The sequence below is a fragment of the Diceros bicornis genome, chromosome 4, assembly GCF_020826845.1.
Source record: "Diceros bicornis minor isolate mBicDic1 chromosome 4, mDicBic1.mat.cur, whole genome shotgun sequence".
Classification (NCBI taxonomy): domain Eukaryota; kingdom Metazoa; phylum Chordata; class Mammalia; order Perissodactyla; family Rhinocerotidae; genus Diceros; species Diceros bicornis.
In genome coordinates this window covers 44,050,211-44,194,389 of record NC_080743.1, presented here as the reverse complement: position 1 = coordinate 44,194,389, position 144,179 = coordinate 44,050,211, and the positions used below count along the sequence as shown (strand labels likewise).

General features: G+C 39.4%; 4 protein-coding genes across 13 annotated transcripts in view; 2 read left to right on the top strand and 2 right to left on the bottom strand.

The window, feature by feature from the left end:
* CHI3L2 (chitinase 3 like 2) overlaps positions 1-3,421 on the bottom strand; it is a 12,276-nt gene extending 8,855 nt beyond the window's left edge. The window contains exons 1-4 of one of the 2 annotated variants that reach the window (XM_058538770.1): positions 3,382-3,421; positions 1,572-1,601; positions 842-1,043; positions 490-546 (exon numbers count right to left, since the gene is read on the bottom strand). In XM_058538770.1, the coding sequence (XP_058394753.1) occupies positions 490-546; positions 842-1,043; positions 1,572-1,601; positions 3,382-3,421 (329 nt within the window). The remainder of the gene's footprint in view (positions 1-489; positions 547-841; positions 1,044-1,571; positions 1,602-3,381) is intronic. The other variant, XM_058538771.1, reaches the window with a different exon arrangement.
* Positions 3,422-34,389: 30,968 nt separating this feature from the next.
* DENND2D (DENN domain containing 2D) lies at positions 34,390-52,431 on the top strand. Of its 2 annotated transcripts, none has more exons than XM_058538765.1 (12): positions 34,390-34,541; positions 39,344-39,519; positions 40,399-40,511; positions 41,217-41,286; positions 42,019-42,096; positions 43,243-43,383; positions 44,613-44,761; positions 47,151-47,328; positions 50,325-50,366; positions 50,769-50,853; positions 51,196-51,435; positions 51,907-52,431. In XM_058538765.1, the coding sequence occupies exons 1-12, from the start codon at positions 34,484-34,486 to the stop codon at positions 51,981-51,983; spliced, it is 1,407 nt and encodes a 468-aa protein (XP_058394748.1). In that variant the 5' UTR covers positions 34,390-34,483; the 3' UTR covers positions 51,984-52,431. The 2 variants fall into 2 exon arrangements, with proteins under 2 accessions (XP_058394748.1, XP_058394747.1); XM_058538764.1 differs by lacking the exon at positions 34,390-34,541 and adding an exon at positions 36,671-38,725.
* A 2,897-nt stretch (positions 52,432-55,328) lies between these two features.
* On the bottom strand, positions 55,329-89,974 carry CEPT1 (choline/ethanolamine phosphotransferase 1). Of its 3 annotated transcripts, none has more exons than XM_058538768.1 (9): positions 89,875-89,974; positions 82,273-82,682; positions 76,880-77,027; positions 75,309-75,450; positions 62,118-62,202; positions 57,989-58,120; positions 57,349-57,507; positions 56,711-56,836; positions 55,329-56,107 (listed from the first exon to the last, which is right to left on the bottom strand). In XM_058538768.1, the coding sequence occupies exons 2-9, from the start codon at positions 82,609-82,611 to the stop codon at positions 55,988-55,990; spliced, it is 1,251 nt and encodes a 416-aa protein (XP_058394751.1). In that variant the 5' UTR covers positions 82,612-82,682; positions 89,875-89,974; the 3' UTR covers positions 55,329-55,987. The 3 variants fall into 3 exon arrangements, with proteins under 3 accessions (XP_058394751.1, XP_058394752.1, XP_058394750.1); XM_058538769.1 differs by lacking the exon at positions 62,118-62,202 and adding an exon at positions 69,193-69,277 and having other exon boundaries at positions 89,850-89,953; XM_058538767.1 differs by having other exon boundaries at positions 89,850-89,952.
* A 79-nt stretch (positions 89,975-90,053) lies between these two features.
* Positions 90,054-111,084, top strand: DRAM2 (DNA damage regulated autophagy modulator 2). Of its 6 annotated transcripts, none has more exons than XM_058538774.1 (8): positions 90,054-90,153; positions 96,670-96,814; positions 100,527-100,594; positions 101,848-101,987; positions 106,796-106,973; positions 108,039-108,121; positions 109,523-109,615; positions 110,143-111,084. In XM_058538774.1, the coding sequence occupies exons 2-8, from the start codon at positions 96,684-96,686 to the stop codon at positions 110,248-110,250; spliced, it is 801 nt and encodes a 266-aa protein (XP_058394757.1). In that variant the 5' UTR covers positions 90,054-90,153; positions 96,670-96,683; the 3' UTR covers positions 110,251-111,084. The 6 variants fall into 6 exon arrangements, with proteins under 6 accessions (XP_058394757.1, XP_058394755.1, XP_058394758.1 ...); XM_058538772.1 differs by lacking the exon at positions 90,054-90,153 and adding an exon at positions 95,522-95,592; XM_058538773.1 differs by lacking the exon at positions 90,054-90,153 and adding an exon at positions 95,523-95,598.
* Positions 111,085-144,179: the final 33,095 nt, after the last annotated feature.

The following is a 144,179-nucleotide window of genomic DNA, read 5'->3' as shown; positions in this document are numbered from 1 at the left end:
AGATATAACTGTATCTCTGCTCTTGGGCCAGCTGGCTGCACAGCAAGGACTCAGAACATCATGGTCCGCTGACTGCTGCTGGCCAAGGCCCAGGTTTTAAGTGGAAATGACACACAACCCATCCTCCTGGTGCAAAGTCAAAGCCCCAAGTGAATTAAAAAATTGCATTTCCCAACTAAAACCATCTCCCCATCATCCATATTGTCAAAAACCTTCATGTAAATAATTGTGAGTTTTCTGAATACTGCCTCCAGCCCAGTTTCTCCCAGGCCTTAAGAATCTGGGCTTGTGTTAAGCTGCTGCAGAATTCCTTCCAAGACACAGAAAACCTAGTGCTGTGCCTCTACTTGTGACAAAATCCAGATCAGTTTTGCCGTCTGGGCCAAGGGAAGACCTCTTTAAAGCCGAATTCAATGTCTCTTCGCAAAGTGGTGATGGTTAGAAATTACATGGAAGAATGAACATAAAATAGAGAGATTGTGCTCTTACCCTTTGGAACCAAACAGGTACCCTCCAATGGACAAGAGAATTTTCAGTTTGGGATTCCTGGAGTAGAAGAATAAGCTGATTATTTCCCTGCTGGCTGCCAGGGAGAACTGCCCAGGGGGCTGATTCCTGATGTGAAAAATATGGATAAAGGGGCGCTGGCTGCTTAGCAGCGAAGTTTGGTGAAGGCGAGATGCACTGGGGAGAAGAATAGGGAGGCCCAGGATTATACCCAACGAAATGCATTTGAACAAATGAATGAATTAATGGAGGTAGTAGGCCTTAGGCCCAGTTTCAGACTAACTTCTCTCCTCCAAAACCCACCCTGGATGCTTCCCACTCCCATCCTACTGACTTCATTTTGAGACTGTTGATGGTCTGGTAAAGCATCGCATCATTCTTGTCCTTCATGATGACCTTGTTTTTACTGATGCTGGCGAATGAGTAGATGAGGTGAGAACATAGGAAGGGGTCAATGTTCTCAGGGGTGAACTTTCCTGGTTCCTGCCGGTTCTGCGACCAGTTGGTGAAGTAGCAAACTAGTTTGTAGGCATATCCTGGGGGCCAGTGAAGAGAGCCAATGGGAACATGGTGCTATTACCTTAGAGCCCAGAAAACCACAGGTTTCTCCCCAAACAGCCATTACCTCCTTTGCTTATTCAGCCAGAGCCTCTGAGGGTTGTTTAGCCTCAGCCCTTGGTGCTGGCTCTTGAGCATCCAGACCCCAGTTAAGAAATAGATGGAGAGACAAAGATATCATCAATATATAAAACATCCACAGAGCACTGAGATTCAACATGAATGGGTGGATGGATGACACAGAGAGATAAATAGAGAAACAGAGAGATGATAGACACAACATTGAGGTAGGTATGTGAGAGAGGGAGAGAGAGACTCAAAAGATAGAACCAGAACCATGGATGCACAAAGAGATACACAGAACAAAAACCCAGAGTAATAAATATGTTAGTGTCAGAATCTGGGAGAGTAATTAAGAGAAACAGAACGAAGCAGAGACAGAAACCAAACATTAGAAAGGACCTGGCCTGGGAGACCCAGGCAGTAGTTACTCATTGACTACTTACCTCCCTGAAGAAGTAGCAAGACCGCTAAACCTGTAAGAGATGAGTGGGAAAAGAAATCTGTTGAGCTAAACCTGGTTCTTCTGTCTCAGACTGTAGCAGTGAGTATGTGAGTGTGCCTACATACAGGGCACAGCTGCACTTCCTCTGGGCACTCCAGCCACAGCTGCTGTAGTCTCTGTAAAGGGCCTTGAGGTCCCCAGCCCTTGAGTATCTTGGGGACTCTACAGCCCAAGAAACATTTTCTATACTTGGAATTCATTTGTTCATGCATTTATCCAACAAACATTTGTTGAATCAACTGCTCTGTGCCAGGTGTTGTTCTGGAAACTGGGGAAACTAAAACAAAGTTGACGCCATCCCTGCACTCAAAGGGCTCACAGTCTAGTCTGGAGTTGAATATAGGTAGGGTGACCATATAGTTTATTGTCCAATGAAACACTTTAGAGAGTGAAAAGGAGCATTATTAATAATTTTCCTGGGACACTAGCTTGGACCAGAACTGTGCTGGGTGAATTGAGATGAATGGTTATCCTATCTACAACTAACTCTTGAAAGAATGCAAAGTGAATTGAGGAGTGTGAGCTGGCTCTGGTAGTGCTCTAAGCCTACATGTTTGAGGTCACACCCAGCCTCTTCTCTGTAGAACACCTCCCCAAGGAGGACTGGTGCACTATTCTATCTTTAATTCACCCTCCTAAATGGAAGGAAGGAACAGGACCCTGAGTGTTGGAAACTTCACTCAACAGGCAAGACTCCTTGAACTGTGTCCCCCCAGCCTTGGGACATTGTCTAGTCTTATCCACACTAGGACACCTTGAGGGTCTGAAAATGGAGAAAAGGGCAGTTAAAAATGAGAGAAAACATTGGATGACACAGCTGCTGGAGCCAATGCCTCCTCTGTAGAGCTTGGAGGTGGGAAATAGGGCTCTAGGGTTCTCTCGCGCTGACTCACATCTTGTTTAGGCAGAGTAGGCAAGGAGCTGTTCCTCCACACACCCACGAAACGATTAGGAGAATTCCAGTTGCTACATCTATTGTCAGGTCAGCCTCCAGGCCTTTATCTGAAGTGCTACCTCTTTGTGGGCTACTCTCCCAAGGGCCCAGGGATAAGAACTTCAACAGGGAACTCGAAAGGCTCTTGTCCTTATGAAGGGGGCAATCATGGCTGGAGAGTAAAGTCAGGATGAAAGAGGTAAGGACACAATGAAATGGCTTCTTTTCCTCCACAAGATGTACCCCATCTCCTCCTGGTTAACTTCCCTTGTTCACCCATAGCCTGGTTTATTTAGTCTCATCCCCACCCTCATCCAAATTCCCAGCCACCACAAAAGCCAGACTTTTGGATCAGAACTTTAGAGTTGAAAGGGTGATTCTAGAAAATATTTAATCCAATAAATCATTATGCAGATGAGAAATGTGGGGCTCCCCAAAAGTTCTAAAATGTACCCAAAGCATAGCCCACGAAAAACGTGACTCCCAGTACAATGCTCGTACATCAAGAGACTAAGAAAACTTGTTCTCTTTCCTGTCTTGAGCTCCAGCTCCAATCTGGACAAGGGGCTCCTCTGTGCGAATGCAGACTGAGAACACCCTGATGATCCGAAGGATCCTTGCCACTGCTGCTCCCTTGCCCATTTAGGAAAGGTCAGATGGGTCCCATAGGACATTGTATTAGCTCAACAGCTTTGATACTGAGGTGAACAGAGAGACTGAGGTCCCAGGAGAGGAACAAGATTACTTCCTCTATAGGTCTATGTTACCCCTTCCCTCCTCATTAACTTTCCTGCTGAATTGTCAGCCCCACACTCACCTCCCCAGAGACCCTTCTGGTCCATGGTGACTGCTCCCATATCCCTGGCCAGCTTCCCCTGAGATGTATACTCTGGGCCTTTTATGCCTTAGAGGTTTCGACAGCCCATCCTACGGGAAGGAAGCAAGAAGTCCAGGAGATTCCAAGGACTTCCCCTGGCAAATCTGCCTTGTGAAAACTTCCTGGCAATGAGGCACACGTTTGTGCAAAGCCAACTCTTACCTGTCAGAAAAAAGCTGCCGTGGAGATAGCCATTGAGGGTTCTTTTCCTCTGTTCTCACTCTGAAGGGACCGAGTCCCTGAGAAGGGAAGGGAAACCAAAATGGCTACTTTGGTTTGTCTCCTCATATCATTTTCCAGCCCCCAAATCCCCCTTCCCCATCATCCAGGATCTGCCTCCTTCTTCTTTCCCTCACCTCCATCTGCTCTCACATCACTTCTGGCCTTATTGTTCCTGGTTATTTAATCAGACACTGCTACCAGCCCAGTGGGTCCCACCCAGCAGCTATTCTTGACCTGATAGATCCAAATGACCCCTTCTCTGTGGAGCCTTTCTGGCTTCTCCACTAGGCAGGGTTGGCTGGCTCCTCTGCTCACAGTGCATTCGATTTCTTTGCGTATCTCCACATTGTACTGCAATGCACTGGTGTATATGTCTATCGCCTCAACTTGACTGTGCAGCTGTTAAGTACAAGAACTACGTGAAAAAAGAAAAACAAAACCCTCAACAAATGTTTATTGAAGATCCTCCATTAACCTGTTAGAATTGAATTGTACCTCAGATTCAAAGGTTCAGATTCTCAAGGCCTGCATGATCTGGTCGCTGCCTCATTCTCCAACCTCCTTTCATGTAACTGGCTCTCTCTGTCAGTGTCTCTCTGTCTCTCACTTTGGCTGTCTCTGTTCTCTCACTCTATGTTAGTCCCATGAGCCTTCTCTTGGGCCTTGAGCCTTCTGACATGCTGATTCCCATATATCAGATATGGGCCATGGGGGAAAGAAAAATCACCTAGATCCGTTTTAAATCCTGCCAAAGGAAGAGCAATGGGACCCCAACAGAGAAAGTATGGTGCTTGGAGGGGCATCTCAGAAAAGCAGAGGCTGATGGGAAGCAGTGGCTGGAGGAAAATGCACAAATATTCTCAGGAGGGAAAAATGTTAGCTTAAGACATCTGCCAGACCCTGGAGGCATGAAACCCTCTTAAGACCACACCAGTTAAGTGACAACTGTCCTATCTTGCCACTACTCTCTCTCCCCTTGCTTTGACTAAAGCTGGTTCAGAAATCATAACAGCAAGATGGAAAATAAGGGGGTGGAAGAATAAGGAAAGGAGAGAGAAAAGGAAGAGGGCTGCAAGTGGCAGCCCACAGGAGGCGGGACTGGGGAAGCACGTCTGACTTAACATGCGATCAAGCTGGGAGTCTCGGTTATTTTCTGGGACTGTCTAGTAAACTGAGATTGAGTTTGCATCTTACAGTGACTGTAGAACTTTCATTACCTACAAGTCAGCAGAAAATTCCAGGGACAGGCCAGAACCGTCCCCACTGAGCAGCAAACGTAAAGGGACAGTTGGAGCCAAAAATAAAGTTGCTTTGATGCTTCTACTCCTTAAGTCCTGCCAGTTCAATGTACCAGACACACTTGTTCACCCTTCAAGAAATCTTGTGATATGTCTAAATACGAGCATAATATATTCATTTCTATACTTTTTTTTCCCCACTTAATATACTTTAGATATCCTTCCAAATCAACCCCTATCTACCTTATTCTTTTTATTGGCTTCACGGCATTTCATCATAGGGCTAAACCATCATTTACTTAACCATTTCCTACTGATAAACATTTAGCGTATCTCTAGATGTTTTTGTTATTTAAAACAATGCTAAAATGAATACCCTTGAAAATATGTATTCTTTGTATATGTATGAGTCTATCTGTAGGCGAAATCCCCAGCAGAAGAATTTGTGGGTCAAAAGAACTTTGAGAGCTACTGTAAAACTGCCTTCCAAAGAGTGTGCACATCATTCAACGTTGTTATTTATGCCAGTCTGATAGGTGACAAATGTTATCTCATTCTTTTAATTTGCATTCTTTCAAATGAGTGTTATTGTTTAAATTTATGAATCATTTGCATTTCTCTGTCAGAGCACTGCCTGTATATATTCTTTGTCCACTTTTCTATTGAATTTTTCTTTTTTATTTGGAAGAATATAAAAAAATTTTTATACAACAAATAAATTAGACCTGTCTTTATATATTAAATTAGAACTTTCTCAAATGTGATACAAATGTATTTCCTCAGTCATTTATTTTTTTGTTTTGTTTTGTTTATGGTACTTTGTCCATAGTGCTTTAAATCTATATGTAGTTAGTAATCAGTCTTTTTTTTTTTTTTTTAATGAGTTCTGGCTTTGGTATCTTGCTCAAGCAAACAGGCCATTTTAACCCAAGATTACATTTTAAAAAATCACTTGTGTTTTCTCCTAATACTTTGTGATTTATTTTTTCCATTTTAATCTTTGACCTATATGGAATTAATTTTTTTAAAAAACACATGTGGATCCAGCTCTTTTTTTCCCAAATAGTCAGCTTCATGCTTCAATATTATTTACTAAAAATTCACCCTTTCCCTACTATTTTGAAATGCCATTTTCAAGTGGCAAATTTATTTGGGTAAGTTTGTTTATTCTCTGCCCTGTATTCTGTTCATTGATTATCTGTGCATTTTAACATTGTTGTACATTTCATATACACTTCTGTTTCTGCTTTAAAAAATATGTAACATTATATTATGCCATATACATTTCCTGAGAACATTTTCTTTTCATGGGTCCATATCTAAAGGGGATCTCCCAGATGAGTTAGATGTGAAATATAGCCCCCAAATAATTAAGTAAAATAAATTGTTAAATGGAGTCACTTTGTGTGGTTACCAAATCATAGAATATAAAAGCTAAAATTCATCAGGCCATATTATAGATGAAGAGAGGGTGCACCAAAAGCAGTAGTTTTAATTTTTGAGTAGTTGATACTGAGTTGACTTTTCAGATACTAATTGACCAACAGGTTAAGCTGGTTCTTGAAGCCACACCTGGATGAAGAGAGAGCGTCAGGACAGAGAAGGGCACAACTTGGATCCTGAGAGCAGGGCAGAATGGAGAAGGATGCTTGGCTTTCCCTTTGGTGCCCTCAAAGGAAGAAGCTTCCTAATTTCTATATTTTCTTTAACGGTCATGTACTACTTTTGTGATCAGGAAGAAAACACAATAGACGACACTTTTTAAAGTGTTTGGATGAGCCCTGGAAAAAGATAACGCTTAAAAATTTACCTGAGAATTAGAGGAGAACTTGGGCTCAGTCATTTTTTTCTGTTGTATTTTACTTTTACATATAAAAATCTACACATAATTAATGTTTACAACTTGATGAGTTTGGAGATAAGTACACATTTGTGAAACCATCACCACAATCTATCCATCACCTCCAGAAGTTCCCTCCGGCCCTCTTATTTATTATTATTATTATTTTGTGATAAGAACACAACATAAGATCTACTTTCTTAAAAAATTTTTAAATATATGATACAATATTGCTAACTATAGGAACTATACTGTACAGTAGGTCTCTAGGACTTACTCATCTTGTGTAAGGAAAATTTGTACACTTAAATAATACCTCCTTGTTTACCCCTCCCCTCAGCCCCCTGGCAACCACCATTCCAGTCTCTGTTTCTATGAGTTTGACTATTTTAGATTCATCATATAAGTGGTATGATGTAGTATTTGTGCTTCTGTGTCTGGCTTATTTCACTTAGCATAATGTCCTCCAGGTTCATCCATGTTGTCAAAAATGGCAGGGTTTCCTTCTTTATTAAGGCTGAATAATATTCCATTGTATGTATATACCACATTTTTTTAATCCATTCATCTGTTGATAGACATTTAGGTTGCTTCCATGTCTTGGCTATTGTGAACAATGCTGCAATGAACATGGGAGCGTAGATATCACTTCAAGACCCTGATTCAGTTCCTTTGGTTATATACCCAGAAGAGGAATTGATGGATCATGAGGTAGTTCTATTTTCAATTTTTTTAAGAACTCTATACTGTCATCCACAGTGACTAGACCAATTTATATTCCCACCAACAGTGTACAGGAGTTCCGTTTTTTTTACATCCTCATCAACATTTGTTATCTTTTTTTTTTTTTTTGTGAGGAAGATCAGCCCTGAGCTAACATCCGTGCTAATCCTCCTCTTTTTGCTGAGGAAGACCAGCTCTGAGCTAACATCTATTGCCAATCCTCCTCCTTTTTTTTTTCACCCCAAAGCCCCAGTAGATAGTTGTATGTCATAGCTGCACATCCTTCTAGTTGCTGTGTGTGGGATGTGGTCTCAGCATGGCCGGAGAAGCAATGCGTTGGTGCACGCCGGGATCCGAACCCGGGCCACCAGTAGCGGAGTGTGCGCACTTAACCACTAAGCCATGGGGCCGGCCCGGTTATCTTTTTGTTTTTCTGATAAAAGTCATCTTAAGTGTGAGGTGATACCTCATTTGGCGGTTTTGATTTGCATTTCCCTGATGATGAGTAATATATTTCCCTGCTATATGAGCACCTTTTCATATATCTGTTGGCCATTTGTATGTCTTCTTTGAGGAAATGTCTATTCAGTTCCTTGGCCTTTTTTTTTTTTTTTGGTGAGGAAGATCAGCCCTGAGCTAACATCCAATGCCAATCCTCCTCTTTTTTGCTGAGGAAGATGGGCCCTGGACTAACATCTGTCCCCAACCTCCTCTACGTTATTTGGGACGCCGCTGCAGCATGGCTTAAGCAGCGGTGCATCGGTGCGTGCCTTGGATCCGGGCCTGCGAACCCCTGGCCGCTGAAGTGGAGTGAGTGCACCTAACTGCAGCGCCATTGGGCTGGCCCCCCTTGGCCCATTTTTTAATTGGATTATTTGTTTTTCTGCCATTGAATTGTAGTAGTTCTGTATATTTTTTTGAATATTGACCCTTCATCCAATATGTGGTTTGGAAATGTTTTCTCCCATTCCACAGATTGCCTTTTCATTTTGTTGATTGTTTCCTTTGGTGTGCAGAGGCTTTTCAGTTTGACATAATCCCATTTGTCTCTTTTTGTTTTGTTGCATGTGCTTTTGATGTTGTATCCAGGAAATTATTGCTAAAGCTAATGTCATGAAGATTTCCCCTGTTTTCTTCTAGATATTTTACAGTTTCAGATCTTACATTTAAGCCTTTTATCCATTTTGAGTTGATTTTTTTGTATGGTGTGAAATAAGCATCCAATTTCATTCTCTTGCAGGTGAATATCCAGTTTTCCCAACACCATTTATTGAAGAGAGTATCCTTTCCCATTGTATATTCTTGGCACCCTTGACAAAGAACTGTTGACCGTGTATGTGTGGGCTTATTTCTGGGCTCTCTACTCGGTTCCATTGGTGTATACGTCTGTTTTTATGCCAATAACTTACTGTTTTGATTACTGTAGTTTTGTAATATAGTTTGAAATCAGAAAGTGTGGTGTGGGGCCAGCCCGGTGGTGCAGCAGTTAAGTGCGCATGCTCCGCTTCGGCAGCCTGAGGGTTCGCAGGTTCGGATCCCAGGCGTGCAGCGAGGCACCGCTTGGCAAGCCATGCTCTGGCAGTGTCCCATATAAAGTAGAGGAAGATGGGCACAGATGTTAGCCCAGGGCCAATCTTCCTCAGCAAAAAAGAGGAGGATTGGCATCAGATATTAGCTCAGGGCTGATCTTCCTCACAAAAAAAAAAAAAAGTGTGGTGCTTCTAGCTTTGTTCTTCTTGCTCAAAATTGTTTTGGCTATTTAGGGTCTTTTGTGGTTCCATACAAATTTTAGGATTATTTTCTCTATTTATATTAAAAAATGCCATTGGGATTTTGATAGGGATTGCATGAATCTGTAGATTGTTTTGGGTAGTATGGACATTTCAACAATATTAATTCTTCCAATCTGTGAACATTATGTATTTCCTACCTAATTCCCCTGGCTAGGACTTCCAGTACCATGTTGAATTGAAGTGTTGAGAGTGGGCATCGTTGCCTTGCTCTAGATCTTAAAGGAAAAGCTTTCAGTTTTTCACCATTGAGTATGATGTTAGCTGTGGGCTTTTCATATGTGGCCTTTCTTATGCTGAGGTAAGTTTCTTTTATACCTAATTTGTTCAGAGGTTTTATTTTTTTATCATGAAACAGCATTGAGTTTTGTGAAATGCTTTTTCTGCATCTATTGAGATGATCATGTGATTTTTATCCTTCACTTTGTTATGTGGCATATCAAATTGATTGATTTTCATGTATTGAACCATCCTTGTATTCCAGGGATCAATTCCACTTGATCATGGTGTATGATCATTTTAATGTGCTGTTGAATTCAGTTTGCTAATATCTTGCTGAGGGTCTTTGCATCTATGTTCATTGGGGATATTGGCCTCTTCTTTTCTTTTCTTGTGGTTCTTTGTCTGGCTTTGGTATTAGGGTGCCGCTGGCTTCATAAAATAAATTTGGAAGTGTTCCCTCTTCTATTTTTTGGAAGAAGTTAAGAAGGATTGGTGTTAATTCTTTAAACGTTTGGTAAAATTCATCTGTGAAGACATCTGGTTCTGGGCTTTTTTTATTGTTGGAAGGTTTTTTGTTTTTTTGTTTTTTTCTGAGGAAGATTCACCCTGAGCTAACATCTGTGCCCGTCTTCCTCTATTTTGTATGTGGGTTGCCACCACAGCATGGCTGACGTGTGGTGTAGGTCTGCAACCGGGATCTGAACCCATGAACTCAGGCTGCCAAAGCACAGCATGTGAACTTAACCACTAAGCCATGGGGCCAGCCCCTGGAATGTTTTTGATTACTGATTCATTCTTCTTATTTGTTATTGTTCTGTTCAGGCTTTCTATTTCTTCTTGATTCAGTCTTGGTAGGTTGTGTGTTTCTAGAAATTTTTATCCATTCCTTCCAGATTGTCTAATTTGTTGGTGTATAATTGTTCATAATAGTCCCTCATGATCTTTTTTATTTCTGAGACATTGGTTGTAGTGTTTCCTCGTCTATTTCTGATTCTATTTGTTTGAGTCTTCTCTCTGTTTTCTCAGTTAGTCTAGCTAAGAGTCTGTTGATTTTGTTTATCTTTTCAAAGAACTAATTTTTTTAATTACTTTTCTTCTCTCTATTTCATTTATTTCTGCTCTAATCTTTATTATTTCCTTTCTTCTGCTAACTTTGGGCTTAGTTTGTTCTTTTCCTAGTTCGTTGAGGTGTAATATTAGGTTGTTTATTTGACATCTTATTTATTTATTTTTGTTTGGTGAGGAAGATTAGCCCTGAGCTAACATCTGTTGCCAATCCTCCTGTTTTTTCTGAGGAAGATTGGCCCTGGGCTAACATCCATGCCCATCTTCCTCTACTTTATATGTGGGATGCCACCACAGCATGGCTTGATAAGCATGGTGGTGCAGAGGTCCACACCCGGGATTCGAACCTGCAAACCCTGGGTCCCTGAAGTGGAGCACATGAACTTAACCACTACACCACTGGTTTGGCCCCTTGATATCTTATTTTTAATTTAGGCATTTATGACTATAAAATTCCCTCTTAGTACTGCTTTTACTGCATCCCATAAGTTTTGGCATGTTATGTTTTAATTTTCATTTGTCTCAATATATTTTCTAGTTTTGCTTTTGATTTTTTCTTTGACTCACTAGTTGTTCACACATATGTTGTTTGATTTCTCTGTATTTGTGAATTTAAAAATTTCCCTTTTGTTTATTGACTTCCAGTTTCATTACACTTCTAGTTTCATTACATTCATTCATGGTCAGAAAAGATACTTGAGGTGACTTTGATCTTAAATTTGTTAAGACTTGTTTTGTGACCTAGCATGTGATCTATCCTAGAGAATATTCTATGTACATTTGAGAAGTAGGCATATTCTATTGCTATTGGGTGGAAAGCTCTGTATATGTCTGTCAAGTCCATATGGTTTATAATGTAGTTCAATGCTGCTATTTCCTTATCAATTTTCTGTCTGCATGATCTGTCCATTATTGTAAGAGGGATACTGAAATCTGCTATTATTGCATGACCATCTTCATGGTCAGATCTGTCAACATTTCCTTTATATATTTAGGTGCTCTGTTGTTGGGTGCATATCTATTTATAATTGTTATATCTTCCTGTTGAATTCACCTTTCTGTCATTATGTATTGATCTTCTTTGACTCTTGTGACAGTTTTTGACTTAAAGTCTATTTTGTCTGATATAAGTATAGCCACCCCTGCTCTCTTTTGGTTACCATTTGCATACAATATCTTTTTCCATCCCTTCACTTTCAGCCTATGTGTGTCCTTAAATCTAAAGTGGGTCTCTTCTAGACAACATATAGCTGACTCTTATTTTTTTAATTTATCTAGCCACTCTGACTTTTGTTTGATGATTTTAATAAATTTACATTTAAAGTAATTATTGACAAAAAAGGACTTACTATTGCCATTTTGTTATTTATTTTCTGCCTACTTAGTAGTTCTTTTGTTCCTTCCTCCTCTCTTGCTGTCTTCTTTATGGTTTAATGATTTTTCTGTAGTAATATACTTTGATGCTTTTCTCTTTATCTTTTTTGTAGCTACTCTAGGTTTTTTTTCTTTGTTACCATGAGGCTTTCATAAATCTTCTTATAACAGTCTATTTTGAGCTGCTAACAACTTAACTTCAATCATATATGAAAACTCTCCACTTTAACTCCCTTCACACTTTAAGTTATTGATGTCAGAATTTACTTCATTTTATATTGTGTATCCATTAACTAATTTTTGTAGTTATAATTATTCTTAATATTTTTGTTTTTTAATTTTTATACTATGGTAAAAGTGATTTAGGGGACTGGCCCAGTGGCGTAGCAGTTAAGTGCACGTACTCCACTTCAGTGGCCCAGGGTGGCAGGTTCAGATCCCAGCATGGACCGACGTACCACTTGTCAAGCCATGCTGTGGTGGAATCCCATATAAAGTAGAGGAAGATGGGCACAGATGTTATCCCAGGGCCAATCTTCCTCAGCAAAAAGAGGAGGATTGGCAACAGACATTAGCTCAGGGCTAATCTTTCTCACCAAAAAAAAAACAAAGTGATTTGTGCAAAACTGTTACAGTGTTACATAATTCTGTATTTGTATATACAGTCATGCATCACATAACAACATTTCAGTTAGCGATAGACCACATATATGAGGGTGGTCCCATAAGATTAGTATATACAGCCTAGGTGTGTAGTAGGCTATACCATCTAGGTTTGTGTATGTACAGTCTATGACATTTGCACGATGACAAAATTGCCTAAAGGTGCATTTCTCAGAATGTATCCCCATCAGTAAGTGATGCATGACTGTGTATTTACTTTTACCTGTGAAGTTTTTACTTTCATATGCTTTCATATTGCTGTTTAGTGTCCTTTCATTTCAACATGAAGAAGTCTCTTTAGCACTTCTTGTAAGGCAGATGTAGTGGTCACAAATTTTCTCAGTTTTTATTTGTTTGGGAAAGTCTTTATCTCTCCTTCATTTTTGAAGGAAAGTTTTGCCAGATATAGTATTCTTGTTTAGCAGGGTTTTTTCTTTCAGCACTTTGAATATATTGTCCCACTTTCTCCTGGCTACAAGGTTTCTGCTGAGAAATCTGCTGATAGTCTTCTGGGGATTCTCTTGTATCTGATGAGTCATTTTCTTCTTGCTGCTTTCAAAATTCTCTCTTTTTGACTTTGGACAATTTAGTTATAATGTGCTCTCTGACTGGGTATTTTCATATGACCTGTCTTGAGCTCTCTAATTCTTTCTTCTGCTTGATCAAGTCTTCTGTTGTACTTCAGTATTAAATTTTTCAGTTCAGTCATTGTGTTCTTCAACTCTAGAATTTCTGTTTGTTTGTTTTTAAGGATTTCTATCTCTTTGTTGAACTTCTTATTTTGCTCATGTATATTTTCCTGATTTCATTTAGTTGTCTATCTGTTTTCTCTTATAGCTCACTGGGCTTCTTTAAGACAAGTATTTTGAACTCTTTGTCAGACAGTTTGTATATCTCCATTTCTTTAGGGTTGGTTATTGGAGCTTTATTTTTTTGCTTTGGTGGTGTCCTGTTTCCCTGATTCTTCATGATCCTTGTAGCTTTGTATTGGTATCTGCACATTTGAAGAAGCAGTCACCTCTTCCAGTCTTTGCACAGTGGCTCTGACAGGGAAAGTCTTTCATCAATCAGCCCAGCCAGAGATTCTGGGCAGACTGACTGGCAAGGGTCACAGGCAGGTCTGCTGCTAGAACCTGTGGGAGTGGGCATGGCACAAGGGTTCACTGGAGTGGACCTTGAGCCTGGGTCCACAGTGGCCGGCTTAGCACTGGAATCCACCGGGGGAGGCCTCATGCCAGTGTCTGCGGCAGAGTCAGATGCTCATTTCATTCTCTTTCCCCCACAGGAGAGCTCCTGGCCTGAGGGGATCTCTCTTGGCACTGTGCAGGCTTGGGGGAGAGGTAACACAGGTAAAGTGAAACTGTCCTTCTTACACTTCTGAATGCATCTTTTCTAATTTCTATGCTCCATCCAGGTTCTTTAATCTCTCACCTTGATTCTGGAGCTCTTATGAAGGTATTTTCATAGGTGAGTGGTTGTCAAATTTGTGTTTCTATGGGGGAATGAGAACTGGAACCTCCTATTATGCCATCTTGCTGACTCAGTCATGTTTTTTAACATTTAGCATGGAACTTGCTCCATCAAGAGTTCATTCCTGGGGCCAGCCCAGTGATGCAAGCGGTTAAGTGTGTGCGCTCTGCTGCGGCAGCCCAGGGTTCACCAGTTCGGATCCTGGGCACGCACCGACGCACAGCTTGGCAAGCCATGCTGTGGCGGCGTCCCATGTAAAGTGGAGGAAGATGGGCACAGATGTTAGCCCAGGGCCAGTATTCCTTAGCAAAAAAAGAGGAGGATTGGCAGATGTTAGCACAGGGCTGATCTTCCTCACAAAAAAAAAAAAAGAAGTTCATTCTTACCTACTCTGACTCTCAAGGGCTCCAGGAGCCTACAGTACCTGAGTCAGTATGAAAATCACTCCACTCAGCCCACTGAGAAGGAACCAAGTAAATGATGTGGAAAGCTTTAATTTTCTTCAGGTTTCTTCAGTGAGGTGCACAAAATATACCTCAGGTTAATATTAATATTATGCATAATACTGATATTATGCACACAAATGTGTTCATTCTCCTTGCAAATTAAAATGAGACTTAGGAAAGCATTTTTGTTTGTTTGTTCATCTATTGGTTTAGGAGAAAGCTAATACAGAGATTTGAAGATATATATAGAAAATCAATGGGTTTGTTTTTGGGGTGTATACAGAGCTTTGTACTTTTCAAAACTAGAGTAGGTCAATAGTTTCCAAATAGCGGTTATTGGAACAGTGCCGAACTAGCTGCAGTCCGAGTTAGGTACCCTGGGATAAGATAAAGTTTGAGTTGATTCTAAGATAATCACATTTTCTGAGTTAGATTTTGGTAAAATAAGAGGCTTACTATAAAACTCAGAATTAGATTTCAATAGTTTCAGTAGGAATTATCTTCTAGGACCTTTTCAGTTGCTTATAATTAGTTGAATAAACTAGATGAGATCTTATGGAAATTATCTAGTACTTATGAAAGATTTTCTGTCACAGGGCAACCAAGGTATGAAAAATAACTAACAATGTCATCATTGAATATTGGCTAAAGTCCACACCCAACATAATGTTTGAATTTGCAGCTTTTAGCAACCAATTTTATTAGGGTCCTTGACTTGTAAATAGTAAGAAATGGAAGTACTCCAAGGATTATCCTCTCCGGCAACTTTTATACTGAGCTCTGTGGAGTCTGGCGTTCCCTGGATCCCCACCAAAGGTAGCCTCGTGAGAAGAGATGGTTCCAGGCATCCACACCAGCTTCAACCAGAGCAGTTTCATTTTATGTTTGTACGCATGGAGCTTCTCTAAACTTTCACTTGAAGAAAATCTTCTGAAACATTAAAAACAACAACAAAAGCTTTGAAAATTACTTGTCAACTTTAATTTCCTCATTTTAGAGAAGAGAAAAATCACGGCCCAGAAATGTTTAATTACATGTCCAAGATCCCACATCTAGTGAGAAACGGACCTGAAATTAAACCCCAGCCTCCTAACTTCAATTTGGTATTCTCTGGTATTTCCATAAGATCTCACCACTTAATCTAGTTTATTTGACTAATAACTTAACTCATTTTGAACCGAGGTCTTTCCATCTTATCATAGTATTTCCTGCCCTGCTGTAAAAGGTAACCCTAGGATTTCACGAGTGTGCCTATGAATTGTATACTGGCTTGCATTTCTTTGCAGATGTCCATCTCAGTATTTTAATCAGATGACCAGGCCCACTGATAGTATCCTAAAGAAAGTAATTAAGTATTTATCTCCTCTTTCCTGACATTGTGCCTTCTTATGTTGGTAGAAGAAGAGACGTATCTTTTTTCTCCCTTCATTTTAATTCTGGAAAATGATAAACGTATCTCCAAGACTAAAAGGGAAGCTTAGTCAATCGTATTTTGGTTTTCATTATCAAGGTCATGACAATTGCTTGCAGACTTTCTTCTTAAACAAGTCTCCTTCCAGGTCCAAGCTGCGGATTCTGTCCCAAGCAAGGTCTTCTGCTCCATTGTTACATTGTCTATTCTTACTCAAAGCCTAAATTGGAGACATTCCTTACGAGACTCATGCTTTGTCCCAATCACAAGAGACTTAGTATGTTCTAAATTCAAAGTTCCACTATGGAGAAGGAAGAGAATATGGGTGGAGGGGTTGGGGCCTGGGGAGGGAGTAAGGCTTTCAATCACTCAGGATCCTACAAGTCCAGCAAACTTGATGGAAAGTCTACGCTTTGCTAGGAGCTTATAGGGGATGCATTTGATCTGTTTCAAGGAACTTGTCCTCTACTTAGGGAGGCAAATATAATACTAATATAATAATTATAATATTAAATATAATAATATTTATATAATATAATTTAATAATTTAAATTAAATTTAATTTAAATTTAAATTATATAATATAATTTAATATATTTAATAATATAAATACACTAAACCTAATACTACAGGGAATGAAGTGTATGCTAAATAGAGCATCTACCTTTAAAATGTATAAAAAAGAATCAATTCAAAATATATTAATGGAGTGTTTACTCTCTGTCAGCTGATTTATAAACACAAATATGATTTGGTCCCAGCTTCCTAATAGCTTATGTCCTTAGTGGTGGAGACAAACGCATAAACAAATTGTTCCTTTTTACTCAAAACTGGAAATTTGGAAAAAAAAAAAGTTATAATTATAGCAAATGTACATTGCACCAAAACCCGAAAGAATATGAAAGTATGTAAAGCAGAAAATGAAAGTACCTACTCATTCTCTGAAGAAACCAGTATTAACGGTTTAGTATATATTATTCCCAACTGTCTTCTCTCTCTCTCACTCTGTGTCTACACACACACACACACACACACACTCAACAATCTATGATAAAGCATCCTGACATGTCATCAATCTAGATATGTCTATTTATATGCCCTTTTCAGTGGCTACAATCCCCATTGAAGGGTATTTTAACTGTTTCTAAATTTCTCAGTTACAGACAATACTGCAATGAGATGAATTTGTATAAAGGAGCATGCATTTACTATTTCTGTACTACTCTTCACAATGTGTGTCATACTCCCTCCAACAGTATATGGAGTGTGCCTATTCCATTCTAACAAATAATAGGTATTATCAGTCTTTTATATATTTGATATTAAATGATGATGCCTTCTTATTTTAATTTACATTAAAATTAAAGGTTGAGCAATTATTTTTTCATCTATTTATTGGCCAATACTATTTCTTCTCTGAGTTGCCTGCACATTCCCATTGGATTGTCCATCTTCTTGGTATTGCTTTTTAGGAATTCTCTCTGTATTATATAAATTAATCTTTTCTCTCTCACAGTTATTTTAATTTTTCTCCCCATCAGACTATGTCTATATTGTCTTTGTGGAATTAAAAAAAACTTTTATGGAATCTGATCTGTCAATCTTAATTTATAGCTTCTGCATCTAACCGGGGAAAGAGGACATAGGTGAGAGCTATGTAAGATGCAGGATGAAGGAGCAGAGAATTAAATACAAACAGCCCAGCAGTCCAAATGGAACAGAGGGCTGTGGCAAATGGAAGGACTGTAGTGCCCTGGTAGGGATTAGGCTGGCTTCCTCCAGAGGGTGAGCTTTGAGATAGGAACACAAAGAGGGTCTGGGCATCACCAGGGTGCAGAAGAAGAGCCGGAAACATACACTGCAGCCAGACGTCAGTGCAGTCTCAGGGGTGGGCACTGGTATCCCTGTGGCAGACATGGGAACAATTACGACTGGTGAGAGTTTAGGAGCATCCTGGGAACTGAGTTGCCAGACAGGTGAGAGTGTGAGGATGTCCACCTCTTGGTTTATAAGGCCAGCCCAGGGTCACCTTGATTTACAAGGGCCTAGGAATGCAAGATCTAGCTCTGTTACAAACCCCAGGGAAGACCTGAATCCCTAAAGGTGGGAAAAACTGTACTTACTAACCCAAGATTTGGTCAGAAATACACTTCAGGGATTTGCTTGAGGAGGAAATTCAGAACTCAGTTTTGCCACAGGAGAAAATAAAAAGGAAAGATTGCTTTTTTACTAATCAGTGAGGAAACTGAGGCACTGCCGCCGGTCCAGACAGAATCCTGGGGCCAGACCCACGCAGTGCTTCTGAAGCACCCCCAGCCTGGACTTGGCGTGGAGAGCCTTCGCAGCCGGAGGCGGGGGAAGTCGCGCCCTCTAGTGGTGGTTATAGGCAGCTCCACACCTGGTAGGCGATAGGCTTGCGCTCTGGGAAGGTACTGTGTCCCCCAACCTCTCAGTCTCTTGGGATAGATATTGTCTCAGAAAAATTGGGAGGATGATAAGGGAGAGAGGAAGGAGTTCATGACCGGCCTCACGTTCTCCAAAAAAAACAGGAGGAAGCAGAGGGAGAACTCCCGGGCAGGTCGAAGGGGAAAATGCAGAAAAAGTAGGAAGCAATGTTCTGTTCTAAATATGGAAAAATGGATTTTTCTTGTTTGCCCCAACACGCAGGCATTCCAGAGGCTTGGCACCTCCCCACCTTGCTTTCTGGGGCCTGGTTCAGGCCTAAACTTGGTGTTAATGTGCCTCAAGGCAGAGGGAGACACCAGGCTCTTTCTGCATATGTCAGCCTGAGGACACATGGGATGGTGCTAAGAGAGGCCTATCTATGAGGCAGGACCCTGGGAGGGAGGTTAAATGAGGCCAAGAGTCCATCAGGAAAAGAGAAGAGAGAGCAGATTAGAAGAGAAGTATTTCTCGGGTGGGGTGAGGCACCCAGAGAGCCTGAATAGAAAGACCCAGCCCAAAAAAGAACTAAGGCAGAAGAAAACAAACTGAAGGAGACGCTCAAATATCCACCTTGTCTGAGGACCTATTTTGCATGAAAAATTACTATCAAACCTGGACTAAAAATCTTGTGTACATTCTTCTGGGCTTTGTGTGAGAGACTGGACTACAGTAGTTTAATCATGGACTGCAACCCTTCTCCCTTCCAGTAGAATGTGAGGTCAAGACTATTTCTTGATCCCCATCATATCTTCAGGACTTGTGCTTCAAACAAAATAGGATCTCAGTAAGCCACTGTTAAATAAACAAGTGTAAGAATAAATGAAGAGGTTATTCATCTGTGTCCCTCCAGCCAGCCCTTGTACACAGTAGGTCCATTGTTAGTAGTTCATTGTTGATAAATAGATGAATGAATGAGCAACCTCTTGGGAGCCCAGATTTGGTGGTTGCTAGGCTGGTAATAAGCTGAAAGATGTTGCATAAAAGTCTTGCTTGGGTTGAACCACAGGTGAGAACATTGCTCAAATGCAGGATGTGGGCTGACAGCTTCTCACCCTCCTATTTTCGAGGTTGGGGATTGGACACTAAAAGTGCCTCTGATTTGCTAGTGGGGCCTGTGCAGGGGCTGCCACATCTGCAGAATTGAGAGTTGGGGGAGGAAGGAGGACAAGGTAGATGTAAGCACCAGCCACAGATGAAAAGGAAGCCATTGTCAGGGGCTTATGCTGTAGAAGAGGGGGCCAGAATCCTGGAGGGGCCTGAGATATATCATCTACCCATGGACCTGCCCCAACTCTTCACAGATGGAGGCTGGGGAAGGTCTTTATAGAAGGATAATTCTTCCTTCCCTGTGGGATTGTTTGTGGGGATTAAAACCCCTGTGGGGATTGTTTGTGTGATCATGCATGTGAAGCACTTAACGTAGTGCCTGGATCAGAATGTACACTCAATAAATATCTAATATTATTTTCTAATAGTTTCTGGATGTTCATTTCAATTTTCTGTCACATTTGTAAAGAAGGGAGGTGGAGAGTTGTGAGGAGCCAAAACCTGTGGTGTCAGGGAACCTTCCCGTGGAGTCATCACCCACTGCCTGACTGAATGTAGCTGCCAAAGCCCAGTGGGACTTCCTTACATCACAATTAAGGTTCTCCAGAAACAGATGTGGTGTCAGAGCTTGGGCACAAGTCGTTCATCAGGAATTATCACCTGTGAAAGGAAGGGAGAGGGGGCAGGACTGGGCAGGGAGAGACTCTGAGTGATGACGCAGCCATGAGGAAGCTCCGACCACAGGCCAGGAGCTCCAGAACGAGTGGTGTCCATCAGAGTTGTCCTGCTTCAGACTAAAAGGCCTGGCCCTTTATTCTCCCACCTCATTTAGTCCCCAGATGGGGGCTACCCTGGTAAGGCATGACCTTGGGAAAGGGGGATATCTTCATCTGAGACAGACCCTGAGAAAACCAGCAGTAGGGGGCTGTCTGCCAACGCACCCTGCAGCTGGGCAGCAAGTCCCTAGAATGAGTGCTCCTGGAGAAAAAAAGCCTTTCATTTGTGACCCTCAGCCCCTCATGGCCTGACACACAGAGGCAGATGTACATTATTCTAATTATTTTTTGATGAATCCCATTTTTTTAAGTGTTGCTGTTCACAACACAATTTCACAGACATGGTCTCATCCTGTTGCGTGGGTGTGAGGGGGCTTTGGGGCAAAGCTGAAGCAGATGTCAAAGTGAGAAGAATCAGAATGCCCATCCCACTGGTTCATGATGGAGTGAGTGGGTCTCAGTCCTTCTAAATGATCTGATATACTTGGGCCTGAAAGACCTTTCCCAGCTAGCGTGAAAGAGGGTATGGGGGAGATATTGGAGGGGAACTGGATGAAGAAGTCATTATTCCAAGTGTTAGAAGGCAGGAACTGAGGGGGAGGAAGTGCTCAGAGGAGCTAAGCTGGGGAAGAAAATGACATGGCTTGAGCATAAAGAACAGCCTGAGAATGTAAAGCACCTAGACGCTACTCCAGTTCCAACAATAGCTTTGTCATAGGCAAATTATCTCCTCATTCTGAGTTTCAGTTCCCCTACCACATGCCAATGTACTCACACTCAACTTCATATCCTCATAACAAGCATGGAGGCTGAAACGCACTACACATTTAGGAAGCGTTTGTGGCCACTGCCAGTTATGACTGAGTAACCTGCATGCCATAAACTAGAAAACTAGATTAAATACCTGAAACCATTGTTTTCAGACAGTAGGCAACATGTGGTGCAGGACTGTGAACCTGGAGACAAGGAAAACAAATGAGGTGAACCCTACCGCTACCCAGATTCCTGCTTTGGGACAATTTCCAGACTGCAATACAAGGAAAGGAGATCTGTGAAGAGCATGGTGGTCTCATTGAGCTGAGGAGAAATTGGAAGGGGCTGAGATGTATGGAAATTGTGCACTAGAATACCAGAGATAAGGGAGCAATACAGAAAAAGAGCTCCAGAAATCTGCATGGGATTCCCTTGTATCTTTGGCTGAATGCCAAGCTGTGTGTACATAGCATGAAACTCCAGAAGACTGGGCAAAGAACCAAGGAAAAACACCACCAGAGAGCTGAACGTTGAACAAACACTAGAGTTTGCACAGGGCTGGGAGACATTTGATGTTAGACCAGAGTGGAAAGTCTTGGTTGAGCAACTGGAAAATTAAATTGTTCAATCCTTAGTAAAGGGCGCACTGGTCCTAAAGAGAACTCTAGACCTTTTCTAACAAAGCTTAAACATAAGCTTCAAAATGCCCCAGTCAATCTGCAAGTAAATTAACTGCCTGCCAACAAATCTAAATATTCGACAACATAACAGTTACGATGTTTGGCATCCAATAAAAAATAAAAAATTACTAGATATGCCAAAAAACAAGAAGTGTGACTCATAACCAGGAGAAAAATGTGTCAATAGAAACAGACCTAGAAATGACAGAGATTAACATAAAAGGGCCTTAAAGCAGCTATTATAAGTATGTTCAAGGATTTAAAGGGAAACAAATGTAATGAGAGAAATAGAAACCATGAAAAAAATGGAACCTCATGAGCTGAAAAATACAATATTCAAAATGAAAAATTCACTAGATGGGCATAAAAGTAGACTGGATCCTGAAGAGGAAAATATCAGCAAACTTGAAGGCAGAGTAAGGGAAACTATCTAAAACAAAAAACAAAAAAACAGGAGCTAAATCATGCAGGTACCCTGCAGATCATTTTAAGGACTTGGGCTTCTACTCTGAATAACATGGACACCATTGGAATGTTTTGATGAGTGAAATGATACCATCTGCCTTGTATTTTAATGAAACCACTCTAGCTGCTGTGTTGAGAATAGATTGAAGAGGGGAGAGGATAGATATAGGTGGCCTGTTAAGAGAATACTACAATACTCTGAGTGAGAGATGATAGGGGCTTAAACCAGGTAACTAGCAGCAGGGGCAATGAGAAGTGGTTGAAATTTGAAATATATTTTGATGGTAGGGCAGACAGGATTTTTTTCATGCACTGGATTTGAAATCAAGAGTGATGTCAAGATGTATATACTGAGCCATTAACCATTTCTTGAGAGCAAGAACTATGTATCAGTTAGGACTGCTTTTACGTATATATAACAGAAAACCCAACAACATAAACAAATGGAGGCTTGTTTGTTTTATATAACTGATTAGACCAAGAATGGCCAGCTACTCAAGTTTACCATAAGTATCCCAGGTTCTTGTTATCTTTTTATTAAACCATACTTTTTTTAAAAAAATGATTTTATTGAGGTCACAATGTTACACAATGTGTAAATTTCAAGTGTACATTATTATATTTTAGCTTCTGTATAGACTACATCATGTTCACCACCAAAAGTCTACTTTCTATTTGTCACTATACATGTTCCCCTTTATCCCTTTTGCCCTTCTTCATCCCCTTCCCCTCTGGTAACCACCAACCTGTTTTCCTTATCTATGTGTTTGTTTATCTTCCAAATATGAGTGAAATCATATGGTATTTGTCTTTCTCTGTCTAACTTATTTCGCTTAGAATAAAACCCTCAGGGTCCATCCACATTGTCACGAATGGCACTATTTTGTATTTTTTTTATGGCTGAGTAGTATTCCATTGTGTATATATATGCCACATCTTCTTTATTCGTTCATCTGTTGATGGGCACTTGGGTTGCTTCCAAGTCTCGGCTATTGTGAATAATGCTGCGATGAACATAGGGGGTGCATATATCTTTTTGAATTAGTGTTTTCATGTTCTTTCGATAAATACCCAGAAGTACAATAGCTGAATCATATGTTAAACCATACTTTAACAGATTGTATCTCTGTGCTTTTTCTTGTGCCTCATGGTCCCAAGATAGCTGCTGTACTTCCAGGCATAATGTCAGTATTCCAGGAAAGAAGAAACGGCAAAGGGACAAAAGGGTCCCTGACAATTGAGTTTGTCCCTTTTCACCCAAGAAAGCAAAAGCTTTCCTGGAAGCCACATCCAGCAAACTTCCCCTTATATCTCATTGGCTCATGTAGCCAACCTTAGGAGAATGAGATTACTGTGTGTGGTCTGGGTGAATTGCAATTCATTCCTTATGGCCAGAGTAGGGCGTCTTCTCTCCCTAAGTCAAAGGATTTCTATTAGTGGCTGAACAAATTGAGGTTCTCTTAGCAAAGAAGAGGGGGCATGCTGCAGGAAGAATGTTAGGTTGGTGACAATTTCTGCCATTGTTTGCTTTTTGCAATTTTGTTACAAAATAACTCCCCCTGCCCCCAGTGTTTGGCATGTGTATATAACAAACATGTACTGCTATGATGTTGGCATGATGGTATAGTGATTTTGGAAGACTTCATAAATAAGCTCATTGAAAGAAAGACATAGGAGGGACATGGAGAGGAGAAGGGTGGGCACAGTTGGTTTCAGATTGTTAAAAAAATGGCCTGTGAGGGGAGCAATGCACTGGGGACTCGTGAAGTCTGTAGAAGACGGTGGTCTGGTTTGGCCAACTCATTCATTTTAGGTTATCTTAAGAAACAAGGGAAGTGCAGAGTGAAGAACCAATATAGCCGTGAGAAAAAAAAATGCATGTTACCTTAAAGCTGGAGGCAAAATTCCTGCTGGAGAAGAACTTTTGCTGCTGTTGTTAGCAAAATACTTGCAGAGTCACTCAATTCTGAAAAGTTAGGTCCCAAGATCTGGTTTAAAGAGCAAAAAATTAAACAAAGAAAACTAAATTGCTTTGCAAAATAAAGTAAGAGGAATTTTGAGTTTTGGCTGGTGCACAAGAGGAGGGCTAAAGGGATCCTTGGACCTGGGAAGGAAAGGGGAAAAAATGAAATGGATGTGAGAAAAAGTTCTGTCACCTTCATAGCCAGTGGGCATTATACCCTCTCTCCATTTTACAGGGAGGGGGCACACAGCTTCCAAACGGCAGGGCCAGGATTTAAACGCAGAATTCAAAAGCCTGCTGCTCTTTCCGCCTGCAGCCTCCCCCTGGAAGCCTGAAGGAGTTTAGTTTTGAGCTGGGAGGCCGTTGGTTAGTCATTTACAAATCCTCCATCTATGGAAAGACTTTGAGTTGAAGGCCCACCTCAGTCGTGAACTGAAGTATCAGGTGCTCTGGCAGGAAGTCCCACGACGACCTTGGGGAACCGGCAGTTTCCTCTGGTTAGTGCCGTGGGTGATGTTTTCACCTCTTTCCTCAGAACAAGCTGGTAAACAACTTTAGCCCCACCTCCCACCCGCAGGCCTTTTGCAACCAGGCCTCTGTTGCTACAGCAACCCATACTTTCAATTTCCTGATAAGCAGGGGACTGGTATCTGGGCCCCTATAGGAAAGTACCAATGTGCATTTGATTTCCTTTGTATATTACAAAAAGAAAAAAATAAAATAAAGAAAGCAAAATAAAACAAAGCAGGTTTTTATTGTACAGCCCCATTCACCCTGGGAATCTGATGCTCATGGTTTCTCATCTACTCATACCTTGATTGCTGCTCAGACCTCACAACTTTCATGTGGCCCATGAGGGGCTGAGAACTGCTACAGTCTGCTTCCTCTCAGCGGCGAGGACATTAGTGAGCTCTGATATACACATCATTGAAGTACCTGGCAATAGTTTTAGCTTGGCCACTCCAATTGTTCAAAGCATACTCATAAGTAAAATCTCCCTTGGTTTTCACCAGTACTCTGCAAGTTATGTTGGGTGTGAAAACTCCTCTGAGAGTTGATATTGTACCTCCTTGGAGTTGGGTTCAGGTCTGTGTGGTTCAATCCATAGCACGCAGCAGCATGCCTGGGATGCAGAAGACGCTCAAGAAATGACAGCTGCATAAAGACGTGTTAGAGTAAGATGTAAAGTGAGCACAGAAGTGGAGAAATGATTAAGTATGCTGTGGCTCTTCTCTGCTCTTAGAAAAGTCTGTAAGGGCATCTTCTGAGGCTGAGGCTGGCCCTTACCCTCGAGTCAGTATGTAATTCCAAGAGTGCAAGCTTCCTGAGGGCATTGGGTTTGAGTGGCCCTATTTGGCAGAGTCCAGTTTGGGGGCAGGTGTAAATTTGGTACATATAGCTAAATAGACATGTGGGCACCTGTGTGAGTGTGTGTGTATGCATACACTATGGGCATCCATCTCTTTAAATATGACCGAGACATAAGATGGAACAAAATTCTCTGCAGGAGCCAAAGGGAAGGAGAAAAGAGCAGCCATGGTTGGGAGCGTGGTGCCAGTCCTGCCCCAGCCTCTCTACCCAACCACCCCTCTCTCTTCCCTCCAGGTCCCTGCCCACTGTGACCTTCCCCCTTTCTTCACATGCTTGTCTTTCAAAGCCTTTCATAATTTCCTTAGCTTCCTGCACATGACGGCTGTGGTCACTGAGCAGACAGCCCTTCTGTCTAACAAGGTGGTTTACCATAGCTCATTTCTGGGCTAGGCAGGGGCGAGGCGAGAGGCAGGGAATCATGGGGGCGTGGGGGTCGTACCTTTGTGGGCTTTGTTATTAGGGTGAACGTGGACAGCTGGAGTCGATGTCATTAGTCAGTCAACAAACAAGTATTTACTGATCTTTATGTTCTAGGGCTGTGCTAAGTGCTCACTGCTCTCTGTTGTCTCTGCTCATTAAGTGAAAAAACGGGAAAAATAGAAGACAGTTATCTATGAGATCCCTTCATTGGGCTGAAGTCAGGAGCTTGGACAGAGCTATCTCCTGGGATCTGATCTTGACAGCCACTAACTCCACTAACTCTCAGTGTAATGACGAGGCTTCACTCTCCCCCAGGAGGCCAGGGACTGGCAAACTCTAAGTGCTCAAGGCAGGGATTTTCCTATTGCTGAGATCATGCCAGCAGAGGTGCAGGTGCTTGACAGGGACAGCCTGAGGCATAGCAACACCTCTGATACCATCCTTTCTGACTTGACATTCTACAATTCTAGGTTCTTTCTGTCAATAAATGGCCAGAATATGTTGGTTAATGAGACAAGTGAGACGTAGAGGAACAAAGAGAGTGTGGAATCCAAGCAGGCAAAAAGAGATTTCATTGCAATTCAGGCAAGACAAAGAGAATTTCAATTCAAATTAGTCCATTAAAATTCATGAGGAAGACATCTCGGTGAAAGTGTCATAAGAGGTCACTGTTCAAAAAATCAAAATGGTGGTAGAAGATGCACTTTATTGCAAGAAAAGGTATAGGACTGAGAAGACTTTATTACTATAAGAAGGGTTCAGCTTATTAATTTATGGCTCATCTAGAATGATCTAGGAATTAACAAGCCTTGTTTCCCTGTCCAGAGTCTCAGACCAAACCCTGATCTGAAATGTCAGATATTGTGGTCATGGGACTGAGATGGTTTTTTTTAAGTGGCCCTTGGTTGGATGAGAAAAATATGTAGTTCTGAGAAATTGTACAAATAAGCATGGAGACAATAAATAAATGAATACAGGATCGGTATGTTTGGTAAATTGTGTTTATTCAGGTAAAGTAATTTGTCTTCATTACCCTACTTTGCTTATGCTCTCTCTGCTTACCACATTTAAAAGCAGGTTGATATGTTAGATTTACAAGACTCGTTTACATGTTTAGAAAAATTTTGCGTGTTAGATTTCCAAGTCTTCCCTGTCAGAAGTTTGAAGCATTAGAGAAAATCAGGCATTAATAATTTCTAATTGTAGGTAGAAATGTCTAAGGATTTTTGATGAATTACAAAGCCCTGCATGATCTTTGGAACCCCTTCTCTCCTCCTACAATGGTGAATGGTGGGCTCATTTCCCAGCAGTACAGCAGAACTCTATATCTGCCTTATCTCCAGGGGGTCACTTACATCTCTGAGGACTTCTAGTAGCTGTGACCCCTATTATAATGAGCCTCTGTCCCATATAGGAAACAACAACAAAAAGCCCCACATACACTCCGGGGAATTCCTCAGTGTGGAAGTTAGAAATGGGTAGGGCATTTTGGGAGCATTGAGCAGACTGGCCTGACTGTAATCAGACAGGATCTCTGTTTCAGGACATCATGAAGGCTTTGAGTACTGGACCAATTGTCAGCTCCACAGAAGACTCCATGGCAACTGCTGCTGGACTCAACAGCAGTGCCCCAGGAACCTGGAGATAAGGTTCCCAACTTGAGTGTGAATTAAAGGTTCACTTTATCTGCTTTGTGACTTTGGTCAAGTTTCTTAACATCTCTGAGCCTCTTTCCTCATCTATAAAGCAGGGAGAGTAATACATAACTCAAAGCATTATTGGTAATGCTGATTTGCAATAATGTGTATAAAATGCTTAGCATAGTGTCTGGACATATAAAGAGCTCAACCCGTGAGAGCTGTCTGTTCCTATTAAGTGAATGACCAAAGAGAATCGGGAAACACCTAAGTGTAATCAAGGTGTTAGGACTGTAGTTCAAGCCCACAAATCCAGGTTGACCAGGTGCTAATGTTGTAGTCACAGTGCCGGGGGTTTATTCATATTTGTTCAACAAATATTTATTAAGCAAATGCTTGTGAGGAAATTAGTTATGCCTGATGGTTGCTCAGATCCCTGAATAGTGCCAAAAAGACACTTTCAAATTTGATTTGTTTGGGGCCGGCCCAGTGGCGCAAGCGGTTAAGTGTGCACACTCTGCTGCGGCAGCCCGGGGTTCACGGGTTTGGAACCCCGGGTGTGCACCAACACACTCCTTGTCAAGCCATGCTGTGGCGGCGTCCCATATGAAGTAGAAGAAGATAGGCACGGATGTTAGCTCAGGGCCAGTCTTCGTCAGCAAAAAGAGAGGAGGATTGGCATTAGTTGTTAGCTCAGGGCTGATCTTCCTCACACACACACACACACACACACACACACACACACATACACACAAAAAATTTGATTTGTTCTTTTTCTTCTGAATGTATTCTGTATTTCGAGAGGTTTTTAAAAAGTAAGTAGACATTGCTAAGAGAAAGAAGTCAATCTGAAAAGTCTATGTACATCTGATTCTAATTCTATGAAATTCTGGAAAAGGTAGAACTAAGTCTCAAGATAGTAAAAGATCAGTGGTTGCCAGGGATTCCAAGAGAGGTAGGGAGGAATGAGTAGGTGGAGCACAGGGGATTTTTAGGGCAGTGAAACTATTCCATGTGATACTGTAATAATGGATACATGCCATTATACATTTGTCAAAACCCACGGACTGTATGGGACAAAGAGTGAGCCCTAATGTAAACTACAGACTTTAGTTAATAATAGTGTATCAACACTGGCTCATAAATTGTAGCAAATGTACCACACAGATGGAAGATGTTAATAATAGGGAAAACTGTGCGTGAGGGTACGTCCTTTCCATTCAATTTTTCTGTAAACCTAAAACTGCCCTAAGAATTAGTCTATTAATTAAAAAAAATAAAGTAAGTAGAATTTTCACAATTCATTTTATCTCCCAGTTCTACTTCCTGGAGATCAGATTTGATTCCTCAGGTTGGAATGCTTATTCCTCCTTCATGTTCCTGGATTGCTCTGCGTTTCTCTTGATTCCAGTACCTCTACATTATAATCTCTTTCCCTCAAGAAAGTAAACTCTCTGGGGACAGGCACCACGCCTTATTCATCTTTGTGAGATGTCAATCTTCTGTTCAGACCTCCCAGTGGCTTCCCATTCCAAGTGCTTTACATGTATTAACACAATTAATCCCTAAAACAACCCTGGGAGGGAAGGTACCATTCTTATCCCCATCAAATATGAGAAAACTGAATCAGAGTGAGCTTAAGAAACATGTCCAGTGTAACAAAGATAGTAAGTAGCAGAACTGGGATACCAACTCAGGTGGTCTGATTCCAGAGTCTGCAGAAAAACTACCAGAAAACACCAAATTTTTGGGGTGACGAAATCATTTTAGAGAGCCTCAAAAAAGCATATTTTTAAATTTTATTTATTTATTTTTCTTCTTTTTCTTTTTTTCTTGCGGTAACATTGGTTTATAACATTGTATAAATTTCAGGTGTACATCATTATACTTCTATTTCCGCATGGATTACATCATGTTCTCATGTTCACCACCCAAATACTAATTACAATCCACTACCACACACGTGCCGAATTATCCCTTTCACCCCACTCCCTCCCAAAAACGCATATTTTTTTTTAAAATGCAGTAATAGAATAGAAGAAACAAAGGAGAAATACCTTGCACATAATAGGAGTGGTACTGTTTTGTGAAACTTTTGTGGGTTTTTGTATATTACGTGTGTATATATTTTTGAGGGGATGCCATGTAAAATGTACTTAGAAAGCTCACCGCCTTAATCTGTAAGCAGAGTTATTATCTCAGGCAACAAGAAGTGCAGAGCTAAGGCAGCTCCAGGCTTCTGCCAGCCGTACCTGGCTCCCGCCCCCTTATTCTGCGAGTGTGCTGGCCCTGTTCTGCTGCATGTTCTGCCTTCATCTCAGCAGTTCCTGTCATCGTATCCAAACCCAATGATGTCCAGAGGCAGAAAAACACCATCCCGTCTAGAGAAACCTATACCAGAAGTTCCCAGCAGATTTCCCCTTGACTAGGATAGACAGCTCCTTACCTCTCACTGCCCAGAGCTGAATCACATGCCCAGTATAAATCATTCTTAAGAAAGGAGACTGGGACTGCCATGATCAGATTCCACTGATCTGATACACCTCTGATCAAAGACTCTTCCAACAAAGATAAAAGGTGGAATGGGTGTTAAGCAACCTAAGTGTTTGCCCTGAGTAGAACCCAGGATAACAAAACTGTTTCAAGTAATTTTCTGTCTCCTTAGAGATGGAAGTTTAAGGCAGACTACCCATCTATTCATTCATCCATTTATTCATTCAAGAAATATTTACTGATTACCTAGTGTGTGCCTGGCACTGGGCTAGGCACTGGGGACACAGAGGTGAGCAAAAGAGACATGATCCATGCCTCCTGGGGATGATTCCAGAAAGGGAGAGAGTAGTTGAACAACTAATCTCAGAAATATGTATGTACACCGCTCATCAAGCCACGCTGTGGCGACATCCCACATACGAAAAATAGAGGAAGATTGGCACAGATGTTAGCTCAGAGACATCTTCCTCAAGCAAAAAGAGGAAGATTGGCAATGGATGTTAGCTCAGGGCCAATCCTCCTCACCAAAAGAGAAAAAAAGAAAAAAGGAGTATGTGTGTGTAAATACAAATCATTACGAGTGCTTTTAAGGGAACAAAGAAAATGGTGTGATTTGAGGTTGTAACAAGAGGATCTGTTTTAAATGGGGAGGGGGTTGGTCAAAGTTTCGTCAAGGTTATCCAAATATAGAGCAGAAACCCTTGTCTAGGAGAGAGAGATCTGAGAACTTGGCTCCAGAAGCTCTTTGTGGTAATGTGAAATGTCATCTTTGTTCCCAATGTTCAAATGTCCTTTCATAATTCTGGCTGTCATTGCTTATTCCTGGCAGATGTGTGAGTTATTGCTCAAGTCGTTTCTCACAGGAGATCAGAAGCCAAGACTCCAAGATGGCTTGAAGGACAGACAGCTTAGCTTCTGTTCACCTCAAGCTATGAAGAGGAACTGTACAGGACTACTGACTGTTATTCGGTACTGAAGGGCCCATTCTTTGGAGGTTTTTTTGTTTGTGTTTTTGTTGTTCTGGTGTGTTTGTGTCAAAGGACAAGAGCACATCCTGTATAAGGGGCAGGGCTCCCCCCTGAATGTAACAAACATTGCCAATCATTCCGGAATATGTGAATACTGAAGCAGGGCTGGACTCAAGGGCATTTCCACTGCAGTCAGGTCAGCTTGTCCCTACAACATAGAGGCAGGCCTGGGAGTAGGCTTGGGGCAGGCAGAAAAGTGACCAGGAGAGGACCCTTCTGCAGACCCTAAGGGCAGTGATACTTCATTTTTAAGTTTTCTCTTTTGTAATATCGTTCTTTTATCACAAAGACTTTGGCAATGTCTGAACAAACCTTATATCCTGATCTCAGCGATCACTGTACGGAATTGGAGATAGGGCCAATGTTGAAGTCGGGCAAAATGGCACAGGGAGAGCAGTGGCAGTCTGTCTTGAGACAAATGAGCATAACCTCAGAAGGAGAAAATAATAGTTTGGATCCCTATGGTGGACTCTGATGACAAGCAACTACCAGAAATAGTCTGTGGAGCATGTAAACACTTCTTATGGGTTTCCCAGAAATACCCAGAAACAGGAGCCTCCAGTAATAGACAAACTTCTGCAATTAAAAGAGCTGGAGTTGAGACTACAGTGATTTAGGCATTAAAGGGATGTGTGAAGTTTAGACATCTGGATCGCAGATCTATTCTCTCTAGCCCTCAAAACCACCCCGCAAGGTGATTTTATCATCTTAGGAGAGTGAGGCTCAGGAAATGCCCAACCCGAGGCTGCAGGACAGGTCAGCGGCAGTGTGGGGCTAAGTCCATGTGCCCAAGGGCATGCTGTTATGCCTCGCTGCCTCCCTGAATAAAACTTGTCTGTGGACTTCCTTTCAAGACCCTCCAGAAAAGAAGACTGGTGGCATTTTCTCCCACGCCAGAGTCAGCCTCCAGGAGAACAACCCAAGGGATAGAGTGGGAGATGGCAACTATAAGGAGAAAAGAGTCAAAAATCTTTTCTCTTAACAGAAACGGAGGCTTCTTGTTTTATCCTTTAACTTCCCACTTCCTCATCTACAAAGTAATCAACATCTAGCCCCATTCTCATCTCTTTTTTCCCCCTCAAATCAAGTTCTCTTTTCCCGGTTGAAGTCTTACGACTTCCACCTTCTCCCCCTCCTCTCAGATCCTATTCCATCTGCTGCTCTCTTTCTTGTACTTGACTTTTTGTCCCTGCTGGTTCCTGCCCCTCTGCCCATAAATATGTTCTAATCTTTCCTCATTTTAACCTATTACTTTAAACGCAAATCTCCCTCTAACTGTGGGCCAATTAGCTTTTTCCTATTGTTATCTACACTTCTCAAAAACGTAGATTTATACTTTTTACCTCCACTTCCTTACATCCCAATAATTTCTCAGTTCATTCTCAACTCAACTAGCTTATGCCTTCATTTATGTTACCCTAAAATCCTAATAAATACTTCTAAAAATAGTTTAAATTAGTTTCATATACATATGGAAAAGTGCATATAAGTGTACAGCGCAAGGAATGATCACAGAGCGAACACAGCTATGTAACTGCCACCAGGTTAAGAAATAGGACATTACTAGCACCCCAGAAGCCCTAAGGTATTCTCCCAATCATTAATCCCTAAATATAACGTCACCCTGGCTTCTCATTCCATATATTAGTTTTGCCTGTTTTTAACTTCATATAAATGGAAACTTATATTATGTGCTCTTTTGTGTCTGGCTCTTTTGCTCAACATTGTTTGTGTGATGTAGCCATGTTATTGCATGCAGCAGTGTCAGTTCATTTTTACTGCTATATAGTACTCCATTATAAGAATATGCTGCAATTCATCCATTTCACTGTTTATAGAGGCTTGAGATTATTTCCAGTTTGAGGCTATTTCAGATAAGATTTCCACGAACATCTTTGTACATGTCTTTTTGGTATACATGTGCACATATTTCTTCATCTGTTTTTAAAGGAAGGCAGTAGTTTGGTTGGAACTACCATAAAGCAGGTTGAGAAGATTAAGGGACAATCATATTCAACCAATTGCACAAAATTATCATGAACAACAGCTGTGCTTACACAGAGATGCATAAAACACCGATGCAGCCAAGAGAAGGTTCTTGGGGAAGAGATGTGCCCTTGTGTGTGGGAATGCACAGAGAATAGGGAACAGAAACAGACTGTGTAATTAAGTACGAAATTGCATAGGCCCAGAGTAGAGGCAACGTTTAGAACCTCCAGGCTAAGACTAGACAGTTTAATACCAGGGCTGGATTCCTCACCCCTGCACACCCATTGTCTGTGACAGGAGAGTAACCTGGAGGCCAAGCATGGGAGAGAGACAGGGCTGTAGGTCTGGGGGTCATTTCTGTAGATCCCAGACATTCTTCTGCTGCAGTGTTTTCTTCCCTCTGCAGCCCACACCTGAAACTGAGGCTAAAACTTTTGTGAATGGAGAAATTTCAGACGGACTTTATGCTCCCTCTGCCCTTCCCACCCTACACATACAGGTCCTGGGAGGGAGAGGGGAATCAAGGCAGATCCCCCAGAGCAAGTGGGGCTTATCAGATGCAAATTTTCCCACGGGACAACTGAAACTTGAAGTCTGGGCATGTTTGGAAGCCAGTGAAGGTGAAAAGTGTGGAGGAGGAGCTGAAAGGCTGTGTTGGGACTTGGGATTAGAAGAAGGGGAGTGTGGATAGCTGCAACCATCATTATTGCTATCGTGATCATCATCATCCCTCAAATTTATATCACACTAGACTTTACAAAGAGCTTTCTATCTCAACTTTCACGTGTGTGTGGGGTGGCAGGGCAGGAATTACCCCGATTTTGCTGATCTCCCAACAACACGCTGGATGCAAGGCAGGGTCTGTACCCTAAGCCGCATCTCCAGTCCCTCCTCAGGAGCCCACAGGGCTCCCGTCAGTTCATTGGGAAAGCGAAGTAGGGACATGAGCAACGCAGGGACACGTGCCCCGCGGGTGGAAGAACAAACACGGCAAGAGATCTGGAAATGGCCAGAGGCTAAAGCAGTTTCGGAAGGGAGAGACGGAGGGGTCGGAAACGTGTGACAACTCTGAAAGCTCTGTCCGCTTCTGGGCTAAGTCCTGAGCCACCTGGAAGGTGCACCGACGCCCACAGGGCACTCCCAGCCCTGTCCGCGGAGGTAGGGGATGACTTCGTCCCCGCGCGCTTAGTGACTGCGGGGCTCGGAAAGTCAAGCTTCCCGGGGCGCCCCACAGAGGGTGCGAGCGAGGTGGCGCCGCCCCCTCCCGGACGCGCGTCGAGCGCCCTCTGTCACCCCACGCCGCCCTGCCCGGGGCCAGGGGAGGAGCAGGCCCGCCCAGGTGCGCCGGGGGTTGGGCCGCAGTCCGGAAGGTGCGCCGTCCCGCCCCGCCCCGGGCCTGTCCCCACGACCTCCCCCCGCGTGAAAGTGAAAGTGTCGGGCCCGCGGAGGTCGCGCACTGGGGGGCGGGGCCGGCGCGGACCCGGGAGCGGGCGCCGGGCACCGGAGGGGCCATGGATGGGCTCGGCCGCCGCCTCCGAGCCAGCCTGAAACTGAAGCGCGGCCGTGGGGGTTAGTGCCGGGCCGGGGCGGGCCGGGGCCAGGGCGCGGGGCAGCGCGGGCACGGGGGACAGGACAGGGGGCTGACTCGGGCGCGGCACAGGGGAGGGCGCGGATGGTGGGATCCCGGGAGCAGTGTGAGGGGCATTCGGGAGGGCTGCGCAGGGGTCAGGAAGCTGGAGAGAGGGCGCAGGTAGAGGTGGAAAGGGGCAGGTAGGGACGGGGTTGGAGGTCGGAGGAGTGGCCAGGCAGCGTGGGTGGGGGGAGTCGGCCGGCCAGAGGAAACGGTTGTGGGGCCCCGGGGCCACGTGTCCTTCCAGCAGGAAGCTTGTGGTGCAACCGCAGGGTGCCTGAAGCGCTGGGGCCGCGGCGACCTCCCGGGAGACCCCGCCTCAGCCCTGCGGCAGCCCGCGGCCCCGCCCCCTGCCCGCCCCCTGCCCCGCCGCCCGGGGCCTGGGAGCCCGCGGGGCCTCGGCGCGCTGCCCCGCCCCGCAAACAGGCGCGGGCCACGGAACCTGGGCTCCCCGCCGGCGTGACCACCCCCGCCCGAGAGCAGCGAGGAGCCCTCTCGCAGAGTGCGGCCGCGAGCGGACTTGGGGTAGAGCCCGCTTGGCTGCTTCCCTAGACTGTGTGAACCTGCCAAGTCGCGCCTCCCGTGTCCCCTGACTCCCCATCAGCGAAGTGCGAATAATTCCTCCTCCAGGGTGGTGGGGCTTAAATTAGAAGTCAATATTCATTTTCCGTTCTTCTTAGCAGGGGTGCTGGACGGTGGAAGAAAGGCAGTTAGGAATTCATCCATTTTTTTGTGAGGAGGATCAGCCCTGAGCTAACATCCGATGCCAATCCTCCTCTTTCTTTTTTCTTTTTTTCTTTTTTTTTTGTTACTGAAGAAGACTGGCCCTGAGCTAACATCTGTGCCCATCTTGCTCTACTTATATATGGGACGCCGCCACAGCATGGCTTGACAAGCAGTGCTTTGGTGCGTGCACAGGATCCGAACCTGGGAACTCCTGGCCGCTGAAGCGGAGCGTGCACACTTAACCACTTGCCCCACCGGGCAGAGGCCCAGGAATTCATTCATTTTTTCATTCATTCAACAAACATTTGTTGCTGCTTACCACTAGCCCGTGGCTCCTATTGCTGAGCAGCCATAACCCCTGGATACTTTGCCCAGAGCTCTCACCTTCTGAGGAGAAAACAGCTGATTGAAAAATAAGCAGAGGTCATTCTGAGACAGCCCACCCCTTCTAACACTGGCAAGTCAAAAGGTTGAGTGAGACCCCCTCCTGCTCCAAGCCCCATAGTTGGGGAGATGTGGGGGTGAGATCAGTGTCCCTTCTGCCATCACCCCTGCCCCCCTTGCTGTTCTTCCTAAACACAGGTTTCCAGTATCTGGTCATTCCACCCACGCCAAAGCAGAGAAGTCAGAGACTATGGGTGGGGGTAGAGGCCCGGGACTGTGCAGTGCCAGAGCAGAATGCAGGGTGGGGCTGGGGTCCTCTCTTTTCTGGAGAGCACTGGCCTGGTCTTTCCTGGTCTCCCTCAACCCTCAGAAGTCTGTGCAAAAGGAAGGGGGCTGCTCCCTGCAGCCCAGAGGAGACATTCCAGTTGTTCCCACCCACCTGGCCCCAAAACAGGGCTGATGATTGTGCCTGGAGGAGCTTCCTGGACACTGAGGAACTGCAAGATGAGCAGCCAGGATTTCCTGTGCTGAGCTCTGACACCTGTCAGTCCAGGACAGTGTGCCCTCTTCCTCTTCTGTACCATCCTCCACCTTCCTGGGGAATTCCCCTCCCTCTGTTGCCCTTTTGGTCCCAGGGTAATTGTGTGGTAGAAGGGTGTGTGTGTGGTGTGTGTGTGTGTATACACATGTGTAAATCATCGTGGTGGGCAGAGTGGCAGTGGTGGTGGCTCTGGGTTGAGAGCAGCTGAGCTAGAAGAGGAAGGGCCAGCTTTCCAGATGGAGGTTCCAGAATGTCCTCTCACCTATATTCTAGCTGGTTCTGGGACTTGCGTCAGGTCGCTGTGGGAGGGGCTTCCAGGTGGAGGAACAAGTGTAACCAGATGCCCGACTTCCCTAGAAAGGGTAGCTCCCTCCTCAGCAAAAAACTCATAATAATTCCTTTCTAGGGCACTGGCCGATCTTAAACATGTGTTTGATGGATGTTTTCTCCTCTGTTGATAACCCCCTTTGAAAGGGGGGAGAAGGCAATCTTTTTCTGGATTTCTTGGGCCTCAGCCCAAAAGGCTAGTAACTTTTTTTGTTTGAGTTTGTGAGTTTTGCTGTTCTCTTGGCTCTCCGCATAAAGCGTGAGGGAATGGGCTGAAAATGCAACCCAAAGTATTTAGGGAAGGGAATAATTTCCTGAGGTTCTGGAATGATCAGTGAAAAGACTGGGTTCTCAAAGTCCTTTGCAAACAGGAGGCATCCCGGATCTGTGGGATGTGTGCTGTGTACTGCATCCAGAGGCAGGAGCATGGACAGAGGACTCTCATAATTCTCACCCCCAGCAGATTCTGTTAACAGTCTCTAAATAGTCCCTGAATCACCCCGTGCCTCAGTTTCCCCATCTGTATCAGCTTGTTCCTCAGACAGGTGATGAGGATTGAGCAACAAGTGTGTGCAAGTTGTGAGTAAGGCGTGGTGATGGTTTCCAGTGTTCTGGGTCAGTGTTCTCACCATTACATCCTTATTAACTGTGATTGGGGTTCTCCCTGGGACTCATGGCTGGGCCACTGAGTACTGGCTTTTGCTAGTCCCACAGAAGCCAGGTCTGGAGCTCTTAAGAGCAAGGCAGCTGTCTCCCCTATTCCAGCACTCCACTTTCTTCTGGAGGGCTCTAATTCTTGCAGGAATGGCAGACACTGGCACCAAACCCTTTTGCCTCCTGGCTCCTCTTAGGGGCAGCTTCCCGGCAGAAGTCCTTCTCTCTTCCCCCCGTGTATCTACTCATTTAAGGGTTTATGTGAGACTCCTGGGTGACTTATTGCTATTCTTTCTCTTTTCCCCAGCCTCCAGACATAGCCTCTAGACTCCACTAGAGCCCCAGAGGCCAGCTGCTCTGAGTTGAGCTTGGGCAGAACTATTGACCTGGCCCAACAGGGAAAGAAGACTCAGCAGGAGTGGGGGTGGGGTGGAGATCACCCGGATGTTTTCCGCTGCCGCTGAGTGACCCTCAGGCTGCTGATGCAACCAGTCCCTTACCATAGGCCAGGGAGAATGTCCTGAGTCAGCGCTTCCTATATGAGAAGAGGGATTCTTTGCTGGAGCCCTGGAACAGGTCTCAGTGAGAGAAGTCAGTCTTGCGACGTGTTGCAAAGGGTGAGGGATGCACCACTGTAGACGGTCTTGAAATATCAGGAACTCTCCAGCTCAGAGATGGACTTTCTTTCTATTGCACCACCAGAAGAGGAAGCTTTTATATTTGTATTGATTTCCGGGACTCCCTCTTGCTAGAACAATTTCTCCGTTTAGATAATTAACGGGCCAAGTCTATTGATCTTAATCAGGGGAGGCAGTGGCATCTTGGCTGTGGACTGTCTCTTGCTTGCAGCCCTGAAGTCCTGGAAGTTCCAGAGTGCAGCAGGTGTCTTGCAGGGGTTTTTGGCTGCTGTTGACCAAGTTGAGAATTGAAAGGTCAGGAATCAAAGTTATGGGGATATAAAAATCCCTGTCCAGGGGCTGGCGAGGTTCCAGTGCCCACAGTCTGATGCTATCCAGCATTCTTCACTGTCCCAAGGTTGTAAATAAAACCATTGCACAATCCGCAGCCCAGAATTCAAAGCTCTTAGCCCAGAAGCAGCTGGGCCTTGGAGGTGTTTGCTCGTGACCTTTTCTCTCACCACACCCTGGGGCTCCTGGGAGGAGCTGAGGTCTGAGCTGCCTGCCAGGATGCTGCCTCTGTCAGTGCCGGCGTTCTGCTGCCTTCCTGGGTCCTGTCACATCCTTCCTGCTCGACCATTGGGTGCACAGGATGGAAACTGCTCTCCCGTATTTGGAAGACAGCGTGTGGCGTGGTTTCGTAGAGCTGTGGCTGGAGACTGAAGTGGCAGCCCCTTTCTCAGGCTTTCTGTAGCCAGTCTGTGTTGGAGGAAAGGGAAGCACTCCATGCCCTGCAGGTCTGAGAAGATGGAAGGACAAGTAGTAGGCGGGATGTTCAGGCTCTTCCGCAACCGTCTGCCTCGACTCCGAGCAGGTCTGGACTGGATTGCCCACTTCCTTTTTTCCAGGGTAACTCTCTTTCAGGGGGCTGTTTCTTCCCTGAAATGCTTCTTCCTCCTCTTCCTTTTATATCTCAACCTCTTCCCGGTCCCCATGTGACTGGGCCAGGAGGTTTCCCCTGTTGGTTTTGAGAGCCTGTCATGCCCTCTGTGGGAGTTGTTGTGGTCATGGCCCCATGCCCTTGGGCCTGTTCTGATTTACTGAGTACAAATCAAGTCAGGGCACACGTTCCAGGTACTGCCCCGGGCCCTGTGTGGCTAGGCAGAGTCTCTGCAGTACTCTGGGGCATAGGATCTCCAGGTGGCCTCCCTGGTACAGTTCCTTGGCTTCCAAGTCGTTGGTTTCTTTCCGCCTCTTGGCTCATCTTCTTTCCTCCTCTTGGCTCCTCATTGTTTCAAGTCTCCCAGGGCAGGCACGGAAACTGCCCAGTTGGCTCTGATCCTGCTCTAGGACCTGAGGAGCTGGGCAGGCTCCAGGGACCTCAGCGTTGGCATGGCGGCCTTAAGGTGCGGAAGTTGCTGGGAGCCTCACAGACTCTACTTGGGGCACGAATCAATGAGATACCAAATGGGCCCTGGTATCTTGGTTTCAGGACCTCCCCAGGACAACCTGGGGGAAGATGTAAAGGAACCAGAAAGAGCCCAGGAGCACTGTCTGCCCAACTTTGCTGGAGGGCAGCACTTCTTTGAATACCTCCTTGTGGTTTCCCTCAAAAAAAAACGTTCAGGGGATGATTACGAGCCCACGATCACCTACCAGTTTCCCAAGGTAAGGACTGAGGCGGGGGCAAGGGGAGACAGAGGATTGGGTATTTGAGAGGTGTGAGGGGTGCCCTCTCCCCCTCCCCACCCTGCTGGGCTTGAGTCTGGAGCTGCCCTGAGCCGGCTGCTCCTCTTTCCTTCAGGCCCAGCCCTGTTTTCTGTTATCACCCACAGAATCTAGGTCTGGCTTCTTTGTGGGGAACTGACCTAGGCTCCCCAGCCGAGAAGCTAGGCTAGTTCTTTTGCCCCTTTTGAAACCTCCTAGTTAGTCCAAATTCCATCCTCAGTCACCCTTCTCTGTAGAGAAGCTTACCTTCTGCCAAAGCTCCTCGCAGGAGTCCCCTCCCTGGGATAGATCAGAAGGAGAGGGTGGGGCAGGCACGCAGCTGGTGGGCAGGCTCAGCATGTGGCCACAGCCCAAGCATCAGGCTCCTTCTTGTCTGGTCCTGCACTTGGTGAAGGGGCAGGGATATGACATCCTTCTTGTTAATCCTGACAGTGCGGCAACTGAGCTGGCCACTTCTCGTCTCTGATGTGGTGTCTCTCTGATGTGGTCCTCCCAGGAAGCAAGGCAGTCTCTGGGCCTTTCTGTAGTCAGTGTGGCCCTGGCCCCCTTCTTGACCGTGTAGATCCTCAGGATACTGAAGTCCAACTCAGGTTCAGTGTGGCCCAGGAGGGTCTATTTCAGCCTTGGGGTCGTTCCAGCCAGACTCAGAATGAAGTCTCTGTGCAGAGTGACAGGCGGAGGCACACTTTGAGCCCCATGTCCGTGGAAAAGCTTATTCTCAGAGAGCTTTAGAGCCTCAAAGAAGCCCACTAGCCCGCCAGCCCTCTCCTCCTGCCCTTCTCTCCACCATCCCCTTGTCTCTTTTCCTATTCGTTGTAGCGGGAGAACTTGCTTCGGGGCCAACAGGAGGAGGAGGAACGGCTGCTTGGAGCCATCCCCTTGTTTTGCTTCCCAGATGGGAATGAGTGGGCACCACTCACTGAGTACCCCAGGTAATTGATTGGTCCTGGGACGGGGGAATCTTGGATTGGGGGAGAAGGGACAAGTGTTAGCACTGTAGTTCCTGTGGCCCCTCCCTTGGTGTGTATGCTGACTTCTCGCCAGCTTCCCTCCTGATGGGGAGGGACTGGAGTGGATTCATTTATAAATTTCTTGCCTGGGGTCCCTTAAGACCAGGGATCTTAGCTAACCTGGTTGACCAGTCACCTCTGTCCAGAGAAGGGTGAGATTCTCTCACCTGTCATAGGACTGAGAGTCGCTGTGCTTTGACTCTGCCACTGGCAGAAGCTGGACTTAGAAGAAGGCTTTTGACCTCGAAGAAGGCGGTAGAGCAAAGTCCCCTATAGCCTGAGCCCTGGAATTTGCCTGCCTGAGCTCGAATTTTGGCTTTACCACTTATGTGTGGAATGACCTTGGTAAGAAACACCCTCTCCGAGCCTCAGTTCCTTCATCTTTAAAGTGGGGATAATAATTGAACCCACCTCAAAGGGTTGTTCTGAGAATTAAATAAGATGTTGCATTTAGAGCTTGACACCAGTAAGCACTTAATAGGTTACTGGTTTTGTTACTACTCTCGTGATTAATCAGCAGCTCCCTTTGCCCAGTTCACCCACCTCAGCACCCTCTGATGCTGACCACCTTCTGGTTTTAGAATCTTGTGAGCAAATGCAAACCAGGTCTTGTCTGCTCTTCCTCAGGGAGACCTTCTCCTTCGTCCTGACCAATGTGGATGGGAGCAGGAAGATTGGATACTGCAGGCGCCTCTTGGTCTGTGCAGCTCAGAACTGCCCCCTCTTCTCTGCAGCCTGCTCGGCTCCACGGCTGGGCTTGCTCAAGCCTCAGCTGCAAAAGCCAAGGCTCCCTGGCAGTGGTGGTTGTAGAGAGAGCACAGCCCAGCACCTGCTGCCATGGTAGTGCCCTCAACAACCCCACAAGAACGGGGACACACGCCCCTCCTTACCCACCCAGGGGACCTTTGCTGACCATGCTTTGGTCTGTGCTCTCCCCGGCTTTCAACAGCTCCCCTCTGTGGGAGGCTCCAACCAAAGCCACTCTCCACCTTCTCTATACAGGCCTTGTTGCCATGGCCCTTGGAGCCTTGCAGAGCATAGAATGGGATTTGGACAACTAGGTTCATTCCTTGGGTCTCTCCGAGTCACTTTTCCAGGGCCCTGCTCCCTAGCTACTGCCTCATCTCTATAGCACGCTTGCTTCCACTCTTTGCTGACCCTAGATGGTGTTGGCGCTGATGGTGGCAGTGCTTCCTAGTGAGCCCACCCAGCCCCTCAAGGCCATCTTCTGGTTTTGGTGGCCCCTCTGGCCTCCCTACTGCCTGTCCCATGAATGTGACCTCCACACAGCCAGGCCTTTCTCCATCCGGCCCACCATTTACCATAAATCCCCCAGCCCCAGCCACCAGCCTTGTGCCCCATGAGCCCCAGTTGGGCGAAGGCCCCAGGGAGGCTGCAGCACTGAAGGAGGCTCTCTGTCCGTCCTCAGCCCGCCGGCCGTGGCCCTCGCCTTCCCAAGGTGTACTGCATCATCAGCTGCATCGGCTGCTTCGGCTTGTTCTCCAAGGTAGGGCTGGAATGGGTGCCTCAGGGGCCTGTTCGGCCTGTCCAGCTTCCCGGTCTGCCTGCCCTGCCTGTGCTCCCTGAGCCCTTAGTGGAGTTCTTCCCTCACAGCCAGGGTCAGCAGAGGCACACTGGGGAAACTGAGGCAGAGAGCGGCTTGGCCTCAACTTGATTTTAGGGAAAGGTGGGAACAGAACCCATGGGACTCTCTCCCCTGCTGAGAGACCCACTGCTTCCACTCTAGTCAGGTGAGAAAGCAATTGGAGCAGGACGGTGGGAAGAGCCCCGGGTTAAGAATCCGGAGCTTCAGGAGACTTGCCCAAGATTCATTTTCCCCATCTGTCAAATACATGTGATGATCCCTCACCTTCCCATCTCACGGGCTGCTGTGAGGCTCAGATGAGGTGATATATGAGAAAGGCAGAGCACTAAACAGACATGAAGATAATTATTATACTATGGGGGTCCCGAGACTCCCTCTGTCTCCTTCCAGAATAGAAGAGAAGTTGAGGCCTCCAGGACTTCTCTTGCTGGAGCTAATCTGAGTGCCAGTACACCTGAGTTGGGATCAGAGCGGAGTCTCTCAGAATGGATGGGGCATGTCTTAATGGCCACGAAAGAGCTTCAGTGTACTCTGCCCCCAGTAGGCCCCTTGGAGGATGAAGGGAGGAAATTCCATGAGCCTTTGCTTGGGTCAAGTATTTATCTGAGCAGGGCTCTGATGGATGGAGGCAGTCCTAGCCCTGGGGAGTCTCCAGTGGAAGTTGGAGGACAGAGTGGCACCCAAGAGGCCCAGCCTTCTAGGCTCCCACTCCAACCAGCAAGAAAGAACATGATACCATCATGGATGATAAGTTTACTCTGGGATGCCTTCCTGGGGAAGGTGGTTTATGTTGATGTTAGGAGAAGGGAGGAATACAGGTTGGTAGAGAGAGGATGGAAAGAAGAAGGCCAGGAAAAAGCAGGTATTGTGCAGAAGACAAACAGCAGACTAGTATCTCCCTGGGAGGAGAGAGAACCAGTTGTTGGAGGGGCCTAAAGATACAGGAGGATTGGCTGGACTAGTGTGGGAGCCTCACACATGGGGTCTCTGCCACCCTCCCAGTAGCATCCCTTTGAGCCATGCCTCCCATGGTCCTTTTCTGTGCAGATCCTGGATGAAGTGGAGAAGAGGCATCAGATATCCATGGCAGTCATCTACCCGTTCATGCAAGGTCTCCGAGAGGCAGCCTTCCCTGCTCCTGGGAAGACTGTCACCCTCAAGAGCTTCATCCCCGACTCGGGCACTGAGGTGGGTTAGCAAAATGGGTGAGACCTTCCCTGACTGGAGGGGGAAGACTTCTGTGGCCCCTCTCCTCACGGTCCTTCCCTTCACCAGGTTAATATATAGAGAAACGGAGCCCAGGCAGGGACTGGGACTTGACTAGAATTATTGACAGAACTGAAAATCAAACCCAAATCTTCTGATCCTCCCAACCTGATGCTCACAAGGATGTAGTTACTGTTCAAGCCACCAAGACTTTTATTTATAATAAATAAACCATGTAAGCTGAGGTTCCTGGTGCTAGAATGGACTTTGCCACTAGCCCAGCCCCCAAACTGCCACTGTTTCCCATTACCACCCTTAGATTCCTGTGTCTGTCCTCTATCCCTCCCTACCTTATGGCCGCCATCTGTCTATTTCTTATCACCTATCCCCACCCCTGAGTCCCCACCCGTGCCACACGGGGATGCCATTGTTTTAAGGCACTAAGCAGACGGAGGCAGCAAATAGAACATTGTTTTAAGAATTACAGTCCTGATCCCTGGTACTCTGGATAAGCTATGTGTCCCTCGGAACCTTGGCTTCCTGCTACGAAAATAAAGGGAGGGGCTAGGCTTTTTCACTTATTCAAAAAATAAGTATGCAATGTTTGCCATGTGCCAGGCTATACTATTTTCTGGATATAAAGTGGTGAATAAAATGAACATGGTCCCTGACCTTATGGAGCTAAACATCTAGGGGGGGAGACAGACATTAAATAAGAAAACACACAAATAAATCTATAATTAAAAATCATATGATTGTGATGAAAGGAAAAAAACAGGATGCTACGTGAGAAAATGATGGGAGATATAGGTCACATTAGGTGGTCCAGGAAGGCCTCCGAAACATAAAGGAGGATGAGAGTGAGGGGAGAAGAGCAGTCCGGGGGAGGGCCTAACCTGTGAAGGACCTCAGGCAGGAAGAACGTGATGTGCTCAAAGAACATAAAGGATTGCCGTGGCGTCACAGTGAGGGCAGTGGAGCGCGCTCAGTGAGGCTAGTGAGGGAGGCAGGACCTGGTGGGCCCTGCCAGGGATGATGTCAGTGTTATCCTCAGAGCAGAGGGAAACTGTGGATGGGTTTTAGCAGGGGAGAGACAGGGTCAGATTTACTCCTGTTGGGAGAATGGAGTGGAGGCTGGTAGAGGCCCAGCATTTTAGGGTCTGCATGATTTTTCAGTGTGGTGACACCCCCTCTCTCTGGTTTCCCCACAGTTCATCTCACTCACACGGCCCCTGGACTCCCACCTAGAACATGTGGATTTTAGTTCTCTGTTACACTGCCTCCGTTTCGAGCAGATTCTTCAGATCTTTGCCTCTGCAGTGCTGGAGAGAAAAATCATCTTCCTGGCAGAAGGTCTCAGGTGGGTCCAGCATTGAGTGGGTCCCCTGAACTGACTGGCATCCCTGGGTTCAAGGGGACAGACTGGAGAGTCCTCAGAGGAAATCAGGCTGTAGGACCCATGCGCCCTACATGGGCCTCCTGCCTCGAGGTCTTGATCTGCACTGTCTAGACAAACAGCTGTTGCAATTCTCCTGCTTCTGCCTCCAAACTTGATGGCTGCCTAAGCCTGAAGAATGTTCCTGATTTAGTTCTGAGTAAGGGCATGAAGTGTTCCTGGGACAGTCCAGGCGGAGACCAATTAGGGTGAATGCAGATATGACTCTGCTCTTGAGAGGCTGAGGGAGGGAAGCAGTGCGAGGACAGGGCAGGAAGGCGGATAATGGTATGAAGGTCAAGCCCATCATCCTCAACAGCAAACACATCTCATCTATCCATTTACTCACTCATTCAACAAACATGTATCGTGTGTCAACTGTTTGCCAGATGCCAAGCATTGGGAAGATACAGACAAATAAGACACGGTCCTTGGCCTCAAAGGGATGTAGAATTGTGCACTGGTTGAAAGCATAGGTGTTGAAATCAGCAGAACAAGGTTCAAGTCCTGTTCTTCCACCCTTAGCTATGTGGTTCCTCTTAGGTTAGTTTCTTAACTTTTGAAGTCATGACCTTCTTATCTGTAAAATGGAGATAACCTACCTCATAAGGTTGTGGTGAGGATTAAATTAAATAATGCACATTAGGTACCTAGCACCCTGCCAGGCACACACTGGTAAGTGCTAGCTGTTATTCTTAATAATAAGTTCACAATTGAATATATCCCTGTGTTTAGTTGAAGCAGGGTACTGTCATGTCCTGGTCTCTACCTCTTAGGAGCTTCAAGTCTGAGAAAGACATGAGGAGACATGTGACAGAATGGAGAAGAAAAAAAAAAAATTAAACAGAGGTTGGCCTTCTATTCATGTCTGGGGAGGGAGAAAGCTAATGATATTGGGCTGACAACTCTGGTTCTCTCTTTCAGGGAAGAGAGGAAGAAAGGGGATGTTAGGGACCCAAATGTTAGGCCATAGGGTCAGGTGTATGTCATGGGTTTCACAGGAAAGGAAGCTTCGGCAGGGAATGGGGTCTGTGGGTTGAAAATTCTATAAAAATCAGTGATAACCAAAAAGTCACTAGTTGTAGGCCAATCCTTGAGGAAAGTGGTATAATCTTTTGCTTTAGGAATAGCTCTCCCACTCTCAGCCCTGTAGGGAAATGAGAAGTTTCTGTTGCAGCTGGAGCTGGGATTCTGGCCTTTCCCACTAAGGTCAGTGTTTAGGAAGTGAAGGTGACTCCAGGTGTCAGCTGGCCTGGACACAGGCAAAGGCTGGCAGGACTTACCTCTCAGGCGTTGACTTTTTCCAGGGAGATCCCACCGCCCCCCATTTCCTTCCCACACTGAGTTGTCAGATCCCTGAAGCGCAGGCAGGGAGGGGACTTCCAGGCAACCTAAGCCTTGGCTAGACTCTCAGAGACTCAATCTTTCTAACTCAGGAAGTGCTAGCTTGATACTAGGAATTGAAACAAGGTTTCCGCATCTGTGTTTTTATTGGCCTTGGTTTGGGGGCAATTTGGAGAAATGAAGAGCCATGAAAGGTAGCGGAGAATAGAGAAGACAGAGTGTGGAGTTGTGTCTGTGTGTGTGTGGGGGGGTGGGTGGTGAGGAGTGGGGCCTGACCTGTGACTTAGGCAGTGATTACACAGGGAATGCTTCATTGGAAAGGGTAGACGAGCCACCTCTGTGGGACTTTCCGGGTAGGAATTACTGGGCAGAGGTTCCTGGAACCTAGGAATTTCCCAAGCTAACTCAAGCACCAACCTGGTAACTTTAAATAACCTCGAGTGGCCAGAGGGAGCCATGAGCGGTAAAGACTCGGGGGAGGAAATAGGGCTTCGCCTCTCTGCTGCGCCCCAGTGTTTACATGTTTATCTCTTTGGCTACACTGAGAGTTCCTTAAAAGCAGGGTGTCTTCCACTTCCTTGTCTCCACGTCATCAGCACAGTGATGAGCATACAGAAGGGGCTCAATCAATGATCTGTTTGAGTGAGAGCATTTCTTCTTCCCTCCTTTCTTCACAGCCAACTTTTATTTTTGGCCAGTAATGACTTGAGAAGAATAACTGTGAAAAGAAGGATCAAACAGAGGCCCCATTCTTGATGAGAGGAGCTTCAGCTTCCCCTGGTTTCTGCCCCTCCCCTCCCAGCTCCGAGTAGTCACAAGCCCTGTGACCAGCCTGGCTCTCAGACTTGCTTTTGCATCGGCGCAGGCAGCCCTCGTAGCAGCTGCTGTCGGTGGTGGGCTGTGTGGGGGTGCACAGGGGGGAGGCACAGGGAGGCCCCTCTGACTCTTGTTCTCTGTGCCATGTCCCCAGCACCCTGTCTCAGTGCATCCATGCTGCGGCCGCGCTGCTCTACCCCTTCAGCTGGGCACATACCTACATTCCTGTTGTCCCTGAGAGCCTTCTGGCCACTGTCTGCTGCCCCACTCCCTTCATGGTTGGAGTACAAATGCGCTTTCTGCAGGAGGTTATGGAGAGCCCCATGGAAGAGGTATGATGCAGCAAGAAGAGGGCATGATTTGGAGCCAGGCAGACCTGGATTGGGACCCCAGGTCTGTGATTAACAGCTGTGTGATTTGGGGCAAGTTGCTTAACCTCTTTAAGCCTGAGCTTCCTCATCTGTAAAATGGGGATGATGGTGTGCAGTTCCTAGGAATTCTAGGGGAAATAATCTGCATAAAGCTCCTAGCCTGACACAGAGTTGATGCTCAGTAAGTGTCTGCTCCCTCCTCCTGAATGATTTCCCTTTGGACTAAAGGGGCAGCAAGCACATAGCTTATTCAGGGGTGATCAAACTGTCCTAGGCCAGCTAGTCCAAATGAGAGGCTCTGGGGTGTCCCATCTCTCATCTGAATGGATGCGCACAGCTGGTCTATACAACACACACTCCACTGGAATTCATTCACATTCCTTAGAAGTGAGCTAACATAGCCCTCCTGCAAACTAGGAGTTTTGAAAATGCAGATTTTTGTAGTAAGAGCCATCTTTCTGATTAGCTCAGCGCTCAGTTGGCTAAGGAGGATATAGGTCCAAATCCCCTTTGATTTTGTCAGCTTCTTATTTCTTGGCAGTGCCCTAGACTCACCTGAGGGCTCAGTGGTGAAAATGGGCATTAATAGCATAAATCTATCTTCAATGTTAGAAGCACAATTCAAAACACGTGCTCTGCTTCAAGTTGTCAGTAGGAACTTCCAGAAGATAGCATGTTACTATGATCTCAAGCCAGCGGAGCTGCTGAGGTATGTCTGCACCGGCTAATCATTGACTCCCTCTGTGCAAAGGGCCTACCGAGGGGAAAGGTGGGGTCCAGAAATAAGCTGCTGAAGAGTCACAGAACCAGCCCTTGTGAGAGGATTTCCTCCATTTTACATAAGAAGTAACTGAGGTCCAGAGAACTCAACTGACTTATCTGAGGCCACACATGCAATGATAGAACCTAGCACAGACAGAACCAAAGCCCTTCTTACACAAAGTAGTTGCTGGGAAGTAAAGGAGCAGGCTGTTTCCCTTCCTTGCTTCCCCAGCCCTCCCAGCCCTCCTCAGAATTGCTGAGTACACACGCCCTTTGAACGAGCCTTTGCCTTGTGACTAACTGGGACCGTGTTTAGCAATAAGACTTAAAATGTCCCAACCCCAGAAATTATGAAACTTCCTGATGCTGCAGCTTCAGCTCCTTGGAAGCTATGGCCAGCCGGACTCCAGCTCCTGCTAGCCCAGAGCCTTGGCCTATTGTATTCCTCAGCAGCTGCTCTGTGAAATGGGCAGGGGATGAGGAACAGGGAGGGCCAGGGGCCTGGGTAGGTGTGGAGGGATTCCCTGACTCCCCACATAAGCTCTCTGGAAGGGATTACTCGACAGACAGTGACTTACCCAAACACTAGAAAGATTTTTGGGAACGTCACAAAAAAAATTCTTTATACACACTCTTAGCTCCCAACCCCTAAATGAATAGCCTTCCCTGAATGAAGGCATTTGAGCCTAGGTATACAAGTGGTTTCAGGCTTGGATGAGTTCAAATCTTCTCTGCTGATGATGGATAATTATAGTGCTTGCTCTGTCTTTTGGCACACTTTCCAGCCCCTCTCTTTCCATTTATTTGGAAGAAGGGAGCATGGAGGGATCATTCACCCTGTTATCAAGACCAAGGGTCCAAACTGAAAAGAGATCCCAGCAGGCACTTAAATGCCCAACACAGGCTTTGGGGGAACATGGTGAACTGTTGAGCACATGCCCTGCCTAAAGGGGGCAGCTGCACTCAGTTCCATCTGAATGTTGTCCTTTAGAAATGTGGACCAGTGTTTGAGTTCCTGACTTTTCAGGAGAAGCCCCATATCCAAATTTTATGTGAAATTTTCCAATTTAAATACAGCCATGTGTTGCTTAACAACGGGGATACGTTCTGAGAAATGCATTGTTAGGCGATTTTGTTGTTGTGTGAACACCAGAGAGTACTTACACAAACCTAGATGGTATAGCCTACTACACACCTAAGCTATGTGGTACTTAATCTTATGGGATCACCGTCGTTGACTGAAATGTTGTTATGCGGCACATGACTGTATTGGAAACTAATTCGATTATTTTAAAACACTCTGAGAATCAAACAGGCCCAACCAGCAGATGCCTATTTGTCATCTCCGGTCTAGACTGCAGGCCCTTCAGGCAGTGATGGAGCTGGTACACAACTCAGGCCGCCTGGTTCCAGCCTGTGCTTGTCTACAGCCTGTAGACACATGGTCTCCTCACTGTCTTTCCTTCCCTCTTCCTGCGGACCCTGGGCTAATTTCCTTCTCTTGTTGTTTCCTGTGGGAAGCAAGCTCTGAGAGAGTTTTTAAAATAGAACTCCAGGTGATTGTACATAAAGCTGTTGCAAGCATTAAAGATCAAAAGAGGTCCATCCCTGTCCTAAAGCTGACCAGAGGGCAGAGAGTTGAAGGAGAGCTTTAGGGAGAGGGATGCCATCCCAAGGACAGCACAATGGAGGCTTGGAAACTTATACTATTTGTTAGCAGTATGACCTCAGGCAACTTCACTTTTTTGAGTCTAGTTCCTCAACTCAAAATAGGGATAGTACTTACCTCTGCAGGGCTGTTGGGAGGATTAAATGAGATAAAATGTGCAGAGCACCTATCGTGTGTGCCATGTACTAAATGTTCCATATATAAAAGCAATGACGATGATCAACGTTTTATTGAGGGAGTGACTGGCTATGATTTCCCTATATTGTATTCCCCTTCTCCCCTAGCTCTCTCCCTTCTCGCCCTTCCTACACCCTCATACCCTTTGATACCCAGGAAGGGAACTGCGATTTCCAAACAGGGGAATAGTGAGGAAGGAGAGTGTCAGACAGGAAATGAGAATTGAAGATGCTGATTTTGTTGCTACTTGGGCTGAAAGGCATAGCCCAAGACAGAAACGGAGATGGTAAGTCCTCCTGAGGTCTGTGAAGAAAGGGGAAGAGATAAAGCCGTTCTGTGTTTATTTCAGGTCCTCTTGGTGAACCTTTGTCAAGGAACCTTCTTAATGTCAGTAAGTATCTGGGTTCAGGTCCCCTGCAGGCCCACCACCAACTTGATCCATGTTCTGCTTATTTCAACAAACTTTAAGTACTTTGTTGCGTGAGAACCCATGCTAATAAGACCTCTCCTCTCTCAAGGAGCCATGACAAAGACAGATGACTTACAACAAAGCAATGAGTGTTAGTGCCTTTGGAGCAAGGGTATACATCAAGTACCACAGGGATACAGAGACTTGCTAATGTTTAGAGTCAAACCGAGGACCAAGAAACAGCTTCTGTTGTTTCTCTCCTATGTGGCCAATTATTCCGGGGTGGAGGACGGGTGTAGAATTCACACCCTCCTCATGCTCTCTACCAACACTTCACACCTCCTCCTTGACTGCTTGACCTGAGCTGACTCTGTCCTCTCCTAGGTTGGTGACGAAAAAGACATCCTACCACCCAAACTTCAGGAGGACATCCTAGACTCTCTTAGCCAGAGGATCAATGAGTTACAGAGTAAGTCCTAGGCCCGTCTTATTTGGGGTTTCTCCAAAGAACTTGAGGGCATGATTCCCAACCATTCCCTTCCAGGACTAAAATGAACTCACTCAGCAGTCCTGGGCCAGTCCCAGAGGCCTAGATTCTAGGGCAAGTCTGAGTTGGTGACTTTATTCTTCCTAAGCAATGGTGGAGAACCCATACCCAGTCTCCCATTTTAGTCAGTCCATCAGTAACTATGAACCCTACCCCACCCCTTCCCCAGGAGCTTTCAGCCTGCAATAAAAGCCCCTTGGAGGTAAGAGTGGGTAGTTTCATCCTTCTGCTACCCTCTGAGATGGCCTCTGTTGCCCCCTGCAGCTTTGGAACAAATCAACGAGCATGTTTCAGGCCCTTTTGTGCAGTTCTTTGTCAAGACTGTGGGCCACTATGCTTCCTACATCAAGCGGGATGCAAATGGGCAAGGCCATTTCCAAGAACGGGCCTTCTATAAGGCTCTGCCCTCCAAGGCCAACCGGCGATTCGTGAAGAAGTTTGTGAAGACACAGCTCTTCTCCCTTTTCATCCAGGAAGCCGAGAAGAGCAAGAACCCTCCTGCAGGTATACACCGACAGCCCCCTATCAATCTTAAGCTGGGAGAGGGTCACTGCCTACAAGTCAGCTGTGGCCCTAGGATAAAGAGGAGGAGAGGAAAGAGCATTTCTCTCTAGAGGCCCACAAAGTAGCTATAATCTTATCAGTGTGGTTCCAAAGAAATAACCTGAAGCCAAAGAAAATGCCTCCTGGGCTGACATTTTGTAGAAGTTGCTCTATTTATCAGCCAGCAGAAGGCCCTTTGCTCTTTGTTTTAGTCTGGAGCTAATTCCTACTAATGATTCTTTGTTTGTAGGCCTCTTTTACGGCCAAACTGAATTCCTGGATCTCCAGAGGCCTGTGAGGGCATGGGAATCCTGGCAGGAATGTGGGTGTGGCAGGGGAGCATGGAAAGCAGACGGAGGGTATTTCTAATCCTTGCTCCATAGTGTGCCTGGACAGATTAGATGCCTCTAACACCTGTATCTGAACCCACAGGCTATTTCCAACAGAAAATACTTGAATATGAAGAACAGAAGAAACAGAAGAAACCAAGAGAAAAGACTGTGAAATAAGAGCTGTGGTGAACAGGAGGGACTAAGACATATAGGCCAGTTTTGGACTTTGGCCCCTGCCAGCATGGTAGGATTGGTGAAGCTCTCAGCCCCCAGAATCCACAGCCGCCTTCCGAGTCCTGGTAACCAGGTGTTGCTTCAAGCTGGTGTCTTGAGTTTGGGATCCCTGGAATCAGCTTTCTCAGGACTTTGGAAGGCTCTGAGCTCTGTGTTCACAGAGCTGGGCTCAAAGCTGCCATTTTCTGCAGAGGTGACATAGAGCAGGGAACAGTAGTACAGGTGTTGTAGAGACGTAGAAGTTGCTGTAACTGCCCTCTCCCAGGAACCACTATTCCAAAATCCTCAACAGAGAAAGCAGTTGTGGCCAAAGGCTCAGTCTCTCCACATAAAGAAAGAGGTCTGTGGACATGTGACAGTAACAATAAAGATGAAAATCTTGTTGTTTGTATGTATTTTTGGCTTTCACCGTAGGGGGGAGAACCAGGAAAACAAAGCAATGAGATGTGAGAACAACCTGGACCAGAAGTGGAGGCCCTGGTCATAGCGGCCCAGAACTTGGGGGCTTTGTTTGGAGTGGCAGCATTACAGGCGTCAGCAGCTCCACTTCTGATAGGAAGGGGAGGGGATACTGCTAAAAGCAACAGTACTGGGGACAGGGCCGCAGTTCTTGGTTCCAGTCAAGTGTGCTTCCCAGAATCCTGGGAGGAAAGGCTGCTAGCCAGAGGGAAGCATTTGCAGTGTAGGGTAACTTGAGGGTAGGAATGCAGTTAACAGAAGCCAGGAAGAATACTACATTGCTTGTATAAATAGGTTTGTCTGCTCATCACTTCCGGTCTGGAACCTTAAGTTTTAGACATCCTACTTCCTACTTCATTATTCTGAGAAGCCCAGCTCAACTCCTTAGCTAAAGGTGGACAGATCCCTGCATTGATATTTTTTCCCTTTGAGAAAAGAGAATCATAATCTTACGAGTCCAAAGGAGTTGAGTGGTCACCTAGTCCATCTTCCCTCCACGCCTCCACTGATAGCTTCAGTTTAAACACTGTTAGGGATGGGAAACTTTTAGAAGCATCTTGTCTTTCAAAAATTCCATCTTTTTGGGCCGGCCCTGTGGCTTAGCGGTTAAGTGCGTGCGCTCCGCTGCTGGCAGCCCGGGTTCAGATCCCGGGCGCGCACGACGCACCGCTTCTCCGGCCATGCTGAGGCCGCGTCCCACATACAGCAACTAGAAGAATGTGCAACTATGACATACAACTATCTACTGGGGCTTTGCGGAGAAAAAAAAAAAAAGAGGAGGATTGAGGATAGATGTTAGCTCAGAGCTGGTCTTCCTCAGCAAAAAGAGGAGGATTAGCATGGATGTTAGCTCAGGGCTGATCTTCCTCTCTCTCTCACACACACACACACACACAATAAATAAAACTGTGAAAAAAAAAAATTCCATCTTTTTAATGTATGTCTGTGAGTGTGGCCCTCAGAGGCCTCTGAATTCTATACAAAGAACACAAATGTTTTTGGAGGGTGGGATGGGGGCTGGGGTTACCAAATTGAAGTTAAAGCCAATGTAATTTGATTTGGGGGACAAAGAGACCTACTGCAGGTGGCAGATATTCCACTCTCCACATGCCACCCCTAACTACACTACTACTCTTCAGAGCTTCTAAGAGTCGTTGCACCTTTTTAGGTAGTTTATGGCAGTGGTTCCTAAACCCAGTTGTACCTCAAAAGGTTTTAGGACAAGGACTGGAATCCTAGGAAGCTAACAAAAATACTTTGAGGCCCCCTTCCAAACCTACTAAGTTATCTCTAGAGATAGGACCTGGGAGCCTATATTTTTTAAAGCTTCTTCAGGTAAATTTGATACCTAACCAGGTATGTGATCACAAGAAGAATCAGGGCCAGCTGAGGTTTACTATAAATGTGCCCTTGACCTGATGCTGATGGTCTCCACCACCATCACCATAGACAGTATCTATCAAACCAAATACCAGAGCATTTTCCAGGTTCCCTTTAGGCTGAAAAAGATTATAGCATCTTGATTTACAGCTTTAGCCTGCTAAAACCTAGTATGATGTAGGAGAGAATACTGGACCAGGATTCAGAAGATCTAGATTCTAGTCCCCATTCAGAACAGCAGCAACTGTGTGACACTGGTATGCCTTTTAGCCTCTCCAGACCCCAATTTCCACTGTAGGTAATTAACATCTGCTGTGTCTTTTGTAATAATCAAATAAGACAATAGATGTAACTGTGCCAAAGAAGTAGAATTATCCTTCCTTCTCTTTCCTGATTTGTCCTAGCTTTCAAAACTTGATCTGCCCTAGCATTTTCCTGCATGCACTTCTCTACCCCAGATGCTGGAGAAGTTGCTAGCAAGCAAAGGTCATGAGAGATTTCCCTTTGCTGCTACAGTCTAGCAAAGAAATTAAAGATTTCATTGTCATTGCTAATCCAGATTACATGGGACTGATGGAACCATTAAAAGTGCAAGAAAGCAGAGTTCTGGCTGCCAGGCAAGGCAGTACAGCTATTGTTTATCCATGATTATGGAAACAAGGTATAAATAAAAATCAATAATAAGATACTTCATTTTAGCCAATAGTTTAAACCTTTTCTTCTGTCTCCCTCTTCATTCAAGCAACTGAATTATCTATATACAATGGAAACAGATCTGGTTTATAGTTACTGAGGACACCTGGTTCTCATTTCAAACTGTAGTATAGATAATGAGTAGCCAGAAAAAGACTGCAAATTTCCAATAATTGCCTGGAGAGGCAAGGACTCTCTTACTTAAAATTTTGGGGAAGGGTTTGCCATTCCTAAAAGACTCATAATCTCAGGGGTAACAACCACAACAAAAAAACCTATCAAGAGGAAAAATGAACACAGTTCTATGTTTTAGGTTAAACAGTTCATACAAAATAGAAAGGTCACAGGACACATAACAACAATGAAGCTGACCGAACTTTCTTATTTTTTTATTTTTATTTTTATTTTTTTTGTGAGGAAGAGTAGCTCTGAGCTAACATCCGTTGCCAATCCTCTTCTTTTTTCGCTGAGGAAGATTGGCCCTGGGTTAACATCTGTGCCCATCTTCCTCTACTTTATATGGGATGCTGCCACAGCATGGCCTGACAAGTGGTACATCGATTGGTCCGCACCCGGGATCTGAACCTGCAAACCCCGGGCCGCCAAAGCGGAGCACACGAACTCGACCACTACGTCACCGGGCTGGCCCATGAACTTCCTTATTTATTAAAGAACAGAAATAAATTTTGCTTAAATTTTAAAAAATGACATTAAAACTTAGTTTATCTTTCCACTGAATACAACTGAGAAAAAAGCTGGCTTTCAGATCATATATTTATTTAAAAAAATAAAATAGATCGACAAAGTTACCACATTATTCTGCATGCTAACAGGATTTCTCAAGCTTGTGAGAGAGATCATTTCTTGAGCAATAAAAAAATGACTTACTTCCTCAATGTAAAGACAGGAAACCTTTCAATCCAAATTCAAGGTCTGTATCACTAGTTCCACCTCACAAGCTAGTGGGATATATCTGTGCCAGAAGCTGAGCTCCTTCGTAAAGAAAGACTGAGAAGACACTAAATAAGGATGTCACTAAAAGATGGTGATGTGTTAAAATTATACAGCAACCATCTTTTGACCTGCAAATATTCTACATTATAAATCTCCAGCACTGGGGATCTGCTCCCCATGACATTTTTATTCTGAATCAGGAATAATTACAAACACATAGCATTTTTTCCTGCATGCTTTCTTGGGCCAAATCCTGTATGACAACATGTACAACTTACGAATGGGACTTGAAATTCCCATTCTCACACAGGATAGATAAGGAGTGTTAACAATAACAAAAAACAAAAGTTATACAACATTGATTATTATAAATTATATCTGTTCTTATCAACCCATTCTCCTTAATATGTTCAGATTCTTTCCTGCAGAAAACATGTTCCTATTTAACACCAATTACATTGTTAATGATGATTAGAATGAGCTGTAGAGACCTTGATTCTGAAGACATGTATGTGCAAGTGAGACGCAATCTGATTGCAAACACTGACACAGTAGCGGATCAAATCAAAGAAAGAGAAGACCTGGAAAGAGAAAAGACTATTAGATTCTCAGGACCTGCTTAGGCCATCCCTAAACTTCCTGAAAGTGAAGAAGAGTGGCTTCTGACTTCTTTTCTCTTCAGATTCACCTTCAATTCCATACACTTTAATAACTCAATTTCCTCACAGATTTTTTCTTTACACCAGGGATCAACAAACTCTTAGAGAGACAGTAAATATTTTAGGCTTTGTGGACCATACTGTCTTTGTCACAACTGCTCAACTCTGCCACTGTAGCATAAAAGCAGTTATAGACAACACGTAAATGAACGGCCATGGCTGTGTTTCAATAAAACTTTAACAAAAACAGGCCATTGGTCCACAGGGAGCAGTTTGCCAACTCCTGCTTTATAGTCAGAAATCTGAAATTTATAAACCCTGATGTAGGCAGGACTAATCAGAATAATGCAAAAAAAAAAGTCTCAAAGATGAAGAAACAAGGAACTCTCACAAAGTCCCATAAGCGTGGTTTTCTGACATTCCAAATTATTATAATTATATGATCTGTCTCTAGGGGACTGGCCCACTGAAACAAGAAAACAAGCAGCCTCCATAACATGATATAGGACACAGTACAATACTTACCAGGGCAATCCAAAGTACAATATATTCATCAATAAAGCTGTTAAAATATTGGTCCAGAAACAAAAGTGCTGGGCCTATGAATGCTGTGTCATGCAAATGCATTTCACTTTTAGTCATGTGTGCCACCTATGAATAAAAGAGAATCAATGATGTAGGCCTTTTCATATTATAGCAACTGTGAGCTACAAGTAAATTAGTACTGTGCTCAAATATCAAGTTTCAATTCTTTAGCAATGTTTGTCAAATTTTCAAAACTAAAAAACCAACAAGATGAAGTGTGTGTGAGAGCTATACATCAAAGGGATATACCATGTCAACGAAGCCCCCTCAAAGATGCTTTTGACACGGAGTCTTAATTTGAGTGTACAGACTGAGATTGAAGAATGCCGATAAACTAAACAACTAAATTAAACTGTGGATAGAAAGGAGAAGTTGTAAAGGTGCAAGGAGCTTCTGGTAATCTCAAATTGTAGCTTCACAGAAGAGTAAAAACAGCTCCCTTGTTGATGTCAAAATATTCTGAGTGGAGGAGGGTAAATTCTAGAACTGCTTAGACAGCTGTGGAATAAAAACTATGGCCATAAAACCAAAATAAGATGAAAGTTAAAAACAAAACAAATAAAAACGTTGGTGCTTACCACAAGCTTATTGGTGATTTTAGCAGATACAAAACCAAATGTCAATATATAAAGACAGGGATGCTTTTCAAAAAGCTGAACTGCAGATTTCTTGTAGATCATTGCAGCTAATGTAATCACTGATCCAATATGGAGAAAAGGAGAAAGGACACTTGTTCCCTGTAAAAAGTGAAGAGGAGAAAGGAACACGGTATTCAATACTGATCAGATACTACATGGATCTGCTGTAAGAGATATCAACTCAAACTTTTGAACCTCATGGTGTCTGACAGTCAGCACTTGCTATAACTGAATACCAGAACAGCTAATAAAAAAGCAGGACAGATTGGTTAGGCACAAACTAAGGATTTTACTCAAGAGGCCAGCCTTATTTTACAAAGCAGGTCATACTTTTTAAAAATATATGTGTATAAAAGTGCATTTCTCTGTGCGTGTGCATGCACAAAAATATGCTATATAAGCATATAAATGTATGCATGTATAAATAAAACTGAGAAGTTTTGGATATTACCTCTTTTTTAAGACTAAGCAGAGACTCTCAATTAAACAAGTGATTTTATACAATTGAAATGAAAAATAAAGTGACCACAAAACCAAGTCTTAGCATAAACAATCATTAGAAATCTTAAGATATACTTACTGCTATTGTTGATCCATTTTTTCCAACACCACCTGTGAAGATTACACGGAAGTAATTTGTACAGGAAAATATGGTCCCCGCTACAGTACAAAGTGCAGGAAAAATTTTCACTTGAATATTCAGCACTGGAATCTTTAATGGGCAGAGAGAGAGAGAACAATTAAAATGTATACAAATGAAAATAAGAAAACAGAACAGTCAAATATTTGATTCATATTCTGATATATTCTCCATTCCCTATAGTTTAGTATATACTTAAAGTAATGGAAGTTTTCCTTTCGTTTTCATTATAAGCCATATAACAAGTCTCAAGAGATGAGGCTATATAGAAATTAATCTTACTTCTGACACCAACCTTTAAAAAAAATAACTGATCCAACTTTATTAATTTGTGTCATAAACTAAGTAAAGTTCACCTAACGTATCCCAGAGTTCACAACAGTGAACCAGGCTGTCTTCTGTGTTTTTTTAAATAAAAGAAGGGTACTTTGTCTTTTTCTTTGTGCATTTTGCGAACTCTACCTCTAAATCTGTAATTCGTTTCTAATTGTTGGGAGAGAGAAACAGTGGAGCATAAAAGACTAGAAATATTTGCAAGTAGATTTAAAAAATCTGCAAACTAGAGAATGGAAGACAAAAGTTCTGCTTGGAAGTGTTCCCTTCTCCAAACTGTTAGGATACAGGCAGCTAGTAAAGCAGAGGGCAACCAAGAAGGCATTTATATGCAGGGAAAAAACATGTCAAACACATCCAAGCAGGTACAGCTCTACAATTGTGTATCCAAAGTTTTAACTCATAAGTTTACTTTTCAAAAGAAGTAAATATATATTTTTATAGTATATTGAAAATATGGATTGATTTACCTAAAGTAAGGGAAGCTGAGTGGATTGAGATCATGTATTTAATCTTGCAAGCACAATATCCATCATTTAAAACGAAATACACTTGTACTAACTTCTTAAAATCATTTAAGATTCTCTTCCTTTTTGCACCTCTCCTTTAGCTTTTCTGAAGGCTCAAATTTTGTCCAATATGGAACGGAAAGAAATCAATAGTAAAACGGTATATTCTAGTAGTAGAAACAAATGACTATAGGAACAAGATTCCAAAAGCCCACAATGGTTTAATAGTCAATGAGTTCTTACAACGAAAACATTTTTTTTTCTTTGGTGAGGAAGATTGGCCTTGAGCTAACATCTGTGCCAATCTTCCTCTATTTTGTATATGGGCCGCCTCCACAGCATGGCTTGATGAACAGTGCGTAGGTGCACGCGTGGGATCCGAATCTGCGAACTCTGGGCTGCTGGAGCAGAGTGCGTGAACTTAACCGCTATGCCACCAGGCTGGCCCCAATGAAAACTTTTTAATGAGGGCTTTTGACACTTTTTTAGGGCTGCTATCTGCCTACACTTTTAAAATCAAATAGGAAATGTGACATTTTCCATTTTTTGTATGTATAAAATCCCAGTAAAATTGGTAAGGACATAAATCTTAATGTTTAGATACTCTATTTCTTCAAAACTCTCAAGAACTCAGTTTGTTTACACAACTCTACGACCTCTTGCAAAACTGCAGCTTAAAAAAAAAATGAAATCAACTTCAAATTTCAAGTTGTACTGTGGCAGTACTTAATTTCCTAAAATGAAATAGGTCAACTTAAAAATGCAGCCCAGAACAACTTAAAAATCAATCTCAAAAATCAAGCCCATTTATGGAGCATCCTAAATGGTCTTTTTCCTTCCCTGATTGATCTCCAAACCCTACAGCCCAAATTCAAACCTTGTTTTCAATAAAGGAGAAAATCAATACCATGGTTGCTTTAAAAAGCTCTGCGATTTTTCTGGTCTAGTTCAGAAAACTAGGGATAGTACAATCTAAATCTGAGGCACCTGGTTGAAATTCAATACTCTGGCTAGTTTCCCTTTCCCTTCAGAGACAAAGGACCTGTCTGGCAAAGGGGGAAATACTACACTCCCTCAGATTTCAGAAGAAGCAAAGCATTAATCCATTACAGGGGATGCCTGTATTAGGGCCAGGGTACTGAAAGAGTGCCAACTCTGGTGTAGAAGTAATCTGTGCCACAGCTGAACTGAATAATGTCACAACTGTATTTAAAATTTGGTGAAAATGCTTTAGGATCACGGGAACTGTCGCCCTTTGAAAGAAGAAAGAATAAACAGAAACATCAGAAAAGCCAGGCAAATTAGTAAATGGCTTGGACCACAAAGTAAGTAAGCAAGCTATACACTGAGGAGCAAATTATCATAAACATTCTTAGAGCCCTAGTCACTTCTGTCACATATGACAGCTATATACACCAAAGCATAAGCTCCTGAGTGTAGGACTTTGTTAGAATTGATTTTTATCTTCTCTCTAGAGCCCTGGATATCAGAGGTGCTCAATATACACTTGTTGAATGAAGATTAAGATCTTTTCCCTTTCTCTTACTCTCTCTGTAGAATTACTGTTTTGAGAGAGTATGCAGACACATCTTGTCCCCACATTAAGAAGGAAAAAGGAAGTGAGCTACAAGAAAATCTGAGGCAAAGTGAAGGCAAAGCTGGAGTCAGAGGAATCCCACGCCTCACCAGGTGATCCCATAAAAATTGGCCCCAACTGAACCACTTATAAAAAGCACTAAAAATGTTGCCATTTTCACCTCCTGCCCAAGCTCAAGGAGAGTGGGCATATTCTGTGCTTCCCAATCTTTCTCTTTCTGTCCTCATTCTAGAACTCATCCAAGGTGGTCAAAGTGCATCCACTCTATAGAAACAGCCAGAAAGTTGTACTGAAAACACCTTTATCTCAGGACTACCCAGAGTTTTGGTATCTTGGAGACTGGGAAGAATGAGAACTCCCTGGGGTCATGAAGTCTGCTCTATAGTCAAGGGAAAACTGTTGCCATGAAATTATGTATCCAAGTAATATCAAACTGATATAATTCATTTTAGAAAGATTAGAGATGGAAAATTAATCTTAAATTCTCAGGTTTACCAGAGTATAGCGTACACGTGTTTTGGTTTAGTAGTTTGGATTAATGCAGAATACCAGTTACTACACTGTTAGACTAGTTTTCTCTTGGGCATAATAAAATGTTCTTCAGGCTTTGTAAATTTCAGCAGAAATAGAAAGTATCGTTTTGAGATTAGATACTTTCTTCCAAAGAATGTGAGAATGCCTGTTTGTAAATACATTTAATATAAGTGAATTCTATCAAAATACAATGTAACAGAATTACAGTGTCCACCACATATTTAAGGAAAATCACCATGTTTGAATTACTTAAGTGTAAGGGCACTTCTTAAGTCTTTTAGTTTAAGAATGAGATACAAATAAATTACACTACATAGTAAGTCTTCAGTTTTACCTAGTGAATTCTGCAACTTCACCTGTAGTAACACTCATATTTGCTTTAAGTGGATTCCAGAAGGTGTCTCATGGTTTAACACACATTTAATCAACTACTACATTTAAAAGAATCAAATGTCAGTGACAGTAACCATACGAGGATTATATGTGGGTCCCTTTCAAAGTGATGATATTCTTTTTTTTTTTGTTTTTTGTTTTTGTGAGGAAGATCAGCCCTGAGCTAACACCCACGCCAAACCTCCTCTTTTTGTGGAGGAAGACTGGCCCTGAGCTAACATCCGTGCCCATCTTCCTCCACTGTATGTGGGACGCCACCACAGCATGGCCCGACAAGCAGTGCGTTGGTGTGCGCCCAGGATCCGAACCCAGGGCGCCAGCAGCTGAGTGCACGCACTTAACCGCTATGCCACGGGGCTGGCCCCCCTTTTTTTTTTTTTTTTTGAAAAGAGTGATATCATTGAGGATAGTTCCAAGACATTCCAAAAGGATATATTCTTTGGGGGAAGCAACACACAAAAAATGTGTTCCGTTTTTGTTTCAAAAACAGCCCTGGAATGGACCTAATGTGCCACATAACTCCACGTCCAAAATTCACCATGCCCTAAAGAGAAGTTTGTGTCCTACCACTGCTGTGACTTTTCACTTTCAGAAAGAATAAAATAATTTTACATATCACCCTTTAACTGGATTATCCTGTATTAGAAAACACAAGCAAAACAAAACATGCATTACATGGGATACACAATGTGAACAAAGTTACCATAGATTGCCAAAAAGGTGGTCCTCCAATCACTGCCAGCAAATGCATGATTATTATGAAGATTTGCACTTCAGTCACATCAATTCTGATTAGGTACAAAAAGCCAGAAAAGCAGAATTATTCAAAACAATTTCAAGTTAATTACTTGCAAGCTTAGCAGCATTCCTCTATCATGCACAATAGAAAAAATCTCAAATATTGAGGAAAGGGGAGAAGGAGGTGTCAAAAATTTGTTATGAGCAAAATCAAATAAAATCCAGAAACTTTTAATTTAATTTGATGAATTTCACAGAGCAATAAAAACCCCTCCCTTCCAAAGGAAATTTCTCACTCACTGAAGTTGGGCTGAAACTATAGCTTAACCTTTCCCACCAAAAACAAACAAACAAAAAGAGTACGTGTGTGTGTCTATTAAATTTTGAGTATCAAGCAGAGGATTGCACTGTACTGGTATATGAGATCTTGAAATACGTGCTTTGTAGTATCAAATGGAAGAAATGGTGAGCTTTTACTAAAGTAACATAAATCACTGAGACCTTGCAAAATTTACCGCCCTTTAGATATATTCATTTAATGTCTCCCATGGTATGGGTGTGAAAAAAAATTCACCCAATTCTCAATCAAATTCTTATGCTCATTAGGTCAACTACTCTAAGAATTCTGGAAAGAAGATACTGAAAGCAGCCAAGAATTAGCTTTGAGGTTGCTGAAAATGATCTCACAGTCAAGAAGAGACAAACCTGGTACAAAAATAGGGCAGTAGAAATTAGAAGTCTGAAAGTCTGAAAAAAAGAATATGGGCAAAAAGACTGAGGAGCAAAGCATAAACCCGTGTTCCTTTCCTTCTGCAGACTAGCACTTTACATAATCTTGAGATTATCATTCTCAGATTATTGGATCCAAATGCTTTCTAATTTTGAGAATTTATCCTACAGATATGCTTGCACGAAATGGTTGTACAAGGTTACTCATTACAGTATGACTTAAAATAGCAAAATTTAAAAAACATCCCTCAATGAAGGAACGGTTATAGAAATTATGGTACTTCCATACAATGGAATATTTGGTAGCTTATAAGAAAAGAGTGGGGTAGCTCCCTATATAGTGGTATGGAAAAATATCAAAGATATATTAGGTGAAAAAAAACGTTGCAGAATGTGTATATGCTACTTTTTGTGTAAAAAAGGAAGAAAAATAATATTCTATTTTTATTTTTGCCAGTAATTGCATAACAAATTTCTGGAAGGATACATTACAAACTAAGAACAGTGGTTCCTTATGGGAGAGGAACTGGACAGCTAGGAGATGAGCATGGGAAGGAGACTAATCACTGCATACCTTTTTTAACATGTTAGTTTGTAAACAAAGTGATTAATGTTTCTACTAAAGTAAATTAAAAAAATCAGTTTAAGAAAAATAGGTATCAACAACAGCAAGGGGGTTCAATTCCCACAACAGAGCCCCCATCTCTAAAATTGACACTTAAAGCAGACAATCTATAATGTGAGCTTAAGATACGTAAGCTCTCATACCCATGATAAATAACTAGGTTGAAACCGGTCTCTCACAACTAAAAAATTGATCTCTGTTTGCTCAAGAATATTTTTTAAACAGAAGCTTATTAAGCTGCAAACATATAGTGATGTAGTTATCTTGATATACACATTTCTTGGAAAAAAATGGACTGAATTAGGCTAAAAAGAATCTGTAGAGCTGACCTGGTGAATGGTGTTGCCAATAAGGGGAATTACACTCAGTAGCAGACTCAGGAGACTAAGCAGGTGTCAAAGATGATCGACTCTGTCTTGGGTGGAGGAGGGCAGACATCTTACAACATTTTGCTGGATATATGAAGTAGCCTTTTGGGAGGGGAAGGGCCAGAAGTATAGAATTACAAAATAAAAATGGAGGGAACCTCATGCAATTAATCTTTGTACCTTGGATGAATGTAAAAGAGAATAGGAAACATGAAAGATCTTTAAAAAGTCCCAAACTGGGATTCCTATGGAAAGTTTTATGAATAAGCCTGTTTGGAAATTTTGGAAGACAGAATTTTCCAAACCACTGAGATACCGTCACTGTATTTCGAGCAACAATGCCTTAACGTTAGGAAGGAGAGCCAGGGAAAACTTACTTACCAGTCGGTAGTCAGTTAAGAATATTTTTTCCTGTTTGCTTATCTGATTTAGAGGAATACTCTGTACTCCAGGATAAGGCCCTCCTGCTCTGAATCATGAGAACTGCCTATCAGCACTCCTGGAGGTGTGGCTCTAATCCTGACTGTCAATGAGAAAGGGTGCAGTACGAGGCCATCCCCAAAGACAGGAACTAAGCACCCTAAGAGGGACAGGTGGCAGAAATGATTAACAGTGAACAAAAGAGTTAATGATTCTGCTCAGAAGAGAGCTGGTTACATGATAGTTCATTTTTCTACCTTTCCACTAAGAAGTCTCTCAGTATGGGCTGAATTTACTATAATACATATTAGGAAGGGGCTCATTTTACTCTTTTTGGCTATGCAGGAAAGACATAGTTATCTTAGAAGGGAGAATATTATATAAAGGCAGGAATTTGGCAGGCCGGCCCCATGGCTTAGCGGTTAAGTGCGCGCGTTCTGCTACTGGCGGCCCGGGTTTGGATCCTGGGCGCGCACCGACGCACCGCTTCTCCGGCCATGCTGAGGCCGCGTCCCACATACAGCAACTAGAAGGATGTGCAACTACGACATACAACTATCTACTGGGGCTTTAGGGGAGAAAAAAAAAAGGAGGAGGATTCGCAATAGATGTTAGCTCAGAGCTGGTCTTCCTCAGCAAAAAGAGGAGGATTAGCACGGATGTTAGCTCAGGGCTGATTTTCCTCACAAAAAAAAAAAAAAAAGGCAGGACTTTGGTATTTCTGTAATCACTTCCTTATTATTATTATTTTGAAAATAATAACATGGGTAAATAATACTCCCAAGTGTTGGGATTATTTCTCATAAACAAAAACCAAAAAACCAACCTCCACAACTACACCAAAAATAAGCCCTTCTAGACACAAAGGATATGTGGTAGAAGAGCATCCAAAACACCAGAGTGATTTTTTTAAAAAGAAATAAGGGAAAACAAATCTCATATCTATACCATTCGATTTCCACAGCCTGAAAGTCTCAGAGGGGGAAAATTAGATGATGATAAACATAATTTTCTGTAACCATGAAGCTATTTGAATATCTTGACTGGTATTGTTTAAATCCTATTTCTACTTTACTTTAGTTTAGGTTGTCAAAGGACAAAAAGAACTTCCCCAGTTGCTGCAGATAATCCATAATGAGTACTCTGGTCAGAACACACTTAAATACAACAAGCCAGCAATAAACAACGTTCTGATGGGTGTCACATAAGATGTCACAGAAGAAAAATGGAAAGAAGTCTCCACCAGTAGTGGAGACTAGTTCTCCCATTTTTCTGATGGGGAGGCTGTAAGTGTGGCAGTCCACAGTCAAAATAACCTTCAACACTCATATTAAATCCTTTGGGCCCATCACTCCCTTCAACATCCTAATGGTCTACTGATTAAAACGTAAAGAGATCAAGGCATCTTAAATGAATCTGAGTAATTTTAGCTTGTAACAGGTAACAGAGAATCTCTCTAGCTGGAGTGAGGATCCCAGGGGGCCTTCATCACCACAGAAAGGTAGCTTAGAAAGCTCCCTCATCAGGGCAGTTATTACATCAGAAGTACAGCTTTTACAAGTGATTAAGAGGTATAACAGCTCCAAACTAAGTTAGCTAACTACAAAAAAAATTTCTATTTTGAATGTTTCAATTTCAGTTCTCAGTGTTCAGAGAAATATCTAACAAATACATTTGGTTTAAATGCCAAGATTCAGTATTAACTGAGGGATGTGAAAGGATTTAACTGACATTCTGTGGGAGCTGATAAGTATGTTAATCATCTTTTCCCAGAATTTTTTATGTCTCTTTCCTCTCTAATATCAGAAGTAAGACAATTTAATGTATTGTTCTTCTACATGTGACATATGCATTTCAAAGATATACTTGCAGTTAATTTATAAACATAAATTTTTGTTAAGCTATACATACTAAATACAACTGTGTTATAATTTGGATTGGCTACTAGCTTGGTTAACACAGAATATGCACTAGGGCTAAATCCACAATGTCGAAGAAACTCTGATTTGTACAATTTGACTTGTAAGCCATAATTTAAAAAGAAGCATTTTGTTTAAAAAGTCATTGAAGGTATGTGGAATCCTATTAAAGGATCAGATTGCTATTAACAACAGATTTGCAATTTTTTGTAAATGGATCTGAAGTTCTAGGGAACTCATGCATAACCAGAATTTGGTGTTCATTACACACTTTACCAGAAATACCATGGGTGGGGTAAAGTATTGGTAGACTCGAATGAAGATTAGTCTAGAAATTCAACATACTGCCTTCTGATATTTTACTTTCCACTTTTGATAAGGGGCAAACTGGGCATGGCAAGCTCAGATTATTGTTAAATTACATTAACTGTTCAGCTAAGCAATAACTATGAGGATTTTAAATTCCAGTGTTATATAAAGAGAAAGTCTAAGCATCTATTTCTGAGATAAGCTGCATTATTTAAAACAGTATTATCTACCACATGAATGACATATGGATCTTTAGATTATCTCAGAAGACTAAAAAAATCAAAAAACAAAAACACAACAACCTACCCAGTAAGTTTGAGTAAGAAGAGAAAACAGCCAAAGGCTAGAACAGAACAAGTCCTCTAAGAGGAGCTAAAGTTTAGGTGTCAAATTTAAGGGGCAGCCTATCATATCACTTTTGCAAACAGAAGAATTAGAAGAGTTCTCTCACCTCATTCAGTAATAATCTTGGAGTTAAATAAAGGGATCACGGACATATTCTTCCTCTCAAACTAGCACAATCAATTCCAGAAGAAATCTGGAAGTGACTAATACAGGTCTTAAAATTAATATAATAGTAATGACAATGAACACTCACTACATGCCAGGCACTGTAGTTAGCACATTACATTTTTGACTCTTGTAATCTTCACAACTATCTTAGGAGGTGGGGACTATTACCACCATTTTATGGATGAGAAAATTTAGTCAGATAGGTTAAATGACTTTTCCAAGGTATAACAAAGAAAATAAGTGGCAGAACCTTTGAAAGAAATTGGAAGTGTTGCTCCTACACAGTGCTAAAACCCTTCTAATTTTTAGTCTACTAATCAACCGGGACAAACATCTGTCATATGTGTTTAACTTGCTATCACTAAGATGTCCACACATTTCAGGATGATGCTTATCATATTCTAACACAATTTTCCCTAAAATGGGAGACTACAACAAGCAATAGCTGACATAAGAAGTTTAGATCCTAATAAATTAAATAGGAAACGAATTAGAAAGAGCAACTCTTTCTGAAGCCTATTTTTTTCCCTGAACTTTGTAAAAAAAAAAAAAAAGTACGTCTGACAATTTCACTTCAATGACCAAATCAGTTAAAGCAACAAATATTAAAAGCAAAAGAAAATCTCTGCAAATTAGCAACTGGTAAAAGTGAAGACAGTATATCTGGAGGAAAAAAAAACATATTTCCAAAACATTTTCATGATGTTAAAATTCAAATGCACTAGTTTCTGGAAACATTTTAATAGTAAGGGCTCTATAAATATAGGGCACTTTGTTACACAGACAAACAAGGTGAAAGGAAATAATAACCGTCAATATCTTGACTATTAATTTCATTAAGAACATTGGTGGAAAAGATCTATGGTGAGTATAATTAATAATAAATGAGCTATCAAAAATTATAAATCTAGACAACTGCAGTGAGCATAAAGCTTTAGGTTTTTGGAGAAAGTACCAGAAGACAGGTTAAGCGTAAAGGGGTGCTAAAGAATGACACTTCCTGAACTATGCACATTATTCTACTCTAGGAGGGAATCTCACAAATAATTATGCAAATACATTGTAAATTCAATTGAAAATGGCTTTAGTTTTGCTCCTAAAACATGCCTATAGTACTTCTCAGTACTCTCCACATTCCAAGATTTTTGAAAAAAAGATGTAGAATATCCTTCACTATTAGTTTGTCCCCAAAGCCATCATTACTGCCACTGAATAACTGGATTTACAATGTTGCAAGATACCTTTCAGAAATCATTGTAGGAAATCTAATGCAGTCTGGTATTGCTAGAATGATCTGTCAGGTGTCCATGTGAACAGTTCCCCAACACACTCTGAACTGCAAAATAATAGAATCTAAGCTCTATTTTTCTTGTAAATAAACCTTTTCCTAATAAATCTTTTGAACTTTTAAAAGTCATAAAGTCAAAATTATAATTCTAATATGAGAGAAAAAAGGTACGTTACTCTTAGCATTAAGAAAATATGTATTTCCTAAAAAACCCCCCAAAATCTGAAAAAGGAGGGTATTCAAAGGATGACTACAGTAACATGAAAAGCTAAGGATACTTAGTTTTAAAAGCACAAAAAGAGAAGAAAACAGTAAACAAAACAAACAGAAGTAAGAATAGCTTCTAGCATTAATTTTTTAAAAAACCAAGATCATTGAAAATAGAAGCAGAAGAACTAGTATTAGATTGCTTAAAGGATACACTAAAGAAGTCACGAGGAGAAACAGAATCTTTCCCACATTACTACAGAGTCCTCTCAACTTACCTAAGGAAAACTCTGCTTGCTTTATTCTGTTTTCAAAATATAAATACCAAAAAAATTCTATTTAATGGTGGAAAGGTATTTGTTTTAAGAATATTACATAGAGCAAAAATGATATTAGGTATAGTAGGTAAATGGGAGAGAGGATTGTTTTCAGCATCAAATCACTAGAAATATTACTTTTCAAAAAATTTTGTTTAATAGGGTGGATTTTTATTGCCCTATTATATATTAAAATTTGTTTTTTAATAACCTGTTTGTCTGTGAAATACCACCAAGAGGACTTTTGATTTTCTGTTTTTTAATTACTCTGTGCATGACAAAGGTGCTGTCTTGATTGAGTTCACACCATTGTTCATTGGACAGCAAGAATATTCTGGCAGTTACCGTGAAGTTCCAGAACCAAGGTCCCAGGGTTCCTGTGAGAAGCTGGAATATTATAACTATGATCTGGGACTCTGTAACATCGAGTCTATGCACAAGGAAACAAACATTTCAAAATAACTTTACTCAGAGCTTTTGCTAAAGAGCCCTACTAAAACAGGTAGCAAAAACAGATTTAAAAGGTAGCATTCTCCATAAAGACATCTAAAGACTCAATGATACAATTTATACAGTACTATTACTATCCTTATGTATACATGTATATTTCTTACCAAAATCAAAATAGTAGAAAAGTTTAAAAATCAAAACTGTAACACACTGAATAAATGACTTGTAAATAGGCAGTTGGAAACACTAGAAGTAAAAACGTCAACTCTCAATTACTTAGGAATGGTAAACACTACTTGCCAAATAGTCACACTGTCTGTGACATGGGTTCCTTCAGTGCCAGAGCCTATCCAGACTTCCCTGTGGATAGGAGTGCTTCCCAGAAGCTCCAAGGGATAGTCACCTATGTGTGTGAAAAACCACTAATCGTCTCACACCCCTTCGATGCCCCATACCTCATCACGCTCCTCCCTCTCTATCTCAGTAAAATCGGTACATGTTCATGGAAAGGGCAAGTGGGAAGGTGTGAGTGACTTCTCTGGATACGGTTAGAGCAAAAATCAAACTGGTCATCTCTTTGTCCTGTTTCCTGAGAATCTTTAGTCCAGAATCTTATTCTTTTTTCCTCTTTCTCATTTCTTAATTCCACACCAGCATTATAACTCGCTACTACACTGGATTAGTTTATTAGTGGTAAAAATAAGTAAAACATCCAATTCAATCACTAAAGAAGTTTTGGAACACAGATAGTGACAGAAAAGAGTAGCAGTATAAAATAGGCTTTGAATCAAAGCTACATAATCCAAATTAAGAACTGAGGAATGCTAATGAGACAGACACAGGTCCACGATTTTATCTGATGATCTGAGAGTCAAAACAGCAATCTAGGTTTTACATTAATACAAACAGTTGTTTTAGGATATTATCTATAATAATTTAATAAAATTAAAATGGGCAGAGTACAAATGAATGAATCACTGCTGAGAAAAAAAAGGATAAGGAAACTAGAAACTAAAAGGAAAATCTCTGGTATTTAATAATTCACGTGATAAATCTTAAACATTTAAAGATATGCAGATCCTACACAGGCATTCAATAGGAAGTTTCCTAAAAGTGGATTATACATTAACAGACAATAGTTTTTAATTACTAAGAGGTCTTGAATACTTATTCTTTTTTTTTTTTCTCCAAATACTTATTCTTTAGAGGTCCTTTGGGTAAGAAGATGAACCGGATTTATCAGACCACCAGTAGACTACATAGCCTATTAACTTTTTTCATTTAACTATAGAAAAGAAAAAGTCAGAAGTTATTTACTTACATAGAAATAAACGTTTGGTGGCAGGGTTTTTAGGTAACGTAAATATGAAACCTTAGAAGCATGAATTGAAAAATGTGATAAAGTGAAGATAAATATTCTGCCTGCTATAATTATAAATAATAAGTACATTAGAAATAACACCTGTAAAATTAATAGACTCATAGAAGAAATCTTAGATATCATCTAATCCAAAACTCTTATTTTACAAATTAGGAAACGAGGCCCATGAAAGTTACGGGCCTTGCCCAAGCTGATATATAGACAAGATAATTTGGAGATAATACTTAAGGCAAGATATACTGGCCTAAGTTTAATTTATTATAATTTCTTTCCTTTTTTTTCCTATGATAACTTGACTATTTTTTTTTTAATGAAATGATAATTTAAGTAAGAGTTCTACCTTTCACAGTGTGGAAGGTGTTTTTTAAGGCCGATGTTTTGCATAAATATAGTTTTATTAAAGATTGTTTACGGTTTCTAAGCATTTAATTGATAAAAATGATTCCATACATACATTTACAAGTTATATATTTAAAAATACCTAGATATAGAAGGTTTAAGACTTAAGAGAGGAAATGTGAACTCTTCCATTTAATACAATCCATATACATTTTTAAGAATATTTTACAAATGTTTACAAACAAGCTGCAACTCATAATTCTTATCTTCTTCCACTGACTCAATCCTTCTACGAAGTTCCAGCCTCTAAGCCCATTTCCCTCTTTCACATCCAGGCTAAGAAAAATCCTAAAGGGCTAAGCTGGGTCTGGAAGGATCCCAATGAGCAGTACTCACATCCACCACATCTCTACTTGCTCAGTCCAGAAGCACTGCGAGGACAGGGGTCTGTCTAGATGTGACAGGTACTAATATTCTCTGTGCAAGGCAGCTTGTAGCCGTGATCAGAGCAAAGTGCTGGAAGATATAACTCATAATTTCAGGGAAGGTTTCAGTGTGATATCAAATCACATTGGCTTTCTCACAATATCTGACTTTAAATGGAAATTATTTAGTTATGGATGAATTAAATTACTGTGCCTATTTTTGTTTAAGACACTATGAGCAAACTTAATAGCGACTAAAAATAGTGACATTAGGAGACTAAGAAAAACAATAAAAATTTCTTATTTGGCAAACATACTATTTTATAAGGTTATTAAATGTATAAACTGAATTTATTATATGTAAAAAAAAATCTTGATTTTTTTCACTAATGTGTGTAGACATCAAAATAAAACAATTAAAATAAAAATGTTTTAAAATAAAATTCCTAAGGAGCCTAAGGCTGCTTTCATTTTCCTCTAAGGAGTAAGAAAAAGTAAATGATTTTTAAAAATTTCTTTACTCAAATTACATTTGAGAGTTGACCTTGTTCTTTCCTAATTAAACAAAACAAATTTAGACTTTCTCCTCTACACATACAAACTTTATTTCAATATTTAACCCATTATACATCTGCCTATTCTATCTGCTCTTGAAAAGAATATGTGAAATCTAAAATGGCATTTTAAGACTTCTTTAGGAATATCTATTTTATTCCATATGCCTCGATTAGATTGGTATTTTGATAAATATCTCCTTAAATGTAAAGAACTCACAGCATATTTCTATGACTGTTACAGCTTGCTTTTAACTTAAAAAAATAAATTCAGTGTTGCTTTAACGTGAATGCAAGATTTCAGAAAATTGTATACAATTTTCCCAAATCAAAACAAATCCCTTATAATACTAATATTTAATTTAAATTGAGATGTTAAATTCAAAGTGGCCTCAATATTTCCAGATATCTTTTCACACTATTGTAAGGAAGCACTACAGTCTCAGTGGGACCCTCTTGCCTGTTATCCTAAACTTCTTTGGTCCTGCATTTTCAGCAGTCTAGCTCCATAAATCAGGTATCTTCAACCTCTTCTCTAGTCAATTTCTTCCATATCCTTAAACCTTCCCCATTAAAAATACAAAACCCTCCTTCCTTTGAGCCCATGTTCTCTCCTCTAACTGATGCCTCACTCCTTCCCATCATAGCCTCACATTTTATAAGTAACCTGTACTAACTTGTGTTTATTTATTCCATTCACATTTCACCCCATACAATCTAGCTTCTACTCCATCACTACAGAGAAACTACTCTGGATGGTTTCATACTGCCAAATTCAATGTACAATTTTCTGTCCTCATTTTGAGTCTTGGCAGCATTTAGCATTGTTCTCTTTTGAAATTCATCCCTCTTCTGGCTTTTCATTCTGGTATGTCTCCTCCTACTCTGGCTGTTCAATAATTTTCATGGGCTTTTTCTAGGCTTGCTCTCTAGGTTTTCTGCTATTCTTATTCTATTTGAATGCCTAAAATCCCTCACATACATGTTCTAGACAGAACTATCCCTTCAAATAGGTTCCTCTTCCTGCAGTGCCTTTCTCCAACCACTCAAGGAGGGGATCTGGGAGTCATTCCAGTCTCTGCTCTCTCACTCACTCTCCATATCCAAATAGAGACTGTGTCCTATAGTTTCTACCTCTTAAATCTCTCCAACCTATCCCTTTCTCTTCAACAGCAGTCATTGTGCTACTTCAGACTTCATCATTCCTCACATTAATCATGCTGATGCCTTCTAAAGGGAGTCCTTACTTCTGCCACAGCCCACTCCTATTCACCCTCTGAAATGTTGCCAAACTGATCTTTCCAAAAGGTACTCTTGTCATTTCCCTGATTTAGATCCTACAAAGGTTCCCCACAGATTCAGGATAAAAGTCCACACTTCTTGGCAGGACACAGAAGGCCCTCAATTTTCTGGATCTTCTCCAGCCTTATCTCCTGCCACCTCCCTACAGGCATCTTATGATCTAACAATATGGAACTGCTTGCAGTTCTCCAAGTACATATTTCGTCAAAAGAATACACCACAAGGGAAATTCTAAGACTGGCAAAAAGGAAGCTGTGATATCAAATCGCTCCTTAAAAACACTGTCTATTTACTCTTCCCTTGCTTCCATGGTTCATTCTCTTTCCTTCCCTCAGTTCCCATACCATATGGTTGGTGCCGTTTTACTTGAAAGGGAAAGAGAATAAATTAGGACTAGATGATAAATAAGCTTTGAAAATAAGGGCTTGAAAGTTAACTGTGAGATAAAAACCAATGAAACATAAACTATGCGAAATCCAGATATTAAAAATTCTGGAATTTATACAATGTTATAAACCAATGTTATTGCAATAAACAAAAAATTAAAAAAAAAAATAAAATCTAACTTGAAAAAAAAATTCTGCTATTTTTGAAAACAGTAACATCATTAAAAATTATGACTGAATTAGGGCAAACCAAGTGATCTCAGAAGTCTATTATATTTTGTGGTCTTACCTAATGCAGAGAAAGACTATGAAAACATTAATGAGATAAAGTAAAGGCTATGAAAACAATATTGAGAAAAAACATCTGAACATAATATTTTCAATTCCTGCTTTTTTTATATCAGAAATCTTCAATATTTTTTGAGTATTGATTATTTTGTAAACTGCTGATGAATGCACAGGCAGACAGTTTTCAACTGGACACTCACGTCCACTACTGTCACTTATAATAAGGATACCACCTTAAGACGAGCCTTAAATATGTTCTGTAAACTCCTTTATTTTGAAATTATTCTGACATGTCTTTTAGTTAACATCCAAAGTATTAATAACTATTCAGTTACTGTCATAAGTTAAGAATATCTTAAAATCTATTTAAATATGTTTAGCAAAAATCATCTGAACTTAACTTGTAGGGAACAGCTGAATTTCTATGCGTTCTGGCTTTTTCAAGGCCTAGAAAACTAAGTTTATTAGGGATCTAAATTTAAAAAATCCCATTAATGATTCTTCTTAATTAGAGACTAGGTTAAGATGTTCTCCTATCATTTGCTATCAGAGATTTTTATTTTGACATTTCATGAAGTATTCAGTCTTTTCTCAAGTTCGTTCTCTTTTAATCCTACACCATGAAAAAAATAAAAGACTAATCTGAGCCGTGTAAATAGGATCTGTGATACTTAATTCAATACCAGTTGGTGAATTCCAATCTTTGCCTCCTAAACTGGTTTTCTCATTAGGCATTTATGGAAAAGTACTGATCACCAGGTAGAAACTATTCATTTTATAGTTTGAAAGGAGTTTGTATATAATTTTTTAAATTCTTAGACATTCTATTGGCAATAATAATCTATATGATGTGCTCATGTCAATTATCAAGAGCTCAGATTTTCATAGACTTATAAATAAAACAATAGAAAAGACTAAACTCTAAGCTATGATATTTAGAGATAAGAGCTGCTCTTTGCTCCCATAAACCATTTTTTCTTTCCTGAAAATGCATTTCATATGTCAAAATAAAACACAGAGTTAAAGTGAATTAACGGTAGGAAAAAGGAAAGTGAATTTGTTGGAGGGAAAGACAAGTGGATATAAGTGAAGAGAGGCTACTGCTTTTCATATTGCTTTAAACATACTGGTTGGGAAGTTCTAATATTTCCTTTTAAAAAGTGTGATAGAAGGATACATGATAGCGACTACTAGGTAATAGCTATAATAATGAGGGTTTTAAACTTCCTTTATTTACTAATTTAGTGATTTGATCAATTTCTAATACTCAAATACCTATAAGCAACATTCTCTATATTTTAAAGAGAAAACAAAGTCATCATTAAGTGTTACTTACATTCCAAATCTCAATGTTCCAGAAACATATGTTTGCCAGTGTGCACAATAGAACATGAATGTTCCAGCAAAACAACAAAAAAACATCCAATCAGGGTTTGTCCCCAGCTGCACTGCAATACAAGTTCCAAGAACCACAAAAACTGCAAAAGAAGGATCACAATGAAAATTGAACAGTCTGAACAACAAATATTAACTGAGCTGGAAATGATTTTAGACGAGGCAAAAAGAAGATATGCCGTGAATGTACAATCTTCTCTCCGTTATCTATGGTAACAGGAAAGTATGATATAATCTTTTACATTATTTTTCACTCCATAATTTGAATCTCTTCTTTCACTACACCACTTAGTGGAACCAAGGTCCTTGAAAGCTATTAAAATACTTTAGCATTTTTTAGAGTATTCTCCCAACTTAGCGACAGCGTACTAATTAGCAGTAAAAAAATTACAAGGTGGAGAGTCAAAAAGAAAGAAAAGCAAAAGGCCTAGATAATCACAAAGGGACCTACCTGCTTCAGATTGACAGCTGCCTTTTCTTATTTAGCAAACACCATTATGAGTGACATACATAGCAAAGTCTTCCTATAAAAGTTTGGAACTCAAACTACAGCCCAAAAATGATCATCACTTAAAATTAAAAAAAGGATACTTATCATTCTGCTGTCATCGAATTAAATCAAAATAGCCTTTCGAGATGTCCAACTAGCCTTTATTTAGTGGAAGTTTTGAGTTTTTCTTGAGTCTTAAAAGTTATAAGAGCTTAGCTGTTCCTTCTCTACTAAGAAAGCTGCAGTCAGCGTACACTGACACAATGATTTTAGCACGCACCTACATCTGCAAATCTGAGGTCACAAGGTAGAACTATCAACTATTTTGTTTGTTCCTTTTAAAGTATTTTAAATGCTATGCCAAATGACAAGAAACCAACAAGAACTAAATAAAAATAAATGTGTGTGTGTGTATGTGAGCAGGGGCATTCCTGTCAGGAAGACTAGTTAGAAACTGTCATTCAGTTTCTAAATCTTTTTTCCCTTTAAAAAATTACTGAAATATTATTTTAAAAATAGTACAAATGAAGACAGATCACCTATAATCTAACTACAGTAACTCATCTATTGCTAGTACTTTGATGTATTTTTTTTGAGCCTTTTCATCCAAGCCCATTATCATACACTTATACTCCAAGTCTACAAGAGAATTTTAAATGTCTACATAATATCCATTTAAATATAAAGACTATGAATTTCTTAGTCTTCTACTATTGAACTCTCGTGTATAATTTATGAGTTTCTTAATGATAACAATTATGCCCTAAGATTTTAAAAACAACAGGTGCCAAAACAATAATATTTAGGGTTAAAATAAGTAGAAATTAACTTAATTTCCCAATACTGACAATAATGAACAAATATTAACCAGATTTATAGTTTTTTGAAAATACTAAAACAATACAAAATTACTTCCTCTGATAACTATTATGACACCATAAACTTATTTATTCTAACACTGTTTATTACATTCCTTTTATCACTATTAATCATTAACACTAAAAAAAAAAAATCAACAATACCTGTTGATAGTGAATCGCAACCATGATCAAAAAGTTCTCCCAAAGGAGAACTACTATTGGTTCTTCTTGCCTGTTTCCCGTCTATGGCATCCAAAGACTGGTAAATGAAAAGGCCACATGCACAAGCAATGTATGCCCACAGCGGTGCCTGTGAAGTAAAATAAGAAAAGCAAGAGTATTAAGACATGTTAATTCCTATGTTCGGCTCATACAGTTTTCCTTGTAGATATTTTATCTTCCTTCTCTGGAGAAGTATTGGTTAGAAGCTATGGGGCAGAAGACGCAAGTACTACATAATGAAAAACATCTAAACAATCAGAACTGTAAAAGAACTGAACTCCCTGTTTTGGAAGGGTGCTCAAGCACATGCTAGACAACTACTTCACAAGGGTACTAGAGGAGTTCCACTAGAGATCAGACCAGGTAACTTCCGTAAGACTCCTCCTAACTTTTAGATCCTGAGTCAATTAATGGAATAATCTAATACAGTTTTCCTCAATTGTATCTTTCAAGATGTTTACAGGTTACTACGTGAAAAAAAATTTCCAGGCTAAATCCATGTGGGAAACACCAGATTAAACAACGTTAAACAGACTTCTCTACTGCAGGACTTCTTTCAGCACTTAATAATGTTAATGAACACTGTGAATATTCAAGAAGAGGACACAATATGCTTCCATTTTCCAAATTTATTTGATCATGTAACTTTTTTTTTTTGAGGAAGATTGGCCCTGAGCTAACATCTGTTGCCAATCTTCCTCTTTTTCTTTTTTCACCCCAATGCCCCAGTACATAGTTATATATCCTAGTTGTAGGTCCTTCTAGTTCTTCTATGTGGGACACCACCTCAGCATGGCTTGATGAGCGGCGAGTATGTCTGCACCCAGGATCCAAACTGGCAAACCCTGGGCCGACGAAGCAGAATGTGCAACCTTAACCACTACGCCACCAGGCCGGCCCTGCGTGTAACTTATTTTTAAACGCACTTCTTTAATGTCCATGGAACAAGACTAGGGAAATGATGATCTAGTACACAGAATGCTTAGAACATTATTTTTCAAATATTTATGATCACATATTCAAAGAATAGTTTCTCTTTTCCCAGATGGAAATTGAAGCACTAATACTGAATTTAAATGTTGTGCATTAAAAAAAGAAGAGCTTCTATTTGATTTGTTCTCCTTAAGAATGGAGAAGAGTGTTTTGTATCTCTTTTCACTATTTTCCCATGCCCAAGCCATGAAAAATTTTTATAATCACAAGATATTTTCTCAGATATTGGTTATTAAGTCAAACTGTATTAAATGCTCAGAGCTGCAAATAATATTCAATATGTTCTGCACTGCAAAGAGGTTTCTCTCTGATAGAGATCTATTTACTTCTCAGTTATTAAAGGTAAAGATCTTCTCTCAAACATTTTCTTGGAGTCTCACATTTTAGGACACTGAGGCTGTTAAAAGGACCATAGTATATACCTCCCCTAAGCCAGAGTTACAAACCCGCAAAGCAATAACTGCGGTCATCTAACCAGTTTACATGCAAGCACACTGGACTGAGTGATTAACCTTGGGACTAAGAACCCCATCTTCTAGACTTTGGGTCTACTGCTTGTTGTTGTTAAAGGACTCTAATAACTCTCTAGAGCTGTACTGTCCTATATAGTAGTCATTAGCCATGTGTGGCTATTTTAGTTTAAATTCATTAAAATTACACCAAAAATTTAGTTCCTCTTTTGCACAAGGTACATTTCACGTGCTCAATAGCCACATGTGGCTATGGCTACCATACGGGACCACACAGACACAGAACATTACCATCATCATAGAAATTTATATTGAATAGTACTGTGTTAGGGGACTAGAAAGTTAGGGACTTCTTAAGGTCTAATTAGGATTTTAATGGGGCAAAGCGTTACTCTGGAACAGACAACTTCAACTATTAGTACACACATAATCCTAGAAAACAACAAGATAGTAATTACATATATAAGAAAGAGGGAGCAAAGCCTTCTTGTCTTTGGATTTTTCTTTCCTCTTGTGAATCTGTAGAATATTCAACTAACATTTATGTATTTCTTCCTTGTTCCCATTAGTTCACAACCCTCAGAAGAGTTTTAAAAAGAAAGCCTTCTCATTCAGGAATAAGTATGGTCTCAGCTGGGTTAAGAGCCTGTGGGACATACGGAATAAATGAAGGAACTCATGTATCAATCAGGAAACCATTACACCCTGATAGGTGGGTGGGGAAGAACCAGCATAAGCAAATAATCTTATCACAATCCGGCAATTAACTAACTTGCAAAAGCTTGCAGAGATGTTCTTATACGAGTCAACTCAGGTGAGAAATTCTAAGAAACATATGATTTTACTGAGCTTTTGAAACAGAACTGAGGGATTTATATACACACAAATATATGCATATGCTGAAGAGTGATTTTTTTTTTCCCTGAGATTATGGGCAATGTGCCATTTTAATTTTCTTTCCATTTTTCTATATTAAAAAAAATCTAACAAGTTTTTAAGTGAGTTAAATCAAAAGCATTAAATTTAGCAATATAAAAACAAAAACAAATGAGCATTAAAACAAAAGACTCTTATGATCATATTCTAAAACATTTAAACCTGATAGTGCTCTTATGGGTAACAGTATATAGCTCAGTTCTGGTTTTCCTGTGTATAAAACAGATAACATCAATTTTCTTTATCTGTCTTACATAGCAAGGGTAACTCAAGCATATGTAACACACATCAAGCTGCAAGATAAATTCTAAATTAACTTTTGATTCTAAAACCAAAGCTACTAGCTGATGAAGTTTAAACAGTAACAGAAATAGATCATGAGGATATTTTGGTATTCCATAGAAAAAGGGAGAAGTCTACATTTCTACCTTAGGAGTTTGAAAAATAAGGTCTGATTTTCCTTTCTTCTCTATTGGAAAATTAGTTACAAACTCAGCTGAAACCATTGCAATAGTGACATTCCTTTCTACTAGAAAGATTGGATTCTGAAACTCTAATGTATTAAAAAAAAACCCAGTAACGTAAAAAGTATATGGAAAGTTCATAATACCTGTAGACACGAAATTTCATGCTCACCCACCGGTATAAAGCCCAAAAGAACTAGAGTTATAATGAATGAGAATGTCCCTGGGTAATAAACTTAACCCTTTGACTCCAAAACACTCATAAAGAAAAAAGTAAGAGAAGTTCAATAAGGACTTAGATGAATTCATGATTCTATACATAATATATTATTAGTGGAAATTAGGAATGGGAGGGGGGTTATGAGGAAGAATAGGTTATAAACCTAATCTTTTGGACCAATGAAATAATAACCATCTACCACTTATTGAGCATTATATGCAAAGCACTCTAAATACATGATCTTACTTAACCTTCATAATACTACAAAATAAGATTTAAAAGGATAAATAAACTGTGACTTAGAGATTTTACATAACTTACTGAAGATCAGAGAGATAATAAGAGCATATCAAGGAAGACAGCCATGACCTATTTTAATGTGTTCTGATCTAAGCCTAACAAGGATTTCTACCATGCAGCTATAAACACATCCATGCATAGCCTTTGTTGGACACTACCTTCCCCTGCAGATCAACAAACAGTGGCTCAATCATATTCCACCTTGATTCCTCCCAGCAGCAATTCTGAAAAGTTCTCTGTGACTAGAGTAGTCCCTATTGTGGAAGTTTCCCCAAAGATTTACCGAACTCTAGGGTTACTCCAATAATTCCAAATCACTTGAGAACAGAAGCTGAGGAAAACTATTATAGGGAACATGGTGCCTGGTACACCTTCGGTGTTCAATAAATGACTATTAGTGGCTGAGCTACCTCTGAACCTGCTCTCATTCCCTGATGTCCATCCTGGAATTCGCTTAGGTCTACTGGAAGGCTTCCAATGGAATCAACCCATTTCCCTGTTGTTTGCTGTATCTCTATGGATGTGTGAGATCTGGACCAAATTCCTCTCGAAGTAGCTGTCATGTCCTCAAGTAAGCCACAGGTAAACAGCTCAAAGGACACGTGATAAAGACTCCCAAGATATTTTTAAATGATCACACTGGTTTTTGTTTTTTGAGCTTCCTGATTGATGTAAAGCACAAGAGTTAAGAAAACGAGGGAAAACCAGAAATACATCCAAACAATCTGTATGGACTGTATTTGTACAGTATAAGAGGAAATAAAGGTATTCAAGGGTGAGGGAAAATGAGCATCTGGAATAAGAAAAAAGAATACCAAAACATATTTTAGAGGTAACTGTGACCCTCAATAGCTGTTTACTTTAAAAGCTATATGTGGAAACAAATGAACTGATGAAAATAAAGTTAGAGGGTTGGATGGTGATAATTTTATCTCAAAGGACAAATCATCTGAAAAGACTACTTTTTAAATAAAAAAATTACTTCAAGCTTAAAACAAGACAAAGAATGTTGTGGTCATTATGATTTCATATGGTTCAGAGCAACTTTTGAGACCTTTAGATAAGGATCGCCTTCTATCTTCTTGGGTTCTCTGTGACTGATCACTCTGATTAACACAGGCACAACAAATGTTTCTCATGCTCTTTCATCTACCTAACTACTTTAGTTCACCTTTTGACAAGGAAATTTTAAAACCAAAGAAATAAACATCAATTTACCCATTCTGATAAAGGGCTCTAGTTTGTTTTGATTCTATATAACGGGTATAGAGGGTAAAAAAGGGAACAGCAGTAGAAAGATTTGTATTTGAGAAGGCCCAGGAAGAGACTCTTTGTTAGCAATACCACACTTCCTTTCTTAACGTCAGCCACAGCAGGATACAGAACAGGAAATACACTATATTGACTTTTTCTTACACTTCTTTTGCCTTGTTAGAATAGAGATATACCTGAAGTCTATCAGCCACTATGTTTTAAGAGGAAGAGAAAAGGGATATTCAAAAATTCTCCCTGGAATGTTGAGGAAAACACCTGTGATAAGACTGATTTACAGCCATGCCATCTCACTACCAGAGACTTTTTTCTCTGATCATTTTAAACTTTGCTAAGACTTTATTCAGCCATTTTTAAAAAATGGGGTAAAACTCTTTTGTAAAGAATTGAGATTTACTGATTTTAAAAGGAACATTTTACATGTTAATCCATGCTAATATTAATTTACCTACTAGGATCAGAGTCAACCTTTCGCTTCTGGTTTCTCATAAGCATAGTGTATAAACTAGGTTTTAGCTATTAGCTTTATTAACAGTATGTGTGATAGGATAGTTTAAAACAGTTGACGAATAGCTGTCAGGTTATCTTATTTTTAGCTAAAAGAACCTAAAAATCCCAATTACAGTGTTTCTGGTATATAACAAATGTTCATATTTATTGTTAAGAAATTCCTCTTACCTGCTCTGTAGCTGTAGGGCAGTAGAAGACTAATAAAACAGTTGTACAGATGTTTATTGACAATCCAATGATGGTGATGAGATTTGGGGCAATCCAGGAAGGAACTCTTCCAACTAGCCATTCCCAATACCCTTGCATCAAGGGCTCAAGCAAGGACCGTCCAGCACTCTGATATCTGTGTTCTTCTAGTCGTTTTAGTTGGTGTCTTGACAATGGTGGTGTAGGTAACTGAAACAATTTATTTAATACACACCCTGGAGTACTCATATGCCCGAAGCCCACAGAGGACTCCGGGTGAGAATCTCCACATCGTTTCCTTGCTGACCGAGGCCCACTCATGGGTCTTGGTTTTCTTTTATTTGGAGAAAATAATGTGTCTTGTTTTATAGCTTTTTATGGCTTGTCTTTACCTGAAAAAAAAAAAAAAGATACATTTGTCAGCCACTATTCATATCAATATCAGTAAATTAAAAAAAAAAAAAATCAAACTGGTAATAGAGTAATACATATCAAATAGGGATCAGAAAACCAGGGATCTATTTTTAGTTCTAGTTCTTAGTGGTGGTGTGAGCCAAAAGAAGTCATATAACCTCACCCTTATTAAGTGAAAAGTCTTAAACGATTTTAATAGTAATATGTTTCCTGTTACTTCACGGTTTGTCTGGTTTCAAAATTCATTCTCCTTTTTTTTCTATCTCACACTGCTTTCAGTATAGTGGAACAAATCTTTGAAATGACCTAATCATTTCACATATATGGAAACCGAGCTCCAAAGGCATACTCAAAGATAGCTAGCAAATTAGTATTAATATTAGAGGAATGACTTGAATAAAATGAGTCTTAAACTAGATTTTTATTTAATGCTAACAGGTAACATTTATTGAACACTTACTATCTACTAAACACTTTAAGCACATTTTTATATACTAACTCATTTAATCCTCACAACAACCCTAGAATGTAAGGACTATTAATTATCCCTATTTTTATAGAAAATGAAACTAAGGCACAGAGAGACTAACTAAGTTGCCCAAGCTCATACAGCTAATAAGTGAGGTTCAAACAAACACAGGGTCTCTGTTTAAGCTAAATTAAAAGATAAAACTTATTAGTGGAGAGGGATATAGATGGTATTCCAGGCGGGAATAAACAGCAATGAAAAAAAATTAACCATAAGAGGACAGTATATATGTATTAGCAGAGTGACGTAATGAATTGAGGTAGTAAAACTAAAAGTATAGGTGCATTAAGTGATGATTGTTCATAAAGGACACAGGTTTAATCCCTGAAGTACTTGCACTTGACTTAGAAAAGATTAGAGAAAACATAATTATTATAAATTATTAAGCAACGTAAGAAAATAATGACAAGTGTATTTTCAAGATGAATAAGATAAATACATATATTCATTAGAATGGAGAAAATAATGAGAACACTTAAAAATTAGTATGGTGACCTCAAAGGTTTGAAGTGGTGAGGGCCTAAAGTAGGGTGGTAAAAATGGAAATATGAAAGACAGTCAATATAAGTAATGTCTATTTAGAAGGAAGAATCAAGAGAAAGTATTTAGGGATTAGAAATGAGGGGTGAAGGAGCAGAAGAAAAAAGGAATCAACAGTCAGAGACTAGTGGTACTACTGTCAAAAGGGAGGGTTGGGAAGGAAAATCAGTTATTTTGGCTTTTGCAGGGGGATGTGAGAGGATCTGGGGATGAGGGTAGTAAAGACACACATGCAACTTTCAAGTAGAGATGTTTTAGACAAAATCAAATGACTGGAGTTTGAGTAAGAGAAAAAAATTTCAAGTTATTGACTTAGAAGCTAAAGTCTAGCTAAAGGCTAGAAAATAGAAAAGGTCTTGAAGGGATTAACTATGAAGAGAAAAGGAAAAGAATTAAGAACCTTGTGGGAAACTCATGGTTAGTGAGCAGGAGGAAGAGAAGTCATAAGAGGATTATTTAAAAAAAGGAATAACCTTAATAGAATGAAAAACGGTAGTGGCATTGAACCAAGAGAGTTCTTTGGTAGACAGCTATCCAGAATGCAATATGAAATTCCCAGAAATGCTGAACTATGGGAATATAGAATGTGATACAGGGTCTAGGACATCTCAACAATGTACCTAGTATCAAACCATGCACAGCACTTCTTCCCTCTATTCCCATAAATAACAAATTCCAGAATATCAATGTCACTAATGATCTAAAGTGGCATCCAAAATCTCAATCAGGTATCTCAATAATTAGTTCAGAAAAATAGTTATTATAGTCATTAAATGTTTTAAATAAATTCTCGAAAAACTCAAAAGAACCACCAATGTCACAATTTGACTAACTGAAGTGCTCTGAAATAAAAACATTGAAATAATTTTCAAACCAAGGCAAATGAAAAGCTTATTTCAAAGAATTTTTCCACACACCCAACTGTATCACAAAGCAACTAAGTTTTTTTTTTTTTTTTTTTTTTTTTGGTGAGGAAGATCAGCCCTGAGCTAACATCCATGCCAATCCTTCTCTTTTTGCAGAGGAAGACTGGCCCTGGGCTAACATCTGTGCCCACCTTCCTCCACTTTATATGGTATGCCGCCACAGCATGGCCTGAACAAACGGTGCATCGGTGCGCGCCCGGGATCCAAACCCAGGCTGCCAGCAGCGGAGCGCATGCACTTAACTGCTACACCACAGGGCCCGCCCCTTAAAATTGTTTTTAAGCAATATTTATATAATGTCAAACAACTGGTTACAAGATCATTTTAGATTAAATTACAGACTGATAACCATCAAAATACTTAGCTTTACAGTAGCCAAATTTTCTATAGTTAAATTGAATTATGCATTTTCATATTTGGTGAGCTATAACCAATCAGCTCTTATAGAATTCCACTTAAAATGGGAAAAAAAGTTTAGCCAACTCAATTCATGTTTTATTATTGTAGTGTTCCATTCTCCTATTGTTTAAAAAAAAAAAAAAGGTGACATATTGAGAGTGCTGGCCTGCTTTTGGCACTAAACAGCTATATAAGCAAGTGATCCTAATGGTTTTAGGTTTGAGCATTTGGCAGGACTGTATGATAAACTGATACTTTCCTTCCGAGTGTTTTCCTCCTCTGACCTATATTTTTATTTTTTAGCTTCTATTTCTCTTTTAGAAAAATCTACGTTTTGACAAACCTTTCTAGATCTAGCCATTATATAATCCATACTTGAAAAAAAGCCAATGAGTTTCTGAACATTTCAATTTGGCAACATTGTATCTGTAAAGCTATTAGCAACAAGATTGCAAATATAAATTCAGATACATGTAGCCCCTGACACAGATAGCTACTTTGCTTTCAACACATACTGCCACATATCCATCTCCGCTCTTTCTTCCTCCCATCATACCTGAGACCTAGAGGCTACTGCCATAAAAACCATTTCAGGAAAAAACAGGAGCTTCTGAATTTCAGTAAATGAAAAGCAAGCATATCTCAAGGAGGCAGGATAGGGTAGGTGGCTGCAATAGGAAGATTGGACTATATGGAGAGAAAGGGAAAAAGGATGTGGGATGGGAATATAGAAAGGACGTATGAATATTACAAAAGTTATTTTAGCCACTTGAAATTTTTATCTGGAGTCAGGCCTACACCCAAAAGGGTGAGGAGAAAACATCCTTTTCTTGTCACACTACAAGGAACTAAAAAAATTAATGTATGAAATTAAAATGATTGCTGGATAGCCTAGAAACCAAGCCACCAGTAATAGGTTTTTATGAGAAAATGGATTTCAAGTTCCAAATGCATTCAGCCAATATCTGAGCACAGTAAACAAGACAGACATAGTCCCAGCTCCCATGTCCAATGGGGAAATAACTAAAAACAGGTAAACAAGCAAATAACATTACACATTATGATGGGTACTTTGAGGAAAACAAAGTGCAGAGCCAGAAAATAGCTGGGGAGTGCACATTTTAGATAAGGTGGTTGAAGTCTATGAAAAGGTGGCATTTATACCAAATCCCAAGGAAGAGAAGGAGCTCACCATTCCAAGAGCAGGAGAAAGAACAGTACAAGAAAAGGGAACAGGCCCCGAGGAAAGAAAGAGCTTGTCTTGTTCAGATACCTTAGAGATCATTATGGTTGGACAGTAGTACACCAGATGGAAGAGTGGGATAAAATGAAGTCTGAAAAGCCAGACAATGCAGAGGTTTGTAGATCACGGCAAGGAGTTGAGATTCTATTGATATTATGGAAAGCCATCAACGAGCTTATAAAGAAACCTGTAATTTTGTAGCACAGCCTATTTGTCAACTGAGGATACATTTTCATAAATCATAACAGTAAAAGTATTTTAAATTGTAAAAAAATTCCCATCACCTGGAATTCAGTTAACAATAATATTGATCAGAGTCCTATAGCTGTTGTAACCTTTCCACTTGTAATCAGCAAATTCCCGTCCTCTGCTATAACCTGGTTCTGGTGTGCTGCTCCCTTCATAGCACTTATCACATTTTGAACTTTTTTTGTGTGTTGTTTTTTTTGTCTTTTCCACACAGTGGTCTGTAAGTTCCATGAGTGTAGGGGCCATGCCTGTCTTAACATTCTTTTCCCAGAATCTCATATCATACCTAACACTAAGTAGGTAATCAGTACTTATTTGTGGAACAACGAACACATATGAGTCAGCTAGTATTTAATGAGCACCTAGTTGTTCTAGACCCTGAGGAAACAGAAAGATTGAAATATAGTAGTCCCCTCTTATCCGCGGTTTTGCCTTCCACAGTTTCAGTACCCAAGTCAACCATGGTCCAAAAATATTACATGGAAAATTCCATAAACAAACAATTCATAAGTTTTAAATTGTACCCCATTCTGAGTAGCGTGATGAAATCTCGCTCCATCACGCCCAGGATGTGAATCATCCCCTAGTTGGATCCCCAACCATCATCGACATATTCTGCTCCTGACATCCACCCATCAACATCGTCACAGCTAGATGATCCTCCTTCTGAAGTACCGTCAGGTCAACAGTAGCCCAACGCTAAGTCACATGCCTATGTCATTCACCTCACTTCCTCTTATCACGTAGGCATTGTATCATCTCACATCATCACAAGAAGAATGAGTACAGTACAATAAGATATTTTGAGAGAGACTACATTCACATAACTTTTTATTACAGTATATTGTTATAATTGTTCTATTTTATTATTAGCTATTGTTGTTAATCTCTTACTGTGCCTGATTTATAAATTAAGCCTTACTATAGGTATGTATGTATAAGAAAAAACAGTAATACATAGGGTGCAGTACTATCCACAGTTTCAGGCATCCACTGGTAGTCTTGGAATGTATCCCTTGTGGATAAGAAGGGACTACTGTATGCCGTCTATGCCCTCAAGAAGCTCAAAAGAATGATAGGGAGGGAGTCTTGTAAACAAGAAAGTTATAACATGCTGTGAACAAACTGTTGTAGGAGTCCAGAGGAGGGGAGACATACAGTCTAATAAAGAATTTTCTGTGTGCAGACATGAACATTTATACGAAAAGTCCAACAGAGGTACAAAAATATAACCAGAGATATTTAATGAATATTTTACTAAAATTCACACAGTTTGTGGACCTCAAATCTATGACGTAGAACATCTGTGCTTATAGCAGCTGAGGATAAGGGCATGCTGCCTACATTATTCCTGTGTTCATTGGAGAATATCTGACAAGTACCACACTAAAAAAGAAACCTCCAACTGCTCAGCAGAGCATAAGGTAAGCTTAAACAATCTCCAACCAGTAGTGTGAAATTCCAGAATTCTCATCCCCCCAGATCTAAGAGTGCCAAGTTTTGAGCTGCACTGATTTAGCAGTACATTTACAGTCTTTTCACAGGAATTGGTGACTACACAGCTCTTTCCAACCTTTACGGCACTACTAAACGAAAATACTAAGGGCCAACACTATTTGGGAGGCAGAGCAAATTACAAAAAGCAAGTGAAAAAAAGAAAACTAACAGGATCACAGGATTTCATTCAGCATTATTTAACAAGTGATACACTGAACAAGTTAGCAAAAACAAAAGCCTTTTCAGCAGACTTGGAAGCAGAAACAGTACTGGGTAATACAATTTAGATCTACTGTTTTGCTCAAGTAAAATCTTGCATTCCTTATAAAAAGAAAACTGCTTCCTCCAGGGGGAAAAAAAAAAAAAAGCAAAAGCCTAGCATTTTATAGATTATTTTCCTATTCTCTTAAAAAAGACAGCACAGCATGAGCCCTCAGAAAAAAACATCACCAGCAGTTTTAGCCAGCTTAAAGAATAACTCTACTGCTGCCTAGAAAACAAATCGACTACATAATAAAATATACCTGGGATTATAAAAAAAGTTTAGCGCTATGTAGCAAACATTTAATAGTGCTTATAACGTAATTTTAAAGAGAGATGAGGTGTGAGAGAAGAAGAACGAATTTATGAAACCACAGTTGTAAATACTCAGTAATAAGCTGTTAACTGGATAACAAATAAAGATGCCTGTGTGGAAAAGGTTAATACAAGAGGCAGATTTATCTAACATTTCTTAAACGGAAGAGTTGTAAAAACAAGTTGTACAAGGGGCTTTGACTAGTTTTTCTCCGCAAAATGCTTTTAGAACTTCAATCTCTGGAATTTTATGTGAATATCAACGGTTCTAAAGTAATAATGCTCTAAATGCTCTTACTACAGTCTAACTTGTGTTATTAGTCAATTCAATACACACATGGAACACATTACTACTAGTTCGAGAATAGAAATAGAATCTTTATTCTTTGTCCACATACAAGATAAGATGCTAATATTTGTTGCAAAATAACCATGCATTTGCCTACTATGGTAATACGGATTCACTAATGAACTAAGAGACTTCAGACAAAAGTATATATAGAATACCAACGATGCAAAACAGTAAAAATGACGCAAAAACGCCAAGCACCGAATTGGAGAAAAGTTAAACGCCGCTAAAAGTAAAGATCTCATTCATCCAGTGTTCCTGGGACTACCTGCAAACACCAGTAACCCTCCTGTCCTTTCTCTTTCCTAAACACACTGCTGAAACGAACCCTAGCGGGCAATCTCAGAGCTTGTCAAAATACGCTGAAATTTCTAGAAAAGTTGCTGACCAAAAAGAGTGGCCCAGCCACGAAACACCAGCACCGCATTCCAAAGGAAAAGCAACCCCGGCAAAGGATGCAACACGGTTTGTGGACTCGGCAGCACCGGAGCAGGATGGTGTGGACCTGACAGGCAAGGTCGGTTCCCGGCCGGCAGCGCCCCCAGTCCTCGGCCCGCCCAGCCCTGACCCGCCGAGGTTCTCCCCACCACGACTCCCGGCTCCCGCGCTGGCACTTCGCCACCTCAATCTCCACCCGGGGCCAGAGGGGCACTCGCCCTTCGCCCTCCCCACAGCCCCGCGCGCCAGGCCACCCTGCGCGAGAAAGAACTGCGTTCGCCTCGCGCGACTCCATACACAGCTATAACCCAATGCCCCACCCTAGAGCATGCAGCCCTCCTTCCACCCCTCTTGAGAGTCGTGACTCCTACACACGTCCTTCACATCCTGGTCGCTTACCCAACACCGAGCCCCGCAGCCTTACCCCGACCTCAAAAAGCACACCCCTACAAGTAAGACCTCCGACTCAAGCCGACTGGGTGACTCTGATCGGCAGCAGCACGTTCACGACACTTTCGCGATTGCCGTAAAAGGATACAGCGTCCGAACGAGCGGCGGCGCGGGCGCGCTCCTCGGGGCAGTAGGCGCGCCCCGGGCCTAGCCTGGCTGCTCGGGAGCGCGCCCCGAGGGCCCCGCCCATCTCCGTCCAACCGGCAGGCTCCGTCCAGCCGGCCACCAGCACAAGCGGGCTCATCCAAGCAAGGTAGGCCGGAAAGGGGACGTGGACCGACCCTGGCCGGCTCTAAGTGTGTGCGTCTGAGGATGGCCTCGCGCGGGTCGGGGAAGTGGACGCAGCCCGGAGCCTCCCACCCCCGAGGTGGGCGTGCGTGTCGCGTGCCGGCTCGCCTTGCCTCCAGGGGCCACGCTGTGCGGGGCACGGGAGAGGGACGGCGTGGTGGCTGGAGCCGCGAGCGGGCGCCCGGTCTCTGGGGGCGGGGGCGGGTGCTCCGCGTCTCATCTTTCGGTCGCCGTCCTTGTCTCTTTTCCCTTTCCCGTCGCTACCCCCGTTTCCCAAGCCGGCCCAAGCTCCGCCTCCCGCATCTTTTCCCGGCCCAAGGCAAAGATCTTGGTCAGAGTGCTTCGCGGCTCGGGAACAAGGCAGCGGTCTAAATAATTCCCTGTTTTGTTTTAAGCGGTTACCGAGAACCTTCGCCCCGGTCCCACAAAAGCTGCGGTTGAATACGCGTTCCAGTTGTCACTCCTGGGCTCACATTCCTTGGTGGGGAGACAGGGGGTGAGGTTTGAAATTGAGATCTGTGGTGACCTTGTGTTTACACGAAGCTCGCGTCTGCTGTGCTCAATTCTATCGCGGGAGAGTGGGCCCAATTTACCTTACTGAAAGGTAAATGGCAAGTCCTTTGTATCCTCACAGCTGTGCTTTACATTAAGATACATTTGGAAAACAGAACACACCCCGGAAATGGTTTTTCCGGTTCTCTCAAATTTTAATTTATAAATCAGTACCCAAATGCAGGTCTGTAATTTGCATTGCATCATCAGGTTCTCCACCATTTCTTTCCCTGTAACACTTGATTCAACTTATAAAAAAGTTACTTAATCTTCTAGACTCTTTAGGATTTAACCATTACAAGAATATTACATTTGTCAGGAGGCTAAATTAGACTTTAGAAAAATAACCATTTTCTATTATGCTTTGGGCCTGATGGTTCTGTGCACCTCTTAAAGAAGCTTAGGGCTTTCCCTCTTCACTTGGATATCCAGAATTTACTTTCTTCTTGTATCTTAGCAGTCACCACTTAGAGGAGACAGCATAAGGAATTCATCTTATTACCAGTGGCATTTAAATATTTGAGAAATTTAAAAATTGTAATTACAGTTCTGATTCAGGGATCCTCAAAGAAAACAGAGAAGATAGGTGAGAGATGCAAGAACATTTTGTTAAACACTCTTAACTGCTATTGAAGGTTATTCCTGCATATTTTCAAGTATTTTGAAAGGTTGTTAAATTATTAGCCATTTAAATTCTAATTTTGCTTGGTTGGCAGTTAGCCAGTCATGCTTCCAACTTTCCAATGTGAAAATACATGGGCAATGGTTTTCCTCACCTAGTCGGTGCACTGAAATTTCTCCGTTGTCATTAGCCAAGTAGTAAGCCCTTTTAAGCCCGCTTCTCTTCTAAATTGTCAGTTTAAACAACTGGAACTCTCAGAGCCTAAGGAGCTATGGATCCAAGATGATTCATGTATATAAAGAATTGAGTGTTGCGTTTCCCATCGTTGTGGCTGCTTATGGTTTTACAGAATTGATAAATCAGCTCTCATTATTATATTGTATGCTTATTCTGTTCTACTCTAAGGAACAACTTTAGATGGCTACTTTACAGATTAGAATACTGTAACTCAGAGAAGGTAAGTAACTTGCCTGGACTCATACAGCTGGGGTATGATAAAGCTAGGATTTTTCACTTAGATAAATCTGATTTCGCAGCTGTGGTCTTTCCATTGCATCACATGGACTAGTTAACGCTTTATTTTGCTTAATAATAAGCTATCATTTTTGTCTGTCCTTCTATAGGAGGAAACTCAGTGTTTTTCCTTTTATTTTATCCTTTTTGAGATCAGTGAAAGGTGTCTAATGTGAGAAAGTATGAGAAAATTGATACCTAGATTTAAAATATTTAATTCTAGATGGTACAACATAATTGTAAAACACACAAAAAATAACCTGTGAATAATGCTATAGCATAGTGTTCTGCCCATGAACAGTGTTGGTGCATTGTCTTGAAATTGTACGTGTTTAAAAGCAAATAGGTTGAAACCACCTCTTATTTTATTTGTATGTGGATTTTAGGATTTACAAAAGGTGCAGGTTTGGGCAGATTTGAAGACTGATATTTTGTGAACTTGTAAAACAGGTAGTTCATCTTTTACATTCTGAAAGAGGAACAAACATTTATTGACCCCCTGTGACAGTATCTTACATGTATAATCTCATTTAGTTCTTGAATAAACCTGTATGAAATAGGTGTTATTTTAGACCATTTAACAGTTAGTACTAAAAGCTACTATTTGTTATGTATCAGCAATGTGTTAGGTTATTTCCTTGTGCTGCATCAGTGCAATCCCTGCAGTAACTATCCAGCACAGTCCTATATGGTATATTTTCATCATCCTATATGGTAGCTGCTAGAAACATGTGGCGTTTGAGCATTTGGAATGTTGCCAGTATGACTGAGGAACTGAAATTTTAAATTTTATTTTATTTTAGTCAGTTGAAATTTTAATTTAGATATCCACATATGGCTAGTCTCTACTGTATTGGACAGTGCAGCCTTTGCCAGTAATATTATTCCCATTTTTCAAAGGACAAACTGGTTCAGAGATGTTAGTAAAGCTTGCCCAAGTTCACACAATTTTATAAAAAAAAAAGTTTTTGAGCAGAAGAATTTTTAGGAATGTTAATTTGGCAGTGCATATAGAATGGTTGGAGGGGAAGAAGAAAAGCATTTAGGCCAAGAGAATTGATAATTGATTTTATTAATTTTTTCTATTTTTTTTTATTCTCTTTCATTTATTTCTGCTCTCATTTTTATTATTTCTGTTCTTCTACTGATTTGGGGCTTTGTTTGTTCTTCTTTTTCCAGTTCCTTTAGGTGCACTGTTAGATTATTTATTTGAGATTTTACTTGTTTGTTGAGATAGGCCTGCATTGCTATAAACTTCCCTCTTAGAACTGCTTTTGCTGTATCCCATAAATTCTGGCATGCTGTATTTTCATTTTCCTTTGTCTCCAGGTGTTTTCTGATTTCTCCTTTGATTTCTTCATTGACCCAATTGTTGATCAGTAGCATTTTGTTTAATCTCCACATATTTGTGGTTTTTCTGATTTTCTTCTTATAGTTGATTCCTAGTTTCCTACCGTTGTGGTCAGAAAAGAAGCTTGAGTGTTTACACAGGGAACTGGGAAGCAGAGTGGTTGTAAATAACGGGGTAGAATGGCCATCACTTACTGACAGTATGTGAGGGCTTTGGATGAGAGAACCTAAGGTTACTCTGAGGTCTTAGAATCTGGATGACCTGAAAAAAGGGTAACGCTGTTTACTGAAATAGGAAAATCATGAACCTTTTTGGGGTAAGAGGATTTGATTTTGCCTATTTGTTCATTCAACAAATATTTATTGAGTGATTACTATGGGCAAGGCTCTTTGCTATACTTAGGTAGAGATGTGGAGTCCCTCATCAAGGATTTTATCCACTGAAGACAACCTCCCAAATTTTCATACTGTAGAAGATCTTGAACTGTAAGAGATATGCAAATCAAGTGTTCTCAGAGGAGGGGGTGCTTGTTTCCAGATGCAAAGGGATTACAGAAGGTTGTGTGTGAAAGATGGTGTTTGAGCTCAATTTTGAAGAATAGGAAGGATTTGGACGTGCAAAAATGATTAAAGGAGGAGGAGGTTATGCTTCTAGCAATGGAGTGGACAAAATATTTTGAAAATCTCTCTTGCCAAAACACCTGAATACTGAATAAATTCTGTTAGCTTTTAAATGCAAGGCAAGTCTTGTAGGAAGGGAAGGGGAATCCCAGGGCTAAAAAGTCAAAGATAGAGCTGAAACCAGAGTAGTAAACTAGCAGTATGTCTCTTTTGGGGACATTTGGCTGATAGCAGAAGTAAAACACAATTAGGGGCAGATGATAGCTCCCCCTGCTTCCCACCCAGGGTAGAGAGATAGATACGCCTTTGTACACCTCTGATCTCCCAGGTGTGCAACTCCAGGAGGCATCATTCACATAGTAGCTTGTGTAAATGGTGCCTGTGTTTCAGGGGATGACTTTTTCATAAAAAGAAAAAAAAAATTTTCCACTTGAAATTGTACAGCTCATAGCCTTGTAGAACCACCTCCCATCAAATTCAGCCAGTACCCTCAAAAGTCTGTACTCTCAGTGAAAAGTGGGCTAGAAAAAATATCTTCTTCCTGGCAAAGAGAGATCACAGAGGAATTTTTTCATTTTTACTACAGCTCTAGGTGGGGAAATCAAGATACCATCTGAGAACTTGAAACTATGTGGTCTGCCATCACTCAGATTTAAGGTTCAAATTTACGTATCTACATGATCTAAAAAACCCCAGAAGCCAAGAAATTCAAGTTGGCCCAGGTTAGTAAAGTGCCAGAGTGCCCAGCAGAAGTAAATATAGATCCTCCCTGGAATGATTCACCCTTAATCTAAACCTTTTAGAATACTTCCAGATTAAGATCATCCAAATATGAGCTCACAGTCAAAAACCATGAAACACATCTGCAAGGGTTGGCAGAACCAAAAACTATGGAACTAGACTCCTAAGGACTTTAGATTAGAATTATCAGAAACAAATTAAAATAATGTTTAAAGAGTTGAATGATGAAAAATTAAAAATTTTAGAAGTAATTCAAAATTTATAAAAATTGAGAATCATTGTCCCAGAAATGTATGCTGGGGAACGCACTATAGGAACTTGTCAAGAAATTGTCATAGTTAACTAAATAGATGAAGAAAAAAATTCTGATGGAGTGTTAAGGGCTGACAAGGGAAAAAGAACAGAAGAGATTATGATATATTCAGGCAGGAAATTACTCAAATCAAGGCTATTACAGTGGCTGTAGGGGTAAAGGAAAATAAACTTATTTAGCAAGATTTAAATGTATATATTTAGCAACAAGTCAGATGATCAGAGTAGATGACAAGTACGAGTGAAAAATGGCTGAGATTTCATATTTGGAAGGTCAGTCTGAGATGAGGAAGTTGAGCACATTGGAGAATTGTGGAGATAAGAGTTGTAAGTTTTACAAAGTTCATGGGGTATACTAAATTTCATTTCATCAAACTATGAGAAAATGCTCTCCCAAACATGAAATTATTTTCACATGCATAGGAGTAATTTCGTGTAATTTGGAAGTGTTTCTGTATTTATTTTAAAAAATTAAATGCATGAAGATACATTAATGTTTTCTAATTCACAGTGACTCATTATGACTTACCAACGTCCTCAGTCTGGAATTTAAGGGAGAACGTGGTGATGTGTAGTATGTGTGTATTTAGGCCTTTTTTTTTTTTCCCTCATGTAGGAGCTGGGACTATGTTGAAGAAAACGGTTCCTGCTCTCACAGAAATTAAAGTTTAGAAGGAAGATAAAACCAAACAAGTAATGGTTAAGTGTGATGTGTGTCCTGGTTGGGGAAGTAAAAGTTGCTGTTAGAAGCTAAGCAGGGACACTGAGCTGAAGCTAGAGGAGTTAGAACTTGAAAATGTGTAGGAGTTAACTGGTGGTAGTGGGGAGGGAGGGGTGAAAGCATTGTAGTCTAGTCATCCAGACAGAACAACAAGCATGGAGGTCTGGAGATGCACAGGAGAGCTTGGCACATTTGAAGATCTGGAAAAAGTTAGCTATGGCAGTATAGCATAGTGATTGGTGTTAGAATGGAATTACCTGAGTTTGAATCCTCTCTCTACCATGTTCCAGCCCTATGTTCTTGGGCAGTTCTCTTAACCTCTATAGTTCTGTTGAGAGGAGTAAATGAGATCATGCATTTAAGGTGCTTAGTAACATTGCTGACACAGAGTAAACACTGTGTTTGCTTTTGTAATGATGCTGAAGTTGATGATAGCTAGAACAAGGAATGGGGAACAGACAGAGTGGCCAAAGATGAATGTAGAAAGGTAAGTAGAGATCAGACAATGCAAGGACCTTATAGACCATGTTAAGGAGGAAAGACAATTTATAAGGTCATAAGGGAGGCACTGAAAGATTCTTTGTAGGAAAATCAGGTGGTCAGAGTGGTATTTTAGAATTAGAAGAGTCACTCTGGTTTTAGGGTGGAGCCTAGATTGGTTGTGGTTGAGACTAAAGGAGGACCATTTAGGAGGTTATAAAAATAATCTGGCCAAGAAATGATGGTGGCTTAGGTAGGGTAGTGGCAGTGAAGATGGAGAGAAGGGGTAGATTTGAAGGAAATTTAGGAGGTGGAATAAACAGTACTTGGTACTTGATTATGTGAGGAAAGATGGGGAAGAAAGAAGGTTTCTGGATATGGCAAGTGGGTGAATCTTCGTTCCATTTACTGAGAAATCAAAGGAGAGCAGGTGTTAGATGGTGTGGGGGGTGATTTCAAAAGTGGAACAGCTCCGAGTGATAAGTACAAGGTTGTGGGAGTGGATGGCTAAAGTAGAATAGATGAAACACCTGTGAATAATCTTTTCTAATTTGTTTTTTCTACTTCAGAAGACCTGTTTGAGATGTGGTGGTTTCAGCAAGGCCTCAGTTTCCTTCCTTCAGCCCTTGTGATTTGGACGGCTGCTGCTTTCATATTTTCATACATTACTGCCATAACTCTCCACCATGTTGACCCTGTTTTGCCTTATATCAGGTCAGTGAAATGTATTCTTTTATAGGAGAATGTTTATGTCTCATTCATGTTTTAGCATTGAAGCCAACATTTAATGTGAACATTTTAAAATTCAAATTTTATGTTTGACATTACAACAATAAAAGGAGCATAAAAAGGAAGTTGTATTTGGCTCTTTCTGTGTGATAGAGAAATGTGGAGACAGAGGGGTAAGATTCAGTTACTGAATTGGTTAGTGAATTGTGACACTTTAGTGCCTTGTCTTCCAAATAATTGTTTGAGGTTGTCTCAGAAGATAGAACTGGAATTATTCTCCTCTTAAAATTCAAAACTGCTGTAAACAATAATAGAATATTACAGATAATGGTAATGGCAAACATTAATCTACTTAACTATGTACAAGATAATGTTCTAAGCATTCTTCAGATCTTAAATAATTGAATCCTTACAACCACCCTTTGAGGTAGGAACTATTACCTCCATTTGAGAGAGGAGAGAATTAGGTCCAGGGAGGTTATGTTATTTATTTGTCCAGGGGCACACAACTCAGTAGGTGATGGAACCAAGATTCAGTTTGACTGGGCAATCTGACTCTATAGGCCGGGCTCTTACCCTTTATGCCATGTTGTCTAGATCTTTCTGACACATTCAGTATCAAAATTTATTGGTAATATTTTTGAAATTTCAAGACTACTAATGATGTATGTGTGGGTACTCAGTTGCATGTGCTATGTCCATAACCCTCTTTTTTTGCCAATTATAAAGGCAATATGTGCTTATTATAACAAATTTTAAACTATACTGGAGTGATTATAAAAATAAAAAGTGAAAGTCTCTTCCAACCTCCTTCGTTTCTGCCCCCCCCCCCCCCCCCCCCCGGTGATTAATGGTTGGTTGATTTCCTTCCAGAGCTTGGTTTGTTTTATTGTTGTTGTAATTGTTTCATTTATTTACTTGTTTACCTTCTGAAAAATAACCTTTCCAACACAGAAAATAGTAAACTTTTAAAGGACAATAAACCAAAAGGCTAAATTTATCTTTTTAAAATGTCGAGAAGAGATCAGGGCATTACCATCTACATTTGTTGTTTCCACAATGTTATAGTATGGCTCAAAGGATATCAACAAATTGGGTGCACTTTGGGAAGATTTACAAAACCCAAAGATATTTTAAAATTTAAGGTTCCAATTCTAGGAATAATTTGATAGATAATCACCACTGCTTACCACTCTGCTAGAGGAACAGGTAGCTTAAGGAGCCAGTTCATTCTTTAGTAACTCCAAGAGAAGATACATATATAAGATTCGTGAGAGTCCTTCAGCATTTTTATCTCCCCTTCAAGAACTTGTCTGCTTTTATTTAAAAGAGATTTTAATAATTTAAGAGATCACTGAGTTCTTTTTCAGAGTTTCAGTTCTCTAATGGTACCTCATGTGATTTTCTGATAGACAGTACCCTGGACACTTCCTTTTCTATCCCTGTCCTTCTGCCTCTCTATTTTTCTGCTAATGAACTGAATAGTATTACCCTGGGATCTTTCTCCAACTTTCTAATATATTTAAACTCAATGGTACTTATTTTTGCTTCTCTCAGACTCATTTCCTTCATCTGAAAAATGATTAAGTTAAACTAGATACTCGGCAAAGTTCCTTTCAGTTCATAGACCCTATCTAAGAGGTTTAATTGTAATAGATCCAAAGGACATAACCAAATGCAAATTTTACTTCAAAGACAGTTCCCACTGCAAGTGAGCTTCAGGTGTTCTCTTAGTTGGTTCAAGTAGTGGATGCCCAAGTAAGGTGCGTGAAACTAGCCACTGGGGTATGAGAAGAAATTAATAGAACTTCTAGGTATATTTTTTAATCTCAAAATATTTAAACTTATATTTAATAGATAATAAGAATAATATAATAAATACATATATTTTGAAGTTACATGATCAGACATTTTTTTTTGATAGTGTGTGATCAAAATAGTTCAATGACCACTGGGTTGAAGTGCTGTGCTGATGAGGTGATGGGCATGGCCGTTTTCACTTGTAAGCTAGTTTATGTCATTCTGTTCCAGCGCCAAGGAAAGAGCGCACTTAGCCAGCAATCTTGGAAATGCATGCTGTTGTTTATTTATGGGGTAATCCAAAACAGGAGCATCATTTGGAATACAACTATGAAAATGATGGGGTTTTTTTCTGATTATAAGAATAATACAAATTTTTCTTGAAAACTTGAAAGGTAGAAGGAACAACAATGACAAAAAAAACATAATCCCCACTCCCTGAAGATGATGAATGAGTAATAAAGTCTTTTGTATCCAAAGATACATTTTAGGGTCAAAGGGAGTAGTCCTTAGAATTTATATTTGATACTTTACTTTTCCTAAACCTCCTAATGCAAATGTTCACCAAATCTTATTGATTCCTTACCAGATGTGACTTTCCATTTCTTTTTTGTTCCCATTACGTTGTATTAGTTGATATCTTTATTATCTCTTCCCTATAGTACTTCAATTTGAGGCTAAAGACTTTGTCTTTTTAATCTTTACAGTAATTTGAGGGAAGGGAAAGGAACTAACATTTAATGGGCCGTCTCCCATGTGCCGGCTACTATGCTAGATACTTGACATGCATTACCACAGTTTCATTTCCTCATGCTCATCTGATGAAGCTGGGAAGGAATTAATAGCCCCATTTCTCAGACAGTGAACGGTCTTAGGGAAATTACGTACCTAAAGTTCCACAGTTAGTAAATGGTGGGCTGTTAATCTGGATCTGTGTATTCCATACTGCCCTGAAAGACAGGCATGTAGACAGATACATTGCAATACAGTGTGATAAGTGATATTAATAGAAGTCAGGGCAGAATGCTGTATAAGTCAGCATTCTGCTAGAGGAGTTAGCCAAGGCTATAGAGAGGAGGGGACTCAAAGCTGTTCTTAAACGAAAGCTCCAGGAGGACAAGGCTTTTGTCTCTTTTACTTACCACTGTATTCCTATCCCTAAAATGTTGTCTGGCACATGGTAGGTGCTTGATAAATTAAAAAAAATTTTTTTTTTCTTTTGCTGAGGAAGATTCGCCCTGAGCTAACATCTGTTGCCAATCTTCCTCCTTTTTTGCTTGAGGAGGATTAGCCCTGAGCTAACATCTGTGCCAGTCTTCCTCTATGTTATATGTGGGTTGCTGCCACAGCAAGGCTGATGAATGGCGTAGGTCCATGCCTGGGATCTGAACCCGTGAACCCAGGCCGCCAAAGTGGAGCACGCTGAACTCAACCACTAGGCCACGGGACCGGCCCTGATAAATATTTTTTAATTAATCAGAAAATTAAGTGTTAATTGAATTATAGGCAGATTCAACAACAGATGCCAAAAGACAGAGTTGTGAAAGGACCTGTAGTGTTTAGGGAATTTTCAGGTGAGTGATAAATACAGCTGCTTGACTGATAAATGTCAGTAATAGAACCTTAACATGCCAAGGATAGCTTTTTTATCAATTTGTATTGATTTCTATTATGTGAAAAAGAAACAATCTTAAGTGATATGAGAAAAAAGTGAATAGGTAAATATTGTGAGCTCAAATTGTCATGTTCTAATTATAAGATTATGTAAGAGTTAAACTCATGGATTTATAAAAAAATAAAGGATTTGAAGTAACCTACATTATTTCTTATCCCTCAGAAGACGTACCATGTGTATATCTAGTGTGAGAAATCCATGCACCTTCTTTTTTTCTTTCAGCGACACTGGTACAGTAGCTCCAGAAAAATGCTTGTTTGGGGCCATGTTAAATATCGCCGCAGTTTTATGTAAGTAATGAGGGTGGTTTTAACAATCAAAATTAGTAGCTAAATTGCCCTTTTATTCTTTACACACTATGTGTTACTGGTTTTACTTTCTAGTTATACTTGAGGGAATGTTATCACTAAATTATTGATCACAGATATGTTGCTTTTAAAAGAAAAACAATTTCTAGAAATGCTAAATTATGGAAATGAACTTTAAAAAAATATCTATAAGGCTATTTGACTACTCATGCGAATAGAAGTTGTAAAGTATAACTGAATATTCCCTGAGGCCTTCGGTGGATTTCTTAAGCAACCAGTAGAGGAGAAAGAGCTATAAACACACTGACCACACTAGCCCCAATTTAAATTCCTTTAGGGTAAACAATTTATTTGAGAATAGTGATGGAACCATGTTTTGATTTTTGAGTGATATTCTAATGCCCAGAAAAGGAGTGCTCTATAGTATTTTATATTCCTGTTCATTATTTATTTTTTGAACCAAATTTTTATTAATGGCTTACTAAAATGTTGTTTTTTTCCATCAATTGATAGTTTTAAATATTTGTGTTCTTCCATATGTTTATTATTTACTCGGGTCAAAAATTGGAGTGAAGAAAATGATTGAATGTACAGAAGTTCATCTTATAACTAAAGTCTTCAAAAACATGTCTACAAAAGCATATCTCTGTTACGTTTTCTACACTCCTAAGTTCTTTGGCAATATTTTTGCGATGGAAAATTCGATCTAGCCCTTTCTTGACTAATAAGGATAGTAAAGTGGGGTTATTTTCCATGTAATTGACTGCTATATGTAATTGAGCCAAGTTGTAGTAATTTGAAATAAATTGAAATGAGAGTAAGGCAAATAATCTTTTGGTGTTTTTTGCCTATGCCCATTTTTATCCATATTCTAGAACTAATTACTTAGACTTTAATGTTAATCATGTAGAATATTTTGTGTTTTATATAACACATCATTAGAGATTTTCAGAAAACATCAAACTTCTCTCTTAAATTCTGTCCTAAATATTTGTAACTATGAGGCCCACGAGAGGCAAATGACTTGCTAAGTCACACAGATATCAGTAGTTCCGCAATACAGCCTTAAAAGCTTTTTAAAATCTACAGCTATTTCTGTTTTTTTCTTCTCTCAGATTAACTTTAAAAGGAAAATGTGTGTTTCTGGATAGGCATGACCTTTGTGAACTTTTTAATGGCAATTTTATTCCTTGGTTATTTATTACTTTGTTGTTGTCCGGATTATCTCTTCCCAGGCATTGCTACCATTTATGTTCGTTATAAGCAAGTTCATGCTCTGAATCCTGAAGAGAATCGTATCATCAGATTAAACAAGGCTGGCCTTGTGCTTGGATTACTGAGTTGTTTAGGACTTTCTATTGTGGCAAACTTCCAGGTTTGTGTCTTAGCCCAGCAGAGGTATTTTCCTGAAGTATGTAGATATACCTGTTAAAAAAGGAAACCTGAGGGGCTGGCACCGTGGCGCAGCGGTTAAGTGCGTGTGCTCCGTTGCTGGCGGCCCGGGTTTGGATCCCGGGTGCGCACCGACGCACGGCTTGTCAGGCCATGCTATGGCGGCCTCCCACATAAAGTGGAGGAAGATCAGCACAGATGTTAGCCCAGGGCCAGTCTTCCTCAGCAAAAAGAGGAGGATTGGCATGGATGTTAGCTCAGGGCTGATCTTCCTCACATTAAAAAAAAAAGGAAGCCTGAAACATTCAGTTACATGCTGTTATTGTTTCTTTACCTTAATAAAATAGAATCCACTGCCTTTAAATTATTTGACTCTTTTAGAAATAGCTACAGTCACAATTAGAAAAATTCCTTCTCAGTAATCTCTGGAACATGTATAAGTTATTCTAACTTTTTTGGGGACCCACAGGACAATTATTAGACTCTATTACTATTATAATTGGAGATTACTGCAAGACCAGAGAGAATTGATGTAAATTATAAGTGACACAACTAAAATTAAAATTTTTTTTAATATGCCTAATAAGTTATACTCAGTTACTTATTTTATATTCTTGTTTAGATATTGCCATTTATCACCTGAATTCCTAGGTGCCCAGCACCACATATGAGGAAGTAAAGGGAGGATCTGTAGCTCTTCCAGCTTTTTCTCAATGTTATAGCAGCAGTCGACCTTCACCAAATATTCTCAAACTCTCCGCATTCCTTTCTGTTGACATTCTTTCTGATGAGTCTTTGGTAATATCAGCTGCATCCTGGGCATATGGTGCTTTTTGATGAATCTCTGTGTAGTCTTTAAAGTTTCAATTTAGACATTTGATAACCTATTTAGACATCTAATAACTATTCGGACATACACACACTCATCATACAAAGTATACATATATAGGCATATTCCGTTCTTCTTATTCAAAGTTCTCCATTCCTATAATGCTTCTGATTGGTCTCTCCTAATTTTCATTTTTTTTAGTAATGGTTAATACTAGTAATCCCTATAATTCAGGTAGATATTAGGATAGTGCTTGCTGCTGTAACAAAGCCCCAAATTTTAGTGGCTTAACACAATAGAAGTTTATTTCCTACATACGTGCATCCAGTGCAGGTGTTTCTTGTGATAGATGATTTTCCTCCCACAATGATTTAAGGCCCCTACACTATCCGTCTGTGGGCTCTGCCATTCCCTGAGTCCTTATTGTGTTCTGCATCTAGTTGGCTGAAATAAAGAGAACATGCAAAAATCACACCTACTTCTTAAAATCACACCTACTTCTTAAAATCACACCTACTGCTTAAAAACCTTGACCTGGCAGTAACTCACATCATTCCACTGACATTCATTTGTGAGATGTAAAGGGGGGCATGGAGGGGTGGGCTGGGAAGTGTAGTCTTGCTGGGCATCAGCTCCTGGGGCAACTGTATACTTTGGAAGGGACACACAAATTTCGGTGGACAGCTAGCTAGCTGTCTTTGCCTCAAATAGGGTCCTGCCTTCTCTAATTGGTTTCTAATAGCTCAGTGTTAAACATATGTTTTTTGGAATTTTTAGTGTATGAATAGTTAATTCTTTGCTCCAGTTGTCTCTTGATCAGTTTAACAGTATCATTGCTGTATGGTAAAAATGAATCCCAAAGTCACCTCCATATTTAACATACTACTTCTATTAGTAACTGATATTTGTTTACACAACCCAGTAAATTGTAGGAGCAGCTCCTGATAGCACCCATGCAAGCTGCGTTTCTACCTTTATCTCATTCACCTACGAAGACAGTTTATATTTGTATACTTTCTTTGATGTTTTGTTTTCAGCTTTCATTCTAATTCACCTTCACCACAGGGGTCCCCTTGGCCTTGTAATTTTAAATTAGATTACTTTTTCTCTCTTGATTACATCTATTTTCATACAACTTTGTGCCTGTTGAATGTCCTCTACATCTTTCACTGATGGCTTCATTGCTGGGGCCTGTTTATAAGCAAACCCTATAGCATTACCCAAATATCAAACAGTTTTTCTTCCTTCCTTTCTAATATAAACTTTTACTACTTATTTAATGTGGTGAATGCATTGCCTGCTCCTCCTCTTCCCACTTCTCTCTTGCAGAGACAAACTCTAGTTGAATCATATGAGAAAAATTATGCACAAACCAGGTCTATAAATGGTTTACAGTTATAGAGCTTGACTTGGAGGAAAGGCTAGCACTGTGTTTTAAAGTAGGGACTTCTTGGTTTTACTTCTTGAATATTTCTTGAAAGCATCTGCTTCTCTCCATTTCCATCTCCACTTCTCTCCCTCCCATCTCCTTCTCAACCAATTTAGCTTTCATCATCTCTCATCTGAACTACTGCCATAGCCTCCTTAATAGTTCCTCTGCACTCATTCTTACATCCCGTTAATATTGCAGCCAAAGTAATCTTGGAAATATATATAGTCATGTGATGCTTAACGTTGGGGATACCTTCTAAGAATTGTGTCATTAGGCGATTTCATTATTGTGTGGACATCACGGAGTATATTTACACAAACCTAGATGGTATAGCCTACTACACATCTAGGCTATATGGTAGTAATCTTATGGGACCACCGTTATATATGTGGTCCGTTGTTGATTGAAATGTCATTATGTGGTGCATGACTGTATATATCTCACTCTGTTTCCCTATACCCCTGCTTAAAGCTCTACAAGTCCAAAGTTGCATGAAAAGGGATACAACAAGAGAGAAACAGTAATTTTATAAACTGCCAAACTGCTTAATTAACTCAAAGGTCGTGTATGATCTAGCTCCTGTCTGCCTCTCCAGCCTTGTTCTGCATCATTCCCCTTCTTAATGTCTCTGTTGTACCTAACACAGGCCTTTCTTTGTTCCTTAAATAAGACAAGTTTATTTTACTCCATTTCATATGTTGTTTCTCCTGTTGGACATTCCACAACCCCAAGCCTTAAATAGATTTTTATATCTTTAAGTAAGATCTCAGTGCAGACTATACTTCCTCAGGGAAGTTTTTTCTGTCAACAGACTTGCTCCAATATATTTCAAGTTTTCTTTTTTTGTATTCTGTAAGCCTCGGGAAACTAATTCTTTATAGCACTTATTATAGTCTTAATTTTATATCTATGATTCTTTAAATTTATTTTTAAATTTTTTAGTTGATATATTTCTCCATTAATTATAAGCACAATGGTTTTGTTCACTGTTGTATCTTCAGCACCTAACATGGTACTTAGCACAAACATGCTCTTGTACATGACAAAATATAATTTATATGATTTATATTTGTATATTATATACATAATTATATTAAGCAAAAGTACTGCCAGTTAAAACTGGTTTTATATACCTTTATTTTAATTATAAAAATATAGTAGTAAATGCTCTCCATTCTTTATTTTTGCTTTTAATTCACAGGATTTTGTTGATGGAACTGTGTGTTGATTACAAGTGGACATTGACCAGGCTATGTCTGTATTTAACTTCATCAATATATGTGAGAATATTTTGAAGGGGAAAAAATTCACCTATATTCCTGCTCTTAGTTATTTTCATTTTTGCCTGTATTTTTCCAGCTTTTATCCATATGTATAGATAAATTCACATAATTATAAAGCAAGAAGATAATTAGCATTTTGTATTATGTTTTATGGGTGCTGAATGTTTTTTTTTTGGTTACCCATAGTGGTAATAACAATTATTTTTCCCTTCTCGATGCTCATAACTTATTGCCAGTTGTAACCATATTCAGGTAGCCCTTTCTCTCTCCAAAAAGAAGCCAATGCCTTTGGCAAATAAGTTATCTTTTACTTCTTTATACTAGAAACTTCCTATACCTTCAACTAAGGAAATTGGACTCTGCTTGTGGATTAGTTCAGCTGATTGTAAAAGGAGGGAGCCCCGCCCTGACCTCTCTTCTGTTGTGTTGGTCATACCCTCTGTGCCAAGTGCTGTACAGTACCTTCTCAGCCAAATGACGTACTGGCAGCATCAGTTTAGAAAAATAGAGTGGTTCAACTAAGTCTTTGATTATAGAATTTTTGGAGAACTACTGTCCTCACTTTTAAGCAGGAGTTATATATAGTAAAAAATGCAGATGGATTTCCAAAAGTAAGGTAAAGGAGAAGAAAATTACAGTTTATGGTAATCTCTTGTATAAGTTATCAAAACCAATCAAACTAGAGCCAAGGGAAAATGTTATAATTTCTTGAGTCTTTACATTGCTTTTAGATTTAAATTAGGTTTAAATTGAAGCTCTCTACCCCCAGCATTCCCAACCATCCTAATCTTCTTTACCTTGCACTGCTCTTTTTCTATAACCCTTATCACCATCTAATATACTATAGAATTTACTTATTTCTGAAGTTTATTATTTATTGTTTGTGCTCCTTCACTTGAATGTAAACTCTGAGGGCCAAGTTTTTGTCTGTTTTGTTCAATAACGTATCTGAGTGCTTAGAACAGTGAGGCACCCAAATAAACAAACATATTATTAAATGAGTAAATGATTAATTATTGTCATGTTTTCAGTAGTGGCATATGAAATAACTCGGTTTTACTGTAATCCTCTGGGTTATGCTGAGTATGACGAAAGAAAATTACCTCAGGAAGTAATTTGTAGAATCTGCAGAGCTTTTCCAGTTAGGGAATGTCCCATTGAAATCACTGGCTTGTGCTTTTACATATTGTGTTGGCGATGTGTTTTGAGTTTCTTTTATTTACTTATTTCTTCTTTCTACCTCTCAGAAAACAACGTTTTTTGCTGTACATGTATGTGGAGCTGTGCTCACCTTTGGTATGGGCTCATTATATATGTTTGTTCAGACCATCCTTTCCTACCAAATGCAGCCCAAAATTCATGGCAAACAAGTCTTCTGGGTCAGACTGCTGCTGGTTATCTGGTGTGGAGTAAGTGCATTTAGCAGTATCCTTTGCTATAAATTGTGGCTACACTTAGAAGGGAATTGAATAACAAAATTTAAGTGAACAGTGTTGGCATATTGTAAGTAGGCCTTTCGTGAGTGAGATTCTTGGGTTAGTAACTCTAAATTAAAAGATTTGAAACATGAAATACAAATTTTGGGTAGGACCTCAGTAACTGAGCTAGGAACAAAGATAATGTTTGGCTTGATCATATAGTAGTCCCCCCCTTATCCGTGGTTTCACTTTCTGTGCTTTCAGTTACCTGCTGTAACCATAGTCTGAAAATATTAAATGGAAAATTCCAGAAATAAACAATTCATAAGTTTTAAATTGCATGCCATTCTGACTAGCATGATGAAATCTTGAGTATTCTGCTCCCTCCCGCCCGGGACGTGAATCATCCCTTTGTGGAGCATATCCACACTGTATACGCTACCCACTCCTTAGTAACTTAGTAGCCATCTCGGTTATCAGATAGACTGTCTAGGTATCACAGTGCTTGTGTTAAAGGAACCCTCATTTTACTAAATAATGGCCCCACAGTGCAGGAGTAGTGATGCTAGCAATTCAGATATACCAAAGAGAAGTTATTATTGTTAATCTCTTACTGTGCCTAATTTATAAATTAAACTTTATCATAGGTATGTATGTATAGGAAAAAAACATAGTATATATAGGGTTCAGTACTATCTGTGGTTTCAGGTATCCGCTAGGGGTCTTGGAACGTATCTTCCTTGAATAAGGGGGGGATTACTGTACTCACTTCAAAGATATGAAGGATGAGTTAATGCCTTCCCTGAGAACAATTATGTAGCAGAGGCTTATGATACAGCTGCTAGTTTACTGAGCAAAGAGGGATTAACCATATGAACCATTTCATAGTAATGCTCTGGGCACGTTTTAAATTCTACTACTGCCTTGTAACAGGAAATCTTTAAGAAAGTGGATATGGACCTTGGGAACAAATGTGTGAGTAATTTTTTTGGACCTTTAAAGTGACTTTTGTTTTGAATCTAATTTAAACAAGTCTTCTCTGAGATTCTTCCTTGACTTACTTTTTCTATAGTGCTGACTTGCTCATCACTTTTGTACCATGGCACTTTTGGCACTGATATAGTAGAAAAACTCCATTGGAACCCAAAGGACAAAGTAAGAACTTAGAGTATCTAAAACTTAGTTTTATATTACAGATGACTATTTTGGTTGATTTTCATATGTTTTTCATTTCATCACTGAAATTAAGCTTTTTTGGTAATCAGTTATATATTAGGATTATTTTCTCTATATGATAGAGTTTATGTAGAACTATACATATTCTCCTATCACCTGTGACCTGTGGACATTTTCAAAACATGAAGAGAATTAGGATGGCAAAGAGTTTTCTCAGAAATTGACTACTCTAAATATGAATATAGCATACAATATACCCAACTGAGATCTTTTATTATTAGAATACTTGTTGTCTAAATTAAAACGATGTCTTCCTCCACTTTTTGTTATCTGGAAGTTTATTATTTTAGATTCTGCATTCAGGTTCTGATGTGGATCTCTGAATGGAGACAGCATCTTTGATCCTGAGGAAAAAAGAGGAGGAGCATATACTAAATAGAAAATAAAATGAGTTCATCTGTTCTCACAAAACATTTGGTGACATTTTATTTTAAATTATTTTTAAAGAATCAGCTGTGGCTCGGACATGTTTGTGAGAATAAATGACTGAAATAATTTACCTGATTCTCCTAATTATAATCCATATATTATTTAAGGCTCCAAAAATAACACTAAGTTTAGTATGAGCGTTGTTTACTTAAAGTTTTTTTAGTGGCATTTTATGCATCTTATGGCTTTGGGAAAGGCAGTAACTTCTTGATTATAGAGTTCTCCTATTCTGTCTTAGTTATTCAAATGGAAATTTTGTTTGCTCTAGATGAAAGTAGCCAGCCATGGTGGTCTAATGGTTAAGATTTGATGCTCTCACTACCACAGCCCAGGTTCGTTTCCAGGTCAGGGAACCACCCAACCACCCATCTACTGGTTGTCATACTGTGGTGGCTGCAAGTTGCTGTGATGCTGAAAGCTATGCCAGCGGTATATCAAATACCAGCAGGGTCACCCATGGTGGACAGGTTTCAGTGGACCTTCCAGACTAAGACAGACTAGGAAGAAGGACCTGGCCACCCACTTCTGAAAAAACTGGCCATGAAAACCTAAGAATAGCAACAGAACATTGTCTGATATAGCACTGGAAGGTGAGAGGATAGTGCAAAAAGACTGAGCATCATTCCACTCTGCTGTACCCAGGGTTGCTAGGAGTCGGAATCAACTGGACGGCTCTAACAAGAACAAAGATGAAACTACAATGGCTAGATCATTTAGGAAGACTTTCCTAATGTCTGCCTTTAATTCTTCAGATATGTTCAATAAATCAAGGGTTGATTTTCAGAAGGCAGGTTGGTTAATAAGAATTATAGAATTTTTATTTGAGAGAAATTATGGATCATTTGAATGAAATTTTACAGAACTATTCTTTTTTTTGCATTGTCACTCAAGGGTTATGTGCTTCATGTGATCACTACTGCAGCAGAATGGTCTATGTCATTTTCCTTCTTTGGTTTTTTCCTGACTTATATCCGTGATTTTCAGGTAAGAAAAGACAGAATTAGATGTATGCAGTCAGACTTCCTTCAGATGGAGTAACAGAACTTCCTTTGGCAAGTCTCCAGCCTTTTTAAAAAATTAACTTCATAAGCAGTGATGCCAAAAGTATAACTTCTCAGGTGAACTGTTCTGTGTATGGAGAAGTAGTGTATTGCTAGTGAGGTTCAGCTTTGAAAATAGGGTCGTAAAACAATAAAATTTGCAGAAATTCTTTTGCAGAATTTTCATCAATTCTGTCTGCGTTTACGTAGACCATCCTCAACATTTAGTTTTACTGATTATTCATAGAAACCAAAGAAAAACGAGAAACTTCCGAGTAGCGAAGTTTGGTTTTCCCAGCTCTATTGGTAGTACAGATGATAGCTTTGGCTGTATAATAGCTGTCTCACTCCTGTTACTCATTAGAATTGATTTACATTCCTAATCACAAAAAATAGTCTGCAGAACATATTGAAGACATGATATGTCTTTAAGGAGCAAACTTCTATATGTAATTTTCTTTTCTGTTCCAGAAAATTTCTTTACGGGTGGAAGCCAATTTACATGGACTAACCCTCTATGACACTGCTCCTTGCCCTGTTAACAATGAACGAACACGGCTACTTTCCAGAGATTTATGATGAAAGGATAAACTATTTCTGTGATGATTATGATTCTCAGGGATTGGGAAAATGTTCTTCCAAGTTACTTATTCTGCTTTGAAATTTTCAACCAATTAATCAAGACTGACAGCGACATTGAAGAATACTGATAATCAAGAGACATGAGTTAAGCCATTTGATACGTTATTTTAAAAGATATCGTCAAGAGGATCACGTAAAAACATTTATGCCTATACTTTTTTTACCCCAGAAAATAAAACCAAAGGACTACAGCATTGTAGATTTTTTCTACTTGATTTAAGAGAAACAACCAGAAGTGCACCAAGCAGTCTGCAAAACCCAGCTGTTCACACCTTGTAAATCAATGTAAAGCGTGTTTTGTTTGGAGCACTTTTATGAGAAACATTTTCCACAACCTCAAATAATCAGCATATCTCAGCAGCTCCTTTAGAATTGGGTTTTGAAGTAATAGTTTTACCAGATTAATATATTTCTTATAGTCTTTATAAAATCTGTTTCTTCTGGAATCTGTCTATAGAGGGAAGCAGACCTGAATTCATGGGAGTGGTTTCGTTGCTTAACCTTTGCACAAGAGATTCTAAAGGTATTAATTTGATTCCTGCCACAAGGCCAGATAATATGCTAACTGGTCTATTATACATGCTTGAAATCATTTCATCAAGCTTATTCTCTGTAATTTTAATCACTAATGAATAAGAGAAGTAGCTATAGGTAGATTTACTTCAATTGTGTTTTATATAAAATGAGGGTTAGTGTTCATACACAAGGCTGATAAGTTTGTGAATAAAAGCAGATATGATTAATATCAAATAAAAGCCACCCTAATCTGCAGTCAAGAGCTTCACAGATTCTCATTTATAGCAAATTATAATTACTTATATAAGTAGCCTTAGATAGGCAAATATTGAGCGTTTTTAACAGGATGTGATCTTTGTAGAACCCAAATTCTAAAGGACAAAATAAGCAATCCAAAAAAACTAGGTTCAAAATAATTGTGATACATGCATCCACCAAAACAATTTTCTCTCTTTCTGGTCATACAAGTGATTGGATAGCTTCCACTTGGATCCCTATCTATGCAGATAAAGAATGGTTAACAGATCACAGATATTATTCAAAAGAAGAAAATGTTCAGCTAGAAGGTGCCCAGTGACAAACTGGTTTGCAAAAGAATCTTTGAAGAGGATTAACAAGGTTTATTTATTTATTTATTTATTTATTTGTTTGTTTGTTTGTTTATTTATTTATGAGGAAGATCAGTTCTGAGCTAACATCTGATGCCAATCTTCCTCTTTTTGCTGAGGAAGATTGGCCCTGAGCTAACATCCATGCCCATCTTTCTCTATTTTGTATGGGACGCCGCCACAGCATGGCTTGACAAGTGGTGCGTTGGTGCACACCCGGTATCCGAACCTGTGAACCCCAGGCTGCCGCAGCGAAGCACGCACACTTAACTGCTTGCGCCACCGGGCCAGCCCCAGGTTTATTTTTTTTGGAAGAAGTGGTTCCATAGCCAGAATAAAAGATAGTGAAAACAAGTTTAAAGTGCAAGAGGGAGCAATTTAAGGGAAAATGGTTATATGGTGCAACCAGAGATCTCAATTGGGAATAAGTTGCTAGATATAGAACTCTGTAAATAATATTTCTGAAGACTACTGGACTAATAAGACAGAAAAGAGAATAAAATACTGTTCTCCTCCCACCTGGCAGTGAACATGAGAGAGATTTCAATAAACATTGATTGAAATCTGGCATCACTAGAAAAAAATTTGGATACAAACTATAAAAAAATTTTATCATGGCTCTGAAAATCATGGTGCAACCACACCTGGGAAATAGCATCCAAGCATGATTGTTATACATCAAGGAAGCTGTAATTCAAGTTGTGAAGGACCAGAGTATGGTGAGAGGGAAATTGATAGAATCAAAGTTCATAAGATTATAAATTGTGCTGGGAGGATGGCATAGTGAAGAACATGGACTTATATGTTCGTACTAGAATATTAGGCTTAGAGATTTATACTGACATTAAAGAAATTATTTGATGACAAAAATATTACTTTGATAGTATTTTAATTCCAATAAACTTTTACCCTAAGAAATAACACATGTTGAAAATATTAATAGATTCAAAAAGGGATTATAAATAAAGAGAAATTTTGAATTTGTGTTCATCTCTCACCTCAAGGCTAAAGTAATGGACGACAACCATACCCTCTTTCAAAATATGCCTTGCCTACGCTCTCAGATACAGTAGCTTGGATGAATGGACAAGGCGTTTCTCTTTAATTCTATCAACATTTTTGTGTTGAATGTTTAGCTTTAAGAATACGAGGTTTTAAGGTAACAAAATTGGCAGATCCTGTGAACTGATAGTGAAAAATCTATTTCTTTTTTGCCCTGGGTACACAAAACTACATTTCCCACCCACTCTTTCAATTAAGTTTAGGCAAGAGATTGAATTTTAGCCAGTGAAACGTAAATGAAATGAATGTGTTTGCTGTTTTGATGTTAAGATTTTGAAAAACAGGAATGTTATTTCCTAATTTTTTCTCCTTCTACCCGTTGGATGTTGATGACAAGATCTTAGGAGATGGCAGAATTACATGGTAGAAGGAGCTGAACTAATCCACTTTTAATCAGCTTTTAGAAAATCAAATTAGAGATCTAGTGTAATTTAGGAACTCTGTTTTTATTCATTCCAGTTACTAAGATTAAATTGTATATTTCTAGAATAGTGTCATATATTATAAACACTCAAGGGATTTGTGAAAGAGAAAGACAGCTTTTATTATGTCTTCTGCAGTGTCCTGTCACACTGTGAAATGAAGTTCAGTAAATATCAGCTTATTAGCATTCTTGTAAATTGTGATGTACGTCTTGCCTCTTTTCAACCAGCCAAAGTGCTGGTTTTAGAAAGAATGTACTAAGTTATTAGGAAGATAAGAATATAGCACAGACTGGAAACAAAGGAAAAATCTTTCTGAGGCATTATGAGTCTTAACATTGTAAGCAACTGTGTCCTCCAAAAGGCATGATAATTTGAAAGAGTTTACCTATTCAGAAAGCCTGAGTAGAGTATAAAGATAATACCTCAGAAATTATATGCAATTGGAATGTAGTGCAGAGAGAAATCCTCCATTGTTTAGAAAGCTGGCAGCTGAAAAGCACCAAGATTTCCCTACAATTTCACCAACGTTCAGTGATAAAGTGAATCAAACTAAACCAGGAACAAAGCTCATCACTTTGACTACAGATTAGATTAACTCAGCCTCCTACTCTAGGAGCCTGACAAAAGAATGGCCATGCCCTTTTCTGGAGGTAACTACTAGTTGTTTTTATAGAAAATATCCAACATACAGTAAGAAATTAACATGCAAAGGAGCCAAAAAATTTGAGCCAGAGAGGAAACAGTCAATAGAACCAAACTCAGAGATTGTCCAGACGTTGCAATTATCAGAGGTAGATAGCTGATAAAAATGCTGAAGGAGCTAGTAAAAAGGGTGGAAAACATGCATGAAGAGGTGGGGAATTTCAACAGAGACATGTAAACTTTGAAAAACACAAAAAAGAAAATTCTAGAAAATGATATGAGTTTACATAGAGGAAAGGATTGACAAACTTGGAGACAGGGCAACTGAAAGTATAAAAACTGAAAATCAAAGAGAAAAAAGTAAAAAAGAGTACCTGAGTTTTGAAGGTAAAAATCAAGTGGTCTTACATCTTGTAATTGAGTTTCATAAGGCGAGCATAGAGAATGGTATGAAAAAAAGTTTGAAGAGATATTGACAAAACTTTTCCACAATTAATGAAAATTAACACAGAGAATCAACAAAATCAAAACTAAGCTTTTGGAAATGGTTTAAATTGATAAACACCCAGCAAGACTAATATACGGGGTTGAATAGTATTCCTCAAAAAGTCATGTCCCTCCAGAACTTCAGAATGTGATCTTTTTTGGAAATCAGGTATTTGCAGATTTAATTAGTTATGACGAGTCATACTGGATTAGGATAAATCCAGTGACTGGTGTTCTTATAAGAAGGCCATGTAGAGATACGGAAACAGAGAAGGCCGCCACGTGAAGACGGAGGCAGAGATTAGAGTTATGCAGTCCTAAGCCAAAGAATGCCAAAGATTGCCAACAACCAGAAGCTAGTAAAAGACAAGAAAGGATCATCTCCTACAGCCTTCAGAGAGAGACTTGATTTTGGACTTCTGTCCTCCAGAAATATGAGCGAATGAATTTCTGTTGTTTCAAGCCACACAGTTTATGGTAATTTGTTATGACAGCCTAGGAAACTAAAAAAGCTGATCAAGTAAAAAAGAGAAAACACAAGTTACTAATGTCAGGAATGAAAGGGGGTCATTACTACATAGCCTATTGATGTTAATGATAATAAGAACATACTATAGACAACTTTATGCCAACAAATTCAACAACTCATGAAATGGACAAATGACTTTCAAAACATAACTTGTGAAAAGTGATGCAACAAGAAAAAAATCTAAAAATAGCTCCATATTTATTGAAGTATTGAATTTGAATCACATGTCTTGCCAAAAAGAAAACTCCAAGCCCTGATGATGATGTCAGTGGTGAATTCTATCAAATATTTAAGTTAGAAATAATACTAAGTTCTACACAAACTCTTTAAAAAAATAGAGAGCTTTTCAACTTGTTTTATGAGGCCAGCATAACCCCAGTAGCAAAACATGAAAAATATATTATGAGAAAAGAAAATTAAAGATTAATATCAATCATGAATACAGATGCAAAAATACTTAACAAAATAGGAGGAAATAGAACTTAGCAATGAAAAAAAAAATGATTTATCATGAGCAAGAGGAGTTTATCCCAGTGGTGTAATTCACTGTATTAGCACAAAGGAGAAAAAGCAGATACAAAAAGAAAATTGATGACATTGAATGCTCATATGATAAAAACTTCCAGCAAACCAGAAATAGAAGAGAATTCTATCACTTGATAAAGGGCATCTGTGAAAATCTAACAGTTAATATCATACTTAGTTGTTTAGTATTAAGTCCTTTTCCTCTAGGATTGGAAAGAAGGCAAGGATATCTGTTCTTGCCCCTTCTATTCAATATTGCAATAGAAGTTCTAGTCAGTACAATAAGGCAAGAAAAATGGAAAAAACAAAGATTAAGAAAAAAAGGGAAAATGTGTATTTACAAGAATCCTATGAAATTTCTAAAACTATTAATTTTTGACTAATAAGTGAATAGCAAGTTTACAGGATAGAGGTTCAATAATAATGATAACTTGCAATTCTATATTAATAAACACTTGAAAACTGAAATAATGTAATACTATCTACAATAGCATAAAACAGTCATATACCTAGGAACAAATCGAATGTCTTATGTATAAGACCTTTACGCTGAAAGCTACAAAATTTGCTGTGAAGAAGTTAAAAATACCTAAATAAATGGAAAGGTATGTCACATTCATATATTGGAAGACTCAGTATTGTTAAGATGCCCAATCTCTACTTGATGATCTATGGATTTAATGTAACTCCTAAAAAAATTCCCACAGGATAGTTTGAAAAAATTGACAAGCTGATTCTAAAATTTGGAAATTAACAGCATCTGGAATAGCCAAAGCAATTTTGAAGAAATGAGAGGATTTAAACTATCTGATTTCCAGATATATTATAATGTTTCAATAAATAAGACAATGTAGTGTTGACGTTAGGATAGGCAAATACACCAGTGGAACATAATAGACTCCTACATTAGCCCATGCATACATAGTCAATTGATTTTTAACCAGAGTCAAGAAAATTCAGTGAGAAAAGGAAAGTCTTCAACAACTGGTGTTTTCACACCAGAATATCCAAATAGAAAACAGTGAACCTCAACCTTTACCTCAGTCCTATACACAAATTTTGAAGTGCATCATAGACCTAGAGGAAAAAGCCCAGACCATAAAGCTTCTAGATGAAAACCTAGGAGGATATCTTTGTGATACTGGGGAAGGCAAAATTTTCTTAGGAACATAAAAGAAAAAGTAATAGGAAAGACTTTTTCAAAATTTAAGATTTCTGTTTATCAAAAGGTACTCCTAAGAATCTGAATAGGCAAACCAGACTGGATGAACATATTCATAGTATGTATATTATACAAAGAACTTGTATGTAGAATTTATAAAGAACTTCAACCAATCAAAAATAATGAACCATCCAGTTTTTAAAACATGTGCAAAGTACTTGAACAGATACTTCACAAAGAAGATATATGAATGGGCAAATTGCACATGAAAAGATGCACAACATCAGAGTAGTGGAAATAAGCACCACAATGAGCTACCACTACATACTTACTAGTATGGCTATAATAAAGAAGACTGACAACACCAAATGTTGATGAGAATATGAGAAACTGGACCTCTTGTGTTGCTAGTGAACCAGTTTGGAGAACGGTTTGGTGGTTTCTTCTAAAGTTAAACATATACCTACTCAGTGACCCTGCAAAATCTATGAATAGGAATTTACCTAAGAGAAATAAAAACATGTTCCTGACAAGACTATGACAAGAATCTTCCCAGCTATCTTATTCAAAATAGTCCAAATGTGGCAATAACCATAATGACTATCAAGAAGAAAATGGATAAACAAGTTGAGGTATATTTATGCAATGTCTTACTGCTTCATAGTAAAATAAACTACAGATATGTTTAACGACATGGATGAATCAGAAAAACATTGTATTGAGCAAAAGAAGCCACACACAAACACAAATATATAATGTATGATTCTATTTGAAGCAAAAGAGCAGACAAAACTATGGTAATAGAAGTAAGAAGGTGATTGCTTTATGGGAAATGTTGACTGGAAAGGGGCATGAGGGATTGTAATGGGTTGAGTTGTGTCCCCCCCAAATTCATATGTTGAAGTCCTAATTCCTGGTACCTCAGTATGTGACAGTATTTGGAGATAGTATCTTTAAATAGATAATTAAGTTAAACTAAGGTCATTAGGTTGGACCCTAATCCATTATGAGTGGTGTGCTTATAAGAAGAGGAAATTAGGACACAGATATACAGAGGGAAGGCCATATGAAGACACAGGGGGAAGATGGCCATCTAATAGCCAAAGAGAGAGGCCTCAGAAGAAACCAGCCCTGCCAAGACCTTGATCTCAGACTTCTAGTATTCAGTATTTTGAAAACAAATTTGTTTAAACCATCTAGTCTGTGATACTTTGTTATGGCACCCTAGCAAACTAATACAAAAATCTTACTGGGGATGATGCAAACATTCTTCATCTTGAAATGGATGTGTGTGACAGGTATATACAATTGTGAACTTAAACTGAACACAAGATCTATACTTTATTCAAGTAAGAAGATAAAAGAAGAAAATAGAAAAACAGTAGAACAAATAAAACAATTAGCTGATACTTTGAGGAAAAATCAGTAACATAGATAAACATTTAGTTAACCTCATTTAAAAAAATATGAAAACACAAATGTACAAAATGAGAACTATCAATGAGAAATAATTGAAAAAGCAAAAATTTTAAATAATAAGACTACTTTGCCTGGATTTATAGAAATCTGATATTTTCAACAAAATGTCAATTCTACTCAGAAAATATAATTTATCAAATTGATCTAACTTGCAATAGAAAATTTGAACCCACCAATTTCCATAGAATAGAGAACCTCAATATTATGTATTAATTGTTTGCTTTGATAGAAAAGCAAAATAACAAATTGTACAAAAATTTGTTTAAAAAAGCAAAGTTTTGTGTGAAGTGTAATGTAAAAATGAACTCTCCTGTGTTAGTTTGCCAGGGCTGCCATAACAAAATACCACATATTGGGTGGCTTAAATGGCAGAAATTTATTTTCTTACAGTTTTGGAGGCTAGAGATCTATGATCAAAGTGTCAGCAGGTTTGATTTATTTTGAGGCCTTGATTCTTGGCTTCTTGCTGTGTCTTCGCACATGTCCTCTGTGCACATACCTGGTGTCTCCTAGTGTGTCCAAATTTTTCTTCTTATGAAGATAGCAGATTAGATTAGGGCCCACTCCGATGGCCTTATTTTAATTAAATCACCTCTTTAAAGGCCCTGTCTCCAAAAACAGTCACATTCTGAGGAAATGGGGATTAGGACTTCATTATATGAATTTTGGGGGTACACAATTTAGCCCATAACACTCCATCTTCTGGTCCCCCAAAATTCATGTTGTTCTCATATGCAAAATACTTTCAACCCACATCACAACAACCCAAATATCTTAACTCATTCCATCATCAACTCTAAGTCCCAAATCTCATCTAAGTCATGTGGGCAAGACTCAATGTATGATTCATCCTGAAGCAAAATTCCTCTCCAGCTGTGAAACCAGATAAGTTATCTGCTTCCCAAATGCAATGGTGGAACGGAAGTCGGATAGACATCCTATTCCAAAAGGGAGAAATCAGAAAGAAGATGGGAGTCATGGGTCCCAAGTGAATCCTGTTAGCAGGTAATATTCCATTAGATTTTAAGACTAAAGAATAATCTTTGGCTTAGTGCTTTTTCTTTCAGGCCCATTTGGGTGGTAGCCCACCTTCTTAACCTGCTGGGGTGGTAGTGTTGCCCCTGAGGCCCTGGGTGACAGCCTTGCCCCTGCAGCCCTGGGCAGCAGTCTGGCCTGCTGAAACCCAGGAGTTGGCTCTGCACTCTGGAACCAGAGAGCAAACAGCCTTGACCCATGGGCCTGTGCCCTTTAACCCCATGGTGGCAGTGGCAGCCCTGCTGATCTCTGAGTTACCTTCAGGGTCATTCTTTCCTTTTCTTGAGAGAGAAAACATATTCACGGATGGATAGCTTTGTTGTCCAACTCTGTAGTATCCGAGAATTCTGATAGCCTCCCTTCATTTTGTCCCATCTCTGTCTCATTCAGTCCAAGTTAGCAATGTTTCTGCTGGTATAACCCTATCTTTATTACTGGCTTCCGCTGAGACAGCTAATTGGATCTGCGAGTAATACCCAGTCTTAGTCCATTCAGGCTGCTGTAGCAATACCATATGTAGGGTGGTTTATAAATAATGCATTTATTTCTCATGGTTCTGGAGTCTGGGACATCCAAAATCAAAGTGCCAGCAGTTTTGGTGTCTGGTGAGGACCCTCTTCCTGGTAAATAGATGACTTTTTGCTGTGTCCTTACATGGAGGAAGGCGGAAGGGAGCTGTCTGGGGTGTCCTTTTGAGAACAGCACTAATACCATTATGGCACCCACATGACCTAATCACCTCCCAAAACCCTACCTCCAAATACCATCATATTAGGAATTAGGTTTCAACATGTATTTTTGGGGGGCACAAACATTTAGTCTGTAGTACACCTGTAATCTCTTTATCAAATGATTGTCAAGCCACACTCTTAGTGTTCTCTTAAAACATAGTTTCTTGTTTTTTGCAATACAGATAGGCTGAGAATATTCCAAATCATCAAATTCTGGTTACTTTTTGCTTAACAACTCCGATTTATTTCTCTCCTCTCACATTTTACCATAAGCAGTAAGGAGGAACCAGCCCACTTCAACACTTTGGTTAGAAATCTCCTCAGCTAAATATCCAAGTTCATCACTTATAAATTCTGTCTTCCGCAAAACACTAGAAAACAATTCTGCCAAGTTTTTTGTCACTTTATAACACTTTTGTCACCTTTCCTCCAGTGTACAATGACACATTTTTCATTTCTGTCAGAGACCCCCCCCCCAGAAGCACCTTTAATGTCTGTATATCTACCAACAATATCTTCAAAGCAATCTAGGCTTTTCCTAACACGCATCTCAAAACCCTTCCAGCCTCTACTCATTAATTAGTTCTAAAGCCACATTTTGTTTAGATATTTGTTGTAGCAATACTCTACTTCTTGGTACTAAAATCTGTATTAGTTTTTTAGGAGTGCCATAACAGAATACCACACACTGAAATCACAAAATATTTTCTTTGACCACAATTGGATGATGTTAGAAATTAATAACAGAAGGAAAACTGGGAAATTCACAAATTTGTGGAAGTTACACAGCATAATCTTTAAAAAAAAAATAGATCAAAGAAGAAATTGAAACTGAGCAAGAAGAGGTTAAAAAATCTTCCCTGGGCTAGAAGAAGAGAGCAAAAACTTTGAGATATGCTTTGCTAACTGCAGCTGTGCATATTCAGCATAATCAACTGTTGTTTCAAACTCACCAGGTCTTTCTGTCCCTCCTTAGTATATGAGTGAGCTGTCTTTCCCAGGAAATCAAGGTCCGGATATCAAGATTCAGCCTCACAAGGCCAAATGCAGGGTGATGATGAAAACTAACCAGAAAAGTCCAGATAGTCAAGGGAAAGAAATTCAGTCTTCAAGGCCAAATGCAAGTTGGTGGGAAGGTGCCAGTCAGCAAGTCCACATGCTCCCTCTCCCCTACCTAAAACCCCAGCACATGCTCTCCCTCACAACCTTTAAAACACCTTGCCTCTCATCTTTCAGGGAGAAGGGACAAATTTGAGAGCTCTTGTCTCCTGGCTGATGTCACCCGAAATAAAAACTCTTTCCTTGCCATAAGCCTGGCATTCCAGTTTTTATTTGGCCCCTCTTGTGTGGCAGGTAAAGGACCTGGGTATGTATCTGGTAACAAAATTACAAGGGAAATTATAAAATACTTAGAGATGAGTGAAAACAAAACAAAACAAAAACATACCAAAACTTATATGACAGAGAAAAAAAGTGCTAAGTGGGAAATTTATAGCTACAAATGTTTACATTATTACAACGACCTAACTTTACAATTTAAAGAACTAGAAAAAAAACAAAGTAGACCCCAAACTAGCAAAAAAATAAAAAAGGAAATAATAATGATTAGAGCAGAGATTAACAACACAGAGGACAGAAAACCAACAGAGAAAATCAATGAAACAAAAAGTTGGTTCCTTGGAAAGATCAACAAAATTGACAAACCTTTAGCTAGATGGACTAAAAAAAAAGAAGATTCAAATTACTAAAATCAGAAACGAAAGTGAGATATTACTACTGATTCCACAGAAATAGAAAGGATTATAAGAGAGTACTATGAACACTTGTATGCCAACAAATTGGATAACCTATATGAAATGGATAAATTTCGAGAAACATAAAACCTACAAAGACCAAATCATGAAGAAATAGAAAATCTGAACAGACTGAAAAATAGTAAGGACATTGAATCACTAATCAAAAATCTCCCAACAAAGAAAAACCCTGGACCAGATGGCTTCATTGGTGAATCTACTAAACATTTAAAGAACAACTAATACCATTCCTTCTCAGACTTTTCCAAAAATTGAAGAGGAGGATATATTTCCTGACTTATTCTATGGGGCCAGCATTACCCTTATACCAAAGAAAAAGACATTACAAGAAAACTACAGACCAATATCCCTTATGAACATTGATGCAAAAATCCTTAACAAAGCACTAGGAAACAGAATTTGACAGCATTTTTAAAGGATTAGACACCGTGAACAAGTGGAATTTATTCCTGAATGCAAGGAAGGTTCAACATATGAAAATTGATCAATGTAATCACATCAACAGAATAAAAGGGGAAAAAATCCCACATGATCATCTCAATTGATGCAGAAAAAGCACTTGACAAAATTCAACACCCTTTCATGAAAAAATTTCATGAAAAATTCCTAGGTTAAAAAAACCTAGGAATATAAGGAAACTACCTTAACATAATAAAAGCCATATACGAAAAACCTACAGTGAGCATTATACTCAATGGTGAAAGACTGAAAACATTTCCTCTGAGATCAGGAAGAAGGCAAGGATACGTGTTTTCAACACTTCTATTCAACATAGTACTGGAAGTTCTAGCCAAAGAAATCAGGCAAGAAAAAGAAATAAAAGTCATCCAAATTGGAAAGCAAGAAGTAAAATAATATGTTTGCACATGATATGATCTAATATATAGAAAGCCTTAAAGATTCCACAAAAGAACTTAGAACTAATAAAAGAATTTAGCAAAGCAGCAAGATACATACTCAACATATGAAAATCAGTTGCATTTTTATACACCAACAGTGAACAATCTGAAAAGGAAATTACAGAAACAATTCCATGTGCAATAGCATCAAAAAGAAGGAAATACATAAGAATTAACTTAGCCAAGGAGGTGAAAGACTTGTACAGTGAAAACTATAAAACATTGCGGAAAGCAATGAAAGGAAACATCAATAAATGGAAACACATTCTATTTTCATGATTGGATGACTTTAATATTGTTCAAATGTCATTACTACTCAAAGCAATCTACAGATTTAGTGTAATCCCTAACAAAACTCTAATGATTTTTTTTTTTTTGCACAAATAGAAAAGCCTATCCTAAAATTCATGTAGAATTCCAAGGGGCCCTGAATAGCCAAAAGAATCCTGAAAAATAAGAACAAAGCTGGAGAATTCATACTTCCTGATTTTGAAACTTACTACAAAGCTACAGTAATCAAAACAATGTGGTGTTGGCATAAAGACAGATCTATAGACCAATAGAATAGAATAGAGAGCCCAGAAATAAACCCTCAAATATAGGGTCAAATGATTTTTGCCAAGGGTGCCAAGACAATTCAATGGGGAAAGGTCAGTCTTTTCAACAAATGGTGATAGAAAAACAATATCCACTGCAAAAGAAAAAACGTAGACCCTTTCCTAACACCATACACAAAAATTCAAATGTATCAAGGACCTAAATGTAAGACCTAAATCTAAATTTTTAGAAGAAAACAGGACAAAAGCTTCACAGCATTGGATTTGGCAATGATTTGGGGGATATGACACCAAAGACAGAGGTATCAAAAGAAAAAATAGACAAGTTAGACTTCTTGAAGATTAAAAAAATTGGTGCATCAAAATACACTATGAACAGAGTAAAAAGACAACCCACATCATGTTAGAAAATATTTGCAAATTGTTTATCTGATAAGGGATTAATATCCAGAATATAGAGAGAACTCCTAAAACTCAACAACAAAAAACCAAATAGCTACATTTAAAAATGGGCAGAACAGGAATAGACTTAGCTCCAAAGGAGATATATGAATAGTCAATAAACACGTGAAAAAAATGCTCAACAGTACTAATCATAGGGAAATGCAAATCAAAACTACAATGAGAGCTAGTCCTGATGGCCTAGTGGTTAAAATTTGGCGCTCACCACTTTGGCAGCCCGAGTTCACTTCCCAGTCATGGAACCACACCACCCATCTGTCAGTTGCCATGCTGTGACAGTGGCTCGAATAGAATAACTAGAACAACTTACAACTAGGATATACAACAATGCACTGGGGCTTCGAGGAGGAAAAAAAAAAAAGGAAGAAGATTGGCAACAAATGTTAGCTCAGGGTGAATCTTTCCCTACCAAAGGAAAAAAAAAAACAAAACAAACTACGATGAGATACCACCTCATACCCATTATGGTGGCTACTATCAAAAATACAGAAAACAGCAAGTGCTGATGAGGATGTGGAGAAATTGGGACCCATGTCATTGCACGATTGAAATGAAATAAATGAAATCTTGACATTTGCAAAAACATGGGTGGACCTTGAGGGTATTATGCTAAGTGAAATAAGTCAGACAGAGAAAGACAGATACCACATGATTTTATTTATATGTAGAATCTAAGAAACAAACAAATAAAACAAAACCAGACTCGTAGATAGAACAGATTGGTGGTTGCCAGAGGGGAGGGAGGTAGAGGGTGAGCCAAAATGGGTGAAGGGGATTAAGAAGTACAAGTATCCAGTTATAAATAAGTCTTGGGGAGGTAATGTACAGCATGGATAATATAGTTAATAATACTGTATTAATTTTGTAAGGTAACAGATGGTAACTAGACTTATTGTGGTGACCATTTCAGAATGTATGCAAATGTCAAACCGCTTTGTTGTATACCTGAAACTAATATAATACTGTATATTAATTATACCTCAATAAAAAATGAATAATTAAGAGCTAATGAATGAGAAAAATGGAATAATAAAAATTATTTAAGCCAAAAGGAGGGAAGGGGGCTGAAAAATGAGATAAATACAGAATATATCTGTAATTCATAGATTTAAATGCAAATACAATGATAATTATAAATATGAATGATAAATTCTTTAAGTAAAAGGCAAACACTGCTACAACTCAGAAAGGCAAAATAACATGATAAAAATCAGCAGACATTTTTATTTTTATTGAGATATAATTTACATATAACATTAAGTTTAAAGTATACATGTTGATTTGATACATTTATATATTGCAATATGCGTATCACCTTAGCATTAGCTAACACCTCTATCACATCACATAAGAAATCTTTAGTGTGGTGAGAACAATTAAGATTTAGTGTCTTAGCAACTTTGAAGTTTATAATACAGTATTGTTGACTATAATCACTACGCCATGCATTAGATCTCCAGAACTTATCTACTAGTTTCAAGTTTGTACCCTTAAACAACATCTCTCCAATTCCCTCACCCTTAACCCCTGGTAACCAACATTCTATTCTCTTTTTACAAGTTCAGCTTTTTAAGATTCCTCATGTAAGTGATATGCAGTATTTGTCTTTCTCTGGTCTGACTTATCTCACCTAGCAGAATATCATCAAGGTCCATCCATATTGTTGCAAGTGGCAGGATTTTCTCCTTTCTCATGTCTGAATAGTATTCCATTGTGTGTATGTATGTATATATATATATATATATATACACATACACATATATAAAATATGATATATGTATATATCATTTCATATCTTCTTCATCCATTCATCCATTGAGGGACACTTATGTTGTTTCCATATCATGGCTATTGTGAATAATGCTGCAATGAACGTAGGAGTACAGATATCTATTTGAGATACTGACTTCATTTTCTTTGGATATATACCCAGAAGTGGGATTGCTGGATCATATGGTCATTCTATTTGTTTTTTTGAGGAACATCTATCCTGTTTTCCATAGTGGCTGTAACAATTTATACTCCCACCAATAGTGCACTAGGGTTCCCTTTTCTTCACATTTTTACCCTGGTTATTTCTTGTTTTCTATACGATACCCATTCTAACAGGTGTGAGGTGGTATTTCATTGTATTTTTGATTTTTATTTTCCTGATGATCAGTGATGTTGAACATTTTTTCATATTGGCCATTTATATGTCTTCTTTGGAAAAATGTCTATTGAGTTATTCGGTCCATGTTTTGATCAGATTTTTTTTTTTGTTATTGAGTTGTATGAATTCTTTATAATATTTTGGGTATTAAGCCCTTATCTGAAATACAGTTTGAAAATATTTTCTCTCGTTCTTTAGGTTTTCTTTTCATTTTGTTGATTGTTTCTTTTGCTGTGCAGCAACTTTTGCATTTGATGTAGTCCCACTTGTTTATTTTTGCTTTTGTTGACTGTGCTTTTGATGTAATATCCAAAAAATCATTGCCAAGACTAATGTCAATGATCTTCATTCCTATGTTTTCTTCTAAGAGTTTTACAGTATCAAGTCTTTTTTGTACATTTTTAATCCATTTCAAGTTAATTTTTGTGAGTGGTGTAAAATAGGTGTCCAATTTCATTTTTCTGCATGTGGTTATCCAGTTTTCCCAACACCAATTTTGGAGAGACTACCATTTCCCAAATGAGTGTTTGTGGATCCATTGTTAAATATTAGTTTATCATATATGTGGGGGCTTATTTCTGGGCTCTCTATTCTCTTCCATTGGACTATGTGTCTATTTTTAGGTCAGTACCATATTATTTTAATTACTATAGCTTTGTATTATAGTTTGAAATCAGAGATTTTGATGCCTCAAGCTTTTTTCTTTTTTTCTCAGGATTACTTTGGATATTTGGGGTCTTTTGTGGTTCCATACAAACTTCAGGGTTTTTTTTTTCTATTTCTGTGAAAATTGCCATTAGAATTTTGATAGGGATTACATTGAATTTATACATGGTTTTCAGGGGTATGGACATTTTAACAACATTAATTCTTCCAATCTATGAACATGGGATGTTTCCATTTATTTGTGTTTTCTTCAATTTCTTTCATCAAAGTTTCTTGTTTTCATTGTACTGAATGTTCACTTCCTTGGTTAAATTTATTCTTAAGTATTTTACTTTCATTCTATTGTGAATGGGATAGTTTTCTTTATTTCTTTTTCAGATATTTCATTGTGAGTATATAGAAACACAAATGATTTCAGTATGTTGATTTTATATCCTGCAACTTTCTGGAATTTATTAATTAGTCCCAACAGTTTTTTGGTTGAGTCTTTACGATTTTCTATATAGAAAATCATATCTACAAATAATGATACTTTTACTTATTCCTTTCCAATTTGAATGTATTTTATTCCTTGATCTTTTCTAATTGCTCTAGCTAGAACTGCGAGTACTATGTTGAATAAAAGCGGTGAGAGTGGGCTCCCTTGTTTTGTTCCTGATCTTAGAGGAAAAGCTCTCATTTTTTTACCATTGAGTTGGATGTTAGCTGTGAGATTGTCATATATGGCCTTTATTTTGTTGAGGTATGTTTCTTCTTTACCTAACCAACTGAGGGTTCTTATCATGAAATAATGTATTCTCTCAAATGCTTTTTCTGCAAGTATTGAGATGATCATATGATTTTATATTATTAATGTGGTGTATCACATTAATTGATTTGCATATGTTGAACCATCTTTGTATCCCAGGGATAAATCCCACTTGGTCATGGTGTATGATCCTTTTAATATGTTGTTGAATTCAGTTTGCTAATATTTTGTTGAGAATTTTTGCGTCTATATTCATCAAGGATATTGGCCTGTAGTTTTCTTTTCTTTTAGTGTCCTTATCTGGCTTTGGTATCAGGGTAAGTTTTCTTTTTTTGTAGTGTCCTTATCTGGCTTTGGTATCAGGGTAATGCTGGCCTTGTTTGGAAGTGATACCTCCTCTTCAATTTTTTGGAATAATTTGAGAAGGATTGGCATTAATTCTTCTATAAATATTTGATAGAATTCACCAGTGAAGCCATTTGGTCCTGGGCTTTTCCTTATTGGGAGGTTTTTACTATTTATTCAATCTCCATTCCAGTTTGGGTCTGTTTGGATATTCTATTTCTTTATGATTTAATTTTGATAGGTTGAATGTTTCTAGGAATTTATTAATTTCTTTTATTTATTTATTAAAAATTTTTTTTATTGAGGTAACATTGGTTTATAATATTATATAAATTTCAGGTGTACATTATTATATTTCTATTTCTGTTCACCACCCAAAGACTAGTTACCATCCATCACCATATACATGTGCCCACTCACCCCTTTCGCTCTCCTCCCTGCCCCCTTCTCCTCTGGTAACCACCAATCTAATCCCTGTATCTAGGTGTTTGTTTGTTGTTGTTTTTATCTTCTATTTATGAGTGAGATCATGCAGTATTTGACTTTCTCCCTCTGACTTATTTCAGTTAGCATAATACCCTCCAGGTCCATCCATGTTGTCGCAAATGGCAAGATTTCATCTTCTTTTATGGCTGAGTAGTAGTCCATTGTGTATACATACCACATCTTCTCTATCCATTCATCCCTGGATGGGCACTTAGATTGTCTCCAAGTCTTGGCTATTGTGAATAATGCCACAACGAGCATAGGGGTGCATATATCTTTACGCATTTGTATTTTCATGTTCTTTGGATAAATACCCAGCAGTGAAATAGCTGGATAGTATGGAAGATCTATTCTTAATTTTTTGATGAATCTCCATACTGTTTTCCATAGTGGCTGCACGAGTTTGCAATCCCACCAGCAGTGTATAAGAATTCCCTTTTCTCCACATACTCTCCAAAACTTGTTATTTCTTGTCTTGTTAATTATAGCCATTCTGACATCGTGCATTGATTTTCATTAGTGATAGTAGCCTGTAATTTTCCTTTTTTCTGTTGTCCTTGTCTGGTTTTAGTATCAGGGTGTTTTTTTGGCTTCGTAGAATGAGTTAGGAAGCATTCTCTCCTCTTCAATTTTTTGGAAGAGTTTGAGAAGGATAGGTATTAAGTCGTCTTTGAGTGTTTGGTAGAATTCACCAGGGAAGCTGTCTGGTCCTGGACTTTTATTTTTTGGGAGGTTTTTGATTACTGTTTCAATCTCCTTACTAGTGATTTGTCTATTCAAATTCTCTATTTCTTCTTGTTTCAGTTTTGGAAGGTTGTGTGATTCTAAGAATTTATCCATTTCTTCTAGATTATCTACTTTGTTAGCGTATAGTTTTTCATAGTATTCTCTTATAATCTTTTGTATTTCTCAAGTGTCTGTTATAATTTACCCTCTTTCTTTTCTGATTTTATTTATTTGAGCCTTCTCTCTTTTTTTCTTGGTGAGTCTAGTGAAAGTTTGTCAATTTTGTTTATCTTTTCAAAGAACCAGCTCTTAGTTGCATTGATTTTTTCCTATTTTTTTTTAGTCTCTATTCATTTATTTCTGCTCTGATTTTTATTATTTCCTTCCTTCTATTGATTTGGGGCTTTGTTTGTTCTTCTTTTTCCAGTTCCTTTAGGTGAACTGTTAGATTGTTTATTTGAAGTTTTTCTTGTTTGTTGAGGTAGGCATGTATTGCTATAAACTTCCCTCTTAGAACAAGTTTTGCTGTATCCCATAAATTTTGGCATGTCGTATTGTCATTTTCATGTGTCTCCAGGTATTTTTTTTATTTCTCCTTTTATTTCTTCATTGATCCAGTTGTTGTTGAGTAGCATTTTGCTTAATCTCCACATATTTTGGCTTTTCCATTTTTCTTCCTGTAGTTGATTTCTCGTTTCATACCACTGTGATCAGAAAAGATGCTTTGTATTATTTCGGTCTTCTTAAATTTATAGTGTCTTGTTTTGTGACCTAATATGTGATCTATCCTTGAGAATGTTCCATGTGCATTCAAAAAGAATATATATTCTGTGGTTTTTGGATGGAATGTTCTGTATATATTTACTAAGTCCATCTGGTCTTATGTGTCATTTAAGGCCAGTGTTTCCTTATTGATCTTCTGTTTGATTGATCTATCCATTGGTGTAAGTGGAGTGTTAAAGTCCCCTATTATTATTGTCTTGCTGTCTATTTCTCCTTTTATGTCTGTTAATAATTGCTTTATATATTTAGGTGCTCCCATTTTGTGTGCATAGATATCTACAAGTGTTATATCCTCTTGTTGGATTGTTCCCTTTATCATTATGTAGTGCCCTTCTTTGTCTTTTGTTACAATTTTTGTTTTAAAGTCTATTTTGTTTGATATAAGTATTTCTACCTCAGCTCTTTCCATTGCAATTTGCATGGAGTATCTTTTTCCATGCCTTCACTTTCACTTTGTGAGTATCGTTAGGTCTGAAGTGTGTCTCTTGTATGCAGCATTAATATGGGTCTTGTTTTTTAAATCTAATTAGCCACACTATGTCTTTCGATTGGAGCATTTAGTCCATTGACATTTAAAGTAGCTACTGATAAGTATGTACTTATTGCCATTTTGTTACTTTCTTCTGGGTGTTTTAGTATTTCTTCTCTGTTCCTTTCTTCTTTTCTTGCTCTCTTCCTTTGTGGTTTGATGGCTTTATTTAGTATTATGTTTGGGTTCTTTTCTCTTAACTTTTTGTGTATTTATTATAGGTGCCTGGTTTGTGATTACCATGAGGTTCATATATAATAACCTACGTATATAGCAATCTATATTAAGTTGATGGTCTCTTAAGTTTGACCTCTTTCTAAAAGCTCTACTATTTTACTCCCCTCCTCCCACATGTTATGTTCTTGATATCATATTTAACCTCTTTTTTTGTGCATGTGTATCCATTATCCTCTTCACTTGGAAATAGATAATTTTAGGACTTTTGTCTTTTGACCTTCATATTAGCTTCACAGGTGGTTGACCTGCTACCTTTACTGTATATTTGCCTTTACCAGTGATTTTAATTAATTTGTTTATTTTTGGCAATTTTCTTATTTCTATTTGTGGTCTTTTCTTTTCCTCTTAAATAAGTCTCTATAGCATTTCTTGTAAGGCTAGTTTATTGGTGATAGACTCCTTTAGTTTTTTCTTGTCTGCAAAACTCTTTATCTCTCCTTCCATTCTGAGTAATAACTTTGGCAGGTAGTGTATTCTTGGCTGTAGGCTTTTTCCTTTCAGCACTTTAAATATGTCATGCCACTCCCTTCTAGTCTGTAAGGTTTCTGCTGAGAAGTCAACTGATAGCCTTTTGAAATTTTCTTTGTATATAACTTGTTGCCTTTTTCTTGCAGCTTTTAGGATTCTCTCCTTATTTTTAATTCTTGACATTTTAATTATAATGTGTCTTGGTGTGAGCCTCTTTGGGTTTATCTGTTTTGAGGCTCTCTGTGCTTCCTGTACCTGGATGTCTGTTTCCTTTCTTAGGTTAGGAAAGTTTTCAGCTATTATTTCTTCAAATAGATTCTCTGCCCCTTTGTCTCTCTTCTCCTTCTGGGACACCTATAATATGCATGTTAGTGCACTTGATGTTGTCCCAGAGTCCCTTAGACTGTCTTCATTCTTTTTAATTCTTTTTTCTTTTATCTGTTCAGCTTGGGTGGTTTCCTCTAGTCTTCCATCCAGCTCACTGACCTGTTCTTCTGTATCATCTACTCTGCTATTGATTCTCTCTAGTGAATTTTTCATTTCCATTATTGTATTCTTCATTTCATATTGGTTCTGTTTCATATTTTCCAGTTCTTCATTGAAGTTCTCACTAAATTCACCCATTCTTCTCCCAAGATCAGTGAGCATCATATGACTGTTAGTTTGTCCTCTTTATCAGGTAGATTGGTTCTCTCTGTTTCATTTAGTTCTTTGTCTGAGGATTTGTCCTCTTCCCTTATTTGGAAAAATATTTCTTTGTCTCCTCATTTTACCTCTTTCTCTTTGCTTATTTTTATGTATTAGGTAGATAAGCTACATCTTCTGATCTTGGAGAGGTGGTCTTATGTAAGAGAGGCCTTATGAGTCCCAGCATTGTGCTTCCCTGTCATCACCAGTTCCAAATGTTCCAGGAGTGTCTTCTGTGTGGGCTATGTGTGTCCTTGGTTGCTCTTGCTGCAGGTGCATGGGGAGGCTAGGCCGTCCCCCTGGATGGCTGGTTGTAATGCTCAGATGTGTGTGGCTGCTGTGTACCTTTCAGTCACTTTATCAGGTGTGGGGAGCCCCAGCACAGTTGGCTGCAAGGTCAAATAGCACATTCCTGCTGCAGTTTTTCTGTTAAGTGAGTAGGCCCCCAGTGTGGCTGGTTGCTAGGCTAGGGCTTACAACTGCAGTAGGCTTCCAGCCTGCAAGGCTGTTGTCAGCTCTCTCAGTAGTGAAGCTGGGGGGGCGGCCAGTGCCAGGTGTGTTAGCACACAATTGTTTCAGTCATGGGAAGGTGGGTCTGATCCCCTATCTGGCTCTTTGAGAAGGACAAATCTGCTGCAGCTGACAAGCCCCACCACCCACAGGCCCACACACTCCTTTAATGCAGTCCTGCCCTGTGTGCATGACCTGACCCACTGAAGTGGATCCACTCACCCTGCTGCAGAGGCCCCACATACTCCAACAATGTAGGCCCAACCCTCACATACACCCTGTCCCTCACACATGCCCTGCCCCACAGTGATGGACCCACTCTCCCTGCTGCAGAGGTTCCACTCACCCCACCTATGTGGGCCCACAAGTTGCCCAAGGGCTTGCTGTTGGGTGAGGCCAGTCCCTAGGGCAGGCTGTCTGCCCTGGCAAAGCTGAATTAAATCAGTGCTCTAGTGGGTGAGGCAGACCCCCTGCACTAACAGGCCAGGGGAAGAATTCCAATGGTGTCTGCCAGCATCTGTGTTAGCACACTTGTACTAGGTTGCAATAATGGCTGATGCCCATGTCTCAGTCCCTGGGAAGATGGTCCCAGGCTGGGGAGGTCTTGCCTCTCACTGAGATGTGCCCAGAGCCTATCAAGTGGGTGTCTTTTCGCCAAAGGTCTGTGCACCTTTCTATCTGGTGATTTAAGGTTACTTTCTGAAATGGGTGAATTTGTGCATGGTCCCTTTAAGAGCAGGCTGCTTCTTTCCCCCTTATGTTTCATAGCTTTTCTCGGGTATTCTCCCTTGTTGTTAATAGCCAGCAAAGCCAGATATTATGACACTCATCTCAGTTGTGCTGAGTCCAAAAGCTGCTTATTGCGGCAAAACTCTCCCACTCAAATCCCCTGCCCCTCCAGGGAATGCTTTTACCTTAAGATTGCTCCCAGCCGTGAAGCACTGTGGCTAGAATGTGGCTTTTTCCTCTCCAAAAAGGAATTTCTGCCTCTTCCCTCTTAGTCAGCACTGTCCCTTGTTGTAGGGGTTCTTTTTACCCAGTTTTCAGTTCTCTCTCAGGGGTAATTTTCCAAGGGTAGTTGTAAATTTGTTGTGTTCAAGGGAGGAGGTGAGTTTAAAGTCCTCCTATGCCACCATCTTCTCAGCAATCTCTATTCATTTCTTTTAAATTATCCAGTGTTTGGCATAATTGTTCATAGTAGTCTCTTATGGTCCATTTTATCTGTGTTATCAGTTCTAATGTCTCTTCTTTCATTTCCAATTTTATTTGAGTGTTCTCTCTTTTTGTCTTAGTCCAGCTAAGGTTTTGTCAGTTTTATCTTTTCAAAAAACCAACTCAGTTCTGTTTTTTTTCCTATAGCTTTACTATTTTCTATTTTGATTATTTTTACTCTAATCTTTGTTATTTTCTTCTTTCTAACTTTGGGTTTGGTTTATTTCTCTTTTTCTAGTTGCTTGATGTATAAAGTTAGGTAGTTTATTTAAGATCTTTCTTCTTTTTTAACGTACACATTTATCACTATGAACTTCTCTCTTATTTCTGCTTCTGCTGCATCCTCTCCAAGGAGTCCATGGAGGTAATGGCTGCTGGTTACTTCAGTGGCAAAAGCTGCTGGTGTCCTCTGGAGCAGATTGCTAGGATCTACACTGGTGAACACTTCAGGTACCTCCACTGTGATAGGTACAGGAGCCTGGGGTTGTCTTGGAGGCTATTGAGGTCCTCAGTGGCAAAGGTTGCCAGAGTTCTCTGCAGAGCAGGCCAATGAGGAACATGTTGGCACCCACCACATGGCTGATACTGATAACCCCATCCTTATTTTTTGTTCCTAGCCATGTCCAGATATCTTAACTAAGATAGTCTCCCCAGTGATCTTTTCTGTGTGGTTGATCTCCATTTTTTGCTCCACCATGTTGCTGAAGATTCTTAATTATACTTTTGAGCTCTCCCAGGACTATTTTTGTTTCTGGATAACTGTCTAATTGTCATTTTGGAGAGATGAAGACTGGTGTCTCCTACTCTTCCATCTAGCTGACATCATTCATGTCATCATACTCAACAGTGAAAAGCTAAAAACTTTTTATCTAAGGTCAGGAACAAGATAAGGATGCCCCGTCTCACCACTTCTATTCAACGTAGTACTGGAAGTCCTAGACTGAGCAATTAGGCAAGAAAAATAAATAAAAGGAATCCAAATTGGGAAAGAAGTAAAATTGTCTCTGTTTGCAGATGATGTGATTCTATATGTAGAAAATCCTAAAGACTCCACCAAAAAACTCTTAAAACTAACAAATTCAGTAAAGTTACAGAATACAAAATCAACATACGAAAATCAGTTAACAATTCTATAAACAATCAACTATCTGAAAGAGAAATTAAGAAAACAATCCCACTTACAATAGCATCAAAAACAATAAAATACTTAGGAATAAATTTAACAAAGATGATGAAAGACCTGTACACTGAAAACTCTAAGAGGTTGATGAAAGAAATTGAAGAAGACACAAATAAATGGAAAGATATCCCATATTCATGATTGGAATAATTAATACTGTAAAATATCCACTCTATCCAAAGTGATGTACAGACCCAATGCAATCTCTATCAAATTCCAATGACATTTTTCACAGAAATAGAAAAAATAATCCTAAAATTCATATGGAACCACAAAAGACTCAAATAGCTAAGGCAATCTTGAGAAAGAAGAACAGAGCTTGAGGCATCACACTTCCTGATTTCAAACTATACTATCAAGTTATAGTATCAAAACAATATGGTATTGGTGTAAAAACAGACACATAGAACAATGGAATAGAATAGAATAGGGAGCCCAGAAATGAACCTACACATATACAGTCAACAAATATTTGACAAGATTGTCAAGAACACACAATGGTGAAAGGATAGTCTCTTAATAAATGGTGTTGGGAAAACTGGTTATCCACGTGAAAAAGAAACTGAACTCCTATCTTACATCACTCACAAAATAAAGTCAAAATGTATTAAAGACTTAAACATAAGCCTGAAAGTGTAAAATGTCTAGAAGAAAACCTAGGGGAAAAGGTCCTTGACATTGGGCTTGGCAATGACTTTTTTTGGATCTGACACCAAAAGCACAGTCAACAAAAGCAAAAATAAACAAGTGGGATTATGTCAAACTAAAAAGCTTCTGCACAGCAAAGGAAACAATAAAATGAAAAGTCAATCCAAAGAATTAGAGAAAACATTTTCAAACCATATCTGATAAGGAGATAATATCCAAAAAATATAAAGAACACTTATAATACAATAGCAGAAAACCAAACAATCCAATTAAAAAATGGGCAAAGGACCTGAATAGATATGTTTTCCAAAGAAGATATAGAAATGAATGGTTACCAGAGGGGAAGGGATGAGGGAGGAGGGCAGAAGGGATAATTCTGCACATGTGTGTGGTGATGGGTTGTAAGTAGTATTTGGGTGGTGAACATGATGTAATCTATGCAGAAATAGAAGTATAATGATGTACACCTGAAATTTATACAATGTTATAAACCAATGTTACTGCAATAAACAAAAAATTAAAAAAAAAAGAAATGACCAACAGATGCACAAAAATGTGCTCAACATGATTAATCATCAGAGGAATCTAAATCAATTAAACCACAATGAAATGTCACCTCACACTTGTTAGGATGGCTATTATCCAAAAGGCAAGAGACAGCTAGTGTTGGAAAGGATGTATAGAAAGTAGAACTGTCATACACTGTCAATGGGAATGTAAATTGGTACAGCTATTATGGAAAACAGTATGGAAGTTCATGAAAAAATTAAAAATAGAACTATCATATGATCCAGCAGTCCCACTTCTGGGTATATATGTGTCTGAAGGAAGTGAAATCAGTATCTCAAATAGGTATCTGCGCTCCCATGTTCATTGCAGCATTATTCACAATAGCCAAGATGTGGAAACAACCTAAATGTCTGTCAACAGATGAATAGATAAAGAAAATGTGATATATATGTATACACACACACACGAGCACACAAGTGTGCACTCACACAGACATATGCACAATGGAATATGCGACCAAAAAAAAAAAAAAGAAAGAAAGAATTCCTGCCCTTTGCAACATGATGAACCTGAAAAGCATTATGCCGAGTGAATTAAATAAGGCAGAGAAAGATAAATACTGTATCTTATGACTTATGTGTGAAATCTGAAATAAGAAGCCAAATTCATAGATGTGACTATATAGAGGATAAGGGTGGTTGCAGGGGCTGGGAAATGAGGGGAATGAGGAGATTTTAGTCAAAGTACACCATCTTTAGTTTATAGGATGAGTAAGTTCTCAGGATGTAATGTGCAGCATTATGACTATAGTTAATAATAGTGTATTGTATACTTGAAAATTTACTAAGAGAGTAGATCTAAAGCGTCCTCAGCAACAAAAATTTAAAAAGTTAACTATGTGAGGTGATGGATGTGTTAATTAACTTGATTATCGTCATCATTTCACAATGTATATGTATATGAAATGATCATATTGTACATTTTAAATACATAGAATTTTATTTCTCAATTTTACCTCAATAAAGCTGTGGAAAAAAATAGAGTGAGACTGTAGTAGCTAGCATATAGTTGGTATATGTTTTTTCGGTCCATTCAGCCTCTCAATGTCTTTTGACGGGTAAATTTAATCCATTTACATTTAAAGTTATTGTTGATAGGGAAGAATTTAGTATTGCCATTTTGTTAGTTATTTTCTGTAAGTTATGTAGTTCTTTGGTCTGTCTTTTCCTCTCTTGCTGCTTTCCTTTCGTTTTGTTGAATTTTTTTGTATTGATGCACTTTGATTCCCTTTTGTTTTTCTTTTGTATAAGTTCTATGGTTTTATTTGTTTGTTTTGCAGTTACCTTGGGCTTACATAATATGACATTTAGTTGTAACAGTCTAATTTAAATTAAGTTCAATTGCTTAAAAACTCTGCACTTTAACTTCTCCCCTCCTTATGTTACTGTTGTTTCAGTTTATGTCTGTTTATATTATGTATCTTTAAACATATAGGTAATTAGTTTTAATACTTGTATCTTATACACTTGAATTAAAAGTGATTTTCCCACCACCAATACAGTAATATAGTGCTCTTTATTTGTCTTTATATTTACATTTACTGACGAGTTTCATATTTTCTTATGATACCATGTTGCTGTTGAGCCTCCATTCATTTCAACCTTGAAGACTCCTTTTAGCATTGCTTGTAAGAAAGGTGGTCTAGTGGTGATGAATTCCCTCAGCTTTTGTTTGTCTGGGAATGTCTCTAAATCTCTCTTCATGAAGGAGAGTTTTGCCAGGTATGATATTCTTAGTTAGATACTCTTAGCAGTTATTTTCTTTCAGCACTTTGAATATGTCATCCCACACTCTTCTAGGTTACAAGGGTTTTTGCACTGAATAATCCACTCATAGTCTTATGAGAGGGTTCCCTTGTGTGTTATGAAACCTTTTTCTCTTGCTGCTTTCAAAATTCTCTCTGTCTTTGACTTTTTTCTATTAGATTATAATATGTCTTGGTGTGGATTTTTTTGAATTCCTCTTATTTGATAACTTTTAGGCTTCTTTTATCTGAATGTCATTTTTTTTTCTAGATGTCCATTTCTTCAGCCATTATTTCTGTGAATAAGCTTTTGAATCCTTTCTCTCTCTCTCTTATCTTTCTTAGATTCTGATAATGTGTATATTGGTCCCCTTGACGGTGTCCCATAAGTCCCTTAACCTTTCATAACATTTTAAATCTTTCTTCTTTTTGTTCCTCTGATTGAGTTATTTCCAATGATCTGTCTTTGAGTTCATTGATCCCTTTTTTGCTTAATTTAATCTGCTGTTGAATGCCTCTAGTGACTTTTTCAGTTCAATTATTGTGTTCTTTACTCCCCAATTTCTGTTTGAATTTTAAAAATATTTTCTATCTCTTTGTTGAAATTCTCATTTTGTTCATGCATCATTCTCTTGACCTTGGTGAGCATCTTTATAATAGCTATGAATTTTCTGTCAGATAAATCTTATATCTCTGTTTCATTAAGGTTGGTTTCTGAAGATTTATCTTGTTCCTTTGTTTGGAACATTTTTGACTGATTTTTTACTTTCTTTGACTTTCTGTGTTTGTCTTCACATTAAACAAAGGAGGCACCTCTCTCAGTCATCATAGACTGTCCTTGTACTAGATATGATCCCACCATTCAGCCCAGCTAGAGATTATGGTGTCCTCTATCAACACTTTTCCTCCCCAGGTAGAAGCAGACAGCTGTGGTTTTTGTCAGGTCACTATGTAGTGAGCCAGGAGGGTAAGCTTGGCATCTGCAAGCCCAAGCTGATATCTTTATTCTCCCCCAGGCCAGTAGACTATGGTGGACCTATCTGAGTTCTAAGACTCTTAAGACTGAGGTCAGTTCTCTACTGATCCCTTTCAGGAAAGTTGGGTCGTTGTAAACATGACTCTACTCTTTCCTTCTCCAGGGGGAAGCTGATAGCTAGATTTTCTTATCTACTCACTCTGCTAAGCAAGAGGACAAGCTTTGGTGTCTGTGAGCCCAAACTGTAGTCTCCACCATCCCCTGGGCTGCTAAATTGTTGTAGACATATCTGAACTCCAAGACTGGCAGAAGAGGGGTCAGTACTGTAGGGAGCCTCCTCTGAGAAGTTGGATCATTGTACAAAAGGCTCTACTCTTTTCCACTCCAAAGGAAATCTGAAAGCTTGGCTTTTTTGTCCACTTGCTCTGTGCTGGGAAGGAGGGGTAGCTGTGATGTATACAAGCCCAAGCTGCCTTCTCCATTTTTCTTGAGGCTGACAGCCTGTGGTGGGCCCATCCTAGTTCCAAGGCCCTGGCAGGACAGAGGTCATTTCTCCATGGAACCCCATCAGAAATGTTGGGGAGCTGGACCCATGAAACATATTCTTCCCTCCCTTGTAGAAGCCGGGAGATAAGTAGTCTCTTTCTGATCATATAGCACTGTGCCAGAGACAAGGACTCTAGCAAAAGAGTATTCCGAATCTGAGCTTAGTGAATTTGGGTTTGTAGTCACCTTCAGTGTAGGATCCTTTTACTTAGTTTCTTAATTTCTCACAAAGCAAATTTGTCCATGTATTGTTGCTCATTTGGTGTGTGTAGGGGGAAGGGGGAATGGTCTAGGACTTCTTGCTTCACCATCTTGCTCATGTCATCCTCTGTAGTTTTCTTTTCTTGTAATGTCTTTGTCTGATTTTTATTTTAGGATAATGCCAGCCCCACAGAATGAGTTAGTAATTATTCCCTCTGCTTCTATCATCTGGAAGAGATTGTAGAGAATTAATATAATTCCTTTCTTAAATATTTGGTAGAATTCACCAATGAACCCATCCAGGTCTGGTGCTTTCTACTGTGAAAAGTTATTAATTATTGATTCAATTTCTTTAATAGGTTCAGACCTATTCAGATTTACCGTTTTTTTCTTGCGTGAATTTTCACAGATTGAGTCCTTCATTTGGTCCACTTCATCTAGGTTCTCAAATTTGTGGTTATAGACTTGTTCATAATATTTCTTTATTATAATTTAACGTCCATGGGATCTGTAGTGATATCCCTCTTTCATTTCCGATATTAATAATTTGTGTCCTCTCTCTTTTTTTCTTAGTTAGTTTGGCTAGAGGCTTATCAATTTTATTGATCTTTTCAAAGAATCAACTTTTGGTTTCATTGGTTTTCTCTGTTGAATTCCTGTTTTCAAAGTCATTGACTTCTGCTCTAATTTTTATTATTTCTTGTCTTCTATTTACATGAGATTTAATTTGCTATTCTTTTTTCTAGTTTCATTTGGAAGAAACTTAAATTATTGATTTTAAATCTTTCTTAATATATGCATTCAAAGTTACAGATTTCCCTCTAAGCACTGCTGCTATAGACTGAATGTTTGTCTTCCCCCCAAAATTCATAGGCTGAAACGTAATCCCAATGTGAAGGTATGTGGATGTGGAGCCTTTGGGAGATGATTAGGTCATGAAAGCAGAGCCCTCATAAATGGGATTAATGACTTTATAAAAGAAAACCCAGAGAGCTCTCTTCCCCCTTCTGCCATGTGAAACATAGGAAAAAGATAGTCATCTATGTCACAAGACACTGAGTCTACTGGTGTTTTTTTTTTCTAATTTTATTTATTTATTTATTTTTCCCTCAAAGCCCCAGTAGATAGTTGTATGTCATAGCTGCACATCCTTCTAGTTGCTGTACATGGGACGTGGCTTCAGCATGGCTGGAGAAGCAGTGCGTCGGTGCGCACTTGGCATCCGAACCTGGGCCGCCAGCAGCGGAGAGCACAATTAACAGCTAGCCACGGGGCCGGCCCTACTGGTGTTTTTATCTTGGACTTCCCAGCCTCCAGAACTTTGAGAAATAAGTTTGTTGATAAACAATCCAATATATGGTATTTTGTTATAGCAGCCCAAGTGGATTAGGACAACTGCTCTCACTGAATTCCACAAATTTTGGTAAGTAGTATTTTCTTTTAGTTCAAAACATTTTAAAATTTTGTTTTAAGATTTCTTCTTTGACCCGTGTGTTATTTAGAAGTACGTTATTTAATTGCCATGTGTTCTGGGATTTTCTAGCTGTCTTTCTATTATTGATTTATAGGTTAAATCTATTGTGATCCGAAAGCATACATTGTATAATTTCTATTCCTTTAAATTTCTTAAGGTGCATTTTATGTCCAAGAATGTGATCTATCTTGGTGAATGTTCCATATGAGCTTTAGAAGAATGTGTATCCTGTCTCTGTTTGATTAGTAGTCTATTGATGTCAAATATATCCAGTTGGTTGATGGTGCTGTTGAGTTCAACTATGTCCACACTGATTTTCTGCCTGTTGGATCTTCCCATTGCTGATAGTCAAGTGTTGAGATCTCCAGCTATATTAGTAGATTCATCTATTTCTCCTTGCAGTTCCATTAGTTTTTGCCTCATGTATTTTGATGCCCTGTTTTTAGGCACATACAGGTTAAGGATTGTTTTGTCTTCTTGGAGTATTGACCCCTTTATTGTTTTGTAATGCTGCTCTTTATACCTGATAATTTTCCTTGCTCTGAATTCTGCTCTGTCTGAAATTGATGTAGCTACTCCAGCTTTCTTTTGGTTTGTTTTATCATGGAATATCTTTCTCCTTCTCTTACTTTTAACCTATATGTGTCCTTATATTTAAAGTGGTTTTCTCATAGATAACATATAGTTAGGTTTTTGTTTGTTTGTTTTATCTATTCTGATGTCAAAAATCCAGAAATAGCAGAGGTAAAACCACTAGGTCACTGAAATAGTAATTAGTAAGAGTTTATTGTGCACATAAAAATAGCTCATAAACTGGGAGCTCTGAAACCAACAGTAGAATGAGGCTCTCAGAGAAATATTGTTATAAGACAGCTTATATTGTAAGAATGTAGAGTCTATTTATTTTTTACAATGATTAGTCATAGCATTAGAGTTTTCCTAGTGAGAGGAGTTTGGTTAAAAGGTTTACCTCATGCCAGTTTTGAGGAACAGCTTAAGTTTCATTTATGATTTTCAGAGGCATTCACAAGAAGTGGCTGAAGTTGAGTTTCCGCCTGTTTTGCAGAAAAAGCTAATTTCACTTTCACTTATATGGCTTTATTGGATTTGTCTGCTCAGGAAATTTTCAAGTCTGGTCTCCATTTCATACTTGTTTTTAACACTGACAATCTCTATCTTTTAATTGGTGTATTTAGACCAGTGACGTTTAAAGTGATTATCAATATAGTTCAATTACTATCTACCATATTTGTTATTGTTTTCTATTCATTACCCTTGATCTTTGTTCATATTTTTGTCTTCCATTCTTTTTCTGCCCTTCGAAATTTTAATTGAACATTTTATATCTTTCCATTTTGTCTCCTCTCTTACTATATAAATTATACTACATTTCTAACTTTTTTTAGAGATTGCCCTATAGTTTGCAATGTACCTTTACAACTAATCCAAGTCCATTTGTGAATAACACTGTATCACTACACAGATAGTGCAAGCATCTTATAATAACAAAATATTCCTAATTCTTCCCTCCAATTCCTTTTATAATTGCTGTCACTCATTTCACTTATACATAAGCAATAATCATCAAATATATTATTGATATTATTTTGAACAAACTATTGTCTGTTATTTTAATTAAGAATAAGAAAAAATAAAGTTTTTATTTTACCTTCACTTATTCCTTATCTAATGCTCTTCCTTTCTTTATGTAAATCTGAGTCTCTGACTTGTATCATTTTTCTTCTTTCTGGAAAACTCCTTTTAACATTTCTTGCAAGACAGTTCTACTGGCAATAAATTCCCTCAATTTTTGTTTGAGAAAGTCTTTATTCCTCCTTCACTTTATTTTCCAACATTTTTTTTTTCATATAGCAGCAACTTTTTTATTTTATTTTTTAATTTTTTGTTTATTGCAGTAACATTGGTTTATAACATTGTATAAATTTCAGGTGTACATCATTATACTTCTATTTCTGCATAGATTACATCATGTTCACCACCCAAATACTAATTACAACCTCTCATCACAGACATGTGCCGAATTATCCCTTTCACCCTCCTACCCCTCCACTTTCCCTCTGACAACATGGATGGACATTGAGGGTATTATGCAAAGTGAAATAAGTCAGAGGGAGAAGGCCAACTTTTTAAATTGTGGTTAAACACACATAACATAAAATTTACCATCTTAACCATTTTTAAGTGTACAGGTCAGCAGTAGTAATTACATTCACATTGTTGTGCAACCATCACCACTATCCATCCCCATAATTCTTTTCACTTGCAAAACTGAGATTATATACCTATTAAACCATAATAGGTTGTTTAAATCTCCCTTACGCCAGCCTGGGCAACCACCATCTACTTTCTATGTCTGTGATTTTGGCTACTCTAAGTACCTCATATAAGTAGCAGCATACAGTATTTGTCTTTTTGTGATTGCCTTGTTTCAGTTAACATATAGTTCTCAAGTTTTATCCATATTTAGCATATTTCAGTATTTCTTTCCATTTTAAGGCTGAATAACATTCCATTTATGTATATTCTACATTTTGCTTATCCATTCATCCATCTATGGACAATTGAGTTGCTTCCACCTTTTGGCTACTGTGAATAATGCTGCTATGGACATGGGTCTATAAATATCACTTGAACCCTGTTTTTAATTTTTGTGAGCATATATCCATAAGTGGAAGTGCTGGATTATATGTTAATTATATTTTAAAGTTCTGAAGAACCACCATACTTTTTTCTGTAGTAGCTGTACCATTTTACATTGCTACCAACAGTGCCCATGGATTCCAATTTCTCCACAGCCTCACCAGCACTTGCAGCTTTTTGGTTTTTTGATAGTTGTCATCCTAATGTGTATGAAGTGGTATCTCATTGTGGTTTTGATTTGCATTTCCCTAATGTTAGTGATATTGAGTGTCTTTTCAAGTGCTTCTTGGTGATTGGTATATCTTCTTTGGAGAAACGTCTATTCAAGTCCTTTGCTCATTTTTGAATCAAGTTGTTTGTGTTTTTGTTGTTGTTGTTGTTGAGTTTTGGGAGTTCTAAGTATATTTTGTATATTACTCACTTATCAGATATGATTTTGGAAATATTTTCTCCCATTGTGTGGGTAACCTTTTCACCCTGTTCAAAATGTCTTTTCATGCACACATTTTAAAATTTATTAAGTCCATTTTTTTTCTTTTGATACCTGTGCCTTTGGTGTCATATCCAAAAAATCATTGCCAAATTTGATGCTGTGAAGCTTTCCCTATGTTTTCTTCTAAGTTTATAATTTTAGGTCATGGATCCATTTTGAGTTAATTTTTATATATGGTGGTAGGTAAGGGTCCAACTTCATTTGTTTGCATGTGGATACCCAGTTTCTCCAGAACTATTTGTTGAAAAGTTTGTTGTTACCTGATTCAATGGTCTTGGTACCCATGTTGAAAATCACTTGACCATATATATGAGGGTTTATTTCTGGAGTCTCTATTCTATCCTATAGGTCTACATATTGTCTTTAGGCAAATACCACACTGTTTTGATTACTGTAGCTTTGTAGTAAGTTTTGAATCAGTAAGTATGAGCCCTCCAGCTTTGTTCTTATTTTTCAGGATTCTTCTGGCTATTTTGAGATTCCATATGAATTTTAGGATTCGTTTTTCTATTTATGCAAAAAAAAGTCATGGGGTTTGATAGAGATTGGATTAAATCTGTAGATCACTTTGGGTAATATTGACATTTGAACATCATTAAATCTTCCAATCTGTGACATGGGATTTATTAATGTCTTGTTTAATTTCATTCAGTGATGTTTTGTAGTTTTCATTGTACAAGTCTTTCACTTCCTTGGTTAAGTTAATTCCTAAATATTTATTCTTTTTGATGCTATTGTAAATGGAATTGTTTTTATAATTTCCTTTTTGGATTGTTCATTGTTAGTGTATAGAAATGCAAATGATTTTTGTGTGTTGACTTTGTATCTTGCTACTTTGCTGAATTCTTTTCTTTGTTCTTAGATTTTTTTGTATAATCTTAAGCATTTTCTA

Bases quoted from the DNA above. Each gene is read 5' to 3' on its own strand.
- DENND2D (XM_058538764.1), top strand. From the start codon at position 38,638: ATGCCCTGCAGGTCTGAGAAGATGGAAGGACAAGTAGTAGGCGGGATG. The intron at 38,726-39,343 runs GTCTGGACTGGA...TCTTGGTTTCAG, and splicing joins TCTGCCTCGACTCCGAGCAG to GACCTCCCCAGGACAACCTG. The intron at 43,384-44,612 runs GTGGGTTAGCAA...GTTTCCCCACAG, and splicing joins TCCCCGACTCGGGCACTGAG to TTCATCTCACTCACACGGCC.
- DRAM2 (XM_058538774.1), top strand. From the start codon at position 96,684: ATGTGGTGGTTTCAGCAAGGCCTCAGTTTCCTTCCTTCAGCCCTTGTG. The intron at 100,595-101,847 runs GTAAGTAATGAG...ATCTCTTCCCAG, and splicing joins AAATATCGCCGCAGTTTTAT to GCATTGCTACCATTTATGTT. The intron at 106,974-108,038 runs GTATCCTTTGCT...CTTTTTCTATAG, and splicing joins TGGAGTAAGTGCATTTAGCA to TGCTGACTTGCTCATCACTT.
- CEPT1 (XM_058538768.1), bottom strand. From the start codon at position 82,611: ATGAGTGGGCCTCGGTCAGCAAGGAAACGATGTGGAGATTCTCACCCG. The intron at 77,028-82,272 runs GTAAGAGGAATT...TTTACTTCACAG, and splicing joins GCCCTACAGCTACAGAGCAG to GCACCGCTGTGGGCATACAT. The intron at 75,451-76,879 runs GTATTGTTGATT...CTTCTTTTGCAG, and splicing joins TTGCGATTCACTATCAACAG to TTTTTGTGGTTCTTGGAACT.